This window comes from Rhopalosiphum maidis, chromosome 2 (assembly GCF_003676215.2).
Source record: "Rhopalosiphum maidis isolate BTI-1 chromosome 2, ASM367621v3, whole genome shotgun sequence".
Taxonomy (NCBI): Eukaryota; Metazoa; Arthropoda; class Insecta; order Hemiptera; family Aphididae; genus Rhopalosiphum; species Rhopalosiphum maidis.
Window position 1 is genome coordinate 77562784 of NC_040878.1, and position 144179 is coordinate 77706962.

Sequence of the window (144179 nt, forward strand, 5' to 3'; positions counted from 1 at the left end):
ATCATATAGTCTGTTTTAGTCGAGGGCATATATATATGATTTGCAAATCGATTTTCTCATTGTAAATTCAATGGGTAGTTAATAATTATTTGAGCAGTTTGCTGTGTTGGTTATTAAATTCGTATCACTGAATAATCAGATAATATTATAATGATGGTGAGTAAATTCAGTGAATAAATAAATATTATATATTATATTTTACCTTCAAATATTAATAATTAATATAATTATTTATGTATATTCGTTTCTACAAATGATAAATATTGAAAAATGCTGTACACAATTTGATACCATTGATATTGAATACTGGCTATATATTGTGCACTTTTTTGTTTGTTAGATTTCATTGACAGTTGTGATGCTTTATAGCTTAGGATTTGTTCTTCCTGTCCATGGCATTAAAGTTTATCAACATTTACCTTTGGCTATTATGATTGGACCTATTATCGATAAAAATATCCGTACGTTGGGTATAGAAAACCTAACAAATGACAGTGAGTAATGAGTATAATAAATAGTAATAGTACCTATATTTATTTAACTTTAACACCCCTGTATACAGTATGTTGATTAATTGTAAAGTCAGTAATTTTAATTCAAAATATAATATTTTCGAATATTATAAAAAAAAAATTCAAAAATTCAACGTAAGGTTAACTTGTAAATCATAGTAAAAATATATGGCTATTGCCTATATTATTAAAATATTGCATTAATTATATATTTATTAAATATTACAAAAAAATGCAGTGAAATATTCGCACTACACTTTCTCGTTGATTAGCATATGTATGTCGGATAACGAGCTTGACAATATTATGTACTTGTCCTTCGCGTTGTTAATAATAATACATATTTCACGTGTCTGCAATATGTGATGTTATTTAGATTCGTGGAATAGTAAAGACTTCGACGTGTTTTTAATGTCAGTTTCCGGATTAAGACCTTTCATCATATTAAGAGAAACCGAGGATGAAAATAGAGATACAGATGGTGATCAAAAAGATATGTATAAGACCGAAGAGTTAAAGCCAGAAATTGATTTAAATAAAATACAATACTTTTCAAAGTCTTATCATATAGGACGCATTCACTTAGAGCAAATTAATACGTTTCGATTACTTCACAGAACAAAACAAAAATAAGTTTTAAATTTTGTTTGATCTTATATTTAGTAAATGCTGATATAAGATATCAGCATCTGTATACTCGTAATATATAGTGTAATACTATAATAGCTAAATAAAAATAATAAATAAACCAATAATTTTTTTTTTAATTTGACTGTTGAGTTTAACTTTTATAATTTATTGTATTAACCATCTTGTGGTTAAATTTCTACGCTTATAAATTATAATTGTAAAGGTTAATTTAAATTTGTTTACTATTTTTATATTATGCTATCATGATAAAACTATAATATTAATCAATTAAAAATGTAAAATATTTAAAATCAATTTATTTTCCATTTAAAATACAGTTATTTATCTATAGGAATCGGGTTCAATAATATTATAGTACATAGCTGATGGCGGATACATTATAAATTTATGTATTATAATACAGACTGGTTTTGAAGTCATTCGTGAGTCCATACAATCGACGCAGTTATTTATAGTTAATAGCGGCTATTCTATTGTCAGAAAAATTTACGATCTACCACATGTCTACATCGGTTGTTAGTATGAACTTCGCCATTTCCGTGACCTCCAAAACGGCTAGGTTTTGTTTTAGTTTTAACGTTATAACAGATTACACGCATTCATTTTCATCGTTTGTTCACTTCTCGTAGACGGTAATATTATTATCATAAACATGTAATTTAAAATGCCTATATACTACTCCTTATAAAACGTTAAGCTCCGACTCTAATATGGTTTTGTGTTATTTTTTTTTTAAATTTATAACTTTTATATAAAAAAATAATTTAAATAATTTTTTTTATTATTTTTGTTTTTATCTATTAAAAACACGTTAAATCGCGCATTCAAATATTTAATAAATAATGATTAATATTTTTTATTATTTCTGAATTAAGTATATAATATAATAATAATAATCTACATTTTTATATAATTACTAATTATAAAATGTGGAAAGTTTGGAACTTATTTCCAAACACAGTTTGTACTCTAAAAAGTGATCCATCTGATACAATATGAACTCTGCAATGTTCACGCCAATGTACAATTGTGAAAGTTCATTTTCAAAGATGAATGCGATCGCCAAAACAGAGGAATATATTTATAGGCAAATCTAGAGAGTAGAGATAGCCTGAACTTGTAACATTTCATCAAACTTTGGAAAATACATACCTGATGTTAAAAAAATATCCAATGATCAATTAATTTACAAAACAAAACGTAATGAGTGGAAAAGGTAATTTGTCAATAAAAGCGATATGACATTTTCTGTAATAGGTATTTTATATAGTTAAGTTTTTCAAACCCACGATAACTCTGAACTATATTGACCTATATTGTACAAACGAATATAATATTAGTATTGGTATGTACAATTTTTTTAAATGTAATCTTGACTACGACATTTTGGCACGTGTCCCGATAAAGTTTTACACCCCGGGTCTACTAAATGGTTCAAATTAATAAGATTATCTAATTTTTAAGTGAATTCAATGTTTTTTTCTATTAATAAATTATCAAATACTTATCATACTAGATTATACCTTTTAATTATAAATAATGTTCAAAAGATACCAATTTTAGGAAATATAGAATATATACAAACATAATGTGAATTTTTAATAGATTTCCAACTATTTTCAAGGTAAGTAATTTAGTTATTATATAATACATATATTATATACCATTTAATCGCTATTGTTGTTTTTTTCCACATCACTGTTACGAGTTGTGATTGTTACATAATGTGATATAAGTAATTATTGACCAGCATATTTTATGCAATAATTATAAACAAATAAATTAAAATACAATTTTCAAACTCATTAGAATAATTACTATTTAGGTATCAAAAAAGGCTAATTGTTAATAATACGTGTTAAAACTCATAGCCTATATAGCTATATAGATTATATTTAGCTATATAATCTCGAAATAACACTTATGATCCTATTTATACAACTTAATGTACGTGTGAGTATTTTTGTTTCTATTCAACTACATTAATCTGGAGTGATTCTTTAATCAAGTATTATAAATAACGTTTAAAACCCATTTTTGTAATTTATTTATATTTTTGATTTTCCATTCGTATTTTTCGGGCAATTTAAATTAATGATATTGTTTTCTGTTTGTTTTGGTTTGAAGCCAGCCAATAATATACATACTCCAATATAATCATGGCTTTATATACTTTAAATTTTATGATTTTTATGTATCTTTTTATTATTTTTATTATAGTCATCATGAACTGTAATAATTGTTTTTGAATCTTAATTTAAAGTTGTTTTAATTGATTATCGTTTATGTAATATTTACCATACTTCATTATTACTTATACAAGGTGATTCACTAAAAATGCTCACCCCTATTTTTTTCATATAATAATAAATTTATTCAAATTCCAATCTTTGGAATTTTTAAATATACTTTATACTTATGTATTTAGAGTCCAGATTTTTAAAATCTATGAGATTTTTAATTTGTATACTGCTTAGGAAACGCTCTATATCGAAGTCTCCTTTATTACTTTTAATAAATTATTTAATGGTTATTTTTTTTAAATTGTTAATGTATATAATTAGTAGGTATAAATAGTTTTCAGTTATTAGTATGATTATATAAAATATAAATAGTTTTTAAAAATTATTTCAAAAAAATAAATAAAATAGACGTAATATTGAATCTAGTATATTATTTATCATACTTTGATCATTTTTATAAATTATAAATGCCGATAGATAAATATTAGTTACTAAAACACAACCAACTTCCATATTTTCCAAACCCATTATTGTGAATATATTATAATACACAAAGTTAAATAACTCAATAACTACTATTCGTTTGAATTTTGATCGTGATACATGAATATTTTCTAAAAAAATTACCACTAAATAATTTCCAGTAAAAAAGGAGGATAATAATTTGAAAAATAGAAGTTTTTATCTACACAAGATACTCTGTAAGACTTTAGTAATAAAAAAGTCTCAAGAATTTGAAAATACGATCTTTTAGTTAGGTACCAATCACTAAATTTTGAAAAACTGCCTAATTGAAGAAGAATTAGATGGTAATCATGTTTGATGAATCACCCTATATATGCATGTACCTAATTTTTAGGTGTTGTATATAATTAATGTTGTTGTAAATATTAAAATTATTCCAAAATATTTTCATGTAGCTGATATGTATGAATTATATATACAATAACATAATGATGCAACAATAATTGTCTCGATATAATTTATTGTTGTTTGTTTTCAATTCAGTAAACTGCGTAATTCATTTTAAGATACAAAAGTATATTATTATTATATAGATTATAGATACACCTCAATATTTTAGACTCGCACGTTTTATAATGTGATAAAAAAAAAAAAAAAAAAAAAAAAAAAAACTTGAAAACCTATTTTTTAAATTTTATAAATTGAATTTCATAGGAAAGGTACACCTAAATATAACGGCGTACGTCAGCCATGTACATTGGAGTATACATGCTTATGGTCGAAATTAAATACATATATATAGTACAGTAGGTATATTTTATACCTACACAATATTATATGAATTGCGCGCCGGTGCCGAATTACGTGCAACAAACTGCAGACGAATCATAAAATATTACGCATGGCGATGTGCCTACATTAATATAAATTCGTGTCGGATTGGTATACATTTTATACAGGTAGTTTCATTAAATAACATTAACATATTTTAGAAATGACAAAATAGTGTGTATTATAATAGTCTTTTATACATAATGTATACTCTCTCTATGTATATATACCTATATATTATATAGGTGTATTAAGTGGTGCGTATATACTATTAATTTATTTTACAAACACACGCACACACACATATATATATAATATATATATATTTATTTATATAAATATATAAGCGTCGGTACTATACTGTTATACTATTCACTGTCTATAGCGTCTACCGGGACCTTGTTTTATTCAGGCGCGTATATACGCGGGGCATTGGCCTGTTGGAGTATAGATGATACATACGGATACCGGGAGATTATATACACCGGCGGGCCATGTGCGCTCCGCAGCTCCGCGTGTGTATACTTTCCCCTTGTGTTTTTGAAAAAAAAACGAGAAACGAAGTATAATATATTCTATGTACCTACGTATTAACTTATGTATATAACGATACGTGTGTATAATGCATATACATATGGGTTGGCGTAACTGTAAATAGGCTTTTTTAAATTTTTTCCCGGTAAAGAACAAATTGACCCTACGCATCTGGTCGCATTCTACAGAAAAAAAAAAAAAACCAACAATAATATAATATATTATACATACAATATGCATATACGTAATGTGTTATACGAGCTACATATAGGTAGATCGTTAATAGATCGCAAAACTAAATAATATATACATAAAAAATTACAATTAAAATAAACCGTTAATATTATTATTTATTATAATGCCTATAGCCGATCCGTACACGTGATCAATTTCCCCTTTATCTATCAGACAAATTATTCGAGATGCGAGTAACGTGAAATTATTACGCGCGCGATCGTACATAATGCCTATATCGAATAATAATATTCCCTCGCACCAAAAATGTTAAATTAATAATAACATATCTATAAGAGTGTATTGACCTGTCCTATATTTTGGAACTTAAAGAAGAGCACACGCCACGTTGTACCTTCATAATTTTATTCTTCGTTTTCGAGAGAGAGAGAAAGAGAGAGAGAGAGAGTTAGATACATATAGTAATAAGGATGTATAATATATATATATAATATACACATATACAATATATATATATATATATAAAGAGAGAGAGTTGTAAATATATAAAATATCGGGTAATTAAACCTACATATATTATATACGTAAAAACTATTTTCCACCAAAGTATTATACTTATATGGTGTTAAACTATAAATGTATATCGACAAACAAATAATCACAAGGTTAATAGATATTTTCTCTTCTTTGATTTTCGTAACAGTTCGTTAGCTGAATAGGTTTATTTAATATATATATATATATATTACATTTAAATTGTTATTAATCCACTGCTATAGTGGCTGCTGTTAAATAGAGAATAATACGTATAATACATAACATTAAAAATTACCCATACTAAGTGAATACTACAAATAAATATATTTATTGTATTCATATTAAGTATGTATAATAAACAGCTTAATGTACGGCGAGTGATTTTATCGAGTTGCGCACGTGAAGAACGATCGAGAGAGACGGAGACAATAATGGTGAATTTTGCGTACGTTGTCCTCTTGAGGTGGTTTATTTATATCTTTATATTGTGTTCTTTTAAAGTATGCATTAAGATATATGCTTCAGTTGTGAACATATATTGAAACGATTTACATATTATATTCAGTTATCAGAGAGAGTTCGGAGATGTTCTCTTTTTTTTTTCATCCAATACATTACCGACAATAAAGAAAGTCTTCGGTTTCCATTCAAATAATCGAATTTCGTGTCTAGTATAACGTATTTTCTTATGAACATTTCACCGTTATTCTCCCCGCAGTAGGTAGACGTACTCCACTATTATATTATATTCCAGTACACGCGTGGAGTCTGAAACACGTGTATTAGTAAGATTATAATAAACTATTTAAAATATGCGTTGTTTCATAATTGAATGGGAAAAAGTTTTAAATCAAATATATACATTTAGGGTGACCATATAGTTATGAAAAAAAAACACAACTGGACAAACCATTTAGGTTCAACTCTAAAAAATAAAAACCTCCAATAATATTACACAGTGATTTTTATACTATGGAGATAATGTCTTTTTGTTATATACATGGAAAATGCCCTTATTGTAGGGGTTAATAATATTACACCTATTAGGATACGTCTCACGCTTATTGCTGACAACTGTTCGTCTTCCACGACGCTCATTATTCTACACAAAAAATGTTGTTTTTAACTATTAACTTTGAATTCAATAATTACTCAATATATAAAAGAGTAAAAATATTTTTTATTTTTATTTTTATTTTTTTTTTCATGCACAGGTGTGCGTACATACCCACACGGCCATACGTATGCGTTTTCTTTTACACATACACATATGTATATAATAATATAATGGAAATAACGGGACTATCTACTAAAACGGGACAAAATGCGTCTCGTTCGAAGTTGTCGGGGCAAGGGGACATGATGCTCAAAAAAGAGACAATCCCGTCTTAAATAGGACGCGTATGGGCGTGTGGTAACCCTACTCACCCTAGACGTTTCATACGTTATATTATTGTTTATTATACCCGTAGTAATTATAAAAAAATTACAGTAGTGTATCTGTTTATTTTATAACATATAATGATTTTATTGTGATGTATATTATGACAAGATCGATCGTTATAATTACAATAAATTCATACAGATATTTGTTAAATCATTTAAAATGCAATATTAGTTTTCATTTGACCTCGTGAAACAACTACTAATGATAAAATGTCAATTTTCTACTCGTTTTTCAATGTTAAATCGTTGAATATTGTTTATGCATCCAATGTTTCGTAAGAAACCCGTGTATAACGCTCTCAATAAAAAAGCGCGCGCGCGCGGGTGTGTGTGGTGTGTAGTGTGTATACTCTATATGTATAGATAGGTCCCTACTATGTAAACATCCAACTAATTTCGTTTGCTGCCCATTTTAATGAATAAACACAATTACGTTTTAATTATTCCGTTCGTGCATTATAATTGTAATAACTATAATAGCTATAATAGTATTATACACTTATATCATAATGTTGCATAGTGCATTTGTACTAAAGTGTATACCTATAACCAGACCACCTAATAATATAATAAGCAGTAAACGGTCAAATACCCCTTAGCGATTTAATAATACGCGCAATAGAGGTATACGGTACACGCGGCGACATCGCACAATTGTATTGATCCCTGCTTGAATTTGTCGATTTAAACACATATTTTTCATGTGCTCAGAGTACATAAATCATCCAAATCGCCTACCGTTTGGCTTCCATTTCTTTTATTTTTATTTTCAGTATACGACTATAGGTACCTACTCAACAATAAAGCGTGGTCCGGGACGACACAATGCGACGCGTACAAAGCAGGTTAGCGTTCGACGTCTATATGCATATAATACGTAGTACCAGCTGTATACCATCCATATCTGTGTTAATGTATCATTTTCTTTTTTATCTGAAACTAACGGAACAGGTCATTGGAGTTCCGGGGAGAAAGTACTATAAGTTATAACTGTAAACACGGCGATCCGAAAAATCCCCTAAAACTGATACATTTTCGGCGTTTTACGTTTTTCATAACCAGTAGCCGAGCGCAGCGTGTAACGGGACAGGTTTGAAATGGGTCCGAAACCGTATTATAACGGTCTTGTGACGTAAAATTTGTGGATATTACTGTAATTTTTTGATACCCCGCACGGCCACGACGGCTACCGTTTCATATACCCATTATACACATATATTGTATACGCCTTTCTCCAGAGACCAAAAAAGAGAATATTATAATAAATGTATACATATATGCCGGAGAAGAGAAACGAAAAGAAGAGAAAATCATGGGGGGGGAGAGAAAAAAATCCGCCACAAAGAGAAAAAGGCGGAACCGCGCGCGAGAAAAGGCGTGATTGAAGAGAATAGAAAAAAATAATGGTGGGGGTCTTCGGGACAGAAGAACTGGAAAAAATGGGTGGAGTATGAGGAGGGGGAGTAAGGAGAAAAAAGAAATACTTTTCGAACGCGCGCACATTATTACTATTATTATTATTATATAGCAATAGTCGATATATGTGTTATCATCTGTACGCGGTCGAGTTTAGGGGTCAAGGCCGCCCGTTAGGTGTTCTCTCTCGTCGGATACCGTGCCGCGAACAGTTAACATATATATATGTATACAGGGTGATTCAACGGGCTTCACTCCATTTTTTCCTTTAATAATGAATTTATTCAATATTTTAGAATTTTTGGAATTTTAAGTATACTTATTATTTAAAGACCATATTTCAAGTACTTGAATTATTTATGCCATCTAAAGAATATTCTTGAGCTATGCTAAATTATTTTTTTCAAGGGACTACCCTTTTTATTGTAAACTATTGAACAGAGACCTTTTATTTTAATACAATTTTTAATTAACATGGTTTCTAAATTATTAAACTTTAAATATTATATTATATAATTAATTAATAACGTATTAGTCTTTAATAATTTATAAAATTTGTCTAATCATCATATTATTAAATACTATATAAACTAAATAATATAAATTACAAAAATTTTGTAACTGTTATAAAAGCATTATTAAGGATCATTATTATTTTGCATGAAGTTGAACAACTAGAAAAATTACTCGTTAATTTTGATTCGAATGCATAAACGTCTTAAAAAAGTCACCTGTATAACTCTAATATCAACAATATTTACATTATTTACAGAAACATAAATTTTGATTCTCGTTTGTATGAATTAAGTAAGCTAAAAGTTTCACCACACAATGCGTTCTTATAAAATGGTTTACGGTATACCAACTCAAAGTACACTATATGTAAATGTGGTTTTCGAGGTAACATACAATTTTAAAAACTATAAGAACTGCATTATTAAAGAATAATAAGGGGGCATCATACATTGTTTGATCATCATAAGGATAACGTGTCAGGGGAGATTGGTGTGATTAGTGTGACGGCGTGGGGCTAAAGTCCATACCACCTAAAATTATTTGAAGATCACTCAGATTATTTTGGGTAAATGCGCTTAGTAAAATTGTCGACTTTATTTTTTCTATATCTAATGTAAATGTATTATAATGTGCAATCTTAAAAATACCAATTACGTTTAAATCGTTTAATATAAATTACCAAACTCAAAAAACATTTAATACACCCATAGTGGCTGTAGTGCAAAAACATGTGCGTGGGTGATGACTATAGCGGCCCCGTACCTAGTTTTGTGATTAAAAAAATGTCAACTCTCCAGTTCTAACCCTGCCCCTAATCCTGGAAAAACTTTGAATTAAAGGCCTAGTAGTAACGTCTATATATATATGTGTGTGTGTGTGTGTGTGTATATATTTATATGCAGGTGAGTTGTGAGTAAGACGACTTGCAGGTGCGAATCACTCTGTATAATATATCACGCACGTGATCTCAAAACGCACACACAAAAACGCGTATTTTATAACAACGTGTTCTAAAAAGAGCCCACGGTAATATCATATATATATATATATATATTGTATAGGTACGCTGCACTATATTTTATTCGGACCGGCCGACTGATCTCATTTATCTCGCGGCAGACGCGCGCGCGAAGAAAGATAAAAACGGTGGCGGCGGCGTCGGTGGAGGCGGCGGCGGTGACGGCTAAACCAACGACGACGACGATGATGGCTCCGCGATGAGTACGAGTTCAGTTGAACTACATCTACCCGTCGGCGCACACGTGTTCCAGTCATTGAACATTGCGGGATTCAATTTTATAATTTCAAACAATTTTTTCAAATTATTTTTTTCCCGCCAATATTGACGAGACGCTCATAACATCATTTTCACATATTATTTTCATCGATTATACAATATTATAATTATATATACCTACACGATGTGCAGCAGTATAGGAAATAGCGTGTCGTTGTGCTCGAAAATCGACCGGTAACAATAATTATTATAATATTCATTTATGTACAATTATCATTAATCACTATAAAATATAATATACTGACCTCTAATACATTAACAATCATATTAAATTATCTGAAAACCGATTTAGGAATTTAGGACATACAATATAATACGACACGCGCATTGTCCACATTTGATGATACAACATGTATACACATATAAATATTGGAGTTTGACGTTTAGGTCAGCGATTATTGAAACATAATCGTGTTTTAATCGACAAAGTATAATCGATTCTAATTCATAGTTAAAGGGTCCATTTATATATCGTAGATATGACTGTACATGTACATCGACAGACAATTTTTTTTCCGTTTCTACTTTTACTACATATTTAATTTCCGTTTAATGTAGATAATCGCAATTAGCCTGCTATAGACCTATATAGTAGGTAGGTACATTGTATCTGTACCTATTTGTATACATAATACGTATTATTGTAGCGGATTATGTTGATATTATTATTTAATTAGGTATATTACAGTCTGACTGTTTTGCGGTGGTTTTAAAAATATAAATGATATATCAAATTGATAAAAATTATTTTCTGTCTTTTTTCGTTTCCGTAATATTAACATTGTTCGATTAATTTTTTTTTTTAGAACGAAGAACCACCGAAGCTGCCAACCTGGATTAGACGGTTCTAACAGCCGACCTAGACCTATAACGGCCGTACAAAATTGAAGGAATAACGCTTTTCAAAATCAAATCGACCTGCACATTATGCAATACGCGGATTTCCGTCACATCGGTAAGTCAAAATAATTTATTGACGATTTTTACTTTTCAAAACACTATTCCATCCACTTGAACGTATTTTAGTATTTTTATTATTTTTATAAGGAATAAACTCGGTTTGTACAGCCGTACAAGTTAAATAACATATTTTGATTCGCCACGAGATTTCTAAAATTGTTGGGTGAAATTAAAATTTAAAACCAAAATTTATCAATGTAGTTGAAAATAAAATGTATTTGTTAATAGTTGTTACCATTCCATAGATTGAGATAGGTATCAAAGTGTATTTTTGTATAATTGATTCCCACCTAATGGGATAGACAAAGATTTTTAGACCTCGATTGAAAATAGGTGTTATGATGCTTTAAACCGCATTATGCCTTTTATCTTTAAGATTTTTTTTGATTTTTGTTTCCAGATGAAATTGTTTTCATAATAACTATATATTGTATTACATAAAAATTAATTATAACGTATTTATTTTAACTGAACTCTAAAAAAATAAATAACATTCAAAAAACAATTTTAATAATAACAGTTTAATGTTATTTAGTGTATGCACATTTAATATTTTTATATTGAAAATTAAATTCATCGAATTAAAACCTAATTAGTCGCCTAACTACAACTAACAACCAATCTAGAGTATTTTCAATCAAAAATTATTTCTTATTTTCCAAAATGTATGAAGCCCCTAACCTAAACCATATGAAAGTTAAAATTCTTTTATTAGTTTCTGTTGTTTCTATAAACTAAGGAGAGTAAATTATTTAATATTACTAGTAAACCTCTAGCAACAAACAATGATTTTACCATTTTCTTATAATATACAATTTCTAATTAGACCTTAGAAAAAAACTATTATTATGGTGATAATTATTCTTAAAAATTTTAAAATAAATGTAATTTTCATAATCGAATATATTACGATTATATATGTTTCAGGAACTAAAATGAAGACTTCGGCCGATATAACTATCAACAGGCCGAAACCATTGTTTCCAAAACCTAGTTGCTAAATAACCATGATTTATTATATTAATAAATCTAATGTATATAATTAAATATAAGCACTTTTCTTCCCTTGGTAGTTCGAAATGAAATTTTCAAGAACAACCCCTACTACGTTTCAGTTAGGCAAACAAACTAACTTTTTGTATTTTTTACTCGGTACCTGAAATAAGTTTGCCTTTCGTACGGGGTTGATTGAAACCTTACTTATATTGTGCTACTATTACTATCTTTCATTACATTTTGTCTGTAATTATTTTTATATTTATTTAAATACATTTTCATATATATGTATATTATGTCATTGATGTATAAGAAATATAATAATAATTAATAATCATCTATTAAATATGTTATATTGTAAACCCATATAAAATAGATTTTATACAAGCTATGTTTAAAAAAATAAATATTATTATGTTTAATTGATTAATACATATTTGTATAATATATGTGTTTAAAATGAATTTTTTTAATAAAACTCGTGTATGTAACAATTTAATGTTTTAACTATATATATATGATATGATTAGATTTAAGAACTGAGTGTTGAAATTCAAAACAATAAATTTAGGTATTTAGATTTTCCGCAATTTTATCATATTAAATAGCCTCTTGAATAAATTTTGGTATAATATTTCTAATAATTTTATATAGTTGGGTATTTATATATATATATAATATATGTAATATTCTAATTTCAACATTTTGTTAAAATGTTAAACATGAAACTAACCGATCAGTAAAAATTCATTAACTTCAGAAAAATTTCACTGTAGTATCGAAAATTAAAATTGAATTCATATATAATGTAATAATAATATATAAGTACGATTTTTTTTGTATTAATAGTAATAAAAAAATGTGTTTCTAATTTCTTTTTTCATTTCAAGTATAAATGTAAAGGATATAATACAGCGGATACATACATTTTTTTTAATCGACTATAAATGATGAATATAATCAGGCTAACCTCACGATCATAGATTTCCGCGATTGTATAATTGTGTCAATGGATGAAATATGTTTGAAGTTGCTATGTTTTGTGGGACAAACCCGTCGGAAAGTTACCTTATAGCATTGATTATAAATACTAGTATACTAGTATAATCAATGCTTATAGGTATTTTTCCAATCTTGTTTTGACATACTTATAACCATATGTAAAACAGCATTTTAAAATTAATCTAAATAATTTCACACTCTACTTCCGGCTTCCGCTCACAAATTGCATATCTCTTCTATATTGTTTATTATTACATACAATATATTTCCGATTTCCCGTAAGATTAATATAAAAATATTATGCGTTTCATCACGAAATATTTTTTTTATCACTGAGTGACAATTGAGTCGTCTAGTATTTATACATCAGCTGAAAAAATACACTAAAATTGAATTGAACCATCGAGTACCTATATTACACAATTATCAACAAACTGAATAAAATAATTTACTTCGGTAACCATAGGCTAGCTATAGCCCATAAGTAATATAAGTTAGTAAGTAATAGTATGAAATAGTATATATGTGTGTATATATATGTTAATTTATAATAAAATAACATTAAATTTTTCAGCTTGCCATTGTTGTATAGGTATTCATAATATCAACGAAAAACACGAGTGGAGTCGAACTGCAATTAAAAACGTACATAAAAACGTAAAGAAAATATATTCGGTATAAATGGTAATAAATGATAATGGACACACGCGTGTCATTTATTATTATAATATAATATTGGTATTGGTTTAGCAGTTTAGTTGATTAGTAAGAATATCTACTAGTATACTTACTTGTTATACATTTTATTTACAGTTTATACGATTCTACATAATGTACAATATTGGGCATAATACGATAATACTATATAATATAATATACTACATTTTTATCAGAAATCCTAATTTTCACTAAGCAATATTTCATTCTGCTCTTTAATTATGATTTATTTTATTTAGCCCTGGAGATTGGTATTTATACGCCCCTTCCCTCTTCTCATAAAAATATATACGTGACTGCAGCTACTAAACGTATTCACCACAGCGTTATTAATTTAACACAAGACACTCATAATCTAGATGATATCAAATTTGTTGTAATATGTTGACATAAGTAAAATTCAATATTTCATTGGGAATTTAGGTAGATATGTAAGTACTGTGTACAATACAAAAACATTGAGAGTAGATTTTGGCTGGCATTAGAATATTAGATGGAGATGAATTTTAAAAAATGGTGGCTAATCGCAAGGTATAGAGTTGGTTATTATATTTTATCCCATAACATAGCAGGCCACAATCTAATGAAATAAAAAGGTAAAGTATGATAAGTGAACAATCAAACACAAAGTTAATGACTTACAATTGAATTACAAATAAAAACTCAAAAGAATAACAAAGTTCCTTGTTTGTATCTTTGCAAGTCACATGAGACGCGTCAAGGGAAAGTATAATAAATAGTTGTTAAGGAAAAGAGAAAATAGTAAGGAAAATTGGTTCTTGTTCGCAGGTGAGGGAGAACTTAAACATTTTGAATCAATATAGGTTGTCTTCAATCTGAAATGAGAACATAAACTCAATTTTTTTTTAACAATAGTTAGCCACGAAGGGGGGCAGTCAATTTTGAGGATTCATGAAGAAAAACTATTGCGACAGGTAATAAATATTATTGATATTAATTCACCGTATGATAGGTGAACGCACCGACTATGCGGACGTATAGATTCCGGGACACGGATGTAGGATGATACCTGGTGAAAAGAGCGGCAAACCCGTTAATCTAACTAAAAAATTTGCGCGCGTTTAAATATTTCAACAACCGTCAACAACATTAATAATAATCGCTGTATTGTATCATTCAGTAGGTATTCAAATAATCAAATGTATGCACTACTCAGCGTAGTTGGCGCGTATAATAATTGATAGTAGACAACGGCTGTTGTACATTGTCCACCCAAAAAGAAAAATGGCAAAAATACCGAATAACTATACCTAATTAAAAATTTTAAACGAATTATCAATTAAATACTATTATCTATTATTGTATTTTGAACTTTTATCCGCATAATTTATTAAATAAAACATTGTCGCTGCTGATTTGGCCGTATATACGTGAATATGTCTTACATGTTTTATTTATATGTTTAATGAATAATTCAAATACGTAATCCTACAACTTAGTACTTACCAACAGTGCTTGAACTGGAAATAAAATAGTGGGGGCTAGAATGTCCATGTTCAATTAAATACCTACTTTTTTTTATAATTAATTTACCAAATTTGGTTGGTGTTTTATACATCGTAAACATCTTAAAAACTCTTCTAAACAAAGTCTAGAATCACACAATAGATTTAATCTATTATGTGGTTGAATGATTCATTTTTATGTGAATACATTTTTTATCACACGGCTGTAGTTATACTATAACAGGGGTGGCCAAACCGCGGCTCGCGTCATAGACTTTTGTGGTTTGCATCTTATCGTAACAATTTTACAAAAAACATTTTTTACTATGAATTTATTGTATATTTATGTTTATGTATGACTTTTTTTTTCTTACGTTTTGGCTCTTCTATATTTATTAATATATTTGGTGGCTTGCGAGTCTCTTCTCGCTGGCCACCCCTGCATGTACTATAACGTCTATGGTCTATAACTGTCGGTTAGAATAATTCACGTTCAGAAAAAAAAAACAATCGTAATTCTTATCAGACACTTTATAGGTATTTGTATTTATTTTGTATTATAATTCTTATATATCATAGTTAGGTAATATCTATCTTCTACCCTATTTTCTGACATTGTTATATACAAAAATGATTGAATGTTTGTTAATTATACTATATCTACGGAACGATCGTAACCACTTATCTAATTGGCATTAAATTCTCTCAAAATGTTCAAGTTCTTAAGATTTGATGAGTGTTAATGGCTACGTTTTTCAACCTCAATATAAGTTACTTGAAAGCGGACAAGTGGCTCGTACAGAAATTACATTTTGGGATCAATAAAGTCAAATATTTTTTGTTTATAATATAGGATTGAGTGGATTGACGATAGTCATAAAAATGACCACGGAAATAAAAGTTCACGCGAGTGCAAACGGGCATTTGCCCCCCACTCTGCACTTCTGATATGATTTTAAAAATTCAAAAATGTGTTATTGATTAAATAAACGGTACTGATTTGTTATAGCCCCTATCATCCATGTAACAATAAATACATTGATACCTATATCATTAATCGATATATTGGACATGGTTCTACAATTTTTTCTGACAGCTGGAAAGCTTATGCTAATTTGATACAACATGGATTTAAACATAATCCAGTTAACCATAGGTATAATTTCGTGGACCCTAACTCAGGAGCCCACACACAAAATGTCGAGAGAATGTTGGGTTCGGCCAAATGGGGCAACAAAAAACGTATAGAGGTACTGACAGAAATTTTTTAGACTTACATGGCGAAATTTATGTGGCGATCAAAACTTAACACCAGTGATCCGTTTGATACCATCTTAAAAGATATAGCACAATTTTGGGAATCATAGAAACCATAATTTTTAACACTATAAACATTTTTATACATTTTTTAATTTAAATTTTTTTTTATTATATCAATATATCTACCATCGAATTATTAGATTAATATTAATAAATAAACTCATTATTTTATATTTATACGATGTATTTATTGTTATATGGATGGAGGCCTGCGGGGCTATAACAAACCTGAGTGGCTGGCCTCTAAAGTTTTCACTCGCCGTGACGGGGCTATAACAAACCAATATCAAATAAACTACTACTTATCAATTTGATTGCCATTTTGACCTAATTTTAGTTAGAAAATTTAGTTCATACATATTGAAATACAGTATCATATATATATTTTTAAGTTTTTAAATAATTTAATTTTAATTTTTTAGTTAAACGTTAAAATTGTTAGTAAGTATTTGCAAAATATATTAATCTAAACAAAACAAAAATTGTATTTTAGTATTTTAATAAAATTACAGTAGTATATAAAATATTGCGATTTAATCTTCATAATTCTTTATAAAAAATATAAATTAATCAAACACAAATAGTAGAATAGCTTTTTTAAAAATATCGTATGAAGCCATTTTAGGAAAGGGGAACCAAATATCTATTTTTTGCTTTTCCCTTTACAAGAATTATTAATTGATAAACATAAAGATAGGTATGTCGATAGACGATATTATTGAATTTGAGTTATTGAATTGTTGAAATTCGACTTGAAACTCCACAGAAAAAAATGTTTTGTTTTCTCGTTATGAATTTATAATAAAGAATATTATACTCCCGCGTGAAAGCAGAATAAAGATTCTCTTTTTTCGAATGTACGGGTACCGAAATCTGGTCACACTGTTCTGGGTCAGCTGTTTGGGTGGTACTGATAAGTGATAAAAACTCGTGGAATAATAATAATCTGCAAGTTGACTGTTTAACCTTCATCAGGTGGACGACTGTAAGATTTTTCTTTCGTGGGAACTGTATAATAATCGACATCGCCGTTTTTCTGGTTCATCCAGTCCGTTTTACATCAGTGTTCAAGATGGCTATCGGCGATTATCCCGCAGAATACAATCCCAAAGTGCACGGACCGTACGATCCGGCTCGTTATTACGGCACACCCGACACACCGTTTTCTCAATTGAAACTTGGAGAGGTAACTATTTTTTTACTCAATAATTTAACCTTACTTACTAACAAACGAATATGTTTCATGTTCGCATCTGACAGATCGATTCGTTTAGATTTATTTTATTTTAGATTTGTACCTAAAACTACCGCGATAGTATACAGTAGTCAATAGCAATATCCTTTATTCTTTGAATCGAATAGCTAACAACATAAAACTATTTGCTGTTCAACATTTGATAGTAGTGTTGCGTCCCCTGAGTAGTGCGTTTTTATGGATACAACGCTGTAGTAAATACTATCTCGGAATCGTTTGACCTCCGAGGAGTACTAAAGATATTAAAATGAATTACATATTATTTAAATTATTATCCAATATCTGGTTTGTATCATTAATCCATACTCTTGAGTCTAAACCTATGTTTTGTGTTAGTTTATTTGAAAATCTAAAATTAATAAAACCAAAGAAACACACCCTTTGTCCTTCATTATAATTTATACTTATTTATAACTTTCATACATGGACCTTTGATATGTGGAAAATACTAATGTTTATTGTTTATTAATTAATATTTATTTTAAATTATATTTAATATTATATATAACATACTAAGCATAAATTATTGTTCTTGATTTCTATTTGTATATTTTTATTTAATTGTTATTAACATAAAAAAATTATTTCGATTTACCTCATAGGTTATTATTTAAATGCCAGCTACCTAAAATACATTTTAACTATCAAATAATTGAATTTAATAATAATTAGATAATTGTATCCAATATTTTCAGGTCACTGAATGGATTGGACGTCGTAACAAATCACCAAAAGCAATTGCTGGATTATTTTCCCGTGCTTATTGGAGATGGTCACACAAATATGTACAACCAAAACGTACAACAGTTGCTCCATTGATTCATATTCTTGCTGGTTCCATGATATTCTTTTACGCTATTAATTATGGCAAATTTGTTCATCATCGCAACTACAAACACCACTAATAGTTAAATATTAAGCAGCAGAATTTATATTATTAGTCTGATAAACATGATGGTTTAAAACACTCATACAATAAAATAAAAAACATGTATTTGAATTTCAAAACAACAAAATGTCTTTTTTTTAAAGTTAGTATCAATTTGTAATATTTATAGACATTAAAAAAATTATACTTAAAGAAAAATTAATATTAATTATTACATGTGTCTGATTATTGTAGTCATTATTTCACATTAAGCCAATTAGTAGTGCTTTCAAGAAGAATAACTATTTATTTTAAAGATATGTTGTGTTCTCTCTCTATACTGAGTATATATTTTATTTCAGCACCATATAGTCACTATTATAATGAATAAACTTAAACCTTTTCTTAACTTCAAAAAGTATCATGCTTGTGCTCTGGTAAATGAACTAATTTAAAGTAGGAATATAAAAATAATCAAACTGCTTCATTAATAAAAAATAAAAAAAATATGTTATTAAAATAATAATTTTTGGTAGGTAACATTTTTTAAAACAAAAAGTACAGATCTTTTTAAACATTTGATGTTATTTTTTAACTATACAAATATATCAACATGACAACATGTGCAAAATGCAATGAACTGTATTTACTCTAAATTGTTACTGAATGGTCAACCAATGTATTTTTAGTAAGCCATAGAATCATAACTATTGATTAACAAAATGCATATTTTATATAAAAAAAAACTAAAATCAATATTAAATTTGATCTTAGCATTTGACTAATTGAGGATTAGAAAAATAAATAATATTTTGTCACGTTAAGAAGTGTGAAATGTGTGTTGAAGATCTTCAAAGTCCAACATTCTCGTTTCTGTACTTAGTGTGTTATCAGTGTCGTTTAAGGGTTCAAACTGTTCTAAGCTTTTAATGAACTCTTCAGTAGAAGTGGGAACTAGGTTCAAATCATTAGTGAAAACCTCATACACCCCGTGACTCATAAAGGAATCTGGTTGAGAGACGTTAGGAGCAGATGATGTAGATGCAATAGGATAATCTGAAAATATATTTTTTTTTACATTATTAGTGTAAATATATATATATACATATAGTAGCAAATCGTAACCTACCAATTATAGGTACACTTGAGTGTAAATGATCAGACATTGTGCGTAACCTTTCAGATACAAGACCATCTACACTTTCCAAAACTGCCTGATTTTCATCACATAATATTGATTCTTCCATACTAGAGCTAAGTAAGAAATCTACCTTAGATGATTGACTATCAAAAAGATTTAAATGAATAGGACTGGAGTGGCGATTTAAATTTTGTGGTACAGAAACTTCAGGTTCAATAGATTTTGTGGAGTCTATAGCCCAAACATTAGATTCTTGCTGCATTTCATAATCGTTATGAATATCTTTTAAACAATAAGAGCCTTTTGGTAAGCCAAATAAATGTCCTAATGAATCATCTATGAACTAAAACATAAAAATTTTTTTAATAAATGTATACCAATAGAGTAAAATATTTTGTAAATTTCACCATTTGACTGTTATCAATAGAATTAGATTCACAATTTGAAACAAATTTTAAAGATTTCGATAAACTTCTCAAATTTATGATTAGTGTATTTAACTCTTTTGAAAATGCTAGTAGACCATCACTTTCAAGTGTACTGGATAATAAATCCCAAACAGAAATTGTTCCAGACAATGATTTCATAAGGTTGGTTTTTTTCAGATGTTTCATTATCTAATAAAATACACAAATACAAATGTACTTAACTAAATTACAGAATTTAATTTTATAATATAGTTGTACTTGTTTCATATGAAATTGCAAATTTTTTTTGGTCTTGATATAAGCACAGTGTCGATTTTTTAAGACTTCTGTTTGAGTATGAGTTTCTTTTTTACTATTAATTATATTGCCTAGAATATTAATTAAACATTCTTTGATTTTTAAAAAATATTATTGTCTACAAAATATCAAAGATAGATTACTATTTATTGGTGTTTCGTTGAGGTTTTCAAAAATATCTTGTAACTCTGAATCCACTTGTTTTTCGGCCGTGTTTATCTTGTGAGTAGGAAATTTTTCAAAATGTTCTTGCATTCGTTTATGGCCTAAATAAGTTTTACCACATCCTCCACAAATAAAATCTGATTTAACATTGTATTTTACTTTTTTTCTACTAATGATATCTGGAAAAATATATTAAAATTTAAACTTCAATATTTTAACGTATAAAAATTACATGTAACATTGTATATATTGTTTGTAATATCAAGTATAGTAATACACTAATTTATTTTAAGAAAAAAATTAAATTGCATTTGAAAAAACAGAATAAATTGATAAGTAGTTATTACATACAATATTACCGAAATGTAGTAACTAATAAATAATAATTATAAAATTTATCATCAGCCAACCAACAGGTAAATTGTAATTCAAATAAACAAACAAAATGGATTGGAATATATGATTATAGTGCTTTGATCCACAAGAAAATATTTTCATTTCATTGTTATATCTTATATTTAACAAGAAATATAATTAGTAAAAGCTTATAATGAAATTTTGGATACTTATTTCAAGATATATTTGTAAGTTAAGTGATTCATTTTATATATACAGTGAAACCTTGATAACTCGAACTTCTATAAGTTGAATTTTTGATAACTCGAAGGAATGCCATGGCTCGAGTATTTCAGTATATGATAACTCAAACCTCTATAAGTCAAATTTTTTTCTTTGCCCTGGACTGATTTGAGTTATCAAGGTTCCATTGTACTTAATATTTGTGTCAACATAATTTGTTTTGATCTAATCAAAACTGAATTATACATTAAAGCTAGTTGTGCTAAGTTAGGGAAGTTCAGTCGTAAATAAAAATAAGGTTATATGAAAAAATATTTTTGATAACTTTAAGTTTTACATTTTTTAACAAATTTCACACAACCATCTCATTAATCACCATCATTTCATTTTTAGTCATGAACATATTATTACACCTGACATTTCTTTAAAACTGATTACAAAATGTTAAGACATGCACAAAAAAGTTTCTCCACCCCTGCAGTACAGATTAAAACCTAAGACTTAATTTTAAACAATGATACATTCTTTTAAACTTTAATTGCAATCCAATCTATACATAGAAAACAAACATTACCATTATTGTCAACTATTAAAAACGAGTTCTTTTTGGTTTCCATTGTGCTTTCACCATTTAAAAAATGTTTTGGAGGTTTACACAAGCGACCAGACTTTGTAGATGTTAATGGGTACTCTATAATCTATAAAAATATGATAGTGTAAAAAAATAAGCAAATATTTAAGTGTATTGAATTACATCTTCTGGTTTGATCTGTTTGGAAGATTCACCTAGTTTTGTTTCATTTTTACTTAAATCGCTAACAATTTTTCTCGGTCGTCCTCGTTTTGGCACCTTTATTTCATCACAATTTGCTTCTAAATCAGTTGGCCTGACCAAACTAAATAAAAATTAATTAATTTTATTGATATGCTTATTTTTTTATAATATTAATTATTCAGAAAATTTAAAACATCAATTTATGAATTTTGTTTACTTTTCTGAAAATGATATTAAAAGTTAAATACCGATAGAAGTGAAGAAATAACTAAGTTAAAACATAAAAATATATTATTTTATTTTATTAATAACTAATAAGTAAAAATTATAGGAAAAAGCTTAACAATTAATAAAAGTATACAAGTATAAAATTTAAATTTAATCTACTTACTGAATAATTACATTTGTATCAGTTGCCGGGTCATATTTTATTAATTTATTATTACCATTATGCATATCTTCATCTTTTAGTAACAGTGATAAATCATTAACAGATTTTTCTGAACATGTTTCAATTTGTGGCCTAAGATAATTCAATAAAAATCAATATCTAATTAAAATACATATTTTGTCATTGACTTAATTTGTATACTTAAAAAAATAATATTAGAAGGATAACGTTTATTACTAACTCAATAGATCGTTTGTTCTTTACTGCCGAATGGTGAATAGTTTTGTCAAAAGATAATTTTTTTATTGACTTTGTCGTATTTGTATGAGAAACTATAGACGGAACACACTCTGCATTCAGTATCGGAACTTGATGGTCTGCATTTGGAACATAGAAGTTATAAGATATCAATTCTCCGGAGTTAATTTGCTGTGGCAGTTGTTCATTGTTTTCTTCGGTAAGCTCCGGAATCACATTTAATATGTACACTGGATAATTTTCCACATTTTGTAAATCCATTTCTAGAATATAATTCTTGTACATTAGCAATTCAAAAATGACTATATGTCCTTACTTACTGTGGTGATAAATTACCAAATTAAACGTTTGTTGAAAAATAATTTAGATAGATTCAATCTGGGAGTTGAAAATTTAAATTCGTGACAAAATAATATTAGGTTTGATTATGTATTTATATTCTAATAATATTATCGTTTATCACACCGTAGAATAACAACGTGAATAACATCATTTTCTGGGTTGTGCGATAAGTCCTTATTATTATCTTCTATCTTGTGTTCTTGTCAATTCCTTAATATAACTACAGATAACAATGGCCATCATTATTTGATATTTTGTGGTTTTTATTTTTCCATTGAGAAATGACAATTGAGATTCGACTGTTTTGAGACTGAAGTTTTGAACGTCGATCGCCGTCAAGTACTCAAGTTGTATGTAAAGAGTTATTGATCGTCTCGTCTTTGCTAGGAACAGCAATAGTGCGAATTTGCGATACCTGTATTTATTTTTCGTCAATCAATCGTTGGATATAATTTGAGTACTTGCTTACTTTTATTTACTCTGTCCATCAAATTTCATCATCATGGATTTACTTGGGTCGATCATGAAATCAATGGAAAAACCACCAACTGTGGATACTAAAGAAAAACTAAGGCAAAAAAGTAAGCCTTAATTGGGTGTTTATTATATTTATTTTACGATATTCGTGTTATTCGGCAAAGTGAATAATCCCGCCATGTGCGCTTTGTGACTTGTCATCATGTAAAATGTCTACTAAATATCTAGGAATGTACTTAATATCAGTGTTGTCTAATAATTATGTGTAATGATTCTTAATGTATGGCAGAGTTAATAAACTTATATGAAATGTTTGCTAGGTATTTAATAAAGTTTGTAATGTCTAAATTACTATGACTAGACATAAAAACTGTATGATACCATTGCTGGCTTATCGATAATAACATTCTGTACTCAGTGCACATCTATTATTTATACAATAATATATTACACAATGGATGCAAAATCAAAGTTTAATAGTGAGTTAAAAAAAAATCGAGAAAAATTAGCTAAAAACGCTTCATGTTTAACTGATGAGCAATATAATAATATAATTAGACAAATAATAGAATTAAAACGTGGAGTTAAGAAAAAGGAGCCAAGAGACTTTCAGCTATTAAAAAGGTAATTATTTTTTTATCTAACTGCACATTATGTGATGAGTACTTAAAAGTAAAAAAATAATTACAATTTTTTTTGTCTATTATAATATTAAAATTAAATTTGATTTTAGGTTTGATGTAATATTAGTTCAAGACAAACATAAATTAATAGTTCCTATGAAAGACAAAAGTGTTGTGCTTTATTATGTGTCTGATGGAAAACTGTACGACTTATTGAAATCAACTCACGTTTCGATTGGGCACGGTGGACGTGACCGCATGATAAAGGAATTAAGTAAAAAATATAAAAATATAAGTCGTAGTGATATTTGCACATTTTTACAAATGTGTGAAGCATGTCAGGAAAAACAAAAAAGTATTAAAAAAGCTACAGTGGTCAAACCAATTATTTGTTCTGAATTCAATTCCAGATGCCAGGTTGATTTAATTGAATTTCAAATGTTTTCTAATGAAAAATTTAAGTATATAATGATTTATCAAGACTACCTTACAAAATTTGTAGTGTTAAGACCTTTAGAGCATAAACTAATTGAAGAAGTAGCTTACAACCTTATTGATATATTTACTTTGTTAGGAGCCCCTTGTATTATTCAGTCTGCTCATGGTCGTGATTTTTCTAATGATATAGTTAATTGTCTTCGTAGCCTCTGGCCAGAATTAAAAATTGTTCATGGCAAACCTAATCATTCCCAAGAAAACGAAGAGCAAGTAAAACAAGACATTAAGAGTATGTTAATTACTTGGATGCAAGATCAAAAAAGCTCTCATTGGAGTGAAGGTCTTCGTTTTATACAGTTAACGAAAAATCGAACTTATAATTCAGGCTTAAAAATGACACCTCATGAAGCATTATTTGGTACCGAATTGAAAATAGGATTAAGTGAAAAAATCTCTGATAATTTTGCACTAAATATAGATAGTGAGGAAGACTTAAGAGAATTTATGGAAAAAAGTGAAGATATAAATACAAAACAAAACTTATCAAATTCTAACGCTGGAAATGAAGTTATTATTCAGTTAAATAATGAAAATTTAAATGATTCTGATAAAATAGCAAAAGAAAATTTCAAAAGCCATGCAAAAGAAATAAAAAAAAAATTAGATAAAAACTTTTTTCCAGTTGAAATTGGAGCAGTTCGACATCCAGTTTTGGAAAATAACAAAGAACATGGGGATTCCAAAAATATATTTCCAGTTATAGAGGTGGTATTTCAAAAATTCATTACAAAAATATGCTATACAGATTTAATTATTGAAACAACTATAGTTTTATAATTTTTTTTTCAGTTAACAACTGATGGCTATTATAAGGCTGGAACACAAAATGGAATTTTAAAGCAGCCTTATGCCAAGAGTGTAGTTAGTGTGTGTCAAAAAATGCTTATAAATATTAATGAAAAGCTGGAAAAGGAAATGGCATTAGGAACATTGTTAAATGAACAATCAATAAGTTCAGTACAAGCACATACAAATGGAAATGACAAAATAAAAAGTGTGTTTGAATAAAAAACAAAATATTGTGTAATTTATAAATTTTTATAAATGTATCTATATTTCATTGATTATTTGTATTATAAATTATGATATTGATACTACAGATAAATAATGCGCAAATAATTGTACCAACACGTTCATAGTTAATAACAATTAAAATTCATAGGTACTTGTTTAAGATTAAATTAATAAAATTAAACCATAATTAAATAATTAATAATATTATACAAAAGCTTAAAATATTAAATTTAAAGTGATATTTTACTTTTCCTAGAACTGTCAGGTTTTTATCATTATGTGTAATATGTAATTTATTCACTTTGCCAGTAACATAACATAACATAGATTTTATCTCTTACTGATTTTTTTTTTTTTTTAGAAGCCCAAGAAATGTATATCAAACATCAGAATAAAGAAAAAGCAAGAATGATACAGTTCCGTAACGAAGTAAAATGATTATTAATTAACTATACATTTTTATAATAAGATATTGTATGCTTTTTAAGTTGTTTAGTGTTAATATAATTTATAAATTAAAATTAATCGAAAGAATGTTTTTTAAATAATATTCATTATTTAGATATTTATATTTTGAAAAAATTTTCTTATTCAATGTTTTTTTTGCAAATTATAAAAACAAATTTTGACTCTTTTCTTTCAAAGTTCATTAAAGTTAAGGGTATTTTATTTTAGACCGAGAAAAAAGTGACATCATTTGTTCAAGATGATCATCAAACCCGTTTGAAATTCCCTACTTTGAATAAAGTACTACGCAATATTGTGTGAGTATTTAAAATATCTTAATCATTATTATTATTTTTTACTTCTACTTTAAAATACCATTGAGTATTAGTGATTTTTCTGAGGGAACTAGTTAGATGGAATTTTTATGTTTAAGTTTTTGGATACTCAACAAAAGCATAATATCTAACCATTATTTATTACAAATTAGGAACTGTATGAATATATGTTGTTAATTTAGACATGAAATTGCTGAGGATGCTGGAATGTTAGCTTATTCTTTTGGAGAAGAAGAAGTTGATCGATATATTATGATATTCAAGAAAGACTTTCCACCTTCTGAGGATGAATTAAACGCACTCCGAAATGGTCAAGAATGGAATGATGATATTGCTAAAAGATTGTCGGAACAAGTTTGTATTATATTTATATATTTAAAAATATTCAATAATTTATGTTTATTTTTATTAATATTATTAAGTTATTAATATACCATAACCATCTTATCTCTAACAATAACTATAAATACAAAATCACATAGTCCTATCCATTCCTGGAAACTAGCCCAGCTAAAAAATTGTGTTGTGACTTATTAACTTCTTGACTATCCCCCCTCAATTTAACTTGGTTCATTACTATTAAAAAAAAAACAAGTCATCTTTAAGTGTCATTAATGTGGATGACTTAATGTTCATATTATTTAAGCCGTTCATCATTAAAAAATTATGTATTTCTTATTATTTCAGTTCATTAACATAATATATTACCATTAATATGTATATGTATCTTACCCTTAATACAATAGTAATTGTGCTTCCCTTAATATATTGAGTAATAATTATACTCCTTAGATATGGATCATAAATTGAACATAACAAAAACAAAAATTATTTTTATATAATAATATTAGTTATATAATTAAGTTTGATATTTACTTTTAGGAGTTTGTTTAGAATAAAAATATTAATAAATAAGCAATTTAAATCAATAAAATTTTTATATATTTATAATTTTTAAAATTTAATAGGTTACAAAACTCTTATTTTTAAATATTTTTATGTGTTCATTTTATATTAAATGATAATTACAAATATGAAATGAACACCAACTAAATAAGAATTTTTATTATTTTTATAGTAAAGTATAAACCATTCACTAAGCATCTGTTTTTTTTTATTAAAAATAATTAAAAATTTAATTTGTTTACTACTAACTTGATTGTTTAATGTGAATGTCCTACAACAATTCAGATTTTTAAATAAAATATAAATTTCATGTTTTTATGACATTTTTATTATTTCCATACTATTTAACATACTTATTTTTATAAATGTTTAGAGAGAACAAGTTAAAATAGAAGAAATGTTAGATGAAAAAAAACGAATGATGCTAAAGCGAACTAACCAAGATAAGCCTAAATATAATTACAAAGAAAAATTCCAACACCTTGTTGGTTTGGAAGCAGCTGAACAAGCAGCACGAAAAACAGAAACTAATAAATCTTATGGATTTGGTAAATTTAAAACATTTTATGTTATATTTTTAGATTTTGAACCCAACAAGTATTTTAATTTTAAAATGTAATAATCAGTGGCAAAGCTTAAGTTTTTAGTTGGGGAGACATTGAATAAAATGACACTAATACGCTTGGATTCCTCCCTTTTTATTTATCTATTCGATAATACATTTTTTTTCATATAAGTAATTAATAATTTCATCGTTCAAAATGACATAAAATAAATCATCAACCATAAGAATAAACTACAATATAAAAACAACAATATTAAGAAACACGAAGGTATATCTATCGACTATCAGTAATAGCAATTTACAGGGTACGATGGTGTAACAACGTGATGGCATTGTCGATAATTGAGGAAATCCAAATAGCAAGACGTGTCTCATAGCGAAGATAGTAAACCCCACTACATTAAAATCCCCCCTGTACCTGCGCACGGCCATATCACACGCATCTAATCTATATTAATAATTCTTAAAAACTATAACTGTACAACAAAAAACCAATTTTAACAAAGATTAAAACATATATCATTTTTATAATATAAATGACATTAAAATTTGTAAATATTTTATAAAACAAAATTATTTATCCTGTGTTCTAATTTCTTAGTGTGTAGACATTGTCTCATTGTCTTCTATGACGCTTCGCCACTGATAACAATCATAAAACAGTTTTTAATACAAATATATTTTCAGTTCCAAGTGAAAATAAAAAGGATTTAAGATCAATTGAGCAAACACTAGCAGACATACGCGAAAAAAAACGATTGAAAATAGAAAATGACAATTCTCAAAGCCAATCTTCAAGAACCAACTAATTTTTTTAGTTATAGTATCTCCCACAATTTAATAAAATATAGATTTATTAAATTAAACAAAATAGGAATACAGCTCATTTTAAAATAACTTAAAAAAAAACATAGAACAATGAAGTATAAAACTTACATTTAAATGAATTTAACAAATATTTCAAAATATTATACTTATTTTATTTTAAATTCTTCATGCAAGACAAAATATATTTTTGATATTTATTCGACTAAACTGGTTGTAACATATAAACCAAAAAATAAATTTAGAAACTGTCTAAAATAGTTTGTACATTACGTGTAGTTGTTTAATTTAAGTATCTAACATTATTTTGAATTTTGTTTATATTTAAGTTAAGAATTACATTTTGAAATAAATAATATTATTAGTAAATATAAATGACTAAGGCATCAAGTTATTTCAATCATAACAGTTATCAACCCAGACCACTCTCATAAATGTATATGCGTTGAAATTTAAATTATGAAGAAGGATGCTACACCTGCATGTGTTGTCTGTTTTATAAACATATTGTACAGTTAATAATAATCTATTTTACTTTATTATTTTTAAATTAAAATGAATTGACTTAAAGATAAGATTGTTATTTAGACCTTAAATTCTAGAGAATCTTGGAAGTTTTTTTGATATTTTATGTAAATAAGATTATTATAAAATTCACAAAAAATGCACAATCTTAAAAATTGATTTTATTTGCTTTGTTATTAAAATATCAATAAAAACCTCTAAGATTCCCAACAATAGATAAATTCACTCTTATTTTTAAAATAATAGAGTAAAATGATTTGTAATTTTGGAATATAGATTGGTTTAATTTATTTTTTGAGTCAATATCTGCAAATTACCGTAAAACAGTGTGATGTGTGATTAGGTAAGTTTATTGTTTATAAATAGGTAATAGCATTATATTCATAATATAGGTATGTACAATTTACTTTATTAATAATGTTTTTTAATTACAACAATATATCAAAAACTGTTTCAGGAGAAATAGTTATTTAAACTTATTTTACTAGTAATAGGTGTCTAATGTCTTGATTTGAACTTAAAACTTAATTTGACTTTCCAGTGAATTTTTTTCATTATATAAATAACTTAAAAAAATCTGTATCGTCTCATCTTGCTTATGTACATTAATTGTCGAGCCGTAATAGTTTTAATTAATGACTAATAAAAAAAAAAATTTTAAAACCTTAGATAAAAAGAATTTTTAACCATAGTAATTTGTAAGTTTTTTGATTTTAACAAGCTGTCAAAATTTATTTTTAAATGCTTATTAAACATACTGGCTATGTATTTTCGATATTTTTTAATTATAATATACTTAAACAACTTCTGAGGAATCTTATAGTATTAAAATATCAAATTGATACATTATTTAACCATCAAATGTGTATATTATAAGAATAAGAATTAATGATTAAAGAACCTAAATAAACGAATATGCCTACAATTTATTTAACTTTAAACCAAACGACAAATGGTTAAATAATATTTTTTTTATGATCTTAATAAACTATAATGATTTTAATTATTGAATTTATTCACGTTTCATAATAAATTTTTTTTTAAATCATTTATTAAACTGATGGAAGTAAATTTAGGTTAATAAAAATTATTTGTTTAAAAAAGAAAAGATGATAGTTATAATAAAAAAATAAGTAAAAACTTCAAAAAGTACATTATGGATGGTTTATTGAAAAATAGAGATAACTTATAAACATTAGCTATTTATTTTTTTTCTAATAAGGCAATAACTATAATATTAACCACAATACTGAATATTTTGGTTAAACATTTCAAAAATGTTATCTCCCTGTAATCATCCCTGTTGTTCAATATTAAAGCCTTATAAATGAACATGTAAATTTTACAACTATAAATAATATTTTACTTATATAAAATCTTAAATCTAAAAAAATATTTTTTAAAGGAAATCCTAAATATAAATAAATAAAGAATTAATTATTAAATAATTTTTTATAGAAATCACAAATAATATGTATGTTACAGTTAAATTAATATATTGAAGTTCATACTTATTTTTAGTATATATATATATATATAAAAAAAAATTATGCTACACAAGAGAAGTTATAATTATATTTCATTGTTCAACATTTTGGGCATTCTTAACTTTTATTAACATATCATGAAGTTGTAACATTGAAGCTTGAGGAAACTGCAAAAAAAAAACAAAATATTTTTAATATTTATGGTTGTACAAGATTTTTAAAACTGGAAAAAACTAGTAAACATTTTATAAATTAGGATAAATATATCTACTGAAAAAAAAACTATGTCACAGTTCATACCTAATGAATAATGAATTTTTTATCAAGTACAAGGCCCAGTCATAATTTTTTTTTAATTCTTATGAAAAATATTCTAATACCTAAATATAATTTCTGCTACCAATTTGATAACTTTGTCTACATACCAGTTTATTTAAATGATAATGTTTATTGAACACTAACATATAAATAAATAATAGTAATTATTGTTTAATTTTTTTTTATTTTACAAATTTAATTAAATTATTTTATCGATACAAACGTCTAGCTTGTATTATCCTGGGTGAATGTCTCATTAAAAAATAATAATAATAATAATAATGATGATGATGGTGAACAAACACAAAAATCATAATGCATACGAGTCTGCATTAAGCGAGACATTTTATGTCTTTAATTTTCTACCTATACGTCATATGGCATAAAGTATTCTATTCCTAATAAATAATTCTGAGTTCTTCTAAATACATTATATTACAATTCAAAAAATACTTATAATTTCAATTATAATTATTCAAAACTGCTTACTAATTCTCTTAAAGTATTGAACAGTTGTAGATCATCATCATTTGATTTATGGACATGTGGAAAACCTAAAATTAAATCATAAAAAATAAAAAAAATAAAAAAATAATAATCTATAGACAAGTTACATTTTATACAAATTAATATAATATTTATCATAGGACTAAACCAATTAATATTATGTTAACAAAACTTAATTTTTTAGTAATTGTCATATCAAATAAACTTAACCTAGCCATATTTTAACCATAAGCATAAGATATGCTTACCATCACATTTTAGTATATCCTCAAAACTAATCACAAAAAAAAAAACCAAATGCACTATTTTTTTTATTTTTTATCAGAACTTAAGTAAAATTCTATAATTTATAATGCAAACAACAATTCATAATATATAGATGGTAACTTTTGGAAGTTAAGTGTTGCATAATTATAAGACTTTAAATAACATAAATATAATTAATATCAAATAAGAAAATTTACAACTAATAAATAATAAATTAAAATCTTAAGATATTTACTGTTACCTAAATTTAAGTTGTGAATTAAAGTTGAATTTAGATTGTTTGTCTGGATTCCATCTCTTTCTTTTTCATAATCTTCCCAAGCTGCATTTCTGTCATTTTCATCTAATTCTTCTGCCTCATTATTTTGTAACAATGAGTCATGTTCAAGTATGTCCATTACAAGGTCTTTGTGTTTCAATATTAACTCGGCCATCAAACGATCCTACAAGAATTTACAATAACTATTTAACTAAAAATATTATTTTTTATAAGTATTTAATAAAGATACCTTAGGTAAGTTTAATGTTGATTTCGGTTTGGTAGTATTTGGCTCAAATTCATAAAGTTCTTCTTGGCATTTCAAATTAAAATGACGATCAATTTGATGTTCGTCAACTACACGAAAAGCAGTAGATAACTTTGATATTTGACGTTCATATATTTTTTGCTCCATTGTACCCTTATTATGATGTAATAAAAAGTAATTAGATACAAGGTAGGTATAAACTATTTTTTTTTAATTAAAAATAATTTTTTGTATTCATATTAAGTATTATTATTTAAATTCTTTACACAATTATTCAATGTACATAATTTATTATTTATCAAAAATCAATTAGAGAAAAATCTATAAAGAGAAATTAACATAAATTTAATTTAAAAACTATGGGAACCAGATTTTTATTATTTCTAAAATTATAATATTTATTTATTTTTTAAAATAAATAAAGCTGTTAAAGCAAAAACTGAAATTATTTTATAAACATTTTTCTTAACATTCAAATTATTAATAATGAAGAAAAATATTTAAAAAATGGACCATAATAATTTAGAAATTATATTATTCTTAACTATTTATATAATTTGTATTCTATTATAGTTATTATATTTACCTCAGAAATTAATCTATAAATATAACATGGTTTATTCTGTCCAAATCTAAACACACGAAATATACTTTGAACGTTAAGAGATGGATTCCAGGTCACGTCAAAAATAATAACTCGATTAGCTCCAACTAGATTAATACCTAAATTAAAAGCTTTTGTTGACAACAATAAAAGACGCATTCTGAAAATAAATTATTTCTTAATTAAGTAGTCAATATTACAACAATGGATTTTAAAATTGAGTTAAACAAATATTTACTTATGATTATTGACATCATTAAATTTTTCACAACAATCTTCTCTCGCTTTTAAACTAGTTGAACCATCAATTCTATAAAAATCTAATCCATGATCCCAAGATTTTCCATAAGGACCCCCTTCATCATCTATATCTTCGGCATTTTCTAAAAAATCTTGAATGAGATCAAGAGTAAATAATGACTGACTGAATAATAACCTATATTAAATTAAAATATAAGTATAAATAATCAATTTTTTTATGTTAACATTCTGTTAATTAAGGCAAATTATAAATTAACTGTTTTTTTGAAAAGTAGTAAGCAAGTAGTCATTATAATTTACATTAAAATTGTTGAAAATTTAATTCTTTTTAATGGTTTTACATATAAAAATATAGTTATTATCAAATCTATGTTGATGTGTGATAACCATGGTTTAAGATCTAACATTTAAGAGGACGCTTCATCCGCACGTCTTGTCTCCTTACAAACTTATTACATAGTACAAATCATTTCACATAGGTTATAGGAGATATTGGGCTGTAATCCATGTTAAACAACCTAATTTTTACACTACGAAAAAGCGAAAATTAGCTATGCGCGTCGCTTTTAATTTTTTAATATCATTAATACAAAAATAATTTTTATTGTTTCAAAATCTTTTATTTCTAGTGTGAAAATTTGGTTGTTACTTGGATTACAGCTTGAGTGATTCCTTGCTCATGTTAAAAGGTTATTTCTATGTGGTACATTTATAAGATAAAAACAACGCATGCAGGTTGAAGTGTCCTTTAAAATAAATACATAAAAATGTTTTTGTGTTAAGATGAAAATGATAGCAATAATGAAATGATTTTGACTCCTAAAAAATTGATATATTAAATTCAACACCCTTAAAAAAGAATCATCTAAATAAATTAATAAATATATAAACAAATTTTTTGTATTTAACAGGAATAAACAGCAAAATTATATATTTATTTTTATAAAAGTTATACATACACTTTGTCACCTATGTTTTCACATTCTTGAAGTATTGAAAACATCATTATGAACTTTGAATATGGGTATACAGATTCAAATTTAGTTTTTGGTATTAATGGTTTCCACCAGTTAAGGTAAGGCATATCTGGATTCTTAGTGTTTGGCAAATCATAACCTGGAACTTGTACCCATACATCAATAAAAATTAAATAGAAATATCATAAATATAATTTAAAATTTTTAATATCAATTAAAATATTAGAAATGGATGCTTTTGACTTTTGGAAAAAAGCTTTTACACAAATTCAAGTTAATTTGTTTATTTATTTTTTTTATTACTGCTTTAATAATATTATTCTGTAATTGAAAATAACATTAAATATCAGACTAAGAAATTATACAATTATTCACAAGTTGACCTTTAAAAATTATAGAAAGAGTTTAGTATTACCCATTAATTTACAGTAACGGAATTCAATGCTGAGGATCAATGCAAAAATGTAATTTTGATATTTATTAATATTAATTAGAATACATATGACATTTGGTAGATTATGAAGAAATGATTATTTCTAAAGAGTACTAATATACTAGTTTCATTATTTGGATAAGTGGTTCATTTAATAAGAAATTACTTTAAAAGACAATATGTCCAAAGATCAGTTCTGGGATTTATACTATATATTATTTACATATTATCATGAGAAGGGATCTTATAAAAGAAATATAGAATATCCAAATAGCCATTTCTTGAAAATATCCCAAGAATAATCTACTAAATACTAAAAGAATATAAAATATATATAAACCTCGTGTTGGTTATTGATGTAATAAATTAACAATCAACAATGCATCAGTGTAACAGAATAGGTAGGGAAGAAGAAATGACACTTACGATTTTGGGAATCTAACATCACTTAAACTTTTTACTTTACAAATCAATGAGAAAAATAAAAAAAATTCGGACAGAATATTTTTAAAATAGTTTTTTATTTTAATCTAAGTCATATCATTAAGTGAGCCATTATACTACAATATTAGAATGTGTGTAAATTAACATATGTATAGCAATACTTTCATTAAAAATAGTAGTATTGTTCTATAAATAGAAATGTAACTTACTTTCAACTTCATCGACAGAATTTGAATTACAATCAGTATCACTACTTTCATCATTTAACAAACGTGATTCTTCGTCCTTTAATTTTTGTTTCTAAAAACACAACATTTTGTTTTGTTTTATAATGGTTAAAAAAATAGAATTATATTTATACTTCTCGTTTTGATTCTGCTCGTTTTAAATATAATGCTAATAATTTAGGATGGGTCCAAACCATTTGAAGCATATGGTAATTACTAAATAATTCTGGTTGTCTATGATCATCCAAAAATTTCTGGTATAATTCTATTTGTATATCAGCCATCTTCAAATAAATTACATATTCGTGCTTAGGTGGTAAGAATGGTGTAAGAACGCTATAGTCAAATCTCTAAAAAATTCAAAATAATAAATCACAACTATTATTATATTTAAAAAATAGTTGTATACAATAAAAAAACCCAAAAATACTTCTTGTGTAATATTGTATATTTTATGTCTTGTATTTTCATCAATATTTTAATTTATGATAACATTTAATAAAATTAATAAATTATACCTGTACAAATCCTTCGAGCATTCTATGTAAAACATGTGATCTTCTCTTCATTAATCTTACATCTATTGCAGTTGAATCAGAGTATTGTCCATTAGTAATTGGATTTATAAAACGGTTAGTAAAATCTTTTATTGATCCTAACAAATTTGGTCGGATGAAATCAACCATACAATGATCTATATAAAACAAAATAAAGCATTAAAAAAAAAAAATTAATTTATTGTTAACATAAGTAGTAATATTAAATGTCAACTTAATAAAAAATTATATTATTATAAATATTTACATTAATATTATACTTGAATGAATTAAAATTTAGTTTTAGTACTTATGTATAGCTAGATTTATTGTTACTTTTTAATTTACTTTATAATAGTAATAGATCTTTATTTATTAGCCAACGCCATTAGCAGTACAAAATAATATTGCACAGTGCTTAAATAAAATGGACTAGTTTCAGTAGAAATAATGACAAAAAAAAAAAAATGAATAAATAAAATAATTTTATTCTCTTCAACAGATCAATGAAAATAACTTATTTGATAATTTGTACTTAAAATGTTTTGTATAGTGCAAACAAAGGTATATTCAAGATTTTCATAGCATCATAAGGTTATTCTATTCAAACGATAGAAATAATTTTAATATATGTATAAGCATTAAATAATGAGACCAGGCTGGTATTGCTATACATATTCTTAAGGTAAATAATGTTAACAGTTTTTATTATTAATTGCAAGCTTAACTATTTTTACTCTTCATAATTAGTTTTAATAATGTAATAATAACTTAAGAGGATGTAGAACCCGCATGTGTTGTCTCCGTCTTACAAACATGCAACATAGCAAATTTTCATTAACCAGTTTCAATATTGTGCTGTTAGTTTTAATATTAGAGTAACTGACTTAATATAAAATTTAAAGTTTAGATTATTATCTAGGACCCCATGTAGCCTTTTATTGATATTGTTTTTTATAAGTAAATTATGATAATTTTAAAATGTAGTTTCAAAAAGATCATAACTTACTTAAAAATAATAATATCAATAAAAGGTTACGCGTGGGGCCCTGGATAATAATCTTACCTTTAAATTTTATAATAGATCAGTTTACTCTAATATCAAAACCAACAGCACAATATTGAAACTGATTAACGAAAATTTGGTAAGACGAAGACGACACATGTAGGTACTACGTCCTCTTAAAAAGTTTTAATGTATCAATGTTATAATTATTTTGTTAATTTTATTTTAAGTTCACTTTTTAAATAAGAATTTAAGCTCTTAAGAAGTTATAAACATGAAACACATACATTCTCTTAAATTATTTTGTAATGGAGTTCCAGTTAAAACAATTCTTCTTAGTGATTTAATACGATTAACTGCTTTTGATATTGCAGTGCTATGGTTTTTTAATACATGTCCCTCATCACATATAATTAAATCTGGCCCTGGATCAACAAGACCTTCAGATATAGTAGGGAACTTATCAATATTCTTAAAATTAACAACGGATCTAAATAACTGATAGCTTGTAATTAATACTCCATGATCTCTTTTCCATTCATCTATAATGTTTTTACGACCTTCGTATGTTTTTGAACTAAAATTAAAAATAATTTAAATTAATACAATTAACTAATTTCATAATATTTTAATATTCTTACTCAGTAAAGTTAAGTACTAAGAAATGATTTTCGTCAATATTGTGTAACCATTTATGAAACTCTTTACACCAATTCTCAATGGTTGCACTAGGAGTAATTATTAAAACAGTTTTAATGCCAGTATCTGGATATCTAAATAATGTATGAATTAAAGTTATAATCTGAAAAAAAATATTTCAAATTAATAATGCATGGTAAATATAAATATGCAATTAAAAAAAGAACTATAGAATATAGAATGTGCCTAACAGTTTGGACCCACTTAGGGGAGCCTAAGGGGTATGTATTACACTACAAATTGTATGATTAGTGCTAATCAATATGTTTAGCGTTTATATGTTAAAATTCATATTCATGACAAAAACAACAAATCATCAGACATAAAAGAGTATTATTAATTAAACAATTTTTGCAGCTAAAGAGACAAGTGAAAATTTAAAATTATATTTTGTCCAAAAATATCATACTATATAAGTAACTCAAAATTTAAAAGTTTTTAAAATGTAATAATAAACTCATTTAATGTTAATATGTTATACAGTATTTTTCTGAAATGCTATTAATTTCATTAATTGTAATTTATATTTAAATTCCCAGAAAATGCAGAGCCAAATACAATTGGTTTTTTTTTTTATTAAATTTGCGTTTATGGGTTATAGAAAGTATTATCTTCAACGATATTGATTTGCATATTATGAACATAGAAAATTTAACATAAATTATTAATATATTTTTTTTTTATTTTATATATGTAAGAAAAATAGATTAATCATTTATTTAACTTAATTTTTACTATAAAAATAAACTTTTAATATTATAGTACATAGTGATCTATTTTAATTAAATAGTAAGAATAATTTTAACTGTATTGATTATTGATTTATTATTTTAGTTTAAAAACGAGCTATTAGCATTTTTAAATTTAAACATTTTACATACTGAAAATTCATTTTAAAATTAAAAAAAAAAAAAAATAATGTTAAAACTAAGAAAACATTCTTACTTTTAAATTTGATACCAGTAGGTAGGTAAATATATATAAATATATAATTTATTGATTTGGCTGAATGCAAATTTTCCGTTGTATAATTGTAAAACAAAAATAATGAAGTGAACACATCTTTATAATATTTATATATAGTAAAAAAAAATATCATAATTTTTATAAAAAAAAATGTAGATATAATTAATGGGCAAATATTCAAGCAATCATATATAACTCTCATTGCAATAACACGTACTTTTTTTAAAATTAAATTTGTTGGGGATAAACTGATTATAATTTAAATCATATTACTTTGATATAAATATTTATGATCCTATGTATAAGTTTAAAGTAAAAAATTTATAGTGTAACATACTTGTAGAGTTTTACCTAGACCCATACAATGAGCTAAGATAGATCCATTTCCTTTATGTTCTTTTATTCTAGCCAATGATTCAAACACAGAATTCCATAAAAATGTTACTCCTTTCACCTAAATTAATTTTATTTAAGTTGTAAAATGAAATAATAATTTTTTATTTTTTATAATGTGCTAGTCTAACTTGATGAGGTTTAAGAAATTTGACAAGGTCTGGATGGACTGTAACAAGTTCTTCCATTGTATTTTCATCAAAATCCAATACTAATTTCTTACACGATTCCATTGGTCTTGGTAAATTACAAAATTTATTATACTAAAATATTTGAATAAAAAATTAAGTTAAATTTGTAAGCATTAAACACATTAAGTTAATAATATATGTACTTCTTGTTGACGTTTTTCAATACGCTTCTTACGTAATCCTTCTTCTTTTAAAGCACTTTGCGTTAATTCGCTGAGATCTTCTTTTTTTTTCATTTTACGAATATTCTTTCGCCCTATTTTTGGCAACTGAATAAAAAAAACTTTTAAAATTAACAAACCGTTATAAATTTATTTATAAACAAATCAATATCAAAAATTTAAGCATTTAGAGCTTATATAGTTGTTATGTATGAAATCTTTAAAATTTGAAGTTTTATTATTCTAAAAGACATTTTGAACAAAGTTTCTACTATCTTTTACAATAAGTAAATTTATGTTATATTTATTATACATTAAACCATAGTAAACAAAATGTTAATATGACAAAAAACAGTAATGGTTCTAAGTTAATTAAAAATGTTATACTTACACAACGATTGTTCGAAGTATTATTGCTATCAGAATCATTAACTTCATCAGATTCATCATTAGACAATTTTTTACTTTAAAATATAACAAATATAAGTATTTAAATAAAAATTTTTATGATTTGAAAACTTACATTCTTCTTCGTTTCCTAACATTTACAGGAGATGAATCCTCATTAGAACTGCTGCTGCTGTTACTATTATTGCTACTGCTATTACTAGTTAAGCCACATGAGCTAGTTCTAATATTATTTTTGAGTTTTCTTTTTGGTGTTTTTTTAAAGTATTTTGATGAAGAATCTGAATCTTTCGTTGAGTTGGATGTTAACAGCTTTCTATATATGTATATATATATATATATACATAAAAATTACATTTACTTAAGTAAAACATCAAACCAAACAATTATAAACAATGGCTAAATTTATCAAGATAAAAAAAATTTAATTTTATATAATTAAGAAAAGAAATATTATTAATAGTAATTTTTTTTTTTTTAATAAATAAATGAATTATACATGTAATATTTATGAAAATACATATTACATTTATATAATCAGCACTCTTTAATGCACATGAAAACTTTAAGTTGATATATATATATATTCTCAATTATAATTATCATTATATATTTCTTTATATTTCTCAATAAATGTAAATAATTTTTTATGAAAGTAATTACTAAAGTAATCAACAATTTTAAAAAAAGTATAAGAATATGATTATTCATAATAATCATAATAATAATGATCTTGAGACAGTATTTGATAGAATTGATCACTCTCTTTAAATTTTGAAATTAAAAAAAAAATTAATTTAGCCGATCTTCTTATATCTTGGCTCAAATCATTTTTAACTAATAAATTACATTATATATTTCATCAAAAACACAATCAAATAGCATTTAACTATAATATTTAGCCAACTATAGTTTAACTCGTGTCCTTCTGGTGAAAGATCTTGGAGTAATTTTTTTATTCTGAACTATAAAAACATTCTCAGTATTTGGTACAAATAAATATAATTGTTTTAAATCTAATGATCCTATCACATTAAAACGTCTTTATTACTCTATTATTAGACCATAAATGTTTGTTTTGCTTGAAAAATTAAGATTAAGTCATAATTTAATCTACACAAAATAATGTTTTTCATTATATATCCTATAAATGTAACATTACCAGAGAACCTCATTTCGATTAAATAATTATTCACCTAACATAAATTTGGATGTGAATTACTAGTGACAGAAGATGAATAATTATTTATTTCCTACCTTTTCTTGTCATCATGCGAAACTAGTAAGACAATTCAAAATAAAATAATGATTGATAAATTATTACATTGGCATTGCCTATCTATTTAATGTAGTTAATTGTAGTGTTTGAACTTAAAAATATTTCATTTCACAGTATAACAAAATATGAAATTTTGAATTTTTATTTTTTTAACATAAACATGGATTTATACATTGAGAACCAAGGTCAATATTATTTTATTTTTATTTCCAATTGTTAGCAAAACTACTATTTACTTTTTCTAGGAAACTAGTTATCGTTATGAACAATGCTATGTTGATATTAATTAATTTATGTAATACCTAGCTATTACTAGGTACAATAACTCTATCATTGACAGTAAATAGGTGTCAAAACATATTTTATTTTTCTAATTAAAGGGTAATAATAACAAGATAATATCAATATACACTATTCTTAAAAAATCACATCAAAAGACACATACCAGTATACTATCCACTGCACAGCCTATCATAATAGTCCATAGTTCCATTGACTATATGAGTTTGCCAAACATTGGAACAACTAGGGGAGGGATTGGCCCCTCAAAATATATTTTAGCCTCCCCCCATTTTTTTTTTATTATTTAAGATTAAATAATAATTTAAGCATAAAATAGTGAAAATGTGAGATACATCTTATGCAATATGACGTAGATAATTATTATAACAGAATTATTCAAAAGTATATTGTATAATATAAAATACTTAAGTTTATTTTGCAATATACATATAATTTAATAAAAATACTTTTATCTAATAAATATTATACGGGCAAGCGGCATCGACCAACGGCATTGCGGTGGCCACCATCCAATATTTTAGTGATTAAAAATGGACAAACAAACTTATTTAGTATTTTTAATGTACCAAAAAAATTATCTGTATTTGTACAGTTGTTACTGTTGATATGAAAATAATCCAGACAATCTTCCTTTTTTTTTTGAAAGCATGAAAGTAAGTAAATTAAATTATGTATTTATTTGTGGGGCCGTGGCCCCACTAATATTTTAGATCTAGTTGCGCCAATGCTGCCAAACTTATTTGGAATAGAATATAGTAATAACAAGAAAATAATATGTACATATTTTATTTATAATTTATAATAGGTAGAATGTACAAATATAATATTTGTTTGTAAATTTAAAACATTTTGAATACTTTAATGATAATTTTGAAGAAAAAAATCACTTACGATATCTAAAATATCTAAAAGTAACACAAAAAGAGCAAAAATATTTCTTAAATGTTAACATGAGTACAGAGTGAGGCGTAAGAATTGCATCGGTTTCGAACAGCCAGTATTCAGCCTGTGGTACTAGAAGAAAGTTGGTAGGGATCTCATTGTGTTTGTGAGATAACTAGTTCTTATACCGTCAGTTATAGGAAAATTGAGATAAATATTCTCTGAGTTCTGACGTGAAGTGGCCTCTTGTGCACCCTTACCAGATTAAAGAATTTGTTACTTTTTTCTTTAGGAATACCTTAAAATCGTCCACACATTCTAGAAGAACTTAAGGAGAGAACAAGGGAGGAAGTTATGACTATACTCATCCAAATGTGCTGAAAAGCAGTAGAAAGTATCTGGAATTGCCTTTAAGAAATCGCTGCTGACAGTCACCGTGTTTAAGACATAATCTTTAAAATTTAATGTGAAAAGCTAGATTGTTTACATAATCGACTAATATAATTCTTGTTTCTGTAAGTTGAATAGTTTTTATTTTACAGTCCTTCAAAACCGATGAATATTGAACACCCCACTCTATGTATCATGAAAATTACAAGATTTAATTTCTATATTACAAATTTGATTTTGTAAAAACCTGGTAATAATTAAAAATTTTAGTTTTTCAACTATTTTTGCAATTAAATGTTTTATTTTTAACAAATTTACAGACTGCAATATGATAAAATATATATATATAAAAAAAAATAAGATATTGTAAAACTATAATCCATTCCAAAAGAGAATACACAAGTTCAGCACAATTTTTTCCCTTTTCTCTTTTATTTTAATACCCATACCATTATGAGGGATATATACACCAAGATAGAAACACCTGATGTATTCTCTTTTGGAATGTAGTATAAGCTACTACATTCTTAACTTTTTATAGAATCTAAAATAATAATTACACACTATTTGTTTTAATATCACTATAATTAAAAAAAGTACCTTTTTACTCCTTTTGTTTTATTTTTGATTTTAAATTCGAAATCACTATCATCATCACTTGTTGATGGCATTTTAAATGGAGTTACTTTACTTGAACGAGTAACAATAGTTGTATTATTATGTATATCTGACGATTCTGACATTTCCTTAAAATACATTGTAATTTCATTAATAGTCATGGGTAATACATTTATAGTTTGTTAACAAATAATATAATTATTATTTAATATTTTATTTAATTATAAATATGGTGTAAAAAATACATTTCAAAAACTAATATAACAACTTAAATAAAAATGTATAATAGATTTTATTTTTAAAATCAATTTGTGGTTTGTGGTAAATTTTAAATTTTTATGATGAACATAAGGAATATTATGACAGTGATTACCAATTAATATTGGAGAGCCTCTTTAAGAAAGTCTTTTTTCAAAATTTACTATGCATGAAAATTAATGAAAATCTTATTTCATTTACCATAAAAAATACATTTTAGGTTTGTACGCCAAATAAATTTATCTTCCAGTCGCTAATTAAAGTTCCTTTTAATTTATACTATACTATTACAGAGATAATGATATAAGGGGGGGGGGAGAACCATAAAGTTATATAAGTTTTTGATAAAACACAAATTTAAACTATAAGATTAAATTTTGTGAAATTTATTTATGACTTCATATACAATAGAACCTCTATTATCCGAACTGCAATTAGCGTATCCGAACATTAAAACTCGTATTTGCAACTTGGCTACAGAAAAGTACATTGCAGTTCATCGTCAAATAAAAATCAATAATTTTGTCAAAAAAATATAACAAACATTATACGTTCATATATGTATGTAATGTATTTCAAATAATGTAATACATAATTCTAATAAAATATTAATAATAATAATAAATATGTATGTATATATAATAGAATATTGAACTGCTTAAAAAAGTTTTTTTTTTAATTTCTAATATTCGAACTAGGTCCTCCCAATTAATTCAGATAATTGAGGTTCTACTGTATTATATATAAATTATTTATATTTTATAATACTTTGATACCAATTAACCTTAGATTTAAACTTCTATAATTTATACATCTATGCACTTCACCAAACAATTTTAAGATAGTTAATCTAGTTACTATACACTAAATAATTAATGAATTATTACAATCTAATAGTCTATCCATCCATCCTTTAAATTTATTAGTCATCGTTCTTAATACAATTCCAATAAATGACACCTATCAAAAAAACTTACAATGTCATTTTCTAATTCAGATTCATGAATAGTTTCCATATCATAAATGCTTGATTCAGTTTCTTGAGTTTTATTATGATAATGTTCAATACTAGGTCTTTTGCAAGCAGTTAAACATGAATTTATTACATCATTAATTGAGCTGTCTTCTAAGGAAAAAACAAACATATTAATTTCTAACACTATACCAGTTTAAAGTAGTCAATTAAAATGTTATGGTTTAGAAATTCAAAATTAATCAATTGAAAAATCGAATTATTTAAATTTAAAGTAGAAACTGAAAAGTGAATTTAATAGAATGAATTTCATTTATTTATTTTATTACTAAAATTAAATTTTGGAAATAATGAAATCATCATAAAAATACTCTATTAGATTACTACCTTGATTATTATTCAAAAGATTTTACAAGTTCAACAAAGCATATTATATTATTATTATTATTATTATTATTGAGTGACAAACGAGGTAAAATATAAGTAAATAATTAATCAGTCTAATTAATAACTATTAAATACTATTATAAAATCAATAAAATGGAGCAATGGAGAATTATGGAAAACAGTTTAAAAGAGAGTATAAACAGTATACACTTGCTTTCAAGTTATCTAAGAAGCCTCATACAAGTCTTATGACTATAGAAGTAATAAAGTAAAAAATTTTTTTTGTAATGTCTTGAATACATGTATATTTTTTATTTTTTTAATACTGTTTTTAATTTTTTCTAAGAAAATTATTTACATTAATATAGACTTTAAAACTCGTTAAGAGTGAACAGCATGAAACATGATTGGTGAGTTAGCTAGTAAGTATAATATAATAAAACATATGACACAAAATTTATTAAAAGGTATTTAAGAATATTTGGGTATATAGAACCTTCAAGTAAATAATATAACAATTAATCAGTAATATTACAAATATTATTTATCTACAACAGTAGGTATTAGAATTCTTTTATTTTATAATGATAATTAATTAATTTAATATAATAAATATCATTCAATAATTACCACTTTCATCGCCACTGTTGTCTTCAGTGTTAATCTGAGGAATTCCTACAGCATTTTTAATTTCAGTAAAAATACATTTCACCGATTCTAAATTGTCTTCATTTTGAAAATCATTATCAGTATCTAAAAAAATTATTTATACATATGTTTAGTAAATAACTAAATACATAATATAAATAAATAATCAATCTTGTAACAAATGTTTAAAAATTAATATTTTTATATTTAAGATGCCAAGAGGAGAGTGATCTAGACATACAGGGATACCGCAATATCTTTTTATACCACTATGTAATTAATATGTGTAAAATTAATTACATGAAAGGTCACAGGAAACAATAGGAATAAAATGTTATGAAAAAATAATAATTGTTGACGACACAACAAATTTATTGCTAAATAGTTAATATATTAAAATCATTCTGGGTTTTCTCGTTAAGTTAGAAGTTACTTATGAAAATAAAAGTAACTCGTTAAGTAACTGAACTTTAACTTTTCAATTCGTTAATGCTCAGCATTGCCACTTTGAGTGAGTCACTGTGATATATGTGTTAAATATGAACTAAATTATATATCAGTGAATATGAAAAACAATTCTGAACAGAGACTGTCTATTAGGTCTATATCACTAAAAATATTTCAATTAGGTGAAGTAATTAATTTTACTGTTAATAATACAGTAAAAATAATTAATTTTTGCTGAAGCATTGCATATGAAAATATCATTATGTGTATAAAATATAATAATATACATAAATGTTTCGGATCTAGGACAATTAGTACCCAGCTTAAAAGTTAAATACAAAATATTTTTTTATCATTAAACACTCTTTAAAATGTATTTTCAATAATATAATACTTTTAGAATATAAAAACAGTTATTTGTTTAAAAAAAAAAAAAAAAAATGAACATAATATAATAATTACAATTTATGAAAATCTCGAAAGCCTACACAAATAATTCAAAAGATCATCTTTTGAAAAGTTATTATTAAAATTATTACAAATAGAAACAATGTTTTTTTTCTTATTGCTTAAAGGTTTCAAAAAATTATTTAAAAAAAAAACTTCATCATTATTTTATATCAACGATATCATTGTTGTTGAATTAATTATTTGTATCAATTCAATAAAATTATAAATATATGGAAGTTTAATTCTCACAATATTTTTAAATTTATTATTAAATGCTTCAGATTTTGTTATCAAAAATACATAATTTGTTTAAATTTTATATTGCTTCTAAGCTTAAAAATTGAATGCAAGGTTATTCTAAAAGTATTGTATTATTGAAAAAACATTTTAAAGAACGTTTAATGATAAAAAAATATTTTGTATTTAAATTTTATGCCGGGGACTAATTGTTCGAGTATAAAATTATGACGTGGACCAATTGTCCGCATACCAAATGTTTCAATATAAATAATAATTAATAAGTAATAACTAATTATCAAACAGTATTAACAAATAATAATTTTGGACTATTTAACTCAACATTAAATACTGTTTTTCGTAGTGTAAATATGTAATTTTGCTCAAATTTGAACTTGAAATATCTTTAAAATATTTATACACATAATTAAATTTTTTAGATATATTTGTTTTATTATGAACTAGTATATCCGTCTTGGCTCTGCCCAAGAAACTTAAATAATTTATTAATTAAATAACTAATTCCATACTAACATTTTGGTATAATGGGCGCGTTTTTGGTTACATTGGTTAAATACATACGCATTACTCCGACGATGGTGCGTTTCTCTCGCCGATATGCGTCATATGAGTTCATACGCGCCGTATGAATTCAATCAATGTAAACTAAAAACGCGCCCATATGAAACGGGCCTAAGCGAAACATTATATACCAAAGAACTCGTCTCTTCGAATGGTTTTTGCTAACTAAACAGACACAACACACTAGTATGATATATAACAATATAAGTACCTAATATATAAACCTATGACAATAAAAATAAAAAATTGTTAAAATAACATGGTATGGAAAGTATTTTACTTCTCAGAACAATTATTCATATCTAGTCACCGATAAAGCACACACAAAAGAAAAAAGGTCAGGTTATACTGGTAGCTGGAAACCCACGGGCCACCGTAATATAATATATAGATATAGATACACAATTTATACGTTTATTTTAGTTAATAATAACTAATTATTTATTAACTTTATCGGACTAAATTCATGCCTATATCCTTCTCTGATGTCCTCTTTAATTAAACAAAACTGCAGGACGATTGATTAAGTAATTTCGAAGTTTATCCTGAACATACAAGCAAACGCTAGCATTTTATATATTAGTATAGATTAGTTATGAGAAAAGTAGTATTACATTTTTAAGCCTTAGATATAAAAATTACAAATTTTAAAAATGTTATCCTAATTAGAACTAAAATTAGAACCTAATTAGAACTTCAAATACTAATAAAAATAAATAGGGCATATAATAATTTTTTAGAACTATAAAAATGTATGAAGGATCTAATATACAATTCTAAAGCTTTTGTTCAGGAAAAAGTTGTTGTAAACATTAATAGAAATAAAACTAAAATTTTATCATTTATAGAAAATAATCTTAAACATTTGGTAAAAATTTAAAAACACCCAAGATGATTAATTTTTGAGCTCCACCAAAATATAAAATCAATTTTGTCAAAAAAAAAAATTATTTTTCCCCAATTATTTTGAAAAATATCAGGAATTTTTAATTTTGACCTCTAAACGTTTAAACTATACACTATATTTAATTTTCTATTCAAATATACCATTCTCAAAGTAGCAAATAGTTGCATTTTTTTAAAATACTTTTTATATACACAAAAAGAACACATTTCATTGTAAAATCTATATATTCATGAATCTGTTTTTTTATCTTTATAGATTCTGAACGGAGTGATGAATATATTGATTTTACAAAGATGTGTTTTTTTTTTATTTTTGTGTCTGTCATCACGTTTTGGAGTAGTAACAATGCTTCGATTTTCGACTTCAGCATCTCTTTGAAAAGGAAAATTCATCTAGTTAGTACTTCGGTCAAAAGTAAAAAAATTCCAGTAGTTTTCAAAAGCGTCGGGAAAACCCCTAAAAAAATAACGGAAAAACGGGAATTTTTACGTATAACCACTTTTCGACAAAATTGATTTTTTGATTTTGCTATAACTCATAAACGAATTATTGTAAATACTTGACATTTTCACCAAATGTTTATATTACTATACTAGCGTTATTAGCGTTATCAATTGAAATTTTCTACTTTTCTAAGTTTTTTATCTTGAAATGCCGACAAAAATAATTTGGCTATCCAAAAACTCTTTAAAATTTAATACAAGGTTTATTATAAGTTGTACTTATCGTAGTAAAAAAAAAATCAAAAATCGTTAGTCACGATTTTTGTTTATAAACATTTAAAGTTTAAAAATTTACGAAATATATCAAAAAATCGAGAAAATTTGCAAGAAATTTTAAAGTTAAAAATTCATAAAATTTTGGTGATTTATACCTAAAGTTAAAAATCTCAATACAAGATTATCCATAAGTTTTCCTTCAAGTAACTGTAAAAAAAATTCCAGCGTCAATATAGAAAAAATGTTATGAGGCGTATTGAAATGAAAATTTTTTTTTGAAATCATGTAAAATAATGATATATTACAATTTAAATACAGGTAATAATATATCTTAGTAATTATTATTAACTGACAAATCATCTCCGTTCAGAATCGTTTTTCGTATACAATGATACCTGTCATTGCATTCAAATTTAACACATCCATTATAGAGACCAGTGATCTCCATCTATTATACAGCAGAGCGATACCCACTTGCCCACTTTTTTTTTTTAAATTAATTAACTTTTAAGAATAGGATGACCATAAACATAATTCATCAATTAGTATATTAATAAATATGACCAGAAAATTAGAAAAAACATTAAAAAATAGTAATAATAAATTTAAAAAAATAATTTATTATAAATTGAAAAATCTAAAATTATCAACGATAAAAGATATTACATATTATTAGATAAAAGCAAAGCAATTTTTCTTTTTAAATACTAATTAATTTATAAATACCAGAGTCGGTTGCATCAAGTGTTGAAAGGAATTGCTGAATACTTTCCAACTTATCTATTTCATTATTTGATTTATTTTGATATACTTTTAAACTTGTATTGTTAGTTGGTATAATATTAGTGTCATCAGAATTATCTTCATCATCAGTTACACTTTTTTTTTTTTTAGAACATTTTTCAATAGTTCTTAAATTAGTAAGCCTAAAATAAACAAACATATTTGAATATTAGTTTAATTTGCAAGTATTAGTTTTATATTTATAAAAAAAACTTTTACCTATCATTTTCTTTTTCATCGTCGGATTTTTCATTAAGTATATTTTGACTTTTAGTTGAGTTTATAGCCTGGTTTTTTACCTAAATAATATTAATAACAATTAATTTAATAAATAATATTAATAAATACTCAAACATATTTAATTTGTAATAACACCACAATATAAAAGGGGGAATAAAATAAAATAATATTTTGTTACTAAAAAATGGTAAAAATATGCTTCACTAAAATTAAGCTTTTTAAAAAACATTTACAATTATTTCAAAGGAAAAAAAAAGATTAAGATTATGTAAAACAGTAAACATAATTTTCAAAGAATTTACTTTAAGGAAAACATTATAAAAAAAAATCAAAGTAAATAGGCAGTTATCAAATCCTTCAATTACATTATATACAAAATGATTTGTTTGTCAATGAATATTCATAGATTCAAAAACTTTCATGAAAATATTTTTTTAACAAAATTAACCCGTCATAGGTGGCTTTGGTCTTTTAGAATGTCAATTTTTTAATATTCTGAATAATATACATTTGGAACGACTTATATTCTTGTTGACTTCAATAAGTGTTCTCTTACCTGTATAGAGTGTATAGAGTAGTGTTTATTTGTATTTTGTTATAATTTTATAATGTGTACATGGAATAACATTGTTCATTATTATTATACTTTATCGGTCGAAATAACTGATACCATTACCTAATTTAGGTTATTAAGATACATAACAATGAAATGTAATAATATTTAATTTATGTATAATTGTATTTCATAATATTGTAAACATAATTTGTTGGCTTAACAGATATTAAATAAAATATGCGGTCTATTTTAAATTAAAATTTAGTATTTTATATTAGTTCAGTTAAAAATACCAATGACACCTTTTGGGTGATTTTAGAAGACGCCACCGATGTTGGGTTAAGTTTTATATATTTTAGAATGACAACATACACTTTAAAATCTTTATTCTAAGGTAGAATATTTTTTCATAGTATTTTAACATATAAAAATCTATAATCTATTTTGGCAAGTAATGAATGTTATAATTATAAATATTTAATTCTTAAAATAATAAATGACTGATATAAATATCACTGTATATATTTATATAACGCTAGATTTAAATTTAAAAAAAGAAAAAACATTTACAACTATGGTCTATCAAAATACCTTTCAGGAACTTATAATATGGGGATAAAAATTGTTGTATTTATTTAAATAAATCCAAATACTTTTTGATTAGACCAATATAGTGGAACCGATTTTTAACAAAACTGTCTACATAACAAATTAATTTTGTATTATTTTTCTACAGTAAATTTAAAAACTATTATCATATATATATATATATGAAGCACAGACTTGTCAAACAGACTATATATTTTTTATACTAAAAATGAGTTTTATAAATAAAAAAAATATCATTTTTATTTTTCAAAAAACCTTTCATTAAACAGAGCTTCCACTATTTAGAACATATCAAATATTTTAAAATAATATTGTATTATAGTAAATCAATAAACATGTTCATGGTTTATAAATACAAAACTTAATATGTTACCTTATTGGTTTTTATTAGTGTACGATTTCTCAATTTTCTGGTGTACTCTCTGTTATCATCACTATCACTATTATCATCATCAAATAAATTTAAAGGATGAGTTGTTTCATTTTTTTCCAATTCAAGATGAACTTTATTAGACAACTTATTACTCATCATACTTGATATAATAGAATCGTCTAACCGCTCTATAACAACAGTTAATTGTTTATTGATGTTCTTAAATGCTGATAACTTATTTGGGGATGATATTGGCTGCACACTTGAAGAAGAAATGTTAGTACTTAAATTATTTGTATCAATTTTCTGTTTTTTTTCTGATCTTAAATTTCTTTTAGTACTTCTGTTTGGTGTTTTTATTAAACGATCGGCTGTATTGCTTTTGGTGTTTTTATTTAGATTTCCATTTAATATAGAATTATTTACCAATATGTTATCATCTTCATCAACTGGTTTCAATAAAGATTTCATTATAGAAGAAACTCCAGGACTCAAATGTGAATTGATATTAAATATTCTCTTGTAATTGGTTAAAGTAGAACATGTTTTTTCTAAAACATGTTCACAAATATTGATGAATTCATTTAAATTATCATTAATTGAATCATAATCTTTAGGAGAAAATGTTGACAGTTCATTTGTTATAGACAACTTATATGAATTAAAAATGAAATCAATGCATAAATTGTTTTTAATATTATCTATTTTAGAATTTTGTCCAATTTTAGCTTCTTTTACTAAGTATTTTCGAACAGCTTGTTCATGATCGGTTTCATTTACTAATAAACCATTAGGCAGACATCTAAAAATAATTAATATACATAAATAAAGTATCTTAATTAATAAGAGATTATAAAATTACTAGGTATAAAATACAATTTAAAAAACTAAAACCAATTACATATTTTATTATTATTATAGTAATTTAGAAAAATTAATATTACTTTTAAGGCAGTATTCTGTTATCTTCACATGGTTAAGATGCTACCATAATATACAAAATAAGTCAAATAATATGTGAATATAAGTCAAGTATTAAGCTGGTTATTAAAGAATGGAGAAGTAGTTTAACCTTTGCAATATAATATAATTTGATAAATAGCGTCCCAGACGGCTCAATTTTTTTTACATGGTTCTTTAAGACATTTTTAGGATTTAATAACTAGAATACTAATACTATATTTAAAATTTACTTACAATTGAGAAGAAAATACTTTCAATACATTAGCAGCTTGAGCTCTTTCTTTCCACAACATTTTTGGTACACAATTGAAGCATTTATTTAAAACACCAATAGATATTATATCAATTTCATGATTTTCAACACACCTCTAAAAAATTTAATTTATTATTATTCATATTAATTTAAATATATATATATATATTATAGATTTCAATAAAATTTTTAATTACATTACAAACATTGAGATTGCACTTTATACAATTAGATAAATCTTTGTTGGATTTGCATAAAATACAACTATACTTATTGCCTTCACATAGTTTGTAGAAACAGTTCTAAAAAAAAATATATATAAGTACAAATATTAAAACTTAAATAAATAATGTGCAGATATTTATCATAGAAAAAATTATACATTAATATGCTAAAAATACTGAAATTAAACACAAACACTGAAACAGAAGTCAAAAATAAATAAGAATTGATTAGAATAGTTTAAAGAGAAAAATAATTTTAATTAGGTATGTTAACAAAAAACAAATACAATATAACTATTTACATTATAAAAACAAATATGTTATGAAAGTAATAACTAATTTTGGTACTTATTGGTTATTTCGAATACCTAACCAAATAACTGTTCAGTAATAAACAATTCGGTTATTGAGACTACCACATTTAAATGGTTTCAAACACAATTAAATTTGTATGGCGATACTACTGTAAATTGGAATAATTATAAGTGGGAAATATGTGTATTAAGCCAGAAACTCGTGACGTGAAAATTAGTGGTCTTGATAAAATAATAGAAATTAATGAGTCTTTTTACAAGATGTTTAAATAATTCTGGTAAAGTTTTATCCCAACAATGAATTTTTAAGGGCATTTTTCAAGAAACAAAGGAATGTTTTTTAGTTTAAGTTAAAGATAGACGATAGGACTGCATCTACACTTGTATAAAATACGAATACAATATAAACCAAGGTACAACTATTTATTCTGAATGTTGGCGTGGTTATAAAACAAATAAAATTAAAAAATGCTGGTTTTAACCATTTGGCCGTTAACCACACTTATAATTTTGTCAATCTTCAAACTGGTGCTTACACACAGAATATCAAAAGGTTATAAGGTCTAAATGGTGCAACAAGAAACATAGAGGTACCTCCTATGTCAACATTTAGAGCTAGACCAGCGGTTCTCTAATTTTTTTTTTTTTTTATGTACCACTTAGGTATATTATCAATCAGTACCACTAATGACTTATTTTTAGTCCAAAATCCAAATTAAACAGTTAAATACATTTTTTTTTTTTAATAATAAGGCAGTAAAATACTACAACTACTTTATAATTATTTTTTTTAATTTATGATAATTGAATGGGTTTATTATCCAAAATTGGCCTCGGCATACCATCATGTAGTCTTTCGCGCACCACAGTTTGAGAACCACTGATCCAGACTATTATTTGGTTGAATTCATGTGGTGTCAAAAATTTGATAATACATTTGTAGAAATTTTTTGACTGTTAGCTGAATATTTACCTCCTCCGGTTAGTTATTAATTTCTAATTTTGAATTTTATTCCTGGTTTTTATAATAGTTTTGATTCATTTTTTTAAATAAAGAAAGGTAATCACTAATCACTAATCACGATAACCGGTAAGTACCCTAATTTTACATATTCAAATAGTATTAACACCAGTATACAGAGGAATGGCCATGTGATAAACCTACATAATATTCAACAAGATTTTAACTGATAATAATATTAATACATATTTTTTTCAAGTAACATAAATCGAGCATGAAATCATTTTTTTATTGATAATTTAAACAAAAAATTGAACATTTCTTTAATTATTTTTAACAAATCTATTAATGTTTTAGTCATTCCTGAAAAATTTCATCTTTGATAGTTATATCATTTGGTTTTCCACCGACTATATAAAACTTTTTTATAAATAGAATAAATAAAACTTACATAGCAACATAGAAATAGATGACTTTGATGAACCATAATCATTTTTTTTGAAATAATTTCATGTAATAGATCATCATTACAAATTGTACATTTAACTTCACAGTTCAAAATTTCTTCAACACCTAATAAAATATAATATGTAATTTAGATATATAATTAAACTATTATTAGTCCATATTTTAAATATTTAAAAATTAAGTTATCAAATTACTCAGGAGAGGGGAAGGTGTTAAGTAATTAAAACTACAGGTTTGGTAAACCTTCGGCCCCAAGTTCTGTGATGACCTAACGGGTTGTCACAGTCAAGCCTTCAAGGTAGGGGTAACAAACCTAATAAATAACCTTAAGTTTCTTGCGGTCTACTTTTGTTAAGTATACTACCTAACTATAAATATAAATTTAGTATGCATTCTACCAATGTTATGTTGTGTTTTACCTACCTATAGATGGAAATCCTGCATAATTATTATTAATTAGTTTATTACCTACAAATTTAATATATGTTTTATCTTAATTTTTCATAATGATATATATTTTATCATGTAACTACTAAAGGTACGGTTTCCCTGCAGTGTCAAAGAGTGGAATAGCATGGTGTCATGATGCCGCGTTTAGACGCTTACCTATGATCAAATCGGTAATTGACGCTAGACACCACGTCTGGATGCTGCAGGGAAACCGTACCTTAACAACATTTTAGTCAGTTTAGTGTCGTTTTTGGTGAAACATTTTTTTTTTTTAATTTGAACTGAAAAAATCCAAAAAGTTTTAAAATGCTTGTAAAAGAATTTTATGAAATTTTTTTAACCATTTAAACTGATTTAACTTATTATTAATTATTAAGACAAAAATTTACATCGGGATGACTGGTGACAATTAGGGACACTACAATAGTATATTTTTTAATTAATTTTAATTTTAATATTATTATGATTAACCATGTCTATTCTGGTAGACCACATATTTCTGCGGTAAATCACATATTGGGAGATACCCAAAATTTATTGAACTGGAAATATGTAAGGAGAGGGGGCTAAGGGTTTTGATTTTTTTGGGAGAATTATAAATAACTAAAAATGTCTTCTTGTTCGTAGGTAATAGGTTAAATCATTTTTTACTGTATAAGTTATATATAAACTACTGAAAGTATACTGGTAAGAACCCCAACCCTCAATAGTGTGGTCAGTATTCTCTTTCTTTGAATTAGATAGGTATTATTCTTAGTAAGCTCTAAAAAAAATAATTAAATACATAATATAATACCTATAATCTAGATAATGCTTAAAAACTGTTTAAACTTTCACACTTATTTAATTATAAATTGTTATTTCTACAAACATTCAATTGTCAAGTATCAAAGGCGGATAAATTTCTTATTAAAAGCATTGTATTATTATTTACATACTATTACAGTGTTCGCTACTCAAAACATATAAATATACACTAGGCTCAACAAATGTGTAATACCTCTTAAAATATAAAACTTTATAAGATAAGTAAAATAAAAATAACAATAATGGCACAAATAGACCCCTGTATGTCCACATTAATTATAGCATCAGCAAATGGTAATTGCAGTTAACATGAATATTATTGATATATTCACGAGTTAATCCTATATCATACTACATGAGCAACACAGTACTAAAATTAAACTCATTTTTAAAATATAATTTATATTATAAAATATTGAATGTTATTTTATTTTATTAGCTTTTAGTACAAAATTATTACAGCACTAAAATTAGTCTATATAATTTAACACCATTAATTACAACATACATATGATAAAAAAAAAATTTAAATGAAAAAACCAACTACTATTTAAAGATGATTATTTTTTTTATGACAATTTTAGTAATTTAGTTTAGTATGGAGAATGGGTTGAGGGGGATAACGAGGACACACCAAGGGGACTGAGTAAAATTAGTTTGGAGACTAAAAATGAATGATCTAAAAGTATAAGCTAAAAGACACACTTTCGGTGAGATGTGCAAAGGGAAAAATTAGTAATCACGAATCCACTACATCATGGGAGTAATTTAAATTAAGACGTTTATAGGTGCGATTAAATGTTATTTTATTTGTGGTCACACTGGTAACTGTTCAAATTACAACATAATATCAATGTGATTTTGGCGGGAATCTGTAAATCACATATAATGCCGGGTTGCATGCAGCAATCAACAATATTACTAAAAGTAAACGTAAAAGTGAATCAATAGTTGACTAATTAATGATCTATTAAATTAATCAATATTTTATGCAACTCAGCATTAGTGTTCAATATTTCAACATAATATCTTCTAATTTCTATCATCATAAAATAAAATACTTAACAGTATAGTTTTTTTATTAGATATTGAAAAAATAAATATACAAAACATATATTGAAAATAATGATACATAGCTATTCTATTATATTAACCTACCAATTTTCTATAACTTCATCAAATATTTTTTTTAAATAGTTAAAAATGAAAAATTGCAAATTATTAACACCAAAAACTAATTATATTATTTATCCTTGTGTTGGGTATAATATACATTTTATATTATTTATAAAATGTAAGAAAAGTTATGATTTTAATACTACAGCGTAAATATAATAAAAAATGTAATTTTCTTCTATTGTATATATTGTAGTAGAATGTATTGATTTATGTATTTAGGTATCTAAGGTATGTATATCCGTAATTTGATGACTATTTATAAAGCATTAAAAATATTTTTAAAAAACAGAAAAAATTATGAAAACATTAAACATAAGAAAACCCAAACCAATGTTATTTTTTAATAATCATATCAAATGCTATAAAAAAAAAAAAGAAAACCATAATATATAAATAAAACCTAATTTATGAAGAAAAAAATTAAAACAAATATATTAGTACCTAGTTAATTTTTATTTTCGAATTTCAGCTAAATTCAATATAGAATAAATCAAGACTGAATAATTTGATATTTAGTGCGGTCAGTTGTATTAACTTTATAAAAAGTATATTTCATTTTAAAGAAATAGAAAATAAAATACCACTTAGAGTAAACTGATTCTTAATCACTAAAAAGATTTCAATAATAATATTATATTTTTTTAGATAACATTCTTAATAATATTTACCTTTATAATGGTGTTTTCGAAATTTGATCTCATCGTCATTTGGATAAACTGTGTCCATTTTGATGCGTTAGAAACTAATCAACTTCAGTCTTCCAATAAACTAATGCACTGAAATTCAATAACAAATTAAAATAATTATTAGTTATAATATACATAACTATAAAAAAATTGTAATTGAATTTTGTAAATAATACACAAACATACAAAAAATATAATATAATATGTATTATCTGTTTCAATGTCAACTTAGAAACCACGAAACACAACAAAAAACATAACTAAGTTATTAATAATTCGTTAGGAGTTAGACAAAACAGAATAAAATATAATAAGAAAAATGGCTTAAAATATTACAAGTTATAATACTTTTTACGATCCGGTATTTCAGTTTTTCTTAAATTTCGTGTAGAAAAACAGACATTATACCGAGCAGCGAACTCGGGTCTCTGGGCACCTCGACTACGGTAAACAAGACACAAATCGATTGAATATTGAGAACGTTGAAACTTTAAGCCATAAACCAGTTACTAAAACTAAATAATAAATATTACAGTAGTTGTAGTAGTAGTAAACAATCACGGGATTGCCGGCATTTGGCGTTCCTTCAGCGTGAAGCTGCTCGACATTTTCAACATGAACAACACTAGTCACTACTTTTTTGTTAACTCCGTAATCACAATGACAGTGTAGCCAACACAAAAATGGGCAATGGCCAATAAATATTATTTAATATTTAATTATCCCAGTATTATTTCTGAACAATATTTGTATCAATACACCTTGGTTTAGCTTTAGTTTAACTGTTTTATTCTTATAGTCTGTCTGAAGACATCACATTCGGGGAAGTTTATAATAAGTTGAATTAAAGGAATACAGATACAAAAAATATTTTTTTTCACATTACCGGGTCCACTGCTTCAACTTACTACATAGACGCTAGTGTTCTAACCACAGCAGATTGTTACTATATTCACAGAATATTATTACTATATTATTGCTAGCCACGATAATATCTTCTCTACATCGTGTTACTACCTATTTATTAATCGGCAATTTCGGTTATGGTTACTCCCGAAGTTCCGAGTAAAATAGGAACGTAAATTCGTAAAAATGTATCTACACTCGAAAATGTACTTCAAGGGTTTGGAAGACCATTTGTCATTTGGTATTTAGTAATTACTAGTTTGGATTTGGGAGCATCAAGTATTCAAGTCTAAAAACGGTAGACTAGTGGGTACCAGTGGTACCACAATGCTTTATAGTTTAAAAATAATGTTGAGTGGGTATTTGGCATAGTATTTGGATATGTTAAATTCACGGCTCAAGATATACTTATCATAAACAGTGGTTAAATTTTAAATTACATAGAAATTCGAAAGCACGCTTGTTGAAATAAACTTTACATTTATATTAATTTTTTTAATATGTAAGTTATATATATACTTTAATAGAAGTAAGGCTTCGACATCACATGTCATTAGACTAAAGTTATATTTGTATACCTACATAATGAAATGCATTTTCATTTTTCATCCTGAGTTCGAATTTCGAACCGAACATCAATGGTTTAATCCTTCACTAATCTACAATTATTAATTTTGAATAAATCAAAAAAACGATTAATACATTAAATTGTTATTTGTTTTTATGAATATTCATGACAATTCAATTAAAAGTAAAAACGTACAACCTTAATTACAATAAAAATAACTAAACTATGAATAATAAGATTGTTTTTAAATTTGCAGTGTGTTTAACTATTTAAGATTTCAATATTTTAATTTATATTTATAATTACAATGTATAAACGATTTAAAATTAATACATTGTATAAATATAATCACTCATGTCAATAAGTATTCAATAACATTGTTAATGTTTTAATTGTAATTAAAAGTAGATGTATATTTTTGAAATTTTGAAATTACAACATATTTATATATTAATAAAAATTAAAGTCAAATATCTAGAGATGTCTTAACATTAAGTAAAAAATAAATTTATTTATGTATCATAGCCTGTCTAATTTGCCATCGTAAGTCATTATGATTTTTTTCACCTGGCACTTTATGATTTTGCCATTCATTTTGGTAATACTGATGTAATGATACTGGATCCATTTGTTTCCTTTTTAAAATTTGTGAATATTTGTTTTCACCTAAAATCATACACCAAAAATTATACAATAGGCATAATGTATTACTATAAAGTGTTTATTAACTTAGAATGTTTTAAAATAAATAACATATAATTAAGTAAGTATTAAATATGTATACAGTGTCTCGTGAGAATTTACCCATTGCGATAGCTCCTAAAATATTGAATAATAATCATAATTCTGTTTTTTTTATACAAGACTCACTGGGACAAGGATTACAGATATTTCATCTTTAAATTTAATTTAATGTTTTGGTAAAAAAGTTAAAATATAATTTTTTTTAAAAATTTAAGAGTTTTGTAGAGTTTATTTTTCTGAAAATGTTAACTTTTCAACATTTTATTTTCATTAGTATTCAGGTTTTTAATATTTTTTTTAATTATTATATAGACATAAGCCCACGGGCCACACATTTGATAACAGTGGTACTTAAATGATATTAAATAATTCACAATTTTTTTTTCAAAACTAGAAAAATATTAAAATTGATGAAATTAATAAATATAAAATGTTGAAACATCAAAATTTTTAGGAAAATAAACTCTACTAAATCTCTATCTTCGATTTTTATGAAAATGAAATTATTTTTTTAACTTTCTTACCAAAACATTAAATTAAATTAAAATATAAAATACTTGTAGTCCTTGTGAGTCTTATAAAAAAAACTAGATATCTCTATTATTTCAGAAGATATTGCAAAATCCTTACAAAACACTCTGTATAGTCACATTTTCTATCTTACTTGTTTTTTTTTTTTGTAAATCTGTTTGAATAGCTATTGTTGATACAGCTTTAGAACATATTTTTGTTTTTGAACTTGGGCGTGATAACCTTTCGAAAACTTCATTTTTTTTTTTATTGCAGCATGCATTTTTACAATAATTATTGGGTGGAATATCCTGTTTTTGTTCTAATAAACTTTTTTTTTTATTTAAATCATCATTCAAATTTCTTTTTTCTTCAACTAGTGTTTTGTGTTTTTCATACTTAATAAGTTTTTTTAAATCTAAAATTTGAAATACAATGCAAAGTGAATTAATTAAAAAAAATAATTTAATTTAAGACTAGAATATTAAACTACAATTATTTCTAATAAATGAAACTAAACACCAGTAGTCACACATGTGAGCAAAATACATACAAAATAAACAAAAAGCGTCAATTGGGAAGACTTAGAATCAAATAAGTACCTAGAGATTATATGCTTATAGCCCAAAATATTATTGAAAATATAAAAAATTTAACTTTTGATATTACATATACAGAGAAACAGAGAGGTGTCATGATGACTCTTAGTGGGCTGACAGGCTGAAGAATAAATAAAAAACTAAATACAAAAATAAAATGTAAATAGAGAACTGTAGAAAACTTTAAAATATATCTGTATTGATGTAAACATTAAATGTTTACATCATAAATTAATCTATATGTAAACAATTATAATTTTATTTATTTAAAATCTTTAAAATTATTCACGTAAGACTTTTAAGTAAATATACAAAATAAATTGCCTAGTATGTAACCTATATTTAAAATCTTACATTAAGATCCGAATTTTAGAGTTGAAAACATATTTATGTATAAATGAATTACAAGAATCAATTTTTATTTAACTAATGTTTAATGGGCATAAATGCAGTTAAGCTCCCAAATGATTTTTTGGAATTTTTTTTTTCAAAATGTGTGTTTTTGCATGGTTTATATTATGGTGTTTCTCAAACATGTAAATGTTTGAAATAACTTTATAATTCATTTTTATGTGGTATATTAACAATAACATAAAAAGGAAGAACAATAGGCAAATTCTGATTCCACCAAAATGTTGAGCTTATAAATACAAATATTTCTAAAAAAAATACAAATCTAACAACTTAAATTTTTTGTATTTAAAATTCAAAAACATGATTTTAAGTTTTTTGACCATAACTTCCAAAATAAATTCGACTGGCTTTTTTTTTAAAATACCATCAAATTAAGCATGCAAAAACACACATTTTGAAAAAAAAAATTCCAAAAATTTACTTGGGAGCTAAACTGCATTTGTTCTGTTTAATGTCATGTGTTATTGAGTTATAAACAAATTGAAAAAAAGTTTATATTTTTAGTATTACATACCTTTCATGAATTTTTGAAGTAAATGAGATTCAACATTTTCATACCCTAACTCTTTAAGATGATGTAAAACTATAACTTGGTCCAGTTCCATCAAAAACAAAAGTTGTGTAATGAATCTTAAAACAGAAGATGAAAATCTAAAACTTACAATATTGAATATTTTAATTTTAAATGTCCCAGTGAATTAATATATAATATTACAAATTACAATACATGTAAATATTCACTATAAAGGTACACACTTAAAAGTTAAAGTACAGTCGAACACCGTTTAAAAATTTAAAATTAATTTTGAAGTGTTTGAAATTTGAAATTTATCGTTATCAATTATATATCATTATAATTTCATTCACACTGTAAACACAATGGCGTTATCTAGTGAACAAATATAAATCATTGTCTCAATAATTTTCCAGATGATCAATATTCGGTATGCTGATAAGTGTTATCGTTCGAAAATTTTTTAGTTTCCTAAGAACCATCGAACATTACGTTAATTCGACTTACAAGTATTTACAAGTTACTGATCTGTGTTCTTTTTTCGTTTTATCTTACCAAAATCCAATCATGTCTGCAATTAAGTTTGGTAGCCACCTAAAAGAACTACGATTGCACTTATGTCAGTCATCTCCTTCAAGCAAAGGAGTGCGGTTAGTATTTCTGTTGTACCTATTGAGCAATATTTTTAATAGATGAAACTTTAATTTACAGACAGTTTGTTGAAAAATACTATGTACCATTAAAAAAAGCTAATCCAAAATTTCCCATTTTGGTGCGCGAATGTAGTGGTGTGGAACCAAAAGTGTTTGCTCGCTTTGGTGAGTTTTATTTGACAAAATTGTATTAATAATTAATTCTCGATAAAAAAATAAAAATTACATAAGTTGTGATTTTTAAAAGATTTATAAAGGTCAATCAATAATATATTAACTGGATTTGTTGGTACCAAACCCATTTGCTCACATTAAGCAGTTGACAAAATAAACCAAAATGAGTACAAAAATACAAACATTTTTAATGTCAAAAAAGTTTTTATATTGCATACATATAAATGCCCATGGGTGCCCACATGAAATTTATCAGAGAGAGAGGCATAATGAAATTAAACACCAATAATTACATTAAAAAAAAATTTATTCCTTTTTAACTACAAAATGTGTTAGAGTTACATGAAATTAAATACCAACCCCACACACTAAAGTAAAAATATCGATGAAATGTTTATAACTCAAATTAAAAGTTAAAATGTTCAACATTCTATTTTTAATTCCAAGAGGGGGGAAAATGCCCTGTCTTGTCTGGTAATCTAGGATAAATATTTGTCTATAAAATCCTAATAGATTTTTCTTGTTTAGAATTTGGACAAGAACGAAGCGAACAACTATCTGATCAATCAGCGGATAATGTACTTAAGAAAATAGAAGGATTAGTAAAACAATAGAATTGTGGTAAAAGAAAAATAATGTTATTTTAATATTATGTACATATTATAAAATATTGTAGTAAATATATTTCAATTTTTGTAGTCTGCTCAGCAAAATGATATTGAATTGAATTATTAAATATTTTAAATCATTTAATTTAGACTAGTAATTTTAATTCTAAACTATTATATACTTAGTTATAGATAACATCTTGTTTTCTTTTAAAAAAAAGTACATTGTTTATAAACAACATTCTATTATTTTTGTTTATTACAAAATATGAAAATAATTATAAAAATAATTATCAACCAATTAGTGTTGTTTATAGCACTATTTACCATCTGTATCAAAATTATTTTGAATGTGTAATGCTAGCATATCAAACATAAATTATCAATTGGGTCAAAACTATTGAATAAATTATACTATGTGCATAACAAAAAATAAGCATTTTATTAAAATGTTATTAGGAAAATACATAACATATTATGTATAAGATGTTTACCAATATATATTTCTCTAATACAAAATGAAAATTATATTTACTTTTTTATTTTTTTTTTAATCGGCTTTTATTTACCAATGATTCTATAGCAGTAGTATAGTAGTATTCTTAAAACTGTGGGTATAAGGAATACTTTTTAGGTGTCTTAATCTAATTTTGTTAACTAATAATTATTAATCTATTTAAATATATCTTGATTTTAAGTCTAAAATAGAAGAGAGGAATAGAAAAATTAGATTTTGGACTATTTGATTATGTAGTTATAAAACTACTAAAAGTAATTACTGCAATTATTTCAATTTTATTATTGTATTCTTATCTCATACATGGCTACCTATTCTCCATTATAAGAAAGAAAATACAAATTCTAAGTATTATTTTCTCCATCCCTCAGTTACTACATAAGCTGTTGTGTGAGTTGTGTGTTACTACACGTAAATCAGTTACTATATACTGTCTATTTTTAAAAAGAATAAAATAATATATTTTAAAGATGAAAAACTTAGTTTGAAGTTTCCCAAAATAATTTTAGAGAATGCTTCATGTGTTATATCTATGTTACAAGGACATAAAATAATAAATTTATGTTCAACAATTCATGTTTAGCTGTGTTAATTTAAGAATTAGAGTGAATTTACTTATATGAAATTTAATGTTTTGAAAATTATTAAAATTAGTAAAATACTTCTTAGTACACTTTTTTTACCATATATGGTAGGCAGCAAATTAAAAAATAAAAATACAACTTTAATTTCAATTTCTTACCATGATAGTTTTTGATATACACATATATCAATTTTTCTTATTAAAACATTTTCATCGGATATACAGGAAATTAGTTAAGCTATAAATTAAGGTATAAAAAATAAATAACTATTTGACAATAATTAGTATATTTTATTAAAGATGTCTAAGACAAATTGAAGAGAGCAAATAATTTTACTACTTATTTAAAATTTGATTTATAAATTTACAAATGCTTGATATAATTCTAAAGGCTCAGATCCTACTTGTATTTGAATTATAACATTAGCTGGTATCATGAAAACTTTTCCTGGTGATAATATCAACTCTTGTGGAGCATTTATTTTGCCTTGACCATGGATAATAATAATTATAGAAGCAACATCTCTTTTCAACAATTCATAAATTTCATCAACAGGAACCTTATAAAGAAAAATTATTATAAATTAATTAATTATTTTTTATAATATTTTATGAATTTAAGTACTTTAATACAAGCCACTGCAAAATCCGGAACAGGAGGTCTAAAAAGTGTTGTGTAAGAGTTTTCTTGAACTCCACAAAACAACTTTGATTCAGCAGGCGCCCCATTAAAATTTAATAACCTACATAACGTCTTCACATCAATATATTTTGGTGTCAATCCAGCTCTTACCACATTATCAGAACAAGCCATACATTCAACACAATCTAAACAAACATATCCTATATAGGATCAATAGAGTATAATATTGATAGTAGATTAATTATTGATTATCAGGGCTCATAAGTTCATGCATTTACATGTATTTTTGCTACACAGGAAAACATACTAACTGAGATACAAATCCATTTAATTACAATGGTAATAATTATATAAAGTTAAATAATGCATGTTTTTGCATATTTTGGGTGTAAAGGCATATTTGTCATATAGTAGATTTTTTTTAGGGTTATTAGTGCATATTATTACATAATAAAATATTATATTTATTTATTTAAATATTTTAGTTCTTTTTTGTTTCTTATTTTATTTATTTTCCTATTTACAAAATAGTATTAGTTTTGATTTATTTTTATTAATTTTTACTATTTTAAAGTGTACAAAAAATAAAAGAAATAAAATACTTTTAGAACGAATTGTTTTATCTTATTATTTCAAAATTTTCCTATGATTGTTTTACATTGTGCATATTTTAAAAATGTTAGCGAATATAAATGCATATTTCCAAAATTTTTAGTGCATATTTTTCCAATGTTTAGAGCATGAATGCATGCTAATTTTTGCATTTTTTAATGCATGAACTCATGGGTCTGTTGATTATCCTTTAATCTCTAAATACATAATAATATAAATTAAAAGTTAATAAAAGCAGTTATTCATTTTTAAGCATTTAATTATAATTAAATTAAATATTAAAGAAATCTGACCACCATAAATATAAGCATGAGGTTCATTAGCTCCTAAATATATTGCTTGACCTGGTGAGAGTTGAATATAATTTAAAAAATATATGCAGAAACATCCAACATCATTTGGAAACCAACAATCAAGTTGATTAAATAGTTTTGCTAAGAATACATTTTTTTTATCATCGCCTGTAATATAAATTAATCATCACATTAATTCAAATACAGTGAGACTGAGACATACTAAATATTAAACAATATACATAATTTTAATTATAGTATTTATTTATTTTGCCAATCGAAATATTCTATAAAAGTTTCTTAAATACTCTTGAAAACCTGACGTTTTATTTATACACATCACTTACATAGAGATTGCAACTTTTTCTTATGGCTGTTAAGACTTTGGCTTATAATTCCTTTTTCAGATGTCAGTAGCTTATAAAAGATATCCTTAAGCAAATATTGTGAATTGGTAGTATCTTTTTTAAATTGATCAATAAGGTCATATCCAACAATTGTTTGAAATTCCGGTATTTCTAATTGACGTCATATAAATTACTATTGTTAAATTTTATTTTAAAAACATTATAAAAATACCTTCTAAAAAAAATTTAATTTCAGTATATGGACGGAAACCACAAAGTCCTTCAAAATTACTTAGTGCAATAGCCATTTCTGGTTTATGATTAGAATCTTGATATAGCTCAGGATATTGTTTATGTAATTCTTCAGCGTAATCCTAAATTAATTAAGTAAAAATAATAATATTGGCATAACTTATCAATGTATTTTTACCTTAGATGGATGCACTTGGATGGAAAGAGCTGAATTTATAGACAACACTTTCATTAAAAATGGTAATTGATCACCAAATTGTAATCTAGATTTTTCACCCAACACTTCATTGTTGTTCTTTATCCAATTACTCAATTTTTGCCCAGACTTTTTTACTAATGAAGGACTTTTATGAAGAGCGCCCATCCACAATTCAGCATAAAATTGTTTTTCATCAATAATATCTATATGTTGGCCAGCTAAACTCAAACGACTGACTTCACTCGCAGAACCTTTTTTCCCCCACAAATAATTTTGAATAAAACATTGCAACTCAAAAACTTCTAGCATGGTTGTAACTTTATTGAACTAAAAATAAAAATAATTTTTTATAAATTGATATAACTACAATAAATTTAATGATAATAAAAATAGCATAATAACATATGAAACTACCTTGGTCTGAAGAAAATATTTGGTGGTCGAAAATTCAAAGTCAAATAAGTCAATACATATAAAAATGTTAAATGACCTATTAGGTTTTTTTATTCATGCATTAAAATTAATCCATAGATGTTTAGAAATAGGCATATGACTTAAACAAATAATTATTAGTCATGATTAGAGGCATATCATTTGAGTAACACATCATCAATTAGAATATATTTTACCCAATCATTGTGTACAGGATTAATGTATTATATGCATATTGCATTTTTGTTCAATATTGTAATACAATACCTGTCGGGTTGTCTACCTATTTAATAACCTATTCATATTCAAATATAAATGTGTGATAACCATTAACCAAGATTAAACTATAATAGATAAAAAAAATGTTTAGTGATGTAACACAACCAAAGATGTAATCGCCGTTTTAAATTAAAAAAACATAACAAAATATATTAAGCAACGAGCAGAGGCCAGAGATAAGACGTCTCCATCCAAAGTATGATAGCATTAGTAGCTTACCGAAATAGTGATTGAAATAAATAGTATTGAATATTGTTGACCACCGATATATAAAAATATTTTTATAAAGTATTTTTATTATCTGTGTTGTAGACTTATATGTGTATTTAAAACACCTTGCTATAAAAAATAGCTATCTTTACAGAATACAAGCAACTAAATAGATTAAATTAAAAGATTTAAGAATCTTCTATTATTCAGTACTGCACACTAACAATTAATGTTCATATCTTAGTAAATAATGGCTATCTATTGAACAACAACTGAACACTCGTCTGATGTCTATCAACTTTACGAATAAAGATAGTAACTATATTTATTCTATGATTCAGCACCCAACTCACTGACAGTATAACACAACATTCAACAAAAGCAATACTTATTTGATAATTATGTATGCATTACGTCCGTACAAGATTTAATAATAAAAAAATTTTCCGAGTTTTATTCAAGTTCCAATTGAATAAAATACAATATTAAATAGTAAATACTATGCATTTAAATTTTATACTTATCAATTATCATTTATTACTTTGTAGTTACGTTTTTGTACGTACCACGAAGTAGATAAATTTAGTATTTATTTAAAATTTAAATGGATGGTGCATAATAAAATAAATAAATCGAAAAATCACATCGATCTATACGTTGTAACTTGTAACCAACAGAGTGCAGTACTATTGTCAATAAGCATTATTGTAGCCTTATTTTGTCAGACTTTCACACGGTTGTGCCATAGAATCAAGCCAAGCCTAAAGAACAGAAACTTCTTAAAGATTATTATAAAAAATAGGCATAGAATCTAAGTGGATTTGAATTCATCTTAGGTTCTTTATACTTGGAATTCACTTTGCACAGAAAAACTATTGATATCGAGACACCCGAAGGAATAATTGATAGTCAAATTTATTTTTATTTATTATCAATGAATACACCTTAGTTTTTACACTCACGACGATGAGTAATATTAACTGATAAAAAACCAAAACAGAATTAATACCATAACAAAATATATATGTATTTTGTCATGAGTAATACACAATACGACGGTCTTAGATTATTAATACCCAAACATTGTTTTCATAATTTTATTTTGTAGTTATAGACGTTTTAGTTATCTAAAAAATATATTATAACACTCGTCATCGTGAGTAGAGTGAAGATCTGGTGAGTCATAATTTTCAATTATTATATGTCTTACCTTATTTAATTTAGGTAATGTACCTATATATCTATATGTACATAATGAACTAAATGTATTAAACTGTCACAACATTTGAAGCAATTGACCTTATTATTGTTAAAAATCACTCTTCTCATAGTACACCAATTTGGAATAAACACCTACAGCAGTATGCCGTTGGAATGGTTATTTGGGCGTCGTATGTCGCCTGATGAAATGTTAAGAAAGAATCAGCGTGCTCTCAATAAAGCAATGCGTGATTTAGATCGTGAAAAAATGAGAATGGAACAGCAAGAAAAGAAAATCATCATGGACATAAAAAAAATGGCAAAAGATGGACAAATGGTGAGTTATGTTTCATGTATTCTATGTATTTTTGGTCGTAAGACTTAATTGTTAAATTATTTTTAAAACATCCCTATCAAATTACGGGTTAACTAGTTTAGTATACTAATTACCTGTGCATCAATGGTGATCCAATTGTTATACAAATTTTTGTAAAACTTCAAGATAGATCTAAGTAAAAGAGTAAAAAAGTATTATTATTTATTAATAATAATAATATGGCAAGGTGAAGTGGCAGAACAACACTGATTATTGTAATACATTAAATTACCAGCTACACAATTAATTCCAATTATAATTTTATTAAATAAATTAAGAACACTAAAATCACAAGTCTTTTCTTACTTTATAAGGTCGAATATTAACCATAACCAAAAATATTGCTATGCATTATATAAAATACAGGTATTATTAGTTTAATAAAGAGTTATAAAATTAAAAATAAATTTCTTATATTATTCATCGAATTTGAATATACAATATTATATATTATAATTTGATAACTTGATAATCTTGAGCATGTTTTTAAATTTAAATATGAGATAAAAATTAACCGTTTCTTCTTTCCTATAAATTATGTTAATGTTTTATTTGATTAATTTGTTTTTTAAATCTGTATTAACCTTTGACTTATGAACTTTATGTAGGTATGCTTATTCTTTCAAATAAACATATTTATTAAAACAAAGTTGTAAAAAGGAATAATAAATTTAAGTACCAAGGTACTTTACATATATTTTTATTTAATCAATAACTATATCCTTAGTATCCTAGTAACCACATTATATATATTTATAGTTAAGAAGATAGTTCTGTACTTGTAAAAATATAACATTTAAAATAGCACAACATATTGATAATATCTTACACAGTTATGAATAATATTGTTACTTAATTATCTAAAAGTTAATATATTAAACCTCGTGAAAGTAGTTGTATTATTTAAGTAGTTATATTCGTATTTATTATTAATCTTTTTTAGTTATAATTGTGTAGTTGTGTTTAATAATGAAATCAATAAAATCAAAAACAAAGCGAATTGTTCCACCCTTTAGTTCTCAATCACGACAACCAAACACAATTGTAGCTGGTCCTCCTCGGACACGTTCATGTCAAACACCAATTGGAAATACTGCATTTCGCCGTTATTATGATAGAGGTGACTTTATGCTGTCTGTCGATAGCGGGCGAGTTATGTGGAAAACATCGTTTGAAAATATAGATTATCACCACTATTTACCAATTTTTTTTGATGGTTTACGTGAAGTTGCATACCCATACCGTGCAGTAGCTGAGCGTGGAGCTACAGATATGCTAAAAAATGGTACACCAGATCGTATACTACCTGTTGTGCCCCAATTGATTATTCCAATAAAATTAGCACTTAACACTGGTCATCCAGATGTAGTTATAGCAACATTGAAAATGGTTCAAACCTTAGTAACATCGGCTGATATGGTAGGAGAAGCTCTAGTGCCCTATTATAGACAAATATTACCACCCCTTAATGTATACAAGAATCTTAATAAAAATACAGGCGATGGCATCGATTATGCTCAATATCAACAAGAAGATGTTGGGGACTTGGTAAATAATACTTTAGAAATTCTTGAAAGACACGGAGGAGCTCATGCTTTTATTAATATTAAATACATGATTCCAACTTATGAGTCAAGTGTGGCAAACTAATATATTACATAATTTAAATATAGACCCTAAATATTTTAATTTCACAAATTGATTTATTATTTCCTTAAAAGTATATTTTAGAAATCTAAGTATATATTAGATCATTGTTAAATAGTTTAGATGAATATTTTGAGGATTTAGGAATCGGTGAAAATCATGGCTAGAGACTTAGTAAGAACAAGACGTTACCAGAAGAAATTTATGGTGATGAAGGCTAATATACAAGCAGTATCTTTAAAAATACAAACGCTTAAATCACAAAACGCTATGGGTCAAGCAATGAAAGGCGTAACTAAAGCAATGCAAAATATGAACAGGTAAACTTTTGTGTTTATTATCTTCCTTTATTTATTTATTTTTTTTTTTTGTGGGTAAATCATAGCGTTGCAGATGGGAACTTTGCCTTTATGGGTCGTCTTCTTTTTAAATTTATTACCCTCTTAAATGATAATCATATAGCAGTGGCCAGTGATAAATAATTGTTATTTTTAGTAACAAGTTTATATTTATTAAATCTTGCTAATAAATACTTTTAATATTAATATATCTTAAACATAATCCACAATATTATTTAAGCTATTTTATATTTTAATAGGCAGTTGAATTTACCACAAATTCAAAGGATACTGCAAGAGTTTGAAAAGCAGTCTGAAGTAATGGATATGAAAGAAGAAGTTATGAATGATGCTATGGATGATGCCATGGAAGATGAAGGAGATGAAGAAGAAACGTATGAATAAAATAATTTTTTGTAATTATAAGTAGTCTTAGTCTGAAGATATGTATGTATCTACTCAGCTTAAGAATTTGCTTTTATCAAATTAACACATATGTTGGCTTGAATCCCCTAATGCTAAAATTGGTAATGATCTTATTGACCAAATTTTGGTGAGTGAGTAGATTGTTGTGTCAATGCCAGTAGTGGGAATAGATGTGCAGTTTTTATGCATTTTTATCAGACTGTTCAATGTCCATTCTTAAACTGTATGAAGTATAGTATGCAATATGAAATATAAATATAAATAAGTTATACGTATGTATCATCAATGAAATTTGTTCTAATACCTACAATGATAGGAAAAATTAAAGTTATTCGCATAATTTCCCACTTTTTTGTAATTATTATTTAAACAGCAATCATTATAACTAAATATTAATTAATTTAGTTGGAAAGTTATTTCATTAATAATTGTGTGCATCTGATTGATAAACACAATCTAGCAATAATTGCAACATAAATGATAGAATTTTAAAATACTGTGAATTTCACATTATAGTATTTTACATCAGTATTTTATGATAAAGCAGTTAATAAACATTATTATTAAACATGAAAATGTAGTTACATATATTTTATAAAACTCGTTTAGCCATTTTTAAAGGAATATTAAGTGCAAATTAAATATATTAATATACAAACTGTAGTGATCTTTAGACCTTAACTATATGTTATTAGAGTTATTACCATTGTTTTAATGTTAAAAATAAATTATCATAATTTTTAAAATATTTTTTTCAGAGATCAAATTGTAACACAAGTATTAGATGAGTTGGGTCTTCAGCTTACAGATCAATTGTCTGGATTACCTTCAGCTTCTGGCTCAATAAGTATAGCAGCAACTGGAAAAGTACCAATTGTTGCTCAAGATGGCGGAGGTGGTGGTGGTGGTGCTGCTGCACAACCAAATGATGCTGATGCAGACTTGCAAGCTAGATTAGATAATTTAAGGCGCAAGTGAACAATATTATTTGCAAACCCTAATGCATACATAATGTTATATACCAACCTATTTGATTGTAAAAATTGTTAAATAATAATCTTTATTTTATATGCATGATTTTATTTTAATATAGAATATATTTTTTTCATTAATAATAACTAATAAATATTATAGAAAATTTAAAAACATGTATATTTTGGTAATTTTAAATTATTTATTTAATATAAATGAGATCAAAACACTACAAGCATTTTGAAAATGATATTCAAATTATAAGTGATTGAAAATAATCATTCCAATATAATTTATTAATGTTTTATTATTTAACTGTGAATAGTATGTATAATTAATAATTTTATAATTTGTTATAATTTAAATTGTATCAGCCTTTGTTCATTTTTACATCATTAAAGTTACAACCACACAAATTATTAAGACAAAATCACTGATATTATTATTCTTAAAATTATTTAAATTAAGCATTCTAAAAACATATTATTCTTAAGTAGAATAATTATAATTATGTGTAAACTATAGGACAAATATATAATATTACAAGTACATTAAAACAATTATGGTAAGGTATAAACAAAAAAAAAGATAACATATTATTTAAGCTGATAAATGCTTGCAAATTTCATCATACAAAAATCATACTCGTTTAAATATTTGAGGTATTTTCGGATTTTTGCGTCGAACAAAATTGTTGATAAGACGTATGGTGTTCATTAACCTACACAGTAGGCACTAGGCATTTACGTCGCGCGTTATTGTGTACCATATTATATCCACTAATAATACACAAACGTCTGACATCTTATGATATAACACAATATTGCTTATGATGTGTGTAACTATTTATATAACATCATGTTAACATCATAAAATTATAATGACATAGCAAGAGGTATAAACGTATACGATATTACGATAATTAACCGGTTCGGCGTCGTCTAGAATGTATAATTTTTGAAATTTGGATTATTCGTGTGCCACCCGGTAGCTTTTGGCCCGAACTTGTAAACGAGCCGTTTTCCCTGCACCGGCAACAACACACCGGTTTTGTAGTAGTATCGCATGGCCCTGCTGAACTTCTCATAGTTCATCCTCTCATTGCGCTTGAACTTGCCCCACAGTTTCGCTACCTTATCGCTTTGCACGAACCTGAATCTGCCCTCCTCATAGTTCTCCCAGCATATGTAAGTCGGACAATATTGCGAATTCAACAGCAGGTCCCTGATAAACTCCCATATTCTGCTCAGTTTGGGCTCAGCTTTCGACCGTTTCGCCTTCGTGCCACGCGGCCGGCCCGCCCGTTTTTTCTCCGTCGACGTGTTACTCGCTTTGAAAAATTCGTCATCTGGGTCTGCGAAAACAAACATTTTCATGTTATATTATTGTTGTTACTTATTAGCATTATCGCAACAATACAGGGTGATTCATAAAGTACATGTATCCTCCACCAATTTTCCTTTGATAGCTATAATTAATTTATTCAAATTTTTAATATATTAAAAATCATAATTTCAAATTCTTGAAGATTTTTATAGCTTATATCTTTTTAATGAGTATCTTGTGGTGATACAAAGTTCTGTTTTCTTAAATAAGAATCCGAATCTTCCCCTTTTAATTTGTTAATTTGTTTGAAAATGTCGATGTTCAAGTACCTAATTCAATATTTAAACTAGTAATTTCACAATAATTATTAAAATATTTACTATATAGAGAGTAGATAAATGATAATAGTCCTTAAAAATGTTTTTACTAAAACATAAAATAAACCTAATATTGAATCTAGTACTTACTTATTATACTTGAATAATTTCTACAAATAATTATAAATATTGATATTGATAGATTTATATATAATTTACTTAAATTTTAAATTACCATTAAGGCATCAAATATTCATATCCATATCTCCCATTATCTTGGACGTATTATTTTGAACACAAAATTAAATAAATTGAAAACTACTAGGTTTTTGATACCACCTGTACATCAATCCTTCAATTATTATTGTATCTCCACAGGACATCTCATAAAGTCATAAGTATAAATATAGTACCTACACAAATATTTTAAAACTTTAAAAATTCACGATAAACAAAGGTACACACGCGCACACATTTCAAAACCAAATGAGTTTAATTGGAATTAGGACTTTTAGGGGCGTGTGATACTCGAAGTCAAAGTCGAAAGTCCTCCTCCCCCCGGACTCCTTCACATCGAGCTCATAACGAGTAAAATATACAAACTTTTGTCTGAAGGTACCTAATATAGTGGGTAGAAGACAGTTGTCATGGGATGGGCGGGTGTAATTGCTGTACAACGAGTCATACACGAGCACGTGCTGTGGTTGTTCGCCGGGTGGACATTGCCATTGTAGAACCTGGTGATGATACTGTTGATCGCCACCAGTCGTCGTCGGATCGTAGTACGCCGGTTCTTGGTGGTCGTTCAGACTTCCGTCTGGGGAAGGGTAGTCTTCCTTCAGGTTCATTAACACGGTGGCGAGATCAATTTCGTTTTCGCTGTAGTTGGTTGAGTAGCCACCATCATAGTCCCACTAAGATGATAAGTACGATGCATATTTAATATACATTAATATTAAATACATAATATTATTATTTATTATATAGAGTCTGGTATTGATATATTTTGATACGCGTGTAACGTATAAGGGGCGATTCACTAAACATGCTCACCCATACCCCAATTTTTTTTTAATAATGAATTTAATCAAATTTTGATTTACAAAATTTTCAAATTTTTAAAAGTTTTTTATATTTCTAAATTTCTTAAAGAGTTTTATCTTCTGTAGTAATACAAACTTGTTTTTTTCCAAATAAAAACTAACATATTTTATCATGTCCATATTAGTAGGTAGGTACCTAGTTAAAATAAAATTATTATACACTCATAATTTCGGCGCATCCCAAACGGCTCCCGTCCATTGTTTGCTTATTCCTAAACGGCTCCCGTCGACAAAGTTTTTACGAACAGGTAAATTCCTAAATGGCTCCCATTGAAAAAAAATTTACAAACAAGAAAATTCCCTAACTGCTAACGGTAATATTGGTATACTAATTTGAGCTTTTCTAAGTCTCTGGTATAAGTAAACGAATTTTATGAAAAAAAAAAACAGGAGCTCATTGCGCAAATAATCGACGAGTTTTCATTAAACAAAATAACACGCATTGAGTTTATAAAAAAATTTACCAATAATTTAAATTTTTGATTTTTTTAATATTTTTATATATACACACGTTTTACATTTTTTTAACTTATTCTTAATTTAATTCACAATAACGCAATAATATAATATGCTTTTTTATATAATTTGTGTAAATTTTTTTTATATTTTTTAACTTATTATATCCAATAAACATTTTACATATAAACATTTTATTAGGAAATATAGTTTTATATAATTTGTATTCAAACATTTTTTTTAATAACTAAAAATTATCAATTTGATCAAAAAAATTAAAAATGTTGTTCTTTATTATTTTTCATTGAAAATAATAGAATTATACAATAAATAATATACTTACATTTTTTATTGAAATTTTTACGTTCTACAATTTAAGTTCTATACATGTTTTCGCTAGTCTCATATTTATTTAGTTAGGTCGAAAAAATAACAAAAATACCCTTGTTGGCTATTTTCAACCCCCCAGGGGCACGGGAAAGGAGTAAGTAGTCATAACCAAAATTAACCAAAATTATTTTCTTATAATAATGACAATTTTGAAGGGGTCCTACATCAACAATTTGAAAGTTCAAATATAAGGACCACTTTAATAGATATAGACTATAGACATAGAGTATAAAGTATAGAGTCTATACTATAGACGATAAACTTTAAAATAATATGATATAATTTGAAAAAGTTGCGTGGGCCGCCAGTGGCCCATCTCTGATATACATAATCATAATATGGACAACTAAACAACTAACTATGGTATGAAATGATTTTGCCTTATTTAACTCTGTATATACATAAATCGATAAATGATTCTGAGAAACCTAAGCTGATCACATTTTGCAGTGTTTTACTCAGAAATTATGGGAGAAAATCAGAAAAACCTTTCACAATCGTCGCAAGTCTAATTTTAAAAATAATAATAAAAATAATGTCTGTCATGACTTCACTATTCGTTGTTTTTCTAAGTTTTCGTACTTAAATAACATAATTAAAAAAAATATATATATATATGTATTTCAACGTTACCTGTGACGATAGGGTATAATCATCTGGCACACAAAATTCATTCGATTCGTACGTATTTGCGATGTTCACATTATTCAATGCCCACATCCTTAAAATATATAACAAACATTTGATTTAGATAAAATATTTGGTTATTATAACGAATATCAAACGTATAAATAATAATTTGAAATATAATTATGTATATTACGTCGAAATTGTACAATACCTAGGTATACTTAACATAACCCTAGGTTTCTAGTACCTACCTATCATAAAAATTAATAATAGTAATAATGAAATAGTAATATATGTTTGATGATTAACTGAATTGAGTAATTAGGTGCCTCCTACATGATTACATAGTATTTGTAATACAAATTAAAAATAATATCTTTCTAATTCAACTTTTGAACATATTTATTTTTAAATATTTGGAGACTTGGTTTCTAAAATAATGAAATATAAAGACTGTCTTGTATTTGTACATTATATTTATTCTTTTAATATAGTATAGATACCTATTATTGATATCTTATATTTAAATATTATCATCAAAACTATTATATGGCCACTTATTTTTGTCTTATTAAAAAATTTCGTACCTAAATATAATACACATCTATATAAATACTAATTGACTTCCTCTTATTATGTGGGACCTTCAAGTACAGCACTTAACTTTCAAATTGCCAATATAGGTTACAGTAGGTATGCATAAAAAGTTTCATTTGCAAATTTGAAATTACACAACACTTTTTTCAATTAAAATTATTTTCTAATTTCTACCTATATTTTCATATGATTAGAGGCTTAAAATGTTTAAATAATCTCAAATTCTTAAATTAGTGTAATTGTTTAAGTTTGTAAATTTTTATTTTAAAGACACCGTATTATAGATATTTGTTTAATTTATTTATTTACGGATTTTAATAATAATGGAAAATTGTCGTATAAAAAATAAAATAGGGCTATCAAGCAATTGAGAACATTAAACATTTTTTCCCGATTAATTGAGGAATAAGATAGTGAGAACACTTAAAATTCACAAAGAAGTCACCGATTGCGAAAAAACTAATAGGATTGAGATCGAATTTACAAATAACTTACCATATCATTTTATCATTTTATATCAAACAATTTAGCTGAAAATATTAAGTGTAACAAAAAATAGTAATAATAACAATAATATATTATTTATTGTTAAAATAAGTTTTAATTTGTAAATAAAATGGGTGATAAAAATTTTCAATGTCATAATCTTAAATTATTATAATTATAATCTTATAAAAAATATAGTTGCATAAATAATGGGTTAATAATTATTAATATGTTGTTAAAAGTTACTTATGTGTCAAATTCTAGGTAGCGTTAGCCAATATATTCTAAATATTTTAATAAATTACCTGAATTTCGTATTAAATACATAATAAAAGTATATTATATTTATTTTCAATGTTAACTATTTTGTTTTTTTATTTTTTTAGTGATTCTTTTTTCTACTTTGTTTTAACATAGCTCATTAATTTCTTTATGAGTTATTGACTTAAAAATTGTAAACTAAAAAATGACTTAAGTTATCTTTCTATTAAATTTTGTATATAGATTTTGAAGTTGATATTTCATATTTATTCGATGCAGTACTAAATATTGTGCTCAATTGTATGATAAAAATGATTAAATATGGTAACGTCCGAAAAAAATTCTAAATTGAGTGTTCTCAATCATATTACCTACTAAAAATTTAGTTTTTAATAATATTTTACCGTATAATAGGCCTCATTAAAATACATCTCAACAAATTTTATTGGACATTTACTAGTTCAATATAATATGGATCCTATATAACGGATATATTGTTTTATAAACGATTTTTAATGAAGATAGGTAAATATATATTTGTGAACATAAGTTAAATTATTAAAAATAAATTTTAAAACTTTTAATTTCTTTTTTTGTAAATTAAGTCTTTATACTTGGTAATATTTAATTGTACAGAACTATTATAATATTATATTAATAAAAAAAAAAAATATTTATTTATTTAAAATTTGTAGTTTTTGAATTAGAGGTTTATTGTTGTATCTAATTATTAAAATAATTTTTAATACTAATATTTGGCAAGGAGGCTATAATCAATGCATAGCAGTTATAAGTTAGTATTTGTAGCAGTAGTATTAGTTATATAATATATATAGGTATGTTCTAGAATACATGATATAATTAAATTAAAACTTGAAAAATCTCTTTTTTATTCCATGTCTCAAACCTGATGAAAAATCAATTTATTAAATAACATCAATACCTAGAGGGGCTGACTGGGTATCGAGTGCCCCAGTGGGGAGGAAAGGGTGTAGTTGAGTTGAGACCATAGGGGGGGGGTCGAAATTAATTTTGCTTCTATACAAACTAAAAATAATTTACAGATGATTACCTAAATAGGCATAAAATTCTTATTATGTTTAGTATGATATCGTTATGATTTGCGATCTTTATAAAACGGAAAATTTTTTAAATAGGTACTACGTTGAGAGTTCCTACTATAATACCTGAATTATATTTCTTTATGAATGGTTTTGAACGATTATTAATAATAATGTATTGTCGATAAATTAATTATAGAATATATAATACGATATTAATTAATACGTAAATCATTTTACAATTATATATGCCTAATTATACAGATTATAGATTTCAAATTTTAATGAAATTGTCTAATGCTTTTAATTTTATCATCATTAAGCAAACTTTCTTTAAGTAAACTATATAATTCAATTATTATTACCTACCTCATTATAATGTTAAACTTCAGTGGTTTCAATTTAAAAATATAACGAATAGTTTTTATTGTACCTATTAGCTAATAATTGTGTATAGATATACTAAAGATATATATATATTATTTAGGATTAAAAGACAGTTTTAAATAGAAAAATAATTAATTAAAAAGTTTCAAATAACAACTTTAACGATTGGCATTTCGACACAATTCGTGATTAAAATTACAGTTTTAGAATTTTTAACATAAATTACAAAAATTTGTATATACAAACAGGGATACTACTTTAATAGTAAATACTTATTATTTAGAAAGGTTTTTAAAAATATTATTTTTTACATGATTTGAAAACACTTTTAAAAACAACAATTTTGAATGTACCTAGCAGCACAATATTTTTTTTGAAATGTTGATTATAGAAATCGAATTTTGAATGAGTATGTAAAGATAATTAATTATAATTATGCATTTAATATTTTAATGAGCGGATAAGTTTACCAACATTTTGTCGTAAACTTCTGTATTAGTAGTTAGTGCATTTAATTTTTAAATACTTAGACATAACATTTATAATATTAACAGACTTTTCAACATTTTATTTTAAAAGAAATTTAAATAAAAACATTGAAAATAGATTTTTTCTCAAAAATGTAGGTTTGTGATGATTGAATTGTGTAGCATAAAATATTAAAAAAATCGAGATTTCATATAGATAATGAGTGTGCTTAGTATTTATGTTACGGACAGAGTATAGAGAATTTGGGTATTATTATGTTTAACATATAATATTATTAATATTATTAGTTTGATAGTTATTCTCTGTGTATATTTGCATAGTATACATTTAGATTTTAGATACCTAGGTGAAATATGAAAATCCGTTAATTATACTACACAGATTCCCTCTTCTAATTAGGTATTTTCCAACATCAATTAAAAAACGACAAGTGCAAAAATATGCAAAGTAGCAAAAATTATAATTGTATTTAAATACAAATAATACAATGTACAAATTAAATATTTATACTACATTATTTAAATTGTTTAATATACCCTGAGCATTGTGTAAAATGCCAAAATGTACTATTCTGCCCATCACATTTATACTGTTAAAAAGTTGAGCATTACCATGACATAAAATTCATTTTGTAGTAATTCAAAAAATTATAACCTGAGATCTATTAAAAATGAACTTTTATTGTATATTTTATGATTGTTTATTGGGTTGATAAAATGATCGATTTACATTAACTGTTTTTATGTCTTACATTCATCTGAATAATAAATATTTAAACATTATGTCAATATATTATATAAAATATACATACAATATAATTAATATACTAATATGTCGTAATATTAGCCATAAGTTAAATAAGGTATACTATATACCTACACCTATATTATAAGTTGCATACTAACTTACGATTTCATTGTAAATTTCAAACAAGTTTTATAAGTTCTAAAAAAAATAAACTATCAAACTAAATTGTATTGATAATATTTCACGCTTCTACCTATATAATCTGGTCTTATTAGCCGGTGTATTGAAATATTTAATACCTATATAATTATTTTTCCATGTTTTTATGTACTTGATTCCGTGTAAAGAGTGGTCTAAAATATGGAATAATATGTGTTATTTTAAATTTAATTTTACTCACATGAATACTTTAGTTACACTGTTGTCAAAGTAGCATTAATTCGTACAACTGATATTATATAGCAATTGATTAAGCCCCGTTCGAATTACGTATCTAATATTTTATTATTATAATGAATGCACTTATTTTAAAACATCTCAAATTTCCAACAACACTAAATTAATTAATGAAATATTTATAGTTAATTTATAAACTGTACGAAGTCATATAAACACGCATGTATATATTCCAGAAGACAGACGTAGTTCTTTCTATGGTACACTATTTATCATCACTAACTTTAACTATAGTATATAGCTAAAAGATTAACTGATCAAGCTCACCGGTTCCTGGTCCATATCGCGACGACCATTGCCCCTCTACTATTTCGCGTCCTTGGGCAAATATTATTTGTGACCTGACCTAATGAACATGAAAAATTTTAAATGCTTAATTTATTATAAATTATTTTCAATAACAACAACAATGATGTTAATTTTTATAACTATTTTTCGTTTATTATAACTGGAACTTCAAAAAAAAAAATTTTAATTTAAGCTTAAAAATATATTAATTTTGTAATTTAATAATCTAATAAAATAATAACCTTGGAAAAAATTTAAAATTCAGATACATTAATTAAATTTGCAGTTAATATTTCTACAGAGTCTATTAATGTAGACCTATATTAATTAGTCAACTGTGATATAAACAGTTCTTACTTATTTAATGTTAATAAGTATATTATTTAATATAATAATAAAAAAAAATTATAAATGTAGTAACTTATGAAAAATAGTAACAGTTTACCACCTATTTATAAATCTGACAATTATAAAATATACATATTATAATAACTTATAAGTAAACTGATTCAAAATTATTTTATCAAAAATTAATCTGATGCTATAAAAATAAGTTTTTTTTTAAACCATATGACATAAATAATAATCATGAATAGATAATAATGACCATTCTAATTTTACTAAAATATATAGACAATAGGTAAACTGCAATGTTTTAAACACAATCTGTACCAGTAGGTACAATAAGAGTATGAGCTATGTAAAAAAAAAGAATGAAGAAGCCATCCGTAGACGACACTTGGTCAACTTAACTGCAATGTGAAAATTAATTTATAAAATATCAACAAGATTTAGTTTGATTCATAAAATAATTATTTACTTGATCGAATCGTTTCTTTGTTCATCTAACCTAACGGAAAATCTACGAATTTAACTTCTTTGTAGCACGAGTTAAAATAAGTTATACTAATATACCAAGCAACATGTACAGAATGATCACCTCTTTTTATTCTAAAATAATGCAGTTATTCAAAATCTGATTTGAAAAGATTTTAAATATACTTGAAGACCATATTTTTATGTTCTTGTGATTTTTTACTATTTTAAGAGTGTTTTATAATTAAGATATAAATATTTATTTTTTAAACGAGAAACCTCCTTTCCGTTATAAATTATTTTGTGGATAATATTTCTGAAAATATTGACATATCAATATGGAGGTTATACTCAGCTATAGTAATTTTAAAGTTTTGATAATTTATATTAATTAATCAATATTTATAACTTATAGAAAATATGGTCTAGATATAATAAATATTAAATTTAATATAATATCGATAGTTTTATAAAACCATTTTCAGACTTTAACCAAAAAACTACTTATTTTAATTTTGAATTAGGTACATCAGTTTTAAAAAAAATATCCGTTAAATAATTTATATTACAAAAACGGAATTATCATTAAAAAAAAACCAGAAGTTTGTGTCACCACAGGATACTCCTTAGTAATAGAGAACATTTTAAGAATTTTAATATAATATAGACTTTATAAGAATATTTTAAAAAAGATGACCATACTTGGTGAATCATCCTGCATAAATATATATATATATTTAAATATATATACTTAATATATATATAGTATAATGTATAAACAATAACCATTTGAATATAAAAAGAATCAACTTTACCGCTTTAGTTATTTTGGGTCTTATGACACATTTTGTATATTATTATTTATTGAAATGTATAGAAGTGCTATTTTATATAAATTAGATTAGCAACTGATTTGAACTTATAACTATTATATAATGTTAGCCCTTGGCTCGATCCTATATTCCTATATGTATTTCATACAAACTACATATAGTACAATAGGCATCATGACTTTTAGTAGACAAAGTTGAGATGTATTTAAAACATTCGATATAATGTAATTATATATGTGAATAATTAATTACTATTTACTAAATATTAGTATATTATGATTTAGTTATTATGAAATAAGATTAAGATTTTCTCTGTGAATAAAAATACTACCTATTAGATATCTATTTTCTTTATTTTCTTTCTCATTCCTACAATTTAGTGGAGAATTTATCTTTTTTGTTGAAGAATTTAATAACATAATTAATCATATTTTACAATATTACATAGATTTTATACTATTGTAAAAATATACAATGCAATAATTATTCATACTATTATTAATTATTACTATTATTAGACACAAGACAGTAGACACTACGCAAGTTATTACTTTAAAAAGTATACACGAATAGCGCTTACGCTGTACGCTTAAGTAAGCGGAAAACGGAAAGAAATGTTAAAGAAAAAACCCGGTTTATTTCTGTAAAATAAGATTTTGAGAATTTTCAGTTCACGTCACATACAATTCACAGATACGTACGAAATAAACTTGTTTTTGAATGAATCAACTTTAACACACGCAGACATAGATGAGTTAGATACTTATATAGTACCTATACCTACGCGAATGTACCTATAATAAAGTTAAAATTAAGACTATTTAGATTTTGAAGAATTGATAAATGTTGTTCATCAATGGACTTGTGCTCTATAGAATAATAAATTATAATCATAAGTCATAACGGTACCTACTTATAATTTATTTTAAAGAGTTGAATACTGTTGAAAATATTAATAAATAATACATACGAACTGTGTAACACTTCATTATTAAAAATAATGATATATTGTCCTATTTGTGTGGATAACTGCAGCTGTTTTACCATGTTCACCCTCAAACTATTAAAATCAAATTTAAATTATCATCTCCGAGTCTCTAACATATAATTCCTAAATTCTATAAGATCTATATGTTTGAAATTTAACAGTGAATTATAAAATTGTATTACAGCTTGAAATAAAATACACATTTACCTGATAAATATGTGATTGAAAAAGTATCTATTTAAAAATTAATTTATTAGTAAAATATGTCAATACATATTATACGATGTAATAAACAAATATAAACGCTATTTACTTATATTTTCAGTCTTGATGATATATTTTACTTTTACTGTACTGTCTGTACTTGTAAATAAGTATAATGATGTCACTTAATATTTTTTTACAAAACTGAGAACGATTTGATTATTTTTACTCGATCAATGCAAATTCCTTGTTACGAGTTAATAATAAATAAGGTTTTGGAGTTTTGGACTTAAATGTATCACATTTTATCGCAGTTGAATTTGTATTTTCGTTTGGATACAATATGTTCAAAGCACTATACAAATGTCAGGTTTTTTAATGATTAAAATTTTTTCAGACAATTAATACATTTCAGTATTCATTCTCTTGTACTACTGTCCATTCCACGATTAACTTTAAAGTCCTTTCCACTTATGCTCGTCACATGTATCCATTTTGTAAACCTTAATACTTACCTACATACAACACAAATTATTTTAAGAACCATTTCTATGATAATACATATGTAAAGATTAGTAAACCATAATTTGCATGTTTAGTATTTTTATTTTTATATCATGTATAATATTATTCATTATTAAAATAGCGTTTGTTATTATATTTCTAAGTAAATAGGCTTTAACCTGTATTTTTATTTAAAACAAAATAACACTAACCTAGTAAATTAAAACTAAAAATAAATATTTATGCATTATTGTGTCAAGTGGGCCCCTCGACCTTGTAGCCCCGGGGCAATGTCTCCCTGCTCCCCCCTTAAACTATGCTTGATCGTAATAATAGAAGCCATTATAATATAGCCATGCAATAGGACGAATGCAACTAAAATTCTGAAACACTATCATGCTACAATGAATACAACGCTAAGGCGCCTATTATGCTGTATCACGTATAGATTAATAAATTGTGACATCATACGCTCGTGTCATGTTATGCACGTGCAAATAAAATAAATGCATTTCCAACAATATTGCGTTTTGGAATATTATATTGTATATAGTTTTGGATCGATGAATTGATTGCACGAGAATTTTTTTTTTTTATTTATATAGAAGATAGTTATTTAGTTTTACAATATTTCGTGACGAGTATACGTAGGTATAATAGTTATAAGTATGTATATAAATTATTATACTCGCTACCTGCATAGCAATACTACAAAAAAAAAATATATATAATAATAAAATTACTGCAGCCTTTTTTAAAACAGATGTGTACGGAAACGTCGCATATGCGTGTGTTGAGTTGTAATGTATATAGTGTATATACCTAACCTAACATATAGGTATTATATACAGATGACTGATGACCAAATACGATATACAATTCAAATGTATTCATCAGCGAACAAATTTGTGGGCATTAAGACATTGAAATCTATGTAAATTCGCAATTTCAATGAATTTAATCGTAGGCTGAGTCACTAATAATTTTACTTTAGTTGTATTTTAATTTTGTACACATTTTGATAAACTTTTATTTATAGGCGTTGGTACTTAATATTATAATGTGTAGGTATTTAAAATATTATATGCCATATTCGTATTTATTGATACTTTTTAATTTCTAAAAAAAACACTTATTACCTAGATTTATGTTTAATCAATTATACCTTCGACTCATTTAAATTGACTGAAAATGAGACGTTGATCGATTTAAATCATTAATCGTTGTTTATTATTTATACTATTTAAGAAAAGACAATTTTTTATTTTTTTTAAAAAAATTACCAATACAAACTAAACATTTCATAAAAATTATGATATGTTATTATTTGGAAAAATAGGTATAAGCTATTGCAAGTATAGTGAAGTATCCTTTCCAATAATCAGTACAATTTATTCTTACCACGAGTATAGTTACTAATAACTACTACGTTACTTTGTCAATATATTATATGCTTTTTGTGTTTAAAATTTTAATATATATTTATATAGAATGTTTAATTTTGGTTTATACCGGTGACGTCACACGCTAAACGTGAATCTCAACGAATGGAGGAGACATGAGGTACTTAATTGCACGATGGGAGAGGCCAGTAGTATGTATATATCTACTTTTAAAACGTCAATTTATTTTTATTTTTTTTTTTTTTACGTATTACCGTCTGTTTTGTATAAACAGAAAAAATAAATTTATCAGGTATTGTGCGTCCATAAAATTGAAAATGGTTTTTGAAAATAAAATCTTGAATTAAATTGTATGACTTATTAGTTATTATATATATATAAGAGCTGTATCTAAACGTTTAATTTTTAGGTTTTTTACACAGTAGGTACTATAATACGCAACATAAATATAAATGTTTTATTTATGTATTCTCTCACAAAAAAAGTATGAAGTAGATATTTAGAATAATATTTCGAGACAATAATATAATTATCATCTATATCAAGTTTTAGGTATATCGGTATAATATTATGTATGGATATACCTATATTATTTCGTACTGCACAATTATATTTTTCGACTCGTCATATACTCGGTAGTGGTAATACGCTGATATATTATATACATAGGTAGGTTTACATATTACATACGGTTTTTGGATGGTTCGAACAAGTGGGAGTATCTAATATTATATTATAAACACATAATAATATGATAATATCATATTAACGCGACGATGACAAAAAAAAAAAAAAAAATAGAAGTGGCAGAATATTATACATCGTGTGCGAATATATTACCGCGTGCTACCTATAATATTATACTGCACAACACATATACACTCGTATTGGTATCATAAGAATATGCAAACACCTAAAAAATGTGTGTTCAAATCATATAATGCTATCGTACGCCGTTCAAATACGAAATCGACGGCGTTACACAGTGCACACGCGCCGCGTATAATACGGGCATAGGTATGGCTATTCTGGTTTTTTTTAAAGGTCATCCGGTGGCGAAGAAGAAGAAGAAGTCGAAGACGAAGCCGACGACGACTACGATTACTGCGTCAGAGATAAATTAATTTAATATATTGTTAGAAAAATAAGGGAAGTGGTGCGTCGCGCGTCGGCGTGTGTTGTGTACAGCGGTGGTACTTACCTGTTGTAGTGCGCGTGCGCCGCGCTGCAAGGTGTATGGACACGACGGCGCCAAAACTGCAACTATTACTATATTATTATTATTATTATATTTATGTATACAATAAATTATTGTTATTACGACGGCAAGTGCATAAACACACACACACACACAATGAATGCATTGCCACCACAACGGGTTGTGCAACATGCAACTGAATATATAATGATATTATACCTATGTATTATTATTATTTACGTGCAAAACTAGTCTTCGCCACGTGCGTGCGACTAGTTTCTTTTTTCTCACGGAACCGCGCGCGATGACGATACCACTGCCGCCACCACCATAGTATACTAGTTGGCTGGTTAGGTATTCGTTTAAAATAATAATAACTGATCCAATAATACACGCCATAATATAATATATTATAAGGTACTGCAATGTTTAACTATATAATACATTACGGTACCTCTTAGGCGCGTCTTTCGGTTGCGCCAATGTTTGGAACAGCCAGTGACACACATGCGGAATTTTTTCATGGAGGGGGGGGGGGTGGATTTCAAATTTAAAACTGTCAATTATCATCCAAAAAGCTTTTTTTGTGTAACAAACTAGCCAAAATTGTTTTTATTTTTCTAATACGATTTTATAGCCGGTTAAAATCAAACCTATTAACCTATGTATGATTATATATTATGGTCTTGGGATTCAAAAAATATATCCGTCAAAGTTTCTAAGTAGGTACTCTTCTTCCTCTTCACAATACGGAGAATGATAAACAACAATGTTTTAGGTAAGTAGCATGACGATATAATACCGTATACCACCTTATTGGCTCATTCGTATACAAAAACACACCATGTCACATCATCAAATAGGAACCTTACAAGGTTTGTCAAATTATATAAGCTAAACTATAGATTGACATTAACTTACTTTTTGTAGAACTTACATCGATATCTATCACACAAAACAGTAAAATATTAATTATGTACGTTGTTATACGTCTATACTAACTTATAAATATTATTAGTTCTATACGAAAATTAAAATGTATTTATTTTTTTAGATTTATGATTTTCAATATGACCATATACTATAGATGTCTAGAGTTTATCTTTAAATCTATATTATTTCAAAGTTTTTATTTATTAAATTAATTATACAATAAAAAAAATTATACACAAATAAATTATATAATATTATATATACATGTAAAATAAAAAAGCAAGATATTATACGGTGATATTCATCGCGTGGATTAATATACCATTATACCTATGAGCTCTGTTAAAGTAAAAATTGTATAAACTCAGAGATCATATTTTAAAATTTTAGTTTTTTTTGTAATCTACAAAACATAATGGATCTACAATAATTACTGTTTTTAAATGAGAACTCTCTTATTTTTATTGTAAGTTATTTAGCGGTTAAAATATGTTCTGAACATTTTGAAATAAATGTCAAAATCGAAATTCGAAAAACTATAGTTTTTGAATTATTTGTGTTTTAAGAATAATACATTTATTAAAAATAGTTAGGAAGAAATGGGAAATATGATGGTGATTTGAAAATTACAGGGTGGAAAGATACTTAGTCGTATACGATTCGACATATCAATTAAGTAGGTCTCTAGGACAAGACCGTTTTAATCGTTTTTGAGAATTTTCAGGAATTACACGGGAAGATAGTCGATTTATTAATGGATTAGCTTTGAGTGGAATGAGAAGAAGAGGGATTTAGTTAATTGAGATAATGTTGGAATTTTTAAATCGTTTAAATCTCAAAAATTTAAAAATAGATGGTATTTAAGTATACTTAGAAATTCCAGAAATCTGAAACGTTTGAAAGCTTGTACGTAAGAATGTACCTGAAGTCTTTTATTATTATCTTTAATTTATATGTAGACATTAAAAATAAGGAATGAAAAATTTTCGGTTATAGATGATGCAATGTGTATATTTTTTTAATTTCAGTCATTATGGTTCATTTTCGTCCGATCTTTTGAACGCCATTGTATACAATTTCTACCTTATTTCTGAAGTTCTATTTCTTTAGATACTTAATTCTCCGATATAGTATACATACGCATAACATAAACAGTCTTATGATATTGAGTTGTACAGAGATAATTTATATCGTATTATATGCAATAATATATTATATTATATACATATAACTACAGTATAAATATTATATATATATAAAATATACAATACACGCACGTGTATAATATTAATATATATATATATATATATATATACCTACAATGGAAGAATACTTCGCCGCACAATCGCGATTAAACGCGCTCGCACCGTGGACCGTAGTTACCCTTGGGCCGGGAGTTACGCGCACGTTATATTATATACATAATACATAATATATATACAATATACATATAATACTATAATACACATAGGCAAGTGTAGTCGTCGCCACTGTCTTTTTCTAGTGTTGCCCGCGGTCACTATTATGTAATAAATACAAATATAAGTATACGTACTAGTATACAGAACAATAATAAACTTTGTGTACCTATATATACTTTATACATGTTTATGTATCTAATATAAAAAAAATACTATAGCATAATATAGATATGCAGGTACAACTATTGAGCATTTGAGCCCGCAGCTACGCGATATTTCGCGGAGATGTCGTAGGTACCTACTCACATGCACATGCAGTATACAGTTACGGTAGGCACTTACTATTATTATTATTATTATTATTATTATATACGTGGTATAAATATTACGATGGCGCTTTGTCAATATATGTCAATCAATTATAATATTATACTATATTATATAGCTCCATAGTAGTCGGCCGTTGAGAGTTACGCCCACCAACGGTTTCTATATGTTATCGACCATGGGAATCGCTTCTGCAGTACTGCATATACTCACATTATCTATATGTATAAAATAATATGTGTGAGTGTGTAGTTCCATTATTATATGTATTAGTATTATTATTAATGTAACGTCGCAAAGTTGAAAAAACATACGTGTGTAATATGCAGTATATATAATATTATATGAAATCGTCCGCCACCGGTGTGAGATTGTCTAGGAAATTGTGGGTGGAGATGTCGCGTTTCTATGTTTTTTTTTTTTATTGTTATACTTTTTATACTTGTGATATAATATTGTAGTGTGTCATCATTGATGGTACGCTATATCTGTGTCGACTGTAAATTGTCTGACTTCCTGCATCGATATCAAAACAATAATATATAATTCCAATAAACCCGAGGATCTGTACATATTAAATACCTACTTATATAGTGTTGTTTTAAATCAAATCTGTTCAAAAGCGTAGGTGTTCGAGGGGAACTGCTATTAAGGCCCAGCGCGTATATTACTATAAATAAATATTCCCCTGAAAAGAATATACATTCCTCTTTATTCGTCCTTATTAGGACAAATTATGTAAGAGACAAGAAACATTGATAATGGCATTTCTTATGAATGGGAAAATACCAATATTAACGATTCGTAACTTCATATCGTCATATTATCACATACCTACAATCTGCAGATTACTGTTTAAAAACCTTAAGAGGATTCCACACAGATTCCAATACACGTTCCAATATACTGACTAAGTTATACTTTGGTAATAATTTTGAAAACATATTAGAAATTAGAATTTATTAATATAACTCATTAATCTATTTTGAATAGGTACTTTAACAGGAAGCGAAGTAATCGTTACTCAATCTCATGCAGGTTTCACAAACTCACAAAACGCCTAAGATCGAAATTATTTCATGGCGAAATGTAAATAATAGACTTACCTAAACGAATTCTAACATACCGACTTGAGTTTTACGTTGATAATAAATTTGAAAACACATTTTATTTTGCCGTTATGTAAACTTAGACCTGAATTTTGGACCTGGAGCCACATTTTTTAATTTTATGTTCTTAAAAAGAAAAATCTCTCTTGAAATTTAAAAAACAAACTTTGTATTCTTATAGAAATATCAATGGAAAAAATAAAGTTTTAATATTTTTTTTTAATTCTAACGAAAGATTGAAAATAGGCTTCATCATAAATTCTAATGTGTTTTAAATAATTATTATTGAAGTAGGTACAATTCAAGTCAGTGTACGTTGTATTGTACGTTGATGTATTATAGAGTACACTGTATACACTTTTGCAAGTCCTACAATAAAGTTCCTTTATTAAAATTACAGTACCTGATTCAACATTTATCGATATTTATTTATTAGATTGAATACATTTTGAATATAGGTTTTAACTATTTTTTAGTTTTTATTATCATTTTTATCCACATTTTATTTGTTTATTTTTTTACAACTAGAGGGTTAGTCTAAAAAATATTGTACGATCTGCTAAAGTGATATAAAACAGATAGAATAGAAAATTCCTTTAAAATATTTTTTAAGAAAGGTCTTATTTTAATTTCCTGGTGGTTCTACAGATAAAAAGTAAACAAGTCAACAATCAGCAAGGAAACTTTTTTAAATAACCACAAAAATGTATTAACACTACAACGTCTACAACTACAAATACAACGATGCATAACATACGTAAGTGGTAAGTATATTGTGTGTAACATATCGACTATTAAGCTTCTTCACTTTGTATAATAGTATGGTTTTAATTTCTGAATAGGTAATAGACAGTAATGGTCATAAATTATAAAATAATATTTACATAGTTATACTGTTATAAGTATTTATTGTTGAATATAGACAAGTTATATAGTTCCATATTCCAGAGTATATCGAGATTATTATAACCAACATGTTTCTATTGTTTTCGTCACAAACTCACAACGTTATAGGAAATAAATAGATATGGTTATAGAAGTACAAAAAAAAAAAACACGATAAGTCTAATTATTTACTAGCTTTAACAAGATGACTATATGCATAGTGCAAACGCATAACAATTTATAAAAAATACAATCTTTAAGAATTATGAATGTATCATGTACTTCATATTAATAAATATTGAACTAATTAATATTAACTTGCACTTAGGTAGTTTCGCATACGTTTAAAGAGGAATTACATATTTTAAAAAGTCTTCTCTGACGTTTAACTCTTCCGTTTCCTACGATGGAAGTACAAGGATATCTAGTTCTAGTGCTGATTAAGTTTGATGCTAGTGATTTGTGTCAAACAGGCGTAACTAAATAATAGATAAATAAAATTGTATTTTTTTACCAGAAAAATATACTTTTATTCAATTTCCATCATACAACAAAATTATGAAGGTAATTGTAGGTATATAATTATACAATCGTGGGAACTCGTATAAAGTATAGTGATTTACTACTATAGTCAGAAGTCAACACACTGAATTTATACTGCATTATATTTTTGAATTGATGTACCTACCTATCTACATTTTATAAATACCAAAACCAAAAGTATTATACTTACTATCTATTAGATATAGCTGATACAGGTAATAAGTGATGTATGAATAATACAATTTGTGAAATTAGTTAATATTATTAACAATCTGATGAATACAATTTTCAAATAGATAAATGATATTGATATAGTTAAAACCATGATACTGAATGTGAATTGTTATCAGAGTAATTAGTCATAATTAGGAATTTTCCTCGGGGAAGGGGGGATCAAAATATTTTTGGTGGAAAACTGTTAACTTAATGTAAAAAAAAAAAATAAAATCTTTAAACTCTATTATAAACACAATTATTTATAATATTATAGTTAATATAATATCATAATAATATAATATATATATATATATATATAATATCATCCTTCATCCCCGCTTAATTACGCCCCTGATAGTTATAGGTAGTACTTGCGACGATAAAATATTTTTAATACTACTTTATTTTTAGATATTATTATCTTATATGAATATACAAAATACATTGTATAGTTGTAAAGTATAGATAAAAACACAGTTTTTTAAATTAAACTAAATTAAATTAATTTTTATTTACAGTTAGTTAGTTCTTATTATATCAAACGTCGCTATCTCGAACTACATTGAAATCCACTGCTTGAAACTACATTACAACTTACATTAATAGCGTTTTGCTCTCGATAACTCGAAATAAAATTAATCGTTCTTCGTTATCTCGTCATCTCGAATTGTGTATTTATATAATATTTTTATTACAGTAATACAAAAAATTAAGCAGTACATTCAGTATAGTGATTGTGATTTCATGCGTTTGTAGTTATTCGTATAAACCTATAATATATAGTGAAAAGGAAAATAAGCATAAATTAAATGTCCTTACAGTTAATTTTTACATTATTACAAAAACAAAAGTAATATTAAACAAACTTTAAAAACTGATAAAAAAAAAAATCAATTTATTCATTATTGTAGTTTATTGATATACGTATGTAGTATTAGTACTTAAAGTATTCAAATTATGCGTTTTAAGCATTCAAATTATTTACCATTTTTTTTTTTTAAGAATTTTAATAAAATTATCTCGAAGTTTTCGATACCTCGAACTTATTCCTGTTACCCTTGAGATTCGACATAACGAGAATCTACTGAATTATATAATATAATTATCATAATCTATTTATCTAAATATTAAATTAAAATTAATGTCCGTTATTTGGATAGGGCTTATAAACTTGAAAAAAATTAAACCAATTGACACCATAGTTTTCAAACATATTTTTTGAGACTTGAGAAGTGTTCATAGATAATTTTTGAACTTCTAAAGGGTGAATCGTGAAAATCAAATAGTTATTATATAACCAATGGTAATTAGAAATAAACTAGCAATAATATAGAAAGGGGACTTTTCTATAATCTACATATTTAAAAAGCAATGTTCGTATATTTATAGCTTATAGACTACTCAATTTTAAAAAAAAGCAGATAATTTTAGACTTTTAGAGGAAAGTGCAAACATTGCATATACCGTATAGGTATATTACTTCGTAAGTATTTTTAATATTACTTACATAGTTTCATATATACTTAGGAAGTTCATTTTTTTCCGGATAAAGTCGGATTATATAGAATACAGGTATAGGTACTTATCATACATGTAGAATGCTGCAAAATATTCTCCCTAATTAATCTACTACTCTACTAGTAGCTATATAAACTATAGGTAAGAAATTACGCTGTATTCTATGTATATATATATTTATATGCATAAATATAAATGCACCTATTTACATGAAAGATAGCAAGATTTTTAAAACTTTAAAAAGTAACTAAAAATATCATTCTAACCATCGCATTTTGTTTTCAATTAATTAAAATTATATAATACTATTTATAAATATATCAGTAAGTACCTATCTATTTATATATTAATAATATAAGTAATAAGCATTAGGCACCTACCTACTCAGGTATATATTACTATACTATATAATATTATATTAGTACCTACACTATAATATATATTCATGTAGATATCTAAATTTTGTATATTTATTGATCTATTGTTTTTCTTTTAAATAAGTATTAATATCATTTTATTATTGGCGATAATCCATAGGTATTGTTTTTAATATATAATATATGATATTTTTATTAATATTTAATCAAAATAAATACTATTTTGTATATACCTACTAATAATATATAAAATAATTATCTGAACATAATATTTAAGCTTTTGCAATTGGTCATGATAATAATTTCCTCTCATTTTTAATTCATCGATTAATAAATATACTTTTTATACCTACTAAGTACTATAAAGTTTAAGCCTAAGTTAATGCAAATACATACATATTTTTTTAGTATGAGTGCATGATTACATAAGCATTGGAGTATTTATATTGTATCAAGTATGGAGTGCGTTTAAATTAATAAAAAAAATGATTCTTAAACTCTAAAATACCTATCTATATAAATTGTTTGTCCTACAATATTTTTAACTGCAGTGTGTAAAAAATATCATCAATTTGATAAAAAATTTCTTTTAAAAGTAACATGATATAATTTAAATTTATAAACAAATAAAATTTAGATATTTTTATAGTCATTCGATAATAATTATTATTCATTAAAATTTACTTCGATACATAATTCAAGAAGTAATTTTTTAAACTATAAATTATGATTTATAATTATTCAATACATAATATAATATAAAGTAAATAAGTAAATAATAATGAGGAGATTGAAGAGTAGTTATTGGCTTATTGCACAATTGGCATACCGTTTACATTACATTTTATGAGTGACGTGTGGATATATATTGAACTTGGCCGTCATCAGGGACACTGCACTTCTAGACTCTAGTTCTAAACCATTATTAAAAGGACATCACACTAATGAGATGTGAATATTTTCCTATGCACATGCAACACTTTAAAAAACTATTTCTGCAGCTATGTGTCATAAAGATGGATCATACACAAGAAATTAAAAATAGTGTTTCGATAAAATTATCACATTTATCATATCATAATATACCTATTATAGATTTTATAGATTCTGAGCGAAGCGATGAATGTATTGATTTTAATGATCTTATAATAAAATTAAAATAATTATTTATTTAACAAATAATTAAAATTTACATTTATAGTTATAAATATACAAGATACATGTTTGCAACTCTCCTTTAAGCATAGAGCTTGTTTTTTTTGTTTTTTTTTTTTTTTTGGGGGGGGGTATATAAATTTGAGTTCAATACATTATGAATAGTAAGATAAAAAAAAATAATTATAATATAAGTAAATCTTTTAGATAATTTAAACAAAGAATATAATAATAATTTTCATTTATACATTTTTTACATTGCTATAACAAATCAATAAATGAGAAATCTAAAGTTTTAATAAATTTAAACATACAAACATTTTTAAAGTTATGAACATTAATATTAAGCTGTCTACATAATTGAGTAGCTGCGTATTTAGAGCTTTTTAAACCAAGTTATTTTTTTAAAAATAGGTACACAAATGTTAATATTTTTTTGTAAAGTATATTATATGAGTGATTTACCTTGGTTAGATTATGCTTAAACTTGTAAAAACTTAATAGTATATGTCTAAGATATAATTTATAAATACATAGATCGTTAAACTCTAAATAAATAGAGCTATTGCAATAATACATAGGTTTCAATAACAAAAATTGTATTAATCTATTAAGGGTGATTTTTGGTCTATAAGTATGAGAATCGTATGCTTGTCCTCAGATACAAATACTATAACTTACAATAAATTGAACTAAGGTTAAAAATAGTAAGCGTTTTATATTAATACGAACTGTTCCGTAACGGCGTTGCCCGTGTATTATAGTTACGTTAATAATGTGTGAAGCTCACGTCGATCAAACGGTTTTCAAAGTCTTTTCGAATAAATACGTGTTTAACTAGTCGCAATATGCAATGGAAGTGAAATACGTCAGACGGCAGCGGCGTTATTGTTAAGAATGTACTTTTATATATTTATGAGTTTAATAAAAAATTTCAGTCGACCCTATCCAATAGTTGCATGTATACTTATGACTCCACAAAGAAAAAACTCATTTCTCAGTATAACTTTATCAAAAAGTTTGGCAACCCCTGGGCTCTAAAGTAATCTATTTATTATTATTTTTTTTAGTTAGTAATTCAGTCATCAATGCCTAGACCAAACTGCTGGGTCTAGAGACTTAACATTTTGTACATACCAAACAATTATTAAACAATTAAAAAATACATAACATATCTATAGTTATACATAAAAAAACCCTTTTATCCCCTTAGAGGTCGAATTTTGAAAAATTCTTTCTTAGTGCACCCCTATATTGCTTAAGGAACCTCTGTACAAAATGTCAAGTCTCTAGACCCAGCGGTTCGGTTTAGGCGTTGATGAGTGAATAGGGGCGGTCTTCTATATGTATATAGATTAAAAATAAACCTGACATCATGAAAAATATAAAAAAAAATGTCAACTGTATTCGTTAAGTTATTTATGTGAACATTCCATTTGAGTCTACTATCGATTGTTATACCACTTATACTTAAGTACCTACTTGATACTGTTAACCTGTTCTAATATATTGCGATTTTTATTATGATGAGTTTTCATAAATAGGGATGGTTAATAGGGCTTTAGAGTTTAGGATATCAAATTAGATCTAGTTTGTATTTTAGAGGGGTTAAACTTAAAAATTCTTAGAATTTATTTTTTTAATTGAGAAAAACAAACATAAAATTAAGAAAAATTGGAACTTTTACGCAAATCAAATTTTTGTTTAAATCAATTTTTTTTTTTATGTAACTCAAAAAAAAATAACCATTATAGATACTTGTAACTTTTACCAAATTACAATTCAAGTTTATATTATTGTTTTCTATTCATAATAAAAGTTTAAAAATATTTCGACTATTTATAGACATAAACAATGTTTTTGGATTTTTATTTTTATAAATTTCGATTAAAAATTATTTGCTGAGTAGAAAAGCTTGAACATTTAATACAAAGCTCCTCATATATTTTTAATTTCTTAATTAAGAAGTATCAAACATCAATAGTCACAATACTTTTTTATAAGTGTTTAAAAATTAGAATTGGACAAAGTTCATACAAATCACGAAAATTAGTAAATTATTTTGTAGTTAGAAGTTCATAAAAAAATTTGTTTCTATACCAAAGATTTAATTTAAGAAAAGGTTATACATTAGTTGTTTAACCTTTATGTGAAATAAAAAATTCTACTGAATAACCAAATCAATTTTTTATGAGTATTTCAAGTTCAAATGTTTATACGTCATTCGATATTCATCCGTAAATTAATTATTTCTCCTCAAATAATTTTTGACATTTTATAGTATTTCAAATAATAATAATACTAGGTACATGAAATTTTTACAAAATGTATATATAATAATTTTTATTATACGGTCAAATTTTAAAATATTTTTATTCCTTTTTGAGTTATTTATATAGGCATAAGAAATTTTCAATTTAAAAAAAATATTTATATGTTAACAATTTCGACCTTGGATAAAAGTAGTGTGATACCTGAAAATATTGTAAAAAGTGCACCTACCTATTTAGTATTTAGCATTATACAATATAGTTCTTCCCAATAGTGCATGCCATGTGTTTGTGTGAAACTACTGTGATTTCTATATTGTTGATATGACTGGCGACAAATCTGAAATGTCTTATACAAAGTGAAGTCAAGACTTCTTAATAATACGCGTTATAGTAAATATAACAATATTACAATAACATACCTATTGTATTGCCAAAATTATTTTCATTACAATTAGATAGTATTTGACAAATATTATCTTTATGTCGTAGGCCATAATAGGTATATCGTATATGATATATATTATAAACACATTATAGAATCATAAGATTCGAAATAAAATTGATTCAATTACTATAATTATAGTAATATATTATATATACATATAACACATATTATATTACATAAAGTAGATACGAGGTAGATGCCCACAGGTACTGTCTTCGATGTGTTAAACATTACTATATATATATAATAGCATTATTTATATCAAATATTTAAATATAAATAGTATATAATAAATATCAGTATTACCGCATGTTATTATAAATTTTAGTAGGTACCTATCACAGTATAATAGCAACATTATGAATATTTATGATGATATGCGTTGCATACATGTGCGCGAACTGCATTTTAGTATTTTTTATTTGACTTCGGATAATTGATGTACTTATGTACGAGTACCGAGTAAACCATTAAACCCATGTGTTTAGTTTATAAATGTATGTAGTTAATATTTTTATCTAGTTGGTACACGTGAAAGTGAAACATAGGTAAGTACTACTTATTGCATGATTTAATACACATTGTAGACCTTGACATTGAAGAACCTCTCCTACGAATAAAAATGTTTTGGCGTGAATTTAAAAACAAAATACATCGTTAGAAAATATTTGTTCAATCGATTAATTCGTAAGATAAATCGATTGGCAAATATATAATTATTATTAAAATATGTAGGTAAAAAGTGAAAATGTAATGTATCTACCTTAAATATATGTAGTAAACGTAGTGTATGTTGTATAGGTATGAGTATTGAGTATATATTAATGACCAGTGTTTTACTAAAAACAATCAGCAAAAATATTAATTTTATTTTACATATATTATTTAATAATTCAGACGATATATAAAAAATAACTTCATATTACGCATATTCTATCAAGGCAAAATTGTAAATGCCAATGTATTATTATCAGGTTTGAATTTCGGAAATGCGATCACGTGTAACTCTATAAGCGACAATATCAAAGGGGTGACAAATATTAACTGGTAATAAGTTGATTTCGTATTTTTAGAATAGTTCTTTGATTTTTGACTTCAGCCCCGATTTGAAAAGAAAAGTGAATCTAGTTGGTACTTTGGGAGGTTATAAGTAAAAAATGTCCAGTAGTTTTCAAAAGCGTCAGGAAAAACCCTAAAAAGTAACGGAGTGCGTCTCGTCGATTTTGATTATTCAGTTTCCCTTCTGTCCGCTGTTGTCCTTGTCTTAACCTTTGACTTGTTGGCGTCTGCATCCACAACGCCCCTCACGCTCCATCGCGATTACCCGGACGGTGACCAACCGTGCTGCGGGTGTCCTACTAATGTCTCGAGGCACGCCTGTCGCTGTGGGACCGTTTCAGATGAGGTAGTTGGGGTGCAGGTGAGACGTCAGTGTGGAACCGCTTTCCGCTCGTTCTCCGGTATTTCGTCTTCGGCTTTGCGGTTAGGGCAATGTTAGCCCTCTGGCCGGTGTTACGTTTTATACACTTTTCCTTCTGTTTCCTCCGTCCTCTGCGTTCGTACTGCTCGATCCATTCAGCACCCGATTCGCGGGACCGAACGGCCGCCCGATCCGTGCACCCTTTCTTTCATCTCGGCTGACTCATGCCCTGTGGCCTCAACTCAAAGGATTACTGAGATACCGGATGGACCACCGCTGGGGACACCCATTCCGGTTGTCTTCGAACCGGCCTTCGGTCTGTAGGTGTAGGTGATGTTAGCCCCCTAGTCGATAATGTTGATTCGACGGTGTTCGGTTATATACTGTTTACCTTCTGTGCCTCCCCCGTTGGCCGGAACCAGAATTCCGTTTCCAGTCGGCACCGCGTGGAGGTGGGGGTAGGACTCTGCCGACCTCAATGATTATACCTATTCCTTGTAAAACTGTTGTTTATGTATTTACATACTATTACAATCAATTTATTTATTACATACAATATACTTATATGATATATAGTGTAAATTTCAAAAATAATATAGTTGTTATTGAAGAATGAAATAATATATCGTTGTCAATAAATAGACAAACCCTTATGGATAACATTCAAAGAAGTATATAATTTATTATAATTTATTTATAGTATCGCCCACATTCACTTTCAATATATATTATATATTATATTATAGTTATAGCCTGTATATGAATGTATTTTACAAATACATTTCGTTCAACAATTTATAAACTAAATAACCGTATTTTTTGTTATAAAATATAATAAATATAAAACGATATTGTATAATTGCTCATGTTTTAATAATATTAACAACTTATAACATTTATCAACTAATTACGTTTATTAATTCACAGATGTTAAAAGTAAGCTCATAATGGTACCTTACTTTACCTACTATGCTATTTGACATAATATTCTACCTGATTTATAAAAAATATGTATTTTAATTATATAGTTATAATTACTATTTTACATATGCACAAAATTCATAAAATAAAATAATTATTTAATTTAGTGATACTTTGAACATGCAATTTTAAAAATATTAGTTTTATTTACAATTTTCAATATTTTTAGCCTGTACAGGTAAAATATACAATTTTTTTGATTTATCTTATATCAAATATTTTTTTTAATTTAGTAGGAGTGATGGGAAAGCATATTTTACTATCTATAATTAGAAAATTATATTGATAAAAAAGTTCTCTCTATAGTTACAAATTAGAAAGTAGTGAATAATTCAATAATACATATACAATATATTATTATAAAATACAAAAACATGGTGTTGATCTAATTACTAATTTTATTTATAAATTATTAAAAAGTTTTATCATTTATTTAAATAATTATTTTCAATAGGTTCAATAAGAAGCGTGTTTAATGGTAAGTATAACAAGTATTATATATGTTTTTATGATACATATTTTAAGCTCATACAAATAAAATATTTTATTATATTGAACAACATAAGTGTAACCATGAACAGTATCACTTGTATCAGTCATTTTATAATATGTTAACATTGTTTCATTGTGTCGTATCAATTTACAAATTTAATTTTAGTCGCCATTTATTATTGTAACAATATCAACATTTAAAATTTGAATAAATATTCCATTAACAAATTGTCTATTCGTTCATCCTCTGTTAGTTCTTAATAAATTATAAATATAATAGAATATATCCTTTGAGTATTCACAACTTATGCGACAAAACAGAAAGTTATTTGGTTATTGAAATAAAATTGCTTGAGTTTATATTTATTAAACTTAAATTCACCCTTAATTGGTCTTAACGGAGGGATGGATGTATTGATATTACAATGATTTGTGTGTTTTTCCACCTTTGGGGATAGCAAAAATTATCTGATTTTCAAATATGTCTATATAACAAGAGAAAAAAATAAAATAAAGAAATACTAGTATGAATTAAAAATGAGAAATTTGTATAATATTATAGTATTCAATTTAAAATCTAATAGATTGTATTAGACTACCTATTTTATGATTATTATTAATTATTTTTTATTTACTAGAAAATCCGTACACAAATATCATAAGAATATATAATTACGGTAAGAAAATAATTATTGAATTTTCTAATGCATAATATACTTTAGTTTGATACAATTATACTCGGAATCTTTAAAACCAAATAATTTAGATATAAGAAAAAAGTTGATTAAGTATATTATTATTTCATTTATTAGAGGCTCAAATTGAAGAAAAAAATGGTAATAATAACAATGTAAAATTTAAAGTATATCTTATGTGAAACTTTATTATTTACTTTTCCTGGAATATTTTTTTTATTAATGTATACTATGTTTTGTACTATGATGAATTGATAATTTACAATCGAAAAATAGTATAGCTCTAAGAAGTACATTTAATGAAGTATATTGTCATTGTTACAGCTGATTTTCAAAAGATAATTGATGATTTTTAAATGAATTTTTATTTTAAATAATCATATTCATAATTATTCGGTAGAATAATCAGTTCCAAAACTTCCACCTCTAATATTTATTCTTTTAGTTAACGACTTTAAGTACTTCTGCTCATTTATTCGGGCACCAATGGTGAAGTTTTCACCTTTAAAGTTCTACTAAGTTACTCAAACTATCAATCAGCACTCCAACTTCTTACAGAAATGTAATTAAATTTCTTAAGAATAGTAAAGCTGACTTCCTCACTTATCAGCCAAAGCAAGAAAGAACCTATAGAATAGTCGATAGAAACCTACACTACACAAAATGTATTGCAGATATTGAACAAGAATTACTTTCCCATGGCCATATTGTCAAAAACATAATCAATATTCTTCAGTATAATACTAAGCGCTCTTAAATTCTAATATACAAGCAAGTTATAAGACCAGCCATGATTTATAGCATCCAAATTTGGGGAACAGTTAAAAAGTCAAATATTAACATACTCCAATCCTTCCAATCTATAAACTTACACATCATCACAAGCGCTCCTTGGTTCGTCAGCAATCAGCCCTTTCATAATGACCTAAAAATTTCAACTCTCCCTGATTTAGCCTCTCAATCTTATAAAAAACTACAGACAGCTACAACTAACCATCAAAATCCACTTATCTCCAATCTACGTTCTTTAACTAATCCAATCAATCCAATATGTCCATTACAATGACGCTGGCCTAGAGATCTACTAAACAATTAACCTCTAATAAGTAATGCAATTTGAAGTAGTGTCACTGGACACCTCCTTCTCTCAAGTCTACATGTCCTGTTGTTTTCTTACTTTAAGCCTTCAAAATTTACTTATTATATAAACTAAATGTATACATATTGTAAACATTCATTTAAAAAATAATAATAATATAAAGAATATAGTTTACTATAACTCGTAAGTATTTTATAATTTTGTGATTGAGGTTTATTGATATTATTATTAGCTGAAATATATTTCATAAATAATTAGTTTATTATATAAAGTGTAATGTTTTCCTTCAATTCACCCAAAATTGGCAAAATTAACATTAAAATTATAGATAAAAAAAATTATATTAATTATATACACACAAACACAATTCATATATTCATGTTTGTATAAATATGGCCACTATATTACAGTGTTCTTCATAAACAATAAATAAACGTGTAAACTGTATCTTAAATAATAGGTTATTTATTAATTACAAATAATTTAAAAATTAATTAATTAATAATGGAATGGAATAAAATATAATTTTACTATTCAAAGTACGTTCCTAACTGTTATACAATTCTTTATTTGCTATAGAATTTCAAAAGAAGTACTTCGATTATATCACTGACTATTTAAACATAATGAAGAATAGTATGTATTCCTTTGAAAAATAATTAATAATACTATTTATTTGTTTACTGTTAAATAATAAAATAATGGTACAAAAGTACTCATTGTAAATTTTAATTTTTATGCATTATGGGTTTTTCATAACTCAATGGAAAGTTAAAACTATATTAAATTCTTTCAATATTGAAAAAAGTAAGGAAATTTACATTTTTGCTTTGTAAATTTGATACATTTTAATATACACCAAATAATACATTCTGAATACATGATAAATTATAATATAAAATCACATAGAACTAATTAAAAATGTTGAATAATTACCTTTTATTGTCTATAATATTTATATGCATTAAATATTAAAATTGACCAAAATGAATCTTTTAATAATTAATCTTTTAAATATTTATTTTATTATCAAATATATACAATTTAACGACACTGTGTTAGTGAAACGTATACAACGTCCAAGAGAATGCGCTGTTAGGTGTTTTTGCGATCCGCAAGCACACGACGTTAAGCCACGCCCACTATTCGCAGTCGGCTGCCAGTCGACGGCTGCTCGTTCGGGAGCGTCGCTTATTATTATATGAACGTTCTTCTGAGTACGTATATGTCGCGCTATACTATTTTCTTGATAACCACGCGCCGCGTACCCACCTTCTAAATTTTAAATTAAATTACTGCTAGCATTTGTATGTACACTAAAATATAGATCGTAAAAACTGTAATACAATATAGCTTGATTCGTATTTATACCTTTATTACTTCTAATTCAAATAAAATAAGATACCTATGTATTCTATAATAAAATAAAATAAAATAATAATAATCAATATAGTAAATATAGTAAATAAAAATAACACAATTGAATTAATATTAAATTTTCGTGTATCATCTAACACGTTAATCTGTTATTTTTTAATATATTCTATTTACAATACACATTGTAGTAAATTTACTAATTTACTAATGGTGGACAAATATAAAAAACAAATGTAAATAATAATAATTTATAGAAAAATATATATTGTTTGTGTGGATGTTTTATTTCTCTATTTAAAATAAATACACCTAAAAATATAATTTGTTATATATATGAACTATATATTTTTTTTATCTTGTAAATTTTTCATATTTTGTATTATATGTGGAGGATCAATAATGTCACTTTTTAATAATCTTTTACTATATTGAGGGTCTATAATTTCTCTGAGTAAGCACTCTTCGTAAAATCTACAAATAAAATTGAATGAATATTATATACGATTCAATGTAAAATTAAGTACCTATGTCCTATATGTACTGCAATACTTACAATTTGAACTTATATATAATAATAAATAAAATCAATAAAAAACTAAAAATATCAAATTAATAATGTAGTTATATTAATGTATAAATTTACATTTATATAAAATGCTACGTAAATAATTAATTATTTTATTGATTAGTAGTTTTTATAAGCATAATTTGATGCCATAATATAGGAAATAGATATTTTGAAAAACAATAAATTATAATAAATCGTAATAATTAATTTTCAAACATCTATTTATATGTCATTAATACTTATAATATTAATTTAATCAATAGTTTGTTATTTTGCTTAAATTTCTATGGTAAGGGACGTCACATAATTAATAGATTTAATTTTTTTAAATTTATTTAAACAATTTCAGTAGCACTTTCGACGCCACTCGTGATTTCGTGGGCTATACCATGACGCCGTTTTGTTCATACCTGACGCGATGATTCGATAACGCGAATTTAAAAATAATGAAAACCCACCTAATTATAGATATAAATTTAGAGTTTATTGCGTACAGCCGGTTTACATAACAGAGTTTATTAAAATAAAATCGATAAAATTATGGTGGATACAAACGTAAATGAAACAGACGTGTAAACACGTCACTGGCCCAATGGAATAAAGTCTAATGACGCGTGTACGCGTCAGCGACGTTGAAAGTGGTAGCTAAGACAAATAAGATATATCCCTGGGCCTCCATAGGCATTACAAAAAAAAAAAAAAAAAAGTCAGAAATATCGAAATTTTCAATTGTCTATAAATTGCTTGAAAAATGTCAAAATATTTTGAAAATTTAATTGTAAATAAATAACACTAATACACCAATAACTTGGTTAAAATTTCAAGTATTTACAGTACCTAATTCATTTTTAAGTTACATAAAAATAAAAAATCAATTTGGTCATAAACTGGTTATACGTGAAAATTCCAGTTTTTCCGTTACTTTTTTAGGGTATTTTCTAACGCTTTTGAAAACTACTGAAAATTTTTGCCTACTTTTGACCCCCCCACCCTCGCCCCAAAGTACCAAATAGATTCACTTTCCTTTCCAAATTGGGTGTGAAGTTAAAAATCAAAGCACTATTGCTACTCCAAGACCGGTAAAACCAGATGACAATTACAAAAAAAAAAAAAACAAAATATTGGAAAAACAATACATTCATCACTCCGTTTAGAATTTAAAATACTTTTTGATAATATCTTTCCTCAGACCTATAACATATATATAAGGTGTAACAAGATTATTTAACAAACTCCCACTACAAATTTTACTATATTTGTTGAATGGTCGTAGTACACTCTGTATATATATATAACTCATAAGTGTGCCCTATTTGATTATTCAAGAATAAATTATTTTTATAAAAGTTATGATTGAAGTGTGTACTCAGTTGTTAATAAAATAAATAAACATCAAATTCGACATCGAAACTTTTCAAAAAATATTAATATTCTACCTCTGTAACACAATATATACGCATTTGTTTTTTGTAGATATCTCAACAATAACTATGATTTCTTGTAAAGCTTTAATAGCGTTGTCAGTGACAGTGATATATATTATAAACTATAGTAATGCTGATGATGAAGGTAACAAATAACAATGATTTTATAATTTTATATTTGAATAAATATATGAAAGCGATATTAAATATATTATATTATTATATTTTGATGAAAATATGATGTATACATAATTACATTTAACAAAATTTATTTTATTAGGATATAAAAGTAAGTATATGTATAAAAAATATTTAATTTTATAAGTAAAATATAATGCATTTTTATTTTAATCATATACCATAAAAAAACTTTTCAAACTTTCAAAGACAAAAAGGACTTAATTATTGTTTGTTAATAATATTCTAAAACAATTGGTATATTAATTTAAATATTTAAATAAAAAAAAAAAACTGAGTTTTTACGTATTATAAATAATTATTTATTTTTTTCTACATCGCATAACAGTTATATTATTGTAAGAAGTACTTACGTCTTAAATAATATATAATATTATTTATAACAAACCATAAAAATTTTTACTAAAATAATTAGTGAAATAGTAATAATACAAATAGGTATGTATATTTTGGGTAATGCGGAATTGGTTCCCATTTCAAATTACTTTTCTAGTGTATAAATGTTACAAATTTTATAAAAATCAATAATTGTATAATATTTTATTAGGTTTTATGATGTGTGGGAAGTTTATAAATATTTAATTTAATATCTATTATAAATAGTTAATTTTTTAATTATTAGTTTGTAATTTTTTTTTTTTTTAGATTGCTATAGTGAGGAACGTAAAATTATTAATCTTTTCATTTTAACATGTATTTATACAATTTAACGACGATAAATTAGATATGATAAATATTACGTTGTTTGAATATCTTTAGGAGACTTAGACAATATGGTAACCGTAAATTGTGTAATAAAATAGAATTCAAAATATTTTTAAAAAAAAATCTATATTTTTATCTATAACATCTTTTTATGAAATATCTTTTTTCGTGTTCCCAAAGTTAGCCCCTTCAACTTTTTCCAATCTACCTCAAACCTGCATAAATATTTTGAGACTCAATTAATTTCTCTTATTTAAGAGGCCGCTACACTAGCCTTTGTTTACTTCGTCTATCTCCCACATAATATAAGAAAAAATTTACTCCATATCTCCACATTTAATACGACTCATATGTATATAACGCACCTATTATATATTTTATAATAAAGAGTATTTTCTGTGCATTAACTGGATAAATTTTTTAATATTTACAATTTTGAATAAATTATTAACAGTTAAAAATAATTGAAATTATTTTAAATTAAAACGTGCTCACGTTTATAATTTTTTTTTTTTTAAATATATTTTATGTTTATCAATATTATATTTTTTTAATCCCGGTACATAACTTACAGACGCCTTATTTTATTCTGGACTTACAATAGGTAAGCACCAAGGTATACGTTTATAATACTGCCTGCAATTTCTGGATTATCTACCTATTAATTAAAATTACTTGTTATATATTCAAATGTAGTATAACTTGTTTCTGTGTTATTTGGATAAAGTAGATCTAACAAGTTTATAATGATTGTATTTAATCTAATATTTACAAATGAAAAATAAATTTACGCTTTAAACTAATTATTGGCGTTCAACTTAAAGATAGAATAGCTTGTAATATATAACTTTTATAGATGCAGGATATATGAACTATTATTATCTTAAGCAATTTAGTAAGTTATTTAATAATAATAATCTATAGTTAAATTAAAAGTACGTTATAGTAAAATTACATAAATTCAAAGATGTTTTAATAATATTTTAATAAAAATGAAAACAAGCTGTTTATTAAACTTAAGAATTATGTTGTAAATGTTTGTAGAAAAAAAATAGAATGATGCCAGTGAAATAACTGTATAAAACTCCGTCAAATATAAACTGTGTAAACTATACATATTTTTATGTATTCACTTTTGGCGGTTTAGACTATATATACTACACAGATTTGAAATTATTTATCCAATTATTATAGCGTGGACCAACAATCATTCTAACTGTGTATCAAGCACTACCTACAAATTTTTTTATCATGTATAGTTTATCTAGATCAGTATCTTTTCGAACTGTGGTAGATGAAAGCTCATAGGTGGTACGCGTAAAAAATCTCCCTTTAATTCAAATTAAATATTATTTGGTTTATTCGATATAAGCGGGACTTCTATAATATATCGATGGTGTTACAAATTCTTTTTTGAGCATTAAATACTTATTTTGTAGTTCCTAGTAAATAATATTGTAAAATATAAAATAAACGATATAAATTTTGAATATGCGGAAAACAAGGTTATTAAGTCAGGTATGGTATATAAATTTTCCTACATATTTTGACAATTTGTTCATTAAATGATCTATTTAACGTATTTAGTACGCGCATTACACCGAATAGCAGAAATCACTCGATCAAAATTTACAAAAATAGATGAATTAATATCTACAGTTAAAAAGATATTTTTAAAAGCTCCTAGCCGTAATAAATATTTAAAAATATGTACCCAGATTTAAGCCTCTCCATAACCAATTGTAAACTTGATTAAATGTCGCTAATTATTATGATCTTTTGAATTTTAAAATTTTAAAATGCATGTTACCAATCATAATTTGTAATAAGAATAATTAATATTTTTATTTTTTAGCTTTTTTTTATTTATATTTTATAATTTTTAATAGGTTTTTTTAAATAATTTTAATAATCATAATATTAGTAAAATACATATTTTGAGTTTTTTAGCACATATTTATGTACATATTTTGGTAGCATAAATACATATTTTGCTTTCATAAATACATATAAATCTGAGCCCTACTTATAACTCTTACACTATTCGCCCTAAATTCGATTTTTATATATTAAAATACTCAGAAAAATATTCTGCTTTGGATTATGAAATTAAAACTATGCTGTCATTCAAAAAAGTAAAAAACTTAAAAATAATTCAAGGATAAAAAATATTTAAAAATATAATTTTTTTAAAAACGTTGATTTTTTAACAACTTGAAACAATGTAAAAAAATATTTTCAAAAACGTCAATTCTTTTTGAAATAATGAGTGGTTTATGATAAAAGAATCACCCCGTATATAACAAAATTCAAGTTCATATAACTTTAAAACAAAAACGTGATCCTAATGTCAGCAAATAATTATTTAAATATATCTCATTGTTTTATATTTTTTTCCAAATATTTATTATAAATGCAATAATTTTTTCTTGCTATTTACAAGGCTTTTTAAAAATTTTGTTGTTTTATATTATATTATATTTTTAAATAAAATTCGTTTTCAATATCCAATAAAATATGTATAACTTGGTAAATAGATGGGTGAGATGTATAAAACTGAGCGTTATAGTGGCTTTGGAAAGATTTTTGCCCATTGATCGTTCTTGTTTCTGTTAAAGGTTCAGTTGCCCACAAAATCGATATAAAAGTAGCATCAAATGATTTATAATTGTAACCTAACCTAGCTAGGACTACGTTTTTGTGCTAAAAAGTTAGAAGAACTTGTTTTTTGTTATATATATAAATATATATATTTTTTTTTTTGACGCGTCGTAATTATAAATTACTGTATTGTATCAAAATTTTTTTTTCTGACTATATGTATTACGTTATTAATTATCATTATTGTCGTCGTTATGTGTACAACTTAATTCTTTATTTTTATAGACAAATATTGACATATTCCTTTTTTTGACGATGTGATGTATCATAAGATTTTTTTTTACTATACATATAACATCATTATCGATGTTGCTAAATTTATTGAATTTATATTTATTTAAATATTTGTGTTTAGTCAAAGTAAAAAGGTAAAAAATGCGCAATCGTGTTACGCCCGCGTGAACGTACGAATATATGCATATGTCACGATGATATATGATATTATTTATCTGTATTTGAGGTTTATTTTTATAAAGACATTAAACAAATAAAACGCAGATAGCATATAAATCTACAAGCCGCGACACAATATAATATGGAGTCACTATATATTAATGTATTTAATAATAAATTATATATTATAAGAGATATTTATATTTAATAAACTGCATGGTATCTTATGTGTATGAATGACTGAAATATAAAATCAACTATTACAGAGAATTTTAATGAGTTTTTAACTGATGTGAAGGACAATCCTAATTGGAAACCAGAATACGAAAGTATGATTTAAAATTTGTTATTGTGAACTACATAATATTTTGATTTACACTTTGTTAACAATTAAATATTTAAATAGTTTAGCTTTTTCAACTTGGCTAATAAATAATGTTATTCCATGCTCATATATTTATATATTTTCTTCCTTATTCCTTTTATAGTTCGTGTATATGATATACTGAAAAAATTACCAGCAAAAGGTTAAGCCTTTATGACTACATTATTTAATTTACTATTGCTGCTTGGTTACATTCCAGCAGTGGTCAAAATAGGAAAAATGTTGAGGGGGGACTAAAGTCACCAAAAATTGAGGAGCGTTCCCGAGTTCTTCTTCCAAAGTTTTTATCTAACTAAACTTTTTTAAGAAACACACCATGTATAAACTTCCATAATTTTTTTCTTTCACACACCTTTGTTCATAAAAAGTTTATGTCAATAGTATTTAAAATAATATTTTCTCCATAAAAAAATTATTTTAAACATATAATCCTTGCTAAATAAAAAATAAATTGCTGAAAATACCTGAAATGTTAAAAAAGATGTATTTACATTCTAGTTTTAAACATTTCATTAAAAAACAAATAAAAATAATTTATAATAAATATCACTATTCGTATTTTTTCAGTTTAATAATTTGTTTAAATTATAATTATTGTATCACATATCATCTTAAGCTATATAAATATTATTTAACCTTTCCGTACAGCACTACCGCCCGTTACGTGTTATCAGGATATCTACACAAGCGACGGGTATCTATAATTAGACACAGCGTGAATGTGGATTACACACTATCATAGAGCACGTCTAGTTCTATTAAACTATAATTATTATCGCTTATCGCATGCGTCTTCATCTTCAGAAACGTGGAAATTATTCGCGCGAAATAAAATACGTTTAAATTTGGTGATTATCGATGTGTGTGTGTGTGCGTAAGCCATTTAATTAATAAATTATTAAAATTAACACGCAACATAAATTTACAATACATTTCTTGTTAAGCGTCCCCTCGGACTTTGGAGACTTAAATTAAGGGGAGGGACGCGGAATTTTACCGTAAATAAGAAGGGGACTCCGTCCCCCTCCACTTTAATCACTGCATTCCAGTAAAATTCGATACTTTCAATTTGACTGGAATGTAACCAAGATGCAATAGTAATTTAAATATATTATCTAGTCTTGAGAGCTGTAGAACAATAAGTTTTTCGACTTTTATATTTAAGTTTATTGAACATTATAAATATTGTATATATACTTCTGATCAAACCGCTCGACTGTACAACTTTTTCTGATAATAGCGTGAATTAATACTGCATTTGAAAAGCACAGCCAAATTTGAGCTGTCGTTATTAATACATAAAAGCATTTTTTAAAGTTTGTATCTACGATCTTTTGTGCAAATTTAAATCTATAAATACTCAAACATACCTATTCAATAGTATCAATTAATTTCTATTAGGCAAGCAGTTCTTTAAAAAATAAATGATATCACCCCTGATCTTAAACCTATAATATCTTATGGTGTACTCCAGTATCACTCAACACTTGGTCCCTTAGTTGCTATTCAACATTCGTGACAAGTTGCAAAGACTTAAAACTTAGACCAATTCGCAAATGACATGAATATTTTGACTGACTTACACAACATCTTATCATTTACTATAAACCACAAACCAATAAGCCCATTTTATACCTTGACAACCGTGAGTGAAATACCCCGGATTAACAACGGACAAGTGGCTAATACGGCAGCCACATATTTCATCCAAACTTCAAAAAACACCGCTGCCTTTCTGTGTAATACGCTGTTCTTTTTTATTTTTAAATTAGTCCATTATCTGTTATATTTCATTGGGACTGAAAGACAAACAGTATTTTTTAATCTGTGGGCAGAATGAATTTCTTGTAATTCGTATGGGCTTTCAATTTTTGTTGTAAAACTGTTTTAATTTTGTTGAGTTAAAACTTAGAATTCTTCTTGTTTTGTTTTTTTATATTTAAGAGGTGTAATTGTTTCTCATTGTTTTAGGATTCTCTTTGTAGCATCTCATAGGCTTGTTTATCCTTTGGGTTTAATTTTGATGTATATGTTTTGTAATATATTCGTATCTGAAAGATATTATATGTGGTTGTAAAATTTTCAATTGACTCTCCTAGTTAATAGCACTGAACGTTTAATAATTTCAGGTGATCATGTCCTAGATTTTTTCAAAATTCTTTTACATTTGTGCATTTCTTTGATTAATTTTTGAATATGATAACAATTTGAGTGCTGCTCGATATTTCGATTAGGATAACAGATTGATTAGTCAGTCCTTATAAATATTTCAAAATATTATATAAATTATATTTTGTATATAATTTGTATTAACGTAATATATGTCTACATTAAAAATAGGATTTTAATGTTAATATTTCTAGACACTTTACAACATTTTTTCAAAATAACTATACGTCGAGAATTTGATTATTACAGTAAGTGCATATATTTCTTGAATGTAATCGTTTTATAATAATTTATATAAACAATTAATTGAATTCAATTCAGTAATTACGTTGCACAGATTTGTTTAGAAGATTTTATTTTTTTTTTTTAATACGTAACAGTAAAAAATTATATGACCGTCCAAATTAAAATTAAAATTTTTAAATTTTTATAGATCCTCCAAAGATACCAAGACATTTTTGTTCTGATAACTGTGAGCAAAACAAAATATATAAATTTATATGTCTTAGAATGATATAAATATATTTGAAGTACAACTCTCAAAACTAAGAAAATAACTTGATATAAACCTAAAAAATGTTTAAAATATTTTTGACTACATAATTTAATTAAACATACATTATATAAGAAAGTTTTAAATCTCTGAGCTAAATTCATTGTATAATTCATTTTTATCGTATCACCCTTTACTATTATATTGGAACTTAACATACAATTTTTAATAACTACTCCACTAGCACAAGCTTTGATTATCGAATATGCTTCAAAATTGATAACATAAAATTTTTAAAAAAATATCCCACAAAATAAACTTTTAATTAATACTATTATAATATTATTATATTTTTGAAATTTAAAAAATTTTTGATTTTACAAAATAAACTTGATTTTTTTAATGAATTTTGAAATGAAATTTAAAATATTTGTAAATAAAATTATGAATTGAATTTAGATATTCTTATAGCGCTGTAAAAATATTTTTTGTAAAACTTATTATTTATTTTTTAGAATATTAATATGTTCACAAATCAGAACATGTATATAAAAAAGTATTTAAACTTTCAGATCCACTGAATGATGAAATTCAATATGGATGTCTTTCAGGTATCATTACAATATTTTAAATAAAAATATATTTTTAATATCAATTTTTGAAAAATATATTTTTAATATCAATTTTTGAATAGTGTGAGTTTACTTAAATAAATATATAAAATAAGGTGTAGACTTTTATAATTTCATCATTTATAAATCGAATATTAAATATTAACAGCATATATACAGAGGGTATGGAGGGTTCGGGATTCAAACCCCAAAATTGTTTGTATTGCTACATTTTGTGACCCCCCCCCCCCGAAATTTTTTTGTGTACGTGCCTGAGTATCAACAATAATTGTGATGAATAGCATTAAAATAGATAAAATATTTCGAAAATACCAATATAAATATTTTGTAAAAATTCAAGTTTCAAATATTGTTTTATGGACTTCAAAATATATGAATTATATCCAATTCTTTAACAAAAATAGCTCTTAATTTTGAGTACCAATAAAATAATTTTATATTTTTAAGTCTTATTTTATATATTCATGTAAAAAAAACAAAATAATTGTGAATACATTCATCTATCAGCTTATAATCTCCAAAAATCAATAACACAAACAAACAAGCTTTATAATTTATAATTTTAATAAATATTGAATATATTATTTTAAATAATTTAATATAATATATATGTTTTTTTAATTTACAGTACGGGAAGGTAAGTTCAATGATTGTATTACATGTAAAACTTTTGCTTATGAATTTACATGCTACTACAATACATTTATTTATTATAATAAATAATGTTGTCCTTATCCTTGTTGATCCTATAGAGGTCGCAACCTTTTTTACTAAACAAATACGCATAGGCGCACCACAAGATTCCTACCATTAGCTTTTTCTCTACTCCGTATAAACAAAGGAAAAACTATTAAACTGAAATGTATCACTTTCGAATTTTTCCTGACACATACATTTTACCACCACTAATCGAAACCTTTTCAAAGTAATCATTCAGTTGCAAAAACAATTAAACAGAAAATGGACTAACAGTGATGTACACAAAGAAACTATAAATAAATGTGTGAAAATTAGTTGCAATTATGTTCGACCGCCTCATAATGCTTTAAACTTTGGGTTTGAACTGATTTCAACCTAAAATAATCGAAAAAGTAATACCATAGTCAACAAGCACCTAAAACCTAACGCTAAAAAGAACCTTGAATTCAGTTTAGATCCAAAATAAACGGATAAGTAATATCATGGTCAACGTGCACCTAAAAAAAACCCTTAATTTAATGATCATGTCGAAAACCTAATAAAATGAGCTACTGCAATATGTATAAGTGGCCGTGGAGAGTCCAATAGGCAATAGTGTACTTTCAGTAAATTGTGTGACGAGGTTCGTCTCATAATATTGTAAAGCAAAACATAAGTGATTTTCTAATATTGTTAATAATAGATTAAGCTCTTTGGACCACCAATCTTAATAATTGTTTGCCGCATATAGTGTACGTTAGTCACTTCCATTGCCACCGCTGTGCGAAAAGAAGGTTGAGGCTTCTTTTATTTGATACAAATTATTGTTTTTATCTAGTATGACTCTAATACTTACTGTCAAGTGTTTTGTTTTATTTTTTTTACTCCTACAGATTATTGTATAAAATTCATATATTCCAAGTTTCAAAACGTAAAGTAAATTTCCAACTATACAATATCAATTCTATTTTAACTTTAATTCAACTAATATTGAGGCATTAACGTTTATTTTGTCAGCGGTGGGTTTTGTTAGTCTATCGACAAGCCCCCAACAATTTGAGGCCAGTGGTGAGCTATTGAAATACATTATATTAATGTTCTGTGAAATAGAATATTAACTTTAATTTTCACCCATATTAAAAATATATCTACAATTTTTTGATATTTTTTTTTTTGGATTTATATTTTATACATTGAATATTTATATAAATATATAGTCTATTATACACTATTAACTTTTACTGTCAAATATCATATAAACACAACTTTGAAACACTATTATTACAAAAGTAAGACCATCCATTTGCTAATTATTATAGTCATAAGTAAACTTGTAGTCTAATAACTAATAATAGATGTACTAACAGTTATTGTGTTTAATTTAATAATTTATTGTTGTTTAAAAAATGTAGTAGTTAGAATTTCGATATTTTTTTAATAAAGCGATCTTTGATAAATGTTAGATGATGAACTATGATGACTTTAACAGATATCATGGGTACATTTGTGTTATACAAAAGTATCAAAAACATTTTGTTATTTTTTTGAATAGTATGATTTTGCTTAAATAAAACTACATAAAATAATGTGTAGACTTTTACAATTATATCATACATAAATCGAAAATTAAATATTAAAAATTGTTATGAATAGTATTCAAATAGTTAAAATATTTTGAAAAAACTAATATCAATATTTTGTAAAAATTCTAATTTCAAATATTGTATTTTGAATTTCAAAATATATGAATTATATTCAACTCTTTAGTAGAAATCACTCTTAATATTGAATATTAATAAAATACTTTTATATTTTTAAGTCTAATTTTATATAGTCATGTAAAAAAAAAAAAAAATTGTGAATAGATTCATCTATCAGCTTATAATCTCCAAAAATCAATAACACAAACAAACAAGCTTTATTATATAATTTTAATAAATATTGAATATATTATTTTAAATAATTGATTTTATTAAATATATTTATGTTTATAAATTTACAGTTCGGAACGGTAAGTTCAATGATTGTATTACATGCAAAACTGTTGCTTATGTATTTACATACTACTACAATATATTTATTTATTACAAAAAATAATATAATGCTTACCCTTGTTGATCCTATAGAGGTCGCAACCTTTTTTACTAAACAAATATGCATAGACGTCTCACAAGATTCATACGGCTAGCTGTTCCTCTACGCATCAAATCAGAGTCAAACCATTAAACCAAAATGACTCACTTTCGATTTTTTCTGACATACCTATTACCACCATTAATCGAAACCTTTTCATAGTATCTACCTAGTTGCAAAAAAAAAAATAGACAGGGCAATGGACTGGATGAACACATGAAAACTAAAAATAAATTCTTGAAAATTAGTTGCAATTTATTATGTTCGATCGCAATATAGTGTTTAAACTTTAGGTTTGAACTAATTTCAAACCTAAAATAAGCAGATAAGTAATACCATAGTCAACGAGTACTTAAAAGGTAACACTCGAAAAAAACCTTAAAATTAATGAACATGTCAAAAACTTAATAAAACGAGCCACTGCAATAAAATATGCGCTGTATAAATTATACGGTAACCGCAATCTAATTTCAGTAATTACCAAAATCACTTACCTCTAACTGTGCGTTGCACAGTGGTTCAAAATTAAAAAAAGGTGGCCAAAACTCAAAATGGTCAAACATTTTCCAAAACAATATATAAAAACATTTAAAACATCTTATACTCGAAAGTTTTTTATTTCAAGCATTTTTATTGTATATAATAAAATACATTTTATTTTTTGTCATCGCTACTATCATTACTTAAAATAATTAGTTCTTTTACATGAGGATGAAAATTTCGTCTTTTTTTTTTAACTTCTTTTAAACTACTTAAAAGAGGATCAGAAGATAATAATAATCGATGAAAAAAATCTGTGTTTGTATCAATCCTTGATGTTTTACGAGAATGATATTCACGGATATTTTTTATGTCCTTATTTTTTGCCTCTTGCGCTTCATCACTATGTTATCCTATTGAGACCATAAATGGTTTTGTTGTTGAGGATCCATGTCATAAAATTTTGTGAATGGTAGGTGGCATATAATACTAATTATATAAATGTATATACATTTCTGTAGCTTTCCAACAATAATTTCCAAATTTGATAAAATTGATATTATGACCACTGGAGAATAATAATATAAAACCGATTAATAAGGTTTTTGTCGATACCAGTTATTTCTGCAGACATGTCATAATTTTAAAAAAAAAAAAACGCCTAGCTGTGTTGCCATAATTACTGCTGCCAAATCCTGGTTTTGGAAAATCAACAAGTAGACCCAACCTCTCGCAAAATTCATTTTGTATTTTAATTTTTCTATTTTTCATAATTACATCATATCCACCCTTTTTGCTTGTCTGAAATAACCACACAAACATATAAGATTGTTATCATTTTAAAAATAAAATATAATATATATATATATACTACCTTCCACTGTTTAAAATCCCGCCTGTAAGAAATGTGAAGAAGACATTCAAAAAATCGTATATAGACATGTAGTGTCGAAAGACCAAATCTTTAATAATATTTCATTTTAACTTCAGAACTATGTGATTTAATTTATAATTAATATTAGTGCTCACTTATATGTTGATTGAACCTCTGTTGTTTTTTTAATTAAAGTTAAATCGTTCAATTGTTATATTTTTAAACCACACACGTAACAAACCATTGACAAATTTTCATTTATAGCATTGCATACCTATATTTATAGTTTAATAAAATTAAATAATACTCGTAATATTACACATAAATACAAAACAATACTTTTTTAAATACCTTTCTGCCTGACCCTCCTGATGTCCTTGAATTTCACATTCAAATTTTAGGAAAATTTAATCTGTGCTAAACATTGGTGTCTAAACAATCATTGCCTCGCCTTCGTTTGTAAACAACATCGCTTTACGCCACTTCTAAAGTGTTGATACATTTATGACGGACTATTCGTCAACGCGTGGTCATAAAAATACTCCTTTTAGAGTCAACGCGTGACCAACCCAACATGCCTGCTTAAGTGTTCGATCCCGGATTTCTGTACTCTACCACAGTAATTTTTAGAATTTAAAACGTATTTATGTGGATTTATATATTTATATATTTATATATTTTATCTAATATACACTATTGACTTCTAACTGTCAAATATCATATAAACACAACTTAAAGAAATAAAATAAGCAAAATAATTTTGTGATTAAAATTAACCATAATAAAAATATAAAACTGTTGTAATTTATAATTCTTAAAATTTTTATTGCATTTATATAGCTAATTATTACAAGAGTAAGACCATTTATTTGCTAATTATTATAGTTATAAGTAATTTTGTAGTTTAATAAATTATTAGTAAATTATTATTAGTAATAACTGAACAATAATAGATGTACACACAATTATTGTGTATAATTTAATAATTTATTATTGTTGTTTAAAAAATGTAGTAATTAGAATTTCAATATTTTTTTAAAAAAATTATCTATGCTAAATGTTAGATGATGAACTATGATGACTTTGGCAGATATCATTGGTACATATTTTATGTTCTACAAAAAGATAAAAAAACATTTTGTTATCCTTTTGAATAGTGTGATTTTGCTTAAATAAATATATAAAATAATGTGTAGACTTTTACAATTGCATTATATATAAATCAAATATTAAGTATTAAGAATTTTTATGAGTAGCATTAAAATGGTTAAAGTATTTTGATAATTAAACTATATATCCAGAAAATACTTATATAAATATTTTGAAAAAATTCATGTTTCAAATATTGTTTTTTAAAATTTAAAAATATATGAATTATATCCAATTCTTTAACAGAAATAACTCTTAATTTTGAGTATCAATAAAATACTATTTTATTGTTAAGTATAATTTTATAATATATTCATGTAAATAAAAATAAATAATTGTAAATACATTCATCTATCTGCTTATAATCTCCAAAAATCAATTTCTCAGACAAACAACCTTTATTATGTAATTTTAATAACTATTGAACATATTATTTTAAATAATTAATATTATCAAATATATATGTTTATAAATTTACAGAACGGGATTGTAAGTTCAATGATTTTACCTATTTTTTTTTTCTTTATGTTTGAACCGACGACACCGCGGAAAGTTCTTTCGCATTAATTCCGCGGCGCCGCCATCGTTTATTATACAATAAAATAAGACATACAAACATTATATACATTTTTACACGCTGATATGCTTGTCCCCTAAGACCGCACACATAAATTACTTTTACATTTTAATGTAAAAGAACATTGTTGGCTTAAGGACTGCTGGTTGCATTTTTTAACTTCTTAACCCGGCTTTGCTGCCCGTCAGTCTTGTCGTCACGTTATGTTTTCTCGGCCCGGATTGATAGCCAGCCGACCTAGAGTCTCGTACTAAGCTTTCTTTCTTTCTTTTGGTGTTATGGAGAATGTGTCTCGCCGATTTTGATTATTCAGTTTCCCTTCTGTCCGCTGTTGTCCTTGTCTTAACCTTTGACTTGTTGGCGTCTGCCTTCACAACGCCCCTCACGCTCCATCGCGATTATCCGGACGGTGACCAACCGTGCTGCGGGTGTCCTACTAATGTCTCGAGGCACGCCAGTCGCTGTGGGGCCGTTTCAGATGAGGTAATTGGGGTGCAGCTGGACGTCAGTGTGGAACCGCTTTCCGCTCGTTTTCCGGTATTTCGTCTTCGACTTTGCGGTTAGGGTAATGTTAGCCCTCTGGGCGGTGTTACGTTTTATACACTTTTCCTTCTATTTTCTCCGTCCTCTGCGTTCGTACTGCTCCATCCATTCAGCACCCGATTCGCGGAACCGAACGGCCGCCCGATTCGTGCACCCTTTCTATCATCTCGGCTGACTCATGCCCCGTGGCCTCAACTTAAAGGATTACTGAGATACCGGATGGACCACCGCTGGGGACACCCATTCCGGTTGTCTTCGAACCGGCCTTCGGTCTGTAGGTGTAAGTGATGTTAGCCCCCTAGTCGATAATGTTGATTCGACGGTGTTCGGTTATATACTGTTTACCTTCTGTGCCTCCCCCGTTGGCCGGAACCAGAATTCCGTTTCCAGTCGGCACCGCGTGGAGGTGGGGGTAGGACTCTGCCGACCTCAATGATTATACCTATTCCTTGTAAAACTGTTGTTTATGTATTTACATACTATTACAATCAATTTATTTATTACATACAATATACTTTTATGATATATAGTGTAAATTTCAAAAATAATATAGTTGTTATTGAAGAATGAAATAATATATCGTTGTCAATAAATAGACAAACCCTTATGGATAACATTCAAAGAAGCACATAATTTATTATAATTTATTTATAGTATCGCCCACGTTCACTTTCAATATATATTATATATTATATTATAGTTATAGCTTGTATATGAATGTATTTTACAAATACATTTCGTTCAACAATTTATAAACTAAATAACCGTATTTTTTGTTATAAAATATAATAAATATAAAACGATATTGTATAATTGCTCATGTTTGAATAATATTAACAATTTATAACATTTATCAACTAATTACGTTTATTAATTCACAGATGTTAAAAGTAAGCTCATAATGGTACCTTACCTTACCTACTATGCTATTTGACATAATATTCTACCTGATTTATAAAAAATATGTATTTTAATTATATAGTCATAATTACTATTTTACATATGCACAAAATTCATAAAATAAAATTATTATTTAATTTAGTGATACTTTGAACATGCAATTTTAAAAATATTAGTTTTATTTACAATTTTCAATAATTTTAGCCTGTACAGGTAAAATATACAATTTTTTTGATTTATCTTATATCAAATATTTTTTTTAATTTAGTAGGAGTGATGGGAAAGCATATTTTACTATCTATAATTAGAAAATTATATTGATAAAAAAGTTCTCTCTATAGTTACAAATTAGAAAGTAGTGAATAATTCAATAATACATATACAGTATATTATTATAAAATACATAAACATGGTGTTGATCAAATTACTAATTTTATTTATAAATTATTAAAAAGTTTTATAATTTATTTAAATAATTATTTTCAATAGGTTCAATAAGAAGCGTGTTTAATGGTAAGTATAACAAGTATTATATATGTTTTTATGATACATATTTTAAGCTCATACAAATAAAATATTTTATTATATTGAACAACATAAGTTTAACCATGAACAGTATCACTTGTATCAGTCATTTTATAATATGTTAACATTGTTTCATTGTGTCGTATCAATTTACAAATTTAATTTTAGTCGCCATTTATTATTGTAATAATATCAACATTTAAAATTTGAATAAATATTCCATTAACAAATTGTCTATTCGTTCATCCTCTGTTAGTTCTTAATAAATTATAAATATAATAGAATATATCCTTTGAGTATTCACAACTTATGCGACAAAACAGAAAGTGTTATTTGGTTATTGAAATAAAATTGCTTGAGTTTGTATTTATTAAACTTAAATTCACCCTTAATTGGTCTTAACGGAGGGATGGATGTATTGATATTACAATGATTTGTGTGTTTTTCCACCTTTGGGGATAGCAAAAATTATCTGATATTCAAATATGTCTATATAACAAGAGAAAAAAATTAAAAAAAGAAATATTAGTATGAATTAAAAATGAGAAATTTGTATAATATTATAGTATTCAATTTAAAATCTAATAGATTGTATTAGACTACCTATTTTATGATAATTATTAATTATTTTTTATTTACTAGAAAATCCGTACACAAATATCATAAGAATATATAATTACGGTAAGAAAATAATTATTGAATTTTCTAATGCATAATATACTTTAGTTTGATACAATTGTACTCGGAATCTTTAAAACCAAATAATTTAGACATAAGAAAAAAGTTGATTAAGTATATTATTATTTCATTTATTAGAGGCTCAAATTGAAGAAAAAAATGGTAATAATAACAATGTAAAGTTTAAAGTATAACTAATGTAAAACTTTACTCTTTACTGTTTCTGGAATATCTTCCTTTACGTATATTATTTTTAGTATTGTGATGTATTGATAACTTATAATATAGAAAAATAGTATATAAAAGTTCCAAGAAGAACATTTAATAAAGTATAATTATTGTTATAGCTGACATTCAAAAGAAAATTAATGATTTTTCAGGTAATTTTTATTTAAAAATAATATATAGAATGTAGTTTAATATAACTCGAGAGTATTTTTATAATTTTGTGATTGAGGTTTTATAGATGTTATTATTAGTTGTGTTCCATTTCATAAATTATAAGTTTATTGCATAAAGTGTAAGGTCTTATGTCAATTCACTCAAAATTAGCAAAATTAACTTATTAAAATCATAGTTAAAAAAAATCATATTAATTATTTACACACAAACACAATTCATATATTCCTGTATATATATATATATATATATATATATATATATATAGTCACTATATTACAGTCTACTTTATAAACAATAAATAAACATGTACATAATATAATAATGAATTGGAATGAAATGTAATTTTACTATTCAAAGTATCTACTAAATTGTTATACTATTCTTTGTTTTAGAATTTCAAAGGCAATACTACAATTTTTACACTACCTATTTAGCAATTATGCATAATAGTATGTATTCCTTTTAAAAATAATTAATACATTTATATATAATAATAATATTTATTTATTTACCGTTAAATAATAAAATTATGGTATAATAGTACTCATTGTAAATTTTAATTTTTACATAATATTAATTTAAAACTATAATAAATTTCCATATAAGTATATAAGTACTAAGTACCTGAACATACATTTACGTTGGTAACTATTAAATCAAAACATAACAAATAAAATTAAAAAACCAATTTAATGTTAAATATTCAACAATAAAATAAATTATGTAAGTCTATAAATTCATGTGATAATAATTATAAATTATATATCGTGTAAGTATAGTAAATAATAATATGCGTAATCGCAAAACGTTTCAAGTTAAAAAAAGAAGATAGTTTTAATATTTATTATTTTTGGAATGGTAATAAACAATAAAATAATATTTACTGTTTGTTTCATTACAAACTTCTATAAAAATTCAAATTTATAGAAATTTATTTTTCTGTGTTTACGTATATTATATGATAACAGAATAATTCGACTATTCATAAAAAGTTCTGAATAGTAAATTTGGTGAAATCTGTGATTCCGTACAAAGCGTATGATTAAAAAAAAACACAGAAAAATGCATTAAAATAATGTTATACATAACTGAATAGAAAGTTAAAAACAATATTTGATGTTTTCAATATATATGAAAAAAATAAGGAAATTGAAATTTTTTATTGGTAAATTTGTTACATTTTAATATGCATCAAATGATACATTCTGAAGACATGATAAATTATAGTATAAAATCCTATACAACTAATTGAAAATGTTAAATAATTACCTTTTATGCTCTATTATAAATAAACTGTCCTATTGAAATACATTTGAAAAATTTGGAATTGACCTTAATGAATCTTTTCATTATTCTTTCAAATATTTATTTTGTTATCAAATATTTTCAATTTAGCGACACTGTATTACTGTTACATTGCATATTATAGAAAATACTATATATATTATATAGAACTAAAATAATAATAACAACATTAATACATTTAGAGAACATAAAATGTAATCTTTTTTATTATTATTTGCAGATGGTCAAAATTTGGGCTTCAAGGTATGGTGTAAAGAAGAACATAATCCCACCGAACAGGTTCTAGAGTCATATACGCATAGTAAAATAAATAAATTCAATAATCCGGATCACAGAATTACGTTATTATAATATTCTACCAATGTTAATCATACAATAAAAATATTTTTAAAAGATTAACATAAAGTTTCTTCAACCATTTTAAATATTCTTAAAATATTCTAAATTTTTGACAAAAAACTTTCACATTCTGAGAATATTATACAATAATATCATAATAATCTTAGTCCTGTAAGCCTGGGGATATTATTTTTGTATATTTTAAATTCGACTATAAAAATCAAAGCCAAAAAGTTTTAACGTGTTAAAATCTGTTGGATGATAGACGTTTACTAAGATAACGTGTTATAAATTTAACACTTCAGTACATGAAATAAAATAATAATAATGTTCATACTGTATGTTCATATAGTCTATATTTGCATACATTGTTCTAATTATTTAATAGTTATTATTAGGGCTAGGGACTTCATGCGCTAAAAAACCTTAAAATATGCATGAGTCCATGCCCTAAAGAATACTATTTCAATTTTATTTATATCATGTAATTTTTCAATTTTCCCCTCTCATTTAGCTATGTTGTTTTTTGATCCCCCTCCTTTCAAAAATAATGACTACGCCACTGTGCATGCCGATAAGATTACACATATTAGTTAGGTTAGTACCTAACTGGTCACAATATATTAGGATAGGAGCCTTGTATTAATTTTTCAGTCTTTTTGACCAAATTAATACAATTTTATTTACAATTAAAAAAAAAAGCTCTGATGAGTTGAAATTTTTCGGCAAAATGGGATTCGAAAAAATAGCATTCGGCCAAATAGGATTTGTTAACAATTGGTTTTTTTGTCGGTAAAATGGGATTCAGCGAAAAGGATTCGACGAAAGGAGATGATATCATTAGTTATAGGTATAACCTATATTTATAAACCTATAATCTACATGTTATTATGTATAATATATCTTTTATTATATTATGTTGGATACAAATCATAAAAAATGTATTTTTAAAGTCCTAACCCAATGTACTAAATATCGGTTCCTTGTCTTTGTCATTCCTAATGAAAGATGAGCTGTGTCATTTAATATGGAACTTAAAAACAATATTTAGCCAGAATGACAAACAATGAATAGAGTTAAACGATTTTAAATTTAAATAAGAATCAAAAATAAGTGGTTATAAAACATGAGAATACTCAAGTAAAACATGCACTATATACAGAAGCATGTATATGAAATAAATTGCTGCAATTTGTATAATGTATCTTATCGGGTTTTTCGCAAATAAAATATAAACGAATATGAAAAAACTAAACAGAACATTTTTGAGAAACTTGTCAGCCAATTTTCTCGTGATTTATTTTGGATTACGCTAATAGGCTGAATACTTGAATAAATATTGAAAATAATATATAATTAACTGGCAATCTAGGGCGAACGTAAGTTCCTACAGTGCATATATTATAATATATATTAGCTTTCAATCTCATATCAGTTATATCATATAATACTTTCATACATTTTAATATATCTAATAATAATTAATTTATTATGTGGTTATAATATTTCTTTATCACTTACTCCACACTATTATATTCACTTATATGATATTATGTACATAATATATATATATAACCTACATACATTATACATACGTAATAGGTAATAATATATACAGGGTGATTCTTTTATCAAACAACACTCATTATTTAAAAAATTATTGATTTTTTTCAATTTTTTTTTTCAAAATATTTGGTTTCATACTTTTTTAAAACTATATAATATTTTAATTTGTTTCACCTTTATATTTAATAGTGAAATCACTAACAACTTTTGATTTTCAAATGGCAACCTATACTTAAAAAGTTATAAAATAGTAGGGATATTTTTTTTATGAATTCTAACGTTTAAATTATTATTTTACGTTTAACCGTACGCGAGTTATAGCTGCTCAAAGTTGGGTGGTTTGAGGTTTTCATGTGTTAGTCTCAAAGGTTATTACGGCTGTGAGACATTGATTAGAACACAATTATTATTTGCAAAGACCCGTAGTTCAAATTATAAATCGTTATCGTTCGACCAAAGATCCTAATATCTTTGTAGTTTAATTTGCACCTCCTACTACCTATACGAATACGGAATACGAACTATGGACTATTGTGGACTATGCCACTATATTATTCGTAATATCACAAATTATGATTAATAATAATAATAAACCAGATGAAACAGATCTTATCATTTTAAATTTTTATTATCGTGGTTTCATTATGATAACAATATCATAATATTAAAATACCTCCTAAACCACTACACGTGACAAATGTGAAATGACAATACTTTAATCACAGATAAACTCTCATCGAACCAAACCGTTAGGTATTCCCAATAAAAATAGATAATATAAATGTTTACTTATTAGTGCTATGGCCTATGCTAATATACCAAATAATGTCCTATAACCTTTAAACAAAAAAATATAAAATTCATTTGACATTAAGTTTAATTTAAGTCGTCTTTACTGTGATTAAAAATTCAATTATTTTATTATTTTCATTACTAACGTAAAGAGTAAACACGTCATACACCAACATTCATAATATAATTAAATATTGAAACATTTATCTCTAATATAATGTTGTTAAATAATTATAATAATTATTATGGGTAATCATAAGTAGTTTTTTTATGACGTATTTTGTTTTAACTACTTATTTAAACCTAAGTTTCATTTAAATTGGTATTACGCATGTGAATAATACCTGGCAACCTATCAGGAACTTGGAATAATTTATTGGTAAGTTTTACTAATTTTGTAAAAAGCTGTAAAAATTATAATAAATAATAATAATAATATATTTAAAAAAATTTTAATTTCAGTTTTATCAGTTTCATACAATTTTTGTTCAAATGTATATTGATTGCCAATATTATAGATCTATTATGCATTATTCATAAGTTGATAATGCATGGATTGTTTTAAAATCAAGTTGCATTGTAACTATACAGCTATTGGCTCCAATTAATCCAGAATATTTGTTGTATACTTACATTCTAAGATAATTACATGTACTAAGAATATTCAATGGACAGATGATTTGAAGAATATACAAATGATACCTACACAATTGTATTCAGAAAAATTGAAAATAATAGTTTAGTTTTCAAACTAAAAAAAAAATAATACAGCTAAAATACTATATTGGATTTTAATATTTTAACATGGAATAATATCAATTATAGGTGTGTATAAATATTTTTTACCTGTAACATCACTCAATTTTACAGGTAAGTTATTAGGTTTTTACTGATTTTTTTTAGATAATCTAGTTAATTTCAAAGAAGTGTAAAATAATCAAGCCTGCCCAACTATGTTCCTGAGGAAAACTGTAACCTACTAATAAATAATATGTAAAGAAAATTAAAAATGATAAACAAAAATTGTGAATGATAAAAAAATATTGTAAGTGCTAATGTACTGTAATTTTAATACTTCATATATAGTTAAATTAAATATGAGGCAGCAACATCAATCATTAAAACTTAAATGATAGGTAACTCTTATGTATTTAATAATAATAATTAAAAGAAAATAATTATAATACATATAAATAGAGTACCTAAATTAAATTAATATTTAAAAAAAAAAAAACTTATCACATGTATATTATGATTATCACTAAGTACTTGTTTATATATACGTGTACCCAATTTTAATATTAAATATGAAAATAAATATATTTTTAAAATTATATTTATTACTTAGTAATATGCAAATATTGACATTTTTTTTTGTAAATGGTTGATGTTGTTTCCTATTTATTGGTAATTATTAATAAGTAGTTATTATTATTAAATTTATATATTATTAGTGCCACTTTTAAATGTTACTATTATTCTAAATCTGGGGTTCTAATTTCTTGAACACATTTTTATCATTACTCATATTTTACTTAACTGCTTAACGAACATTTTAATTAAACTGTGTCATCAAATTTGGAATAGATTTTTCATAATTCTGGACTTATGAATGATATTAACATTTTAAAATGGTGACTAATAATATAAATAAAATTGGGTAGGGATTCATTTGTGTCTAGGGCCCGGTTTTAAATGCAAACAATTAATTGTAGATTATAAACATATTTATGCATTAAAAATGTATATATTGTTTGTGAATATTATATTAATGTGTATAAATATTTAAAAAAATATATTAAGTATTTCAATATGTATTTACTATGAAAAAATTGAAATGTCATTAATAAAGGGAGTTATAAATTTATAAATGTATAACTAAGCTAAGTTAAAATTATTTTATTTAATGTTTATAAAATATTAAATATATCTTATAGGTATTGTAACTATCAATAAGATTTTGAACTTATATTAAATTTTACTAAAAAATGTAATAAGATTATATTAGCTATACAAATAGAATCTATGTATTAGAAGATTTTAATCATATTATATTTTATTAGAATTATTTAAGTGTAAAAAATATACATTGTATAAAAAATCGGGCTCTTATGACTTAAAATAAGGTGTTATTACTTAAAGCATAAATGTAATTAACAAATATTAATTATATGTATATTTAACTTAATCATGTGTTGTGTTGCCCAATCATTGAATTTTTAAATACCTATACCTTATTCCAAAAATTAACTGAAATCTATCTACATGAATCCTAACTAATTCTAAAAAACCAAGTGCAATATGCTTCGGTCTTGAGAACAAAAAAAATTGTAGAGCAGCATCAGGGTTTATATGAATTATTATTTTTAATCTTTACATATGTGTATAAAACATATAAATGTGGGATGGCAACACTGGTGTTGGGCAGGCCAAACCATGGCGGTGTGATGACCTGTCTGGAGAGGGCATTGATGTTGTGACTCCCGACGAGTTATAGTGCCGAGAGTTTAGCCGTCGTGACATAATTTGTTTATTGTTTGTTTTTTAAATACTTAATTAATTTGTTTGTTACTTAAATACTTGTAATTTGTTGTTACGTTGTAATATATTGAGCCTAAGGCAGGCGCGGATCCAGAGTAATTATTAGGGGGGCATTTATATATATAAAACTCCGGCCCACGAGAGAACGACCGTAAAAACTCGTCCGACGCTGCGCATCGATTCCCCTTCCATATACCGATCGGAAGCCGGTCGGCAACGATCGCCGACAGGCATCGTTGACATTCGTTTATACGTAGCGATAGCAGTAGCAACGATTTTTCAATTTTTGTTTTTGAACCGCCGTTTATGTTTTCCCGATTTTTTTTTGCGATTACATTTATTTTGTATTTAAAATGGACAATCTCATTCAAGTGACACCCACAAAAAAGAATCGGAGAGGAAAGGTAAGCATTTTCATATATCTTTATATTATGCAATAGCTATTTACTAGGCTTTAAAAAACACGTTTAAAAAAAAAAAAACTATTAAGACGTTTATACCGTTAAAAACAGCTTTTTTTTATGTTTTTTAAAGATAGTTTTTTTATGTGTATAAACGTGTTTTGTTTTGTTAAAATATGTTTTTTGTTTTGTTAAAGCCATGTTTTTTGATAAGGTTAGGTTAAAAAACGTTACGATTTTACATATTTTATTTTAAAAAACGTTACGACTTAATATATTTTATTTTAAAAAACGTTACGACTTAATATATTTTATTTTAAAAAACGTTACGACTTTACATATTTTATTTTAAAAATCATTAAAGGTTTCAGGAGTAAAAATATTGTTTAAAACGCACGTTTATTATTTATGTTTTAAACGTTTAAAAAAAATCATTTTTTTCCGTCGTGAAAATATCTAGTTTAACTTCAGAGTAAAATAGTAAATGCGTTTATAATAATAATTTAATAAAGTAAAAGTAAAAAATCGAATAAAATTACATTTCACAATATTTTTTACTTAGGTTGTTCATTCTGGCCAGAAACAAATCGTCATAAATATATACAAAGATCTATTGAAAACAGAACCTGATATAAAATATGATAATTTATTGAACAAAATATCTACAAGAAGTGGTATTGGAATCGGAACAATTAAAAGGACTATCAGGGAATATAAGTTTACTGGCACACTATCCTCACCAGTTAATAAAAAGAACAGACCAAGTGTAGTTGATAAATTGGACGATTTCGACAAAAATGCAATTCGTCAAAAAATCCACGCATTCTGGTTTAGACGAGAAATTCCGACTTTACCGAAAATGTTACAAGTGATAAACGATGATCCTGATCTTCCTAGTTTTTCACGTACTTCACTTCAAAGGTTGTTGAAGGACTTGCAATTCGAATACACCAAAAGAAATAGAAACAGTGCTCTTACTGAAAGAGAGGATCTTGTTTTATGGAGACGGAAATATATTGCTGACATACGACGTTATCGCAAGGAAGGAAAAACAATTTATTTTTTGGACGAGACGTGGATCAACGCCGGAGATTGTTCATCAAGAGTGTGGGTCGACAAAACTGTGAAATCACACAGAGATGCGTTTAACAGAGGCTTAACTACCGGGTCAAAGAATCCTACTGGAAGAGGCAAGTGGCTCATTGTTGTTCACATTGGGTCGACCGAGGGTTTCGTCGCAGGTGGTCTTTTGTGTTTTGAATCCAAAAAAAACACATCAGACTACCACGACGAAATGAACGGCGATACATTTTTCGAATGGTTCTGTAGCGTTTTACCTTTATTAAAAGACGACTCGGTTATAGTGATGGATAACGCACCGTACCATTCGGTGAAAAAAGATCACCTACCGACCCCCTCATGGACGAAGGCAGCAATAATTGAATGGCTCGAGTCAAAAGGCGTCAATATCACCGAACCCTTGGTGAAGTTTGAACTATTTCAAAAAGTGCGACAGATCAAACATCAATACGACTTGTTTATTGTTGAGGAAGAGGCGAAAAAACACAATCAAATTGTATTGCGTTTACCACCGTACCATTGCGAACTTAATCCAATTGAGTTGGCATGGTCGGTGGTAAAAGGACATGTCAAAAAAAATAACACGACATATAAATTGAACGACGTTCGTCAATTATTAAACGACGGTATAAAAAAGGTGACACCTGAAATGTGGTCCAATTTTGTGTCACATACGATTAAAGAAGAGGACAAATTTTGGCAGTTGGACTTCATTTCTGATAAGATGTTGGAAGAAACACAGGCATCGACATCGCACGTGTTAACTATAACCGGAGAGACGACTTCTGATTCAGAAAACAGTGATTGAAATTTTTTTATATTTGTACATAATCATGTTTGTTAATTTATTATTGTATTTTTAAGTTGTTAATTATATTTGTATATAGAATTTTGACTACTATTGTAATATAGGCAAAAATAAAAACTATTAAATATAACATGTATACAAAGTAGAGTAATAAAATAAATTTTTTTTAAATATATTTTTCATTTGGTTTAGTTATAAACAGGCATGTGCCTAATCAATAAATGTTAAAATATTAAAAACAATGATAATCAATAAATTATGGTATTTAGTAAAAAAAGTAGATAATCATATCACATAAAAAAAATGCTGGTATTTTTTTTATTATTTACGTAGATTTTAAATGTGTTATAATATCGGTGGAAAAAATGTATCAATGCTCTCCCAGTTTATTATTTTAGGTTCTTCATTTAATCAATAATATCTATGATTATTTATTATGTTTATAACAAAAAATACCACTTGTATTATAATACACAATGGAACTAGCGCGGCGATGCAATGCATTTGCTATGTGTTTTTATGAACCGCTGTATACACGCCGCCGAGTAGTGGGAATAGAACTATGGTGGGAGAAAATCAGGTTGACAGCGCTCGCAACGTTCAGTATCGATGCGCGGATTACGGTCGTTCTCTCGTGGGCCGGAGTATAATAGGGGTGGCCAACACGACTATGTACGCGAGCCACATATATTAATGCAATTATATCAGGAGCCAAATTATCTAATCTGTACTTATATACCACAAAATTAATAAAGATAGCTAACAACCGATAAAAATATCAAATTACGAAATATGAAATTATAAAATAATATTAATAATAATAATAAAACATATATACATAATCAATGCTATTACTATAAATATTTCTTTAATTTTTAAAGGAATTAACTTACAACTAAAAATTAATAAAAAAACCTAGGTAGATGCATTAAAAAGAACACTATTTAAGAACAATTAGTAAAAACTATTAAAAAACTATTGAATATTAGTAAACCATCAATAATTATAAAGTAAAATCTAATTTTATTTTTGTTTATGAAAAATATTCGACATATTTTGTTAAATTTATATTTAATGATTCGAAATATTCAATGTTTGTTTGAAAAAATTTTCATTGTAAATGTTATCTATACAATTGTCTCTGCATTAATAAATTGTTATTACAATATGTGTTTATGTGTGAAAAAAGTTGACTAAAATACATATATTATTTATAAAATGGTGTGGGTCTCACACTTTCACTAATTATTCAAAGAGATACAGACTTTAAATAATAATGAAACAAATTGGTTTGCGCGGTAATACAACGTGAGTTGAGAACTCAATAATTTCACTAAATTATAATTTATAATATGTATTCAACAACATATTTAATTTTAAATCACATCATCTTCTTAAGCACATACCTAGGGTTATGAAAAAAAAATTCTGATTCTTCGTTCGGCATCTGTAGCGTCGTCAGTCGGCACAATTGGAAATTACAGAATTATAAATAAAACTATCCACTAAACAATGTATTTATTATTATTTAATGTAAATAAAAACTAAATATAAGATCCTAAACTATAAAAAAATTTAATTTTTTTCATCGTTTGACATATTAATTAAATAAATTGATTTTTTTTTCGTGATTTGGGGGAGGCATCGCTCTCATGGCGCACCCCCCTTGAATTCGCGACTGGCCTAAGGTTAATATTCCTCTAACGTTATTCTTACTGATCCCACATTTTGGGGGCCTGTCTGGGATCGTAATCGAAAACCGTTATTCTGAATTGTGTAGCCTGGGCGGAGAGCCTGTACCGATTGTCTTGTTGGTGAGTGCCGTTCGTTTATGTAATAGTGCGTGGTTCGAAATTCGCCGTTTACTCGTGTGTAAAACTGTCGTACTGTGTACAGAGTACACCTTTGTTGTTTCGTGCGCGGGAAAACCGTGGTGCGTTGGATATTGTTGTATATCGCCATTTTCATAACCTCAAATTGTCGCTTATCAACAAAGAAGTTTATCGTATCAGTACCGTGGTTATTAGTTAATCTAACCGTGGTATTTGTATCGGCTGATGTGACTGCGCGAGTTGTTGCACACTGTTATCATTGATAAAGCGCGAACCGTGTTACGGCTAATTGTTGTTTGCGTGTTGTGTGATTGTGAGAATTCCGGTCGCATAATGCCTCCTTGTAAACAGAAGTAAAGTCAGCAGCCAGGAAGCAGTCGTCGAGCATTAGTAGTGTTCACCTTGAGACTGAAACTCCAAGTGGCAATCTGATCAAATTTTGCGATGTCCAAGACGCGTTGTCACGCTTTACGGGTGATGGTTATTGTTCGGTGGTGAAGTGGCTCAATGACTTCGAAGAAATGGCGTTGTTGTGCGTTTGATCAGACCTACACAAGTTTGTTTACTGTAAACGCCTGCTCTTAGGAACGGCGCAGGCTTTTGTTGGGTCAGAAGATGGTTTAAGTTCATGGACAGTGTTACGCGCTCGGTTGGTTAGTGAGTTTCGTAGTCGACTAACATCAGCAGATGTTCACCGATTGGTCTACATCGATTTTAAGCAACGAAATGAAACGTTGTTGCAATACCTGTATCGCATGCGTGAATTGTGTATGGTAATCCACTGTGAATTCTTAGCACGACTAAGAGTTGCTCAACAGGAAGATTTCCGCATACAACAGATGACTATCGATGATCAAACTTTCACTACAGTCGGAGGGCTGATATATGAGATTCACAATGGCCAAAACTTTCTGGTGGTTCCATGTAAGATGCAGAATGAAGTAATAAGGAATGCACACCATATTGGTCATTTTGGGATAATGAAAACTGAAGCCCTGATCTAACGTGACTATTCCATCACTGACTTAAGGAATAAAATTGGCAAGGTAATAAATAATTGTGTCACTTGTATACTTGCTAATCGGAAGCAAGGCAAAAAAGAAGGGTTCCTACACAGTATCGATAAAGGAGACACCCCTTTATCCGTGTGGCTTATAGACTTCCTTGGTCCGCTGACACCAACACCGAAGGGATACCGACACATTCTGGCTGTAATCGATGGGTTCACAGAGTTCTGCTGGTTATTTCCTAATAGAAGTGTCACAGCTAAAGAAGTCATCGACAAGTTGGCAGTGATGGAGGCTACTTTTGGTAATCCGGAAAAACTAGTGTCGGATAGAGGGACTGCATTCACTTCAAAAGACTTAAGTAATTATTGTTCAGAACGAAAGATCCGTCACATTCTTATAACTACAGGTGTACCGAGGGCTAACGGTCAAGTGGAAAGACTGAATACCATTATTATAAATGTATTAGTAAAGTTAAGTATGACTGAGCCTGATCAGTGGTATCGTCAGGTGCCAAAAGTCCAGATGGCATTGAATGGGTCATATCAGCGTTCCATAGGGATGACTCCATTCAAATAGGTCATCGGAGTAGAGATGAACCACTCACAGTATCAGTCAATCAAAGAGACAGTGCAGATTGAATATGGTAGATGTCACGAGGAAGGTCAGGAAGAAAACAGACAGCTTGCAAAGAAACAGATACAGAAAGTGCAGATTCAATAGCAACGTGCGTTTAACAAATTCAGAAAGGAAGCCGTCAGTTATCGACTAGGGGATCTAGTTGCTATCAAGAGAACGCAGTTTCTTACCAAGTTCAAAACTATGTAGAAAGTTTTTTGGACCTTAATAGGACGCGAAGGTAACGAACATTACAAGGTGCTAAGAGTCGGCATACATGAGGAACCTGAGCAAAGCTTTTCCTGTGCTGAGTATATGAAGCCGTGGTGTTCCGTTGACCAGGACCAAGCTGAGGAGTCAGATGATTAAGATACAGCTTCCGAGGCAGACGCTGTTCAAGGTGGGAGAATGTGGGATGATAACACTGGTGTTGGTTAGGCCAAGCGGTGTGATGACTTGTCTGAAGAGGGCATTGATGTTGTGACGCCCGACGAGTTATAGTGCCGAGAGTTTAGCCGTCGTTACATAATTTGTTTGTTGTTTGTTTCTTAAATACTTAATTAATTTGTTTGTTACTTAAATACTTGTAATTTGTTGTTACGTTGTAATATATTGAGTCTAAGGTTAACATTCGTCTAACGTTATTCCTACTGATCCCACATAAATTATGTAGAACAATATTTCAACATATATCATAAGAACATATATCTTTGAAAAAATTGTCTTATACATAAAATTTTATATTAAAATATATGTATATTGTATAGGATATATTAAAATCGGTATCCAGATCACTCTTGTCCAGCATTTTCTTTCTTTCCATATTTCAATATTTGTATAAAAATTTGAATGATTTTGGATGTTTCACGCAAACTAGACGTAGGACAAGCACAGTAAACAATGACCAAAATTCATTTGCCGCATTGATCAAATTCATTATAATATATTTCAATATTATAATTCATTGTATTAATTATCTTGTAATTAAATTTTTTTCAAGACATGTTCTACATCGTTTTGAAGATAATTAATATCATTCATTACTTTAATACTTATAATTTATAATGTTAACTGTTAATAGTATTTTATTGTTTTTACTATATCACACAGAATTATACTTTAACAAATTATACAAATTAATATCACTAAAGAAATACAGAACGAATAGAACGATAATATTTAAAACTAAGTTAGCCTAGACCATGGTTGTAGACATGGCTGTAACTAGGATTTAATAGTTACAGTGGCTAAAGTCCTAGTAAACCAAAGTTAAAATAATTTGAAGGATTATTTAGGCTAAAAAGTAAAACCTTATAAAGGGGCTAAATACAAATATAGGGGTGTTAAGCTCCCTAGTTACGGCGATAGTTGTAGATTGAACTATTTAAATATTTTATTCTATAAATAGAATGTTGCTGCGTAATTGATCGAATTATGATATAATATGTAAGGATTATATTGTTCAAAAAACTGTGCACAGTGCACAATCTCTATTCTCTACCGTCTTTGATATTCGTTATCTCTCTCTACGCCATATTATTCTCTGCTTTTACTACGGACCATACAAAGGTATTAGGTATAATCACAGTATAATATGTATCTTAGTCCACGTTTTTTACTCTTATACCACAGTCTTTACAAACAAAATGTACCCGTTTATTTAGAGTGATAAGCACTTGTCCGAAAAATGATAAGAGTGGTAGTCCTTTGGACGATTGCACCCAACTCAACCTACAGGTACAGGTACAAAGTTCATTATCATTATTGCGTTGAACGATAGTCGATAACGAGTTTATTATACGTGAAAATATGTACCTATCATTATTATTTATTACCCATGTGACTACTGGTCTTCAGAAATAAGAAATATTATAAAAACCGAAAACCGTTCAAATTTCAAAAGCTTTATCTCGCTAACGAATTAACAAAAAATAATAATTTGAACGTTAGAATTCATGAAAAAAATATCCCTACTATTTTATATCATTTTAAATATAGGTTGCCATATGAAAATCAAAAGTCGATAGTGTTTTTACTATTAAATATAAGAGTGAAAAAAATAGAATTTTATATAGTTTTAGAAAAGCATAAAATCAAAAATTTTGAAGAAAAAAAAATTGAAAAAATCAATAATTTTTGAAATAATGAGTGTTGTTTGATAAAAGAATCAGCCTGGTATATATTACCTAAATACATTATACATACGTTATAGTATTGTTTGTGGTTATAGGTTAGGTATAGGTTAGGTTATATTAGCTAATAATATATATATATATATATATATATATTACCTATATACATACGTATATAGGTGTGCTATTAGTTATTATAGTGAGTCTCAAATTTTATTTATAAAATTCATGGTCTGCATAACAAAAGGTTGGAAACCACTGATTTAGGTTATTTACCGATTTTACGGTCTGAATTAAAAAAAGCTAATTATTCTTATTAAATGTAGTTAAAACTTAGCAACTAGGGGACATTTACACAGCCTAACGGAGTGTACTAATATGTATTTAATATTTTTAGGACACCTAATAATATGGCCTCCTCATTAAAATATACAATAGAAAAATGAAAAAAAATGTAAACCATAAATGTGTGATGTGTTTGTAGATATATGGGTTTTTAAAAATTAACAATGACTCATTAAATTATTATTGTAATGTGTACTTAGTTGTTGATAAAATACATAAACGCCAAATTTAATATCATCTTAATTTTCAGAAAATAATGATATTCTTTATTCGTAACGCAACGTATATGCTTGTGTTTTGTGGTTCTCCTAACAATAACTATGATTTCTTATAAAGTTTTAATAACATTGTCAGTGATAGTGATATATATTATAAAGTATAGTAATGCTGGCGACAAAGGTAACAAATAACAATGATTTTATAATTAAATAAATATATGAAAGTGACATTAAGTAGTATTCATATTATTATATTTTATATTATTTATTTATTAAATTTTAAAATTTTAATTGGTATAATTTAACGAATTTTAATTTACTAGAATTTCATGGTAAGTAGATAGAATTTTAAAAATTATATAAGTAAAATATACTATTATATAAAACATTTTTCAAATGCAGATAGGACTTTATTATTATTCGTTAATAATATTCAAGACAGTAGTTAATTCAATTTAAAGCTGCTCACATTTTCTAATTCTCAATTATTGTATCATATTAATGTAAACAAAGTCAATCTTTGCGTATAAAGAAAAATAATTTGTATAATAATTACGCCTTGTAAATTTGAATATAATTAATAATAAACCGTAAAAATGTTTATCAAAGTATTTAATAGAATAGTATAACAATAAAAAAAAAGTATATATTTTATGTTATTTATGCTTATTATATAATTTTAATTAATTGTTTGTTATTTTGTATAGAATGCTATGGTAAATGACGTCAAATTATTAAGCTTTTCATTTTAAAAATGATTTATACAATTTAACCACGATAAATAAGATGTATTATATTAGGTTGTTTGCATATCTTTAGGGTTCTTAAACAATAAGGTCAATGTAAATCATGTAGTAATATAGAATTCGAAATTTAAAACATATATATATATATTTATCCACATCTAACATATTTTTATGATCTACCTTTATTCACGTCTGTGAAGTTTGCCTTTTCAACTTTCTCTATCTACATCAAATCTACACCAATATTTTTGGACTTATTTGGAATTATTTGTAACCAATTTTTCTGAATGCATAGAATTGGTGTGCCGTCATGGTCATGGTAATTTGGTTGTGCGTCAATTCGTCGTTTATCGATGTTTGCGATAATTATTTGACTATTTATAGTTGTATTAGCTTATTTCAAGTGTTAACAATTTAATATAAAATTCAAAATTTAAAAATTGGTAATATAACTATACCTTAGGGTTACTAACCTAATACAACTTTGTATAGTCAAATATTTGTTGCCAACATAGATAAGTAACGAATTAACGCGCGATCAAATGTAGTATGCGTCAAAATTACTTGCGGCGAAATGTGCGTCCAAATTATCGCGACGAATTAACGTGTAACCAAATTACCATGACAAAATTATGTATATCTCAACTTCGCATATCCTTCCAATTTTATTCTATTAACTTCAAACTTTTACCAATTTTATGCAAATTTTTTCTCCTAAAACACTACTTAACATTACCTAATTATTTGAAAATAATTTTCTTAAATATTTTTTTTTTATATAATTATATATTTAATGCTTGTTAATTTGATATTTATAACGCCGGTTTATAATTTATAGAGACATTAAATAATTGTGGAATTGGAAGTAAGTACTTGGGTATAATTTTATAACGCTGACTTTAACTTTTGGATTATTCATTTCATATTTGTTAAGATTACATTTTATAAATTCAAATTTTGTTTAGCATATTTCTTTGTTATTCAGATGAAATAGTTTCAACTATTATATGATATAGCTTTTTTTAATCTAATTTACAAATAAATGTATGTTTTAAGCTGATTGATTTTCAACATCAATATAAATTAACTTGTAACATATTATTTTTATAGTTTTTGGATTTTTAAATTACTGTTATATTATGCAATATGGTAAGTTGTTGAGTGATGCTAATCTAAAAACTATAAACATGTAAAAAAGTCTGAAATTATATGTAAACATAATTTTTATGCTGAGAGATATATTTGATTATTAAACTTTCGGTTAATAAATTATAGGTATACTACGAAAGGATTTTGCAATATTCACATTTAAAATAGTGGCTCACACAGAGATATGTTTCACGATTATATTTTCAGTTATATTGGATTATGATTTGATAAAAAAATTGCAAAATCAATACGGAGTATTTAAATCATCATATAATTTATAATGTTACAGCATACGAAAACCTAATCATTTTTTTTGATAATTCTCCAAAAACGTCTATTTTTAGATAATAATTATAAAACCACAATAGAAATACAATCATCTATATAGGCATCATCTACCTACAATATTAAAACATTTTTACACTAAGTAACAGCTTATGACATATGCAGAGTAATTTGACTAGTATTGTATGTAAAACAATTATAGTTTTTCGTAAATTTCGTTATATTTAACATTTAATTGTTGAAAAATAAACGTTATCTTATGTCAGTAGTCAATTATGACGAATATTTTTTGAAATGCGATTAAAAACTGTGAAGTGTAAGTCCTTAGATTTTATACAATAGTTAAAATATATATTAATTATAAATGTTGTTAGTAAAACTTAACCACAATGCCAGTGGAATAACTATACATATTTTTATGTTTTCATGTTTGGCAATTTACACTAAATATAAAATACAGATTAAAAAAATTATATATCCAATTTATTATTATAGTGTGAACCGACAAATCTTTCTGTAATGCTTATATTAGGGTTTAGAAGCCTTGTTAGTTTTGTACCTTGTGAAATCTTAGCAGTTGTGTATCCTCCGCTACCTACCCATTCTTATTATTATAATATAGACTACCTAGATCAGCGGTTCTCGAACTGGCGTGAATGCGTGGTACATGGAAGCTCAAAGGTGGTATGCGAAGAAAATCTTTATAAAAAAACTTGAATTAATTATTATTCTTTATTAAGATTAAATATTATTTGGTTTATTCAATATTAGCTTGATATAATATATTAATGTCGTTATAAATTTCTTTTTAAGAATTAAATATTTATTTTGTAGTTCCTAGTAAAATAATATTTTAAATACAAAATAATCGTATACATTATTATATGCAAAAAAAAGTCAAGTGATACATAAAAATTTTCAAACTGTGTATGTGGTTCGTGAATATAAAAAGATTTAAATCCTTTAATATGTCTGCCTGCATATTGATTTTAATTCCATTATTCATAATAATTTAAATAATCGTGAACATGGAAATAACAACAAATGTAACAATAAAATGTGATATTTTTATATGGGTGACTATTATTTAAAAATTTACTATTACAGAAAATTCTGACGAGTTCATAAATGTTTTACAAAAATATAAATTTTGGAAATCAAATTTTAAAGGTAAGTTTTAAAATTTGTATTGTGAATTATGTATTTTGGTTTACACAGTGTAAACAATTAAATATTTTAATAAATTAGATTTACACTTTGGGCAATATTAATATTGCATGCTCATTTATCTAAAAGTGATGATTATAAATGAAGGCTATATTCAAATCAATGTTATAAATTCAAAAAAGTACCATTAAAATGGCTATCTTATATAAATGTGTAATAACGATAAAATTGTATTTTAATTTAATGAAGTTAAAATATTGTTTCAAGTAATTTTTATTTTCACGACGATTCTAACAAAATATACAAATTATAAATAGAATTTTAATTATTCTCTTATTTATATTCGAAAGATAGTACGGGAGTGTTATAATATAATAAATATCTCCCTAACAATCAACATTGACAACGAAAATATATCTTGGCAACCGTGAGTTAAATACCTCAGCTTGAAAATGGACAAGTGGCTAACAGCAGTCACATATTTCATCCAAACTTTAACAACCATCCAGCGCCTTCCCATATTGACTGTTCATAGGCTTGACACTCTTTTGGATTTAGTTTGGATAGATATAATTTATAAATTATAAGAAACATATATTACATGGTTGTCAAATTCCTGGTAATTTGAATTAGAAATTATATAGTATTAGGTGTTTATGATCTTTGTTAGATTCTTCTTTCATTGTGTTTCTCCTTGATTAAGTTTTAGATATAATGTAGAATTGAGTGATGCTCGATATTTTAATTAGGACGAATAAACCAATTCTGATAAAAATTTTAAGATATTAGATAAATGTCATATTCTGTTACTAAAAATACTATACAGTTAATAAAATTATTCGTTTAAACGGATTACATAATATTTACAATAAAGATAATACTCTAATTCTAAATTTTATAGAAACTGCAATACAATACTATGATTATGCTAAAAAACAACAATGTGATAAGAATAGTAAGTACATATAATTTTTGAATGTAATTGTTTATATAATAATTTACATAAAGACTTGAATTTAACTCAGTTATTACATTACACAGATATGTTTTGTTTTTGTCTTTTGTACTATGTTATCTACCCACATAAAAACTTTATTATTCATTTATCACAGATACTCCAAAATCTCCACAGGAATATTGTAATGATGTCAGTGAGTAAAAAAATTTTAGAAATGTGCAATTTTCTGTTATAATATTCTATGGTCTATGCTTTCAAAATATAAATTTGAAAATTATATGAATAGATTTGCAGAGTTGCACTTCTAAGAAAATAACATAATATAAACCTAAATATTTTTAAAATATTATTGTATATAAAATTTAATTTTAATTAATAATATTAATAAATAATTTTAATTTTAATGTTTATATGCATGTAATAATGTTTGTTATATACCTACTTTCATATAAATAAAATACACACCTTTTATTACAAATAAAAATGTATAATACATGTATAGCTATTATTGTTGAATGAAATAGTACATCTTTATCAATAAATAGATATATTCATATGTCAAAATTGAAAATAACGTATTGTTTATTATATATAACAGAAAATATATACTTATTTAATAAAATCAAAATTTAAAAAATAATATATTATTAATGAATGAAATACTACATATTTATCAATAAACAGATTCTTATACCGTCCAAAATAGCATATATTATTAATATTATAGTGTGGTACATATTCACTTTTATTATGCTTTTAAGCTTAAAAACCATTGCATAAAAAAGATAGATTTGTATCTATATTACAAACTTGAGTTTGTAAATTAAAGGTGTAAATTTACTATAATTTTCAATTTTTGGATTTAATAATAACTAAAATTTTTCAAATAGATTCAATAACTGAAACTATGTTCACGAGTAAGTAT

At 25.8% G+C, this 144179-nt stretch overlaps 11 protein-coding genes and 2 long non-coding RNA genes across 19 annotated transcripts; 8 read left to right on the forward strand and 5 right to left on the reverse strand.

Moving 5' to 3' along the window:
* Positions 1 to 10554: 10554 nt before the first annotated feature.
* Positions 10555 to 12954, forward strand: LOC113554204. Its single transcript, XR_003405243.1, has 3 exons — positions 10555 to 10817; positions 11450 to 11598; positions 12531 to 12954. It is a non-coding gene; the product is annotated as an uncharacterized LOC113554204 (long non-coding RNA).
* Positions 12955 to 18059: 5105 nt separating this feature from the next.
* On the forward strand, positions 18060 to 19446 carry LOC113550950 (putative ATP synthase subunit f, mitochondrial). Its single transcript, XM_026952921.1, has 2 exons — positions 18060 to 18290; positions 19055 to 19446. The coding sequence occupies exons 1-2, from the start codon at positions 18177 to 18179 to the stop codon at positions 19262 to 19264; spliced, it is 324 nt and encodes a 107-aa protein (XP_026808722.1). The 5' UTR covers positions 18060 to 18176; the 3' UTR covers positions 19265 to 19446.
* A 150-nt stretch (positions 19447 to 19596) lies between these two features.
* On the reverse strand, positions 19597 to 23734 carry LOC113550949. Of its 2 annotated transcripts, XM_026952919.1 has the most exons (10): positions 23582 to 23734; positions 23245 to 23524; positions 23004 to 23135; positions 22592 to 22733; positions 22412 to 22535; positions 21237 to 21437; positions 21055 to 21164; positions 20776 to 20985; positions 20357 to 20711; positions 19597 to 20283 (listed from the first exon to the last, which is right to left on the reverse strand). In XM_026952919.1, exons 2-10 carry the CDS (start codon positions 23520 to 23522, stop codon positions 20048 to 20050), a joined length of 1788 nt encoding a protein of 595 aa, XP_026808720.1. In that variant the 5' UTR covers positions 23523 to 23524; positions 23582 to 23734; the 3' UTR covers positions 19597 to 20047. The 2 variants fall into 2 exon arrangements, with proteins under 2 accessions (XP_026808720.1, XP_026808721.1); XM_026952920.1 differs by lacking the exon at positions 23582 to 23734 and having other exon boundaries at positions 23004 to 23162; positions 23245 to 23386.
* A 117-nt stretch (positions 23735 to 23851) lies between these two features.
* Positions 23852 to 29583, forward strand: LOC113550947 (SCAN domain-containing protein 3). Of its 3 annotated transcripts, XM_026952917.1 has the most exons (10): positions 23852 to 24184; positions 24401 to 24704; positions 24814 to 25559; positions 25620 to 25906; positions 25991 to 26195; positions 26577 to 26644; positions 26891 to 26979; positions 27180 to 27351; positions 28277 to 28451; positions 29156 to 29294. In XM_026952917.1, the coding sequence occupies exons 2-10, from the start codon at positions 24535 to 24537 to the stop codon at positions 29275 to 29277; spliced, it is 2034 nt and encodes a 677-aa protein (XP_026808718.1). In that variant the 5' UTR covers positions 23852 to 24184; positions 24401 to 24534; the 3' UTR covers positions 29278 to 29294. The 3 variants fall into 3 exon arrangements, with proteins under 3 accessions (XP_026808718.1, XP_026808717.1, XP_026808719.1); XM_026952916.1 differs by having other exon boundaries at positions 23853 to 24184; positions 24814 to 25906; positions 29156 to 29583; XM_026952918.1 differs by lacking the exon at positions 24401 to 24704 and having other exon boundaries at positions 23854 to 24184; positions 24814 to 25906.
* Positions 29584 to 31288: 1705 nt separating this feature from the next.
* LOC113555191 (transcriptional regulator ATRX homolog) lies at positions 31289 to 58783 on the reverse strand. 2 transcript variants are annotated; one of them, XM_026959568.1, is made up of 28 exons: positions 58525 to 58783; positions 58159 to 58266; positions 55038 to 55159; positions 53285 to 53389; positions 53069 to 53202; positions 51872 to 52673; positions 50313 to 50392; positions 50037 to 50236; positions 45951 to 46073; positions 44938 to 45083; positions 43685 to 43830; positions 40346 to 40546; positions 40214 to 40286; positions 39805 to 39930; positions 39602 to 39733; positions 39415 to 39531; positions 38054 to 38214; positions 37700 to 37989; positions 36389 to 36564; positions 36005 to 36220; positions 35853 to 35943; positions 34749 to 34911; positions 33767 to 33964; positions 33511 to 33688; positions 32907 to 33077; positions 32639 to 32840; positions 32113 to 32177; positions 31289 to 31472 (listed from the first exon to the last, which is right to left on the reverse strand). In XM_026959568.1, exons 2-28 carry the CDS (start codon positions 58214 to 58216, stop codon positions 31398 to 31400), a joined length of 4551 nt encoding a protein of 1516 aa, XP_026815369.1. In that variant the 5' UTR covers positions 58217 to 58266; positions 58525 to 58783; the 3' UTR covers positions 31289 to 31397. The 2 variants fall into 2 exon arrangements, with proteins under 2 accessions (XP_026815369.1, XP_026815368.1); XM_026959567.1 differs by having other exon boundaries at positions 44938 to 45086.
* A 1231-nt stretch (positions 58784 to 60014) lies between these two features.
* On the reverse strand, positions 60015 to 62688 carry LOC113555192. The gene is made up of 4 exons (XM_026959570.1): positions 62674 to 62688; positions 62432 to 62574; positions 61059 to 61322; positions 60015 to 60316 (listed from the first exon to the last, which is right to left on the reverse strand). The coding sequence occupies exons 2-4, from the start codon at positions 62520 to 62522 to the stop codon at positions 60159 to 60161; spliced, it is 513 nt and encodes a 170-aa protein (XP_026815371.1). The 5' UTR covers positions 62523 to 62574; positions 62674 to 62688; the 3' UTR covers positions 60015 to 60158.
* A 196-nt stretch (positions 62689 to 62884) lies between these two features.
* On the forward strand, positions 62885 to 64011 carry LOC113555193 (NADH dehydrogenase [ubiquinone] 1 alpha subcomplex subunit 2). Its single transcript, XM_026959571.1, has 3 exons — positions 62885 to 63081; positions 63143 to 63249; positions 63787 to 64011. The coding sequence occupies exons 1-3, from the start codon at positions 62999 to 63001 to the stop codon at positions 63870 to 63872; spliced, it is 276 nt and encodes a 91-aa protein (XP_026815372.1). The 5' UTR covers positions 62885 to 62998; the 3' UTR covers positions 63873 to 64011.
* A 1225-nt stretch (positions 64012 to 65236) lies between these two features.
* Positions 65237 to 68571, reverse strand: LOC113551243 (mannose-6-phosphate isomerase). 2 transcript variants are annotated; one of them, XM_026953371.1, is made up of 7 exons: positions 68243 to 68571; positions 67292 to 67639; positions 67094 to 67235; positions 66862 to 67032; positions 66515 to 66682; positions 65592 to 65794; positions 65237 to 65526 (listed from the first exon to the last, which is right to left on the reverse strand). In XM_026953371.1, the coding sequence occupies exons 2-7, from the start codon at positions 67619 to 67621 to the stop codon at positions 65323 to 65325; spliced, it is 1218 nt and encodes a 405-aa protein (XP_026809172.1). In that variant the 5' UTR covers positions 67622 to 67639; positions 68243 to 68571; the 3' UTR covers positions 65237 to 65322. The 2 variants fall into 2 exon arrangements, with proteins under 2 accessions (XP_026809172.1, XP_026809171.1); XM_026953370.1 differs by lacking the exon at positions 68243 to 68571 and adding an exon at positions 67727 to 68192.
* A 405-nt stretch (positions 68572 to 68976) lies between these two features.
* Positions 68977 to 73288, forward strand: LOC113552932 (charged multivesicular body protein 2a). 2 transcript variants are annotated; one of them, XM_026955972.1, is made up of 5 exons: positions 68977 to 69409; positions 69565 to 69770; positions 71601 to 71776; positions 72055 to 72189; positions 72979 to 73198. In XM_026955972.1, the coding sequence occupies exons 2-5, from the start codon at positions 69597 to 69599 to the stop codon at positions 73196 to 73198; spliced, it is 705 nt and encodes a 234-aa protein (XP_026811773.1). In that variant the 5' UTR covers positions 68977 to 69409; positions 69565 to 69596. The 2 variants fall into 2 exon arrangements, with proteins under 2 accessions (XP_026811773.1, XP_026811774.1); XM_026955973.1 differs by lacking the exon at positions 68977 to 69409 and having other exon boundaries at positions 69597 to 69770; positions 72979 to 73288.
* LOC113552933 (parkin coregulated gene protein homolog) lies at positions 70535 to 71593 on the forward strand. Its single transcript, XM_026955974.1, has one exon. The coding sequence runs from the start codon at positions 70779 to 70781 to the stop codon at positions 71457 to 71459; it is 681 nt and encodes a 226-aa protein (XP_026811775.1). The 5' UTR covers positions 70535 to 70778; the 3' UTR covers positions 71460 to 71593.
* A 232-nt stretch (positions 73289 to 73520) lies between the features above and the next one.
* On the reverse strand, positions 73521 to 82125 carry LOC113552934 (protein C-ets-2-like). The gene is made up of 4 exons (XM_026955975.1): positions 81843 to 82125; positions 77418 to 77505; positions 75455 to 75749; positions 73521 to 74546 (listed from the first exon to the last, which is right to left on the reverse strand). Coding segments are annotated over exons 1-4 (798 nt in total). The 5' UTR covers positions 81845 to 82125; the 3' UTR covers positions 73521 to 74133.
* Positions 82126 to 130861: 48736 nt separating this feature from the next.
* Positions 130862 to 132797, forward strand: LOC113552602. The gene is made up of 2 exons (XM_026955454.1): positions 130862 to 130912; positions 131472 to 132797. Exons 1-2 carry the CDS (start codon positions 130862 to 130864, stop codon positions 132795 to 132797), a joined length of 1377 nt encoding a protein of 458 aa, XP_026811255.1.
* A 9449-nt stretch (positions 132798 to 142246) lies between these two features.
* LOC113554780 lies at positions 142247 to 143447 on the forward strand. The gene is made up of 3 exons (XR_003405305.1): positions 142247 to 142299; positions 143198 to 143251; positions 143409 to 143447. It is a non-coding gene; the product is annotated as an uncharacterized LOC113554780 (long non-coding RNA).
* Positions 143448 to 144179: the final 732 nt, after the last annotated feature.

Coding starts and splice junctions, on each gene's coding strand:
- LOC113550950 (XM_026952921.1), top strand. CDS start 18,177: ATGGCTATCGGCGATTATCCCGCAGAATACAATCCCAAAGTGCACGGA. Junction 18,291..19,054: donor CTCAATTGAAACTTGGAGAG/GTAACTATTTTT, acceptor CAATATTTTCAG/GTCACTGAATGGATTGGACG.
- LOC113550949 (XM_026952919.1), bottom strand. CDS start 23,522: ATGGATTTACAAAATGTGGAAAATTATCCAGTGTACATATTAAATGTG. Junction 21,438..22,411: donor TTTAATAGTTGACAATAATG/GTAATGTTTGTT, acceptor ATATTTTTCCAG/ATATCATTAGTAGAAAAAAA. Junction 20,712..20,775: donor CTATTGATAACAGTCAAATG/GTGAAATTTACA, acceptor TTTATGTTTTAG/TTCATAGATGATTCATTAGG.
- LOC113550947 (XM_026952916.1), top strand. CDS start 24,535: ATGGATGCAAAATCAAAGTTTAATAGTGAGTTAAAAAAAAATCGAGAA. Junction 25,907..25,990: donor ATATATTTCCAGTTATAGAG/GTGGTATTTCAA, acceptor TTTTTTTTTCAG/TTAACAACTGATGGCTATTA. Junction 26,196..26,576: donor TGGAAATGACAAAATAAAAA/GTGTGTTTGAAT, acceptor TTTTTTTTTTAG/AAGCCCAAGAAATGTATATC.
- LOC113555191 (XM_026959567.1), bottom strand. CDS start 58,216: ATGGACACAGTTTATCCAAATGACGATGAGATCAAATTTCGAAAACAC. Junction 43,831..44,937: donor CTGAATTAGAAAATGACATT/GTAAGTTTTTTT, acceptor ATGTATTTTAAG/GAAATGTCAGAATCGTCAGA. Junction 39,931..40,213: donor ATACTTCGAACAATCGTTGT/GTAAGTATAACA, acceptor TTTTTTATTCAG/TTGCCAAAAATAGGGCGAAA.
- LOC113555192 (XM_026959570.1), bottom strand. CDS start 62,522: ATGGAACTGGACCAAGTTATAGTTTTACATCATCTTAAAGAGTTAGGG. Junction 61,323..62,431: donor ACTTCAAAAATTCATGAAAG/GTATGTAATACT, acceptor TTCAAATTTTAG/ATTTAAAAAAACTTATTAAG. Junction 60,317..61,058: donor TTTACAAAAAAAAAAAACAA/GTAAGATAGAAA, acceptor GTATGATTTTAG/GTGAAAACAAATATTCACAA.
- LOC113555193 (XM_026959571.1), top strand. CDS start 62,999: ATGTCTGCAATTAAGTTTGGTAGCCACCTAAAAGAACTACGATTGCAC. Junction 63,082..63,142: donor CCTTCAAGCAAAGGAGTGCG/GTTAGTATTTCT, acceptor TTTAATTTACAG/ACAGTTTGTTGAAAAATACT. Junction 63,250..63,786: donor AAAAGTGTTTGCTCGCTTTG/GTGAGTTTTATT, acceptor TTTCTTGTTTAG/AATTTGGACAAGAACGAAGC.
- LOC113551243 (XM_026953371.1), bottom strand. CDS start 67,621: ATGCTAGAAGTTTTTGAGTTGCAATGTTTTATTCAAAATTATTTGTGG. Junction 67,033..67,093: donor AATTAAATTTTTTTTAGAAG/GTATTTTTATAA, acceptor GACGTCAATTAG/AAATACCGGAATTTCAAACA. Junction 66,683..66,861: donor GAAAAAGTTGCAATCTCTAT/GTAAGTGATGTG, acceptor TTTATATTACAG/GCGATGATAAAAAAAATGTA.
- LOC113552932 (XM_026955972.1), top strand. CDS start 69,597: ATGCCGTTGGAATGGTTATTTGGGCGTCGTATGTCGCCTGATGAAATG. Junction 71,777..72,054: donor GCAATGCAAAATATGAACAG/GTAAACTTTTGT, acceptor ATATTTTAATAG/GCAGTTGAATTTACCACAAA. Junction 72,190..72,978: donor GAAGGAGATGAAGAAGAAAC/GTATGAATAAAA, acceptor TATTTTTTTCAG/AGATCAAATTGTAACACAAG.
- LOC113552933 (XM_026955974.1), top strand. CDS start 70,779: ATGAAATCAATAAAATCAAAAACAAAGCGAATTGTTCCACCCTTTAGT.
- LOC113552934 (XM_026955975.1), bottom strand. Junction 75,750..77,417: donor ATTATACCCTATCGTCACAG/GTAACGTTGAAA, acceptor TTATCATCTTAG/TGGGACTATGATGGTGGCTA. Junction 74,547..75,454: donor TCTTCTACCCACTATATTAG/GTACCTTCAGAC, acceptor TTGTTTTCGCAG/ACCCAGATGACGAATTTTTC.
- LOC113552602 (XM_026955454.1), top strand. CDS start 130,862: ATGGACAATCTCATTCAAGTGACACCCACAAAAAAGAATCGGAGAGGA. Junction 130,913..131,471: donor AAAAGAATCGGAGAGGAAAG/GTAAGCATTTTC, acceptor TTTTTTACTTAG/GTTGTTCATTCTGGCCAGAA.